Source organism: Mustela erminea, chromosome 4, assembly GCF_009829155.1.
Source record: "Mustela erminea isolate mMusErm1 chromosome 4, mMusErm1.Pri, whole genome shotgun sequence".
Lineage (NCBI taxonomy): Eukaryota > Metazoa > Chordata > Mammalia > Carnivora > Mustelidae > Mustela > Mustela erminea.
In genome coordinates, this window is record NC_045617.1 from 148,492,834 (window position 1) to 148,624,120 (window position 131,287).

Below are 131,287 nucleotides of genomic sequence, written 5' to 3' on the forward strand. Positions count from 1 at the left end.
ACTAACTGTGACAAGCACCCTTGTCTGTGTATTTTGTCACACTGCTTATTGCTTCCTAATGGTAAATTTCTTAAAATAATATAAGATCAAATCCAAGAGGATGTGAGGGTTGAGGAAAACTAAGGGATAAATTCCTTGGATATCCAGGGTTGATATAACTTTTGCATAGACAGAAGAAAAATGATGAACAACTAAGAAAAGATGTTGGGTTTTAAATACTATGATCTAAAATATCAACAGTATCCCATGCTCTATGCTATGGCTATGCGCCATGCTTTGCCCAACTCCAGTAAAATAGTTGTATTTTAAATGTTCTGTTCAGACTATTTTTTCCTGAATTTTAACATTTAAATAATGAAATGATATGAAATACATAAATTAGAAAATGCAGATGTCCTCTATTTGTCCTCTATTTTTAAAGATTTTATTTATTTATTTGTCAGAGAGGGAGAGTGAGAAAGCAAGCACAGGCAGGCAGAGGCAGAGGGAGAAGCAGGCTCCCCGCTGAGCAAGGAGGCCAATGTGGGACTCGATCCTCATGACCTGAGCTGAAGGCAGCTGCTTAACCAACTGAGCCACAGGAGTCCCCTACTTTGTTACTTTTTTTTTTTTTTAAGATTTTATTTATTTATCAGAGAGAGAGAGGGGGAGAGAGCGAGCACAGGCAGACAGAATGGCAGGCAGAATGGCAGGCAGAGGCAGAGGGAGAAGCAGGCTCCCTGCTCAGCAAGGAGCCCAACGTGGGACTCGATCCCAGGACGCTGGGATCATGACCTGAGCCGAAGGCAGCCGCTTAACCAACTGAGCCACCCAGGCGTCCCCTTTGTTACTCTTTATACAAATATATTTTGGGTATTTCATCAAATGGTATCACCTTAGTTTATTTAAAGAGAATATTTAACTTAACATTTAAATTATTTCCAATTTTTTGCTATTTCATAAGCAATTTATATAATACATATTTATAGGATAAATATCCACATAGATATAGAGACACAGATTTTTATCAGTATATTTATGGAAACATCTTTAATGTGAAATTACTGGGTTAAAGAATATATACATTAAATATATTTTTTATATTTTTTATTTTTTATAAAGCTACTGTTCTCCTAGTTCCCAACCATTTCAGGCATTAAGTTTGTTACTCCAATAAGACTGTATAGTATATAAATATTTTATATTTATACTCATACTAGTAATGTATAAGAGTGTCAGTCTGTTCGTAGACTGGGAAGCTTATAAACAGCAGAAATTTATTTCTTACAATCTGGAGTCTTGGAAGTCCAAGATCAGGGTGCCAACATGGTAGAACTCTGGGAAAGGCCCTTTTCCTGGTTCTGTTTAAAGCAGCAGTCTTCTTGCTGTGTTCTCACATGGCCAAAGGGGCAAGAAGGCTCTAGAGTCTTTAATATAAGGACACTGCTCACCTCTAAAAGGTCACACCTCCAAATGCCATCACACTGGGGACTGGGTTTGAAACCCGAAAAATTTTGGGGAGAGGCAAACACTCAATCTACAGCAGAATGCCGAACTGCCACCAACGTGGCTATCATAGTTTTTTAAAATCTTTGCTAATATGAAGAATTACCAAAAGTTGGAAAATTCAAAATAACCAAAGTATTTTATATTACTTTGAATATTAATATGACCCTCTTTTCAAGTGTATATTGGCCAACTGTACTCCCTCAGTGAACTCCCTGCTCACGTCTCATCCCTGTTTTTTAAAGTTATGGATTTGTAGATGTTCTTCTATAGCATGAGTAAATACCGTTGTTTATGATATATGGTAAGCATACTTCCTTTATCTGGCTGATGGTGTAAGTATGTAACGTAAGTTTTTAGTTTTTATACCGTCTAACATTGATAGGCCTATGAAGAAAGGCCGTCACGACAAAGGATTATTATTATTTTTTTTTACTTTTTTTTTTAAAGATTTTATTTATTTGACAGAGAGATCACAAGCAGGCAGAGAGGCAGACAGAGAGAGAGGAGGAAGCAAGCTCCCTGCTGAGCAGAGAGCCCGATGCCGGGCTCGATCCCAGGACCCTGAGATCATGACCTGAGCCGAAGGCAGCGGCTTAACCCACTGAGCCACCCAGGCGCCCCACAGGATTATTTTTTTAACTACCCTAAACCCCTAAACTTTATTTTGGCACAACCATGATCTTATATTTTACATTAAGAAAATACTTAATTTTTCTAGTTAAACCTCTCCAGACTGTTTTTAGATTTGGTATGCTAGGAATTTAATGCTATTTCCCCCAAATAAAGTATCCTTTCTCTATAATTTAAATACCAGTTTGAAAATAAATCACTTCCTATATAAATCACTGATGTGTTTCTGGACTTCTTAGTCTACAGCCTTTGGAGGAAAAATAACTCTTCCTCTCTTTTAAGAACGGCAGTAAAATTTTCTGAGTAGACAGAGAAGCAAGCTAGGAAACCTATGAAGAGCAGCTCTGAGTGCTTATTTCTTGAGACACATATGTCTCTTTCAAGATTCGTTTTTGTTGCTCTGGGATTTTGCTTCTTTATGTCTTCTCTTTAGTTCCTACAGAAGCTGGAGGTTCAGACCTAAAGGAGCAAGCTCCCTTAAGCTTTCTCTCTAACTCTGAGGCTTACCTGTAACCCCCAGACAGGAGACAGACAACAGGTCAAAAGAAGGGACCTCCTCTCCCAGAACCGACACACCCCTACCAGTACCCAAACACAGTCCTGATGTGATCTCTGAAGATGACAGATACTCAAATAAACTCAAATAGAAACATTAAGTTCGACATATGCCTCAGACATAAAATGAAACCTGCCAGAATCCGGCCTTGGAGCACAGCAGAGAAGGGGACTTGCTCTAGCCCTGATTCCATCATATGAACCTTGAAACTGTCTTTAATAAAGGCTTCGTTTCCTCGCCATCTGAGACATAGGGATAATCACTGTGATCCTGCCTTAAGTCACAGAGTTCCTGGGCATACTAAATGAGACAATGTATTATAAAAAGTATAGAAGATGTAATTTACTAGGCAAATATAAGGAATCACTGCAAAATACCAACAATAGGCTTTCAAAGCTTGAGATGGCTTTAAATACCATACAGCAGTACCGTCTCATAGAAGTACAATGCAAGCCTCTGGGGCACCTGGCTGGCTCGCTCAGTCAGTTGAGTGTCCCTCTCTTGGTATCAGCTCAGGTCTTGATCTCACCGTCCTGAGTTCCGGCTGGTGTTGGGCTCCATGCTAGGCACAGAGCCAACTTAAGAATGTAAAAAAAAGAAAGAAAGAAATATAATGCAAGCTTCATATGCAATTTTAAATGTTTTTAGTAACCACATAAAAAGAAAAATTGAGACAGGTGAAATTTGAGTAACATATTTAACACAATATAAACAAAATATTATCATTTTAATATGCAGCTGATATAAATAATTAAGGAGATTTTACATTCTTTTTTTTTATTAAGTCTTCTAAGTCCAGTGTGTATCTTACAGGTGTATCTCTACTTAGACTAAAATTTTAAGTGTTCAGTAGCCACGTGTGGCTAACTACCTTAATAGTGCAAATATGTGGTCTAATTTTATAGAGTGGAAAACTGAGGTTCAGAGGTATTATGGGATTTTCTTCAACGTCATCTGATTTTATTATGGTAGAGTTTGGTTTAGAGTTCCAACCCTTTAACCTACCTGTACTTCATTTTTGCACTTAGTGTGGTAGGGATTAAATCTTTTTCTCCCAAGTTTTATTTGCCTAATCTAACACCATTTCCTGAGTGAATGAATCATCCTTTCTGCACTAATTTAAAACAACGCTTTTAAATATAGTAAATCCCTATATATAAAGTGCAGATCTGTTTCTGGACGTTGCATTTTGTTCTACCATCTTTGGAGGAACACCCTTTGGAGGGTGTGTGTAGTGAATATCTGCCTGTGGTTTTCCATAGAATTTACAATGAATTTTAATATTTAAATAATGAAATGATATGAAATACATAAATTAGAAAATGCAGATGACAAAACAATGCATAACATTTTTTAAAGTTTATATACGAACACAGAACCCTGTAAAAGCTTATTTCGTATATGTGGGGTTCTCATTACAGGGGCTGCTGCCAGCTCGGCAGGCCTCCATTCCCCAGGACACAGGTGCGGACACACACAGGAACCCATGCACATATAACTCAGCCCAAGACACAGATTCAGGGTGTAGGCGTGGAAGTGCCGGGGGAAGGCCGGCGCGAAAGGAGGAGACAGATCCGAAGGTCTCTGACTGCAGCGACAAAAGAGAGCCTGTAACTTAACCACCACAGAACCTCCACGGACGGCCGGCGCCACCTCCTTTAGGGAGCACAGCACCAGGGACGCGACGTACAGGCGCCACGCTTGCGTGAGGACGTAGGGCGTGGCTAGAGGGCGCAGGGGCGTGGCTTTAGGCCGTGGGGCGTGGCTAGAGGGCGGTGTGTAGTCCGGGCCCAGAGCGCGGTTGAAGGGTGCGGGGCGGGGCTGGAGGGGCGTGGGGGCGTGGCTAGAGGGCCTGGAGCCTGTTTGGAGGGCGTGGGGCCCGACGGGAGGGAGGGGGCGCGGGTTAGGAAAACAAATGTCCCGCACACGCGGGGGAAAAAGCAGACTATGGTGGGTTGCTGAAGACGATAAAAAGAGGCAAGCAGCTGAGCTGCGAAGTGCACATCTTCTTGCACTTTGGTCCAAAGATGAGTGATTTTGGAGAGCAGCTAAGTAGAAAACGGAGAGAAGGCAGATCGTAGTATGATAGGAAATGAACACTTAGAAATGGAAGCAGTATAGATTTTAAGCTGGTAAATTCTGGAAGGGGAAAAACTAGCAAATTAGGGACAACCTAAACTTTTTTTATACAGGGAACAAAAGGATATCCATACATATTGCACAAATGAGTTAAAAATCTCAATGAAAGAAATGAATTTTAAGTTCTACAGACAAGACAAATGGAAGAAGTTTCCAGAAGTTGTAGAATGTGCTTAGCATGCTAAAGGAATCAGAACATTTATTCCTCTGGAGAAGAAATGCAGGATAGACAAAAACATTCGTTTGGAAGTGGCCAGGAGGTCTCTGACTGCGAGAGATTTTTTTCAGGGTAGGTGATCCTGGGGCGCTGAGGGCTAAAGGAGGAAGGCTCCGAGTGTGGTTTTAGGACGGCGGTAGAAGTGACAAGCCGCGAGTGTTCCATTTAAGTCCCTTATCAGTTCCCTGCCCAGTCGGAAACAATTGGTCTGGTTTAAACTGGCCGTGTAGACCGTGAGGCCCCCACGTCTCCCACAGGAGCTCCAATGTCCTCCGCCAGCAAGACTGAGGCCCCCCATTTTAGAAGAGGAGCTGGATTCAGTGAGGAAGGTCCACTTAGAATTTCACACACAAGACTTCTTTTCAGGTATACTAACGCAACACGCTGAGCCAGGAATTAAGGTATAGGAGGGGAGCAGAGATTATGAAAACGGGGTACAATAGATAAGGAACAGGAGCTACTCCGGGAGTCTCCCTTTTCCGCAAGACTCCAAGCATCACTTCTTCCGCGTTATCTGTCACTAGCGATAGCGGAGCCCCTACTGCTGTTTCATCTGCCAGATGGAAGAAGGATTTCCTCTGCAAGGTTAACAGCCTTCAGCTTCTGGCAGCCCTTTCTGAAGGGCTCTGCTTGGGTAAAGTGATGACACAGCTCACGTGTGGAGGATGAAACAAGCAAGCTTCAATTTCATTACTGGCTTTTTTGGTTTTGCTCAAGGTGTGAGGTAGAGAACTTTCAGGAAACAGCCTGGGCATATGTGTGGGCTGGGATGCCCCTTGGCTTTTCTACTTCCTCAGAGACACCACTTCTCTTTCAGTATGTGTAAGGGCTGTGACTATTTTCCCCAGGAATGTCTCTCAACACAGCCCCACATAAACGTGGGGATGGAGCCTGGCTGTCAGCGGGGGAGGGGGGGGGGCTGAAGGCTGCAGGCCTTGTTCCAGGCACACCAGCCTACACGAAGGGCGGAAACAAAACAAAACCAAGTTGTGCCATTTTCCATTCCCCCTTTTCATCCCTCTTCTGATACATTTCTCTTAAAGCCACTTAAAACCCAGCGACCTCAGCAACCACTTAAAACTCAGCACCTGGGTGGTCCAGTTGGCTAAAGCTGTTTGCCTTCAGCTCAGGTCATGATCCTGGGGTCCTGGTATGGAGCCCCACATCTGGCTCTCTGTGCTTCTCCCTCTCTCTCTGCTGCTCCCCATGCTTGCTCTGTCAAATAAATAAAATCTGAGGAAAAAAAAGAAAAGAAAAAGACCAGGAGAGACCTATTCTGGTTGGCAGAGCAAATGGAGTGGAAGTAAACTTGATAATGGGAGGAGATTTGGAGCCACCATTCTGACCTTACCTCCCATGCTGGGACTCCAGCAGATAAGGTGGGAAGTTGCAGAACCACAGCCATCTGTGGCTTCTAGTGAGAACTGTGAATTCGAAAATTTCCCGGATTTTGAAGATGAAGGTTACTCACACAAAAAAACAGATGTTTTTGTTGTTACTGACTTTTAGCCCCAAATATCAGCAGTTCAGGCTATCACTCTCTCCCTGCTATTTTAGGTGATGCAGTGCGGGGGCTCCAAAAGGATCCAATATCCACAGCAGAGCACAGACAATATTCCTTCCAGGTTTCCATTTACTTCTCCGCCCTGGCATCAAAAACTCCTGGAATTCTAAAGACTTTCTAATGGCGATCACCTCTACTGGGCCTAAGGGTCACATGAACATCCACTTTGTTTCACTGAGGTATGACTGAAAAAGTGGAAGCAGAGTGTACACCATAATCATTTATGTATGCACTGTGAAAGGGTTCCTGGCTATCTGCTTTATTCTCATGCAAGTGCAGGAGAAATGCTTGTTCTCAAGAGAGTGGAGACAAAAATGGAGTTTTTCAGAATAAATGTTTATTTAAGAATTAAGGAAAAACAAAAACATTAAAGCATAGGAATACATTGACTGAATACAAGTGTCTCGTTTGGTCTTAAATCTTGAAAAAGTTACTCTAACTACTTACCTGAGGTAGATTTAGGTCGGCACTGTCTCAAGAGAACCTCCATCCATCCCAGAAGTTACCTTCTAGTTTTGGCTACAGGCTCCCAAGTGGTCTCTCCAACCTCAGGTTATGCTCTATGAAGAACACCAACACCTTTTTCCCCATGGCTAAAGCCCTCACACTTGGACCTGTCTCAGAACCCCGACTGTTCTCCATTGGAGGGATGGTCCATCCTTAATTTACTTAAAGACTAGAGACAATGACCAGTAAGATTAGTTGAAAGAAGGGGCAAGTCATTGCCCTACCAACGATACAAACTCTGTCCCCTTCTCCAAGTTCTAATGACTAACAAGTAGCCATAAGGACTAACTTTCGTCACCACCATGCCATATACCCAATACTATTTTAAGTATTACAACCACCAAACATATACTAGTGATAGGCATGACCTGCACCAAAGAGAAACAAATACATCTTGCGTGTTTTAGCACACTGGGCAACTTCTCGTGGTATAAGAGCTATTTTATGAAAATTACTAAAACACAACAGATCAAATAAACTTCCAGCATTTGTTTTCTAAAAAGAAAAAAAAAAAAAAAAGACCAAAAAAACCCAAGAAAACCCCACCCTAGAACCAGATTCCTTATTATCACTATAAGCTATATCCACTGACCCTAAGATTATCAAGCTCATCAACCAGTCGTTAGGATCAAAGCTTAGAGCCGTACACAGGCAGCAGTTGGCCACCTCCTTAAGTCTGATGCCAACACTCTCTCGAGTGCAGGGATTTGTTAAAATAAACCAGAGAACCCAGACTAGCAAGAGTATTTACTCACCAGTCTATTGCCCCAAATACTGTAGGAATCTTAAGCATTTATATTAAATGTCTTTTAATCTGAGGGAAGAAAAAAACCCCTCAGAATTGTCCATCTATAATCACTGGATTAATTATAGTATTTCTAGAGAATGTTACAGATAATCATTAATTATTCTGTTAAATCGGAGATAAGTGCTTATCCTTAAATGTCTGATAAACCTGACCACTCCTTTTCCCTTCTAGCATTCAGAATCCTACGTTCCAAGCCACACAGATACCTTATGTTGTGGTGACTGCAATCCTTTCCCTGGGAATAAAAAGTATTTTCTTTCCTTGGAAGAACTGAAATAAATGAAAGGCATATCATTATGGGGCTTGATTCACTAAAAACAGCAGGAAAATGGAGTGAAAAGAACACCAGCTTTGGAATGTGGGATACTCAAAATCACGAAGTTTTAGCTCCTTCATGAATGACGCATCTTTACGTGTTTTACTTTGTGCCTCCTCAGGCTTAAACCTTTCTTTTGGTTTCCCTTAATCATTCTGCAAGGAGCTGAAGAGCATTTTATCAGTGAAAGAGACAAGTTAAAGTCATAAAAATATGGGATGCTAGCTAGCGACATCAGGACACGACTGTTAAACTGAAATCTGCATTTCTGAGTTTAAAAGAAATGAATCTCTAAAGCTGAAATTTCAAATGCCAGCGATCCTCTCAAAGATGTTTGAGGAAAAGGAAATTTTTGAGGGCAATGCCTTAACTCACACTAAGTAAAATGCTGAGTATTCTCTTTATGAGGTTGGCCCTCCAAAGGGGGAACTTTTGGGAAGAGTTCTGATCTAGGGGAACTACTCCCTAGCTGTTCAGTTCTTTTCACTACCAGTAAAAGATTCCCAGGCTACTGTCAACACACTAGTCCCCATTCTAGCCAAGAATTAAAAATCGACAAAGGCCGAATCAATATAATCCTTTTCCCCCAATAGGAACACATGCCACACCTTCTATCACAAAGTTACAGTCCTTTTCTTTATTGGATTTCCAAATTTTAAAAAGTGAAAAGTAAAGCAATCATTAAGTGGTTCAGATAAAAAAGCATCTTTACCTGAGTTACCCATCAGGCCTACTGTGACCTGCCCTAGCTCCTCCCAGAACAAGTTTCTGGGTATCTGAACAACGATTTACATACTGCCTCGACTGAAAGTCACCTCTACCATATGGGTCAACTGTTACCTATTATATGTACACAGTCCACAGCTCGAGCTCTCACTGGCGCAGAATTCTCCACAGAGCACGTTCTTTGAGACCCAATGAGGGAGGAGTTTCTAGCAAGGCTTTTTTCAGACTCAAGGGGGTTTTTCACTAATGTGAGTTCCCCGGTGTACCACGAGAGCTGTTCATTGACAGAAGTTTTTCTCACTCAGAGACACTGTAAGGTCTTTCCTCAGATTGGGTTTCTTTGGTGCAAACCCAAGGCGGCTCTCCAACTCATGTTTTTGCCACATTCAAGACAAATATACACGTTTTCACCAGTATGGCTTCTCTGAAGAGTAAGAAAGTCGTAAGAAGCCTTTTACACACTTGCTGGGGTTTCTCCCCATTGTGGGCTTTCTGACGTCCAGTGTGACGTGCATACTGTCCAAAGCTCTGTTGACACTGAGGGCATTTAAGAAGTCCTCTGGTGTGAATTCTCTCGGGATGAGGAGGGCTTGAGCACTGCTAGAAAGCTCTCCCACACTCACTGCATCTGTAAGGTTTCTTACCTGTAAGAATCCCCTTGTGGGTGATCAGATACAAGCTTGGACTAAAGGTTTTTCCCAAGCCTCAGGGCATCTGTTCAGGTTTCTCACTGAAGTGACTGATTTAAGTGTTCTGTGAGGGTCACTCTCTGGGCAAACCATTTCTCGACTTCCCACAGCTGTATTCTCTGGTCCCCATGGAAGTCCGAGCTCTGAGGAAAGTCTGAGATTTGCCCAGAGCTCTTTACTGGGTCCTCTGACATGTTTTAAGTACATTTCTTAGGGTGTTCTAACTTCTGGTCTGTTCAAGACATTTGTGAGGCTTCTGATGCATGGGGAGGACTGAGCTCAAGACCCTTCTCGCCCATATTACAGAGATATGGTTTCTCACCGAGATGGATTGTCTGATGTTGAAGAAGGGCTGAGCTCTGGTGGAAGCTTTTATCACACACACTGTATTTGTAATGCAGCTCCTCGGTCTGCGTTCTCATTTTCTGTTGGGCAACAAAGTCCATGCCCAGGAGGAAGCCGCTCTCGCACGCAGACCACTGATGTGGTTTCTCTTCCATGTGAATTCTTTGATGCACAATGAGGTCTGAGCTACAGCTGAAACTTTTCTCATATTCAAGGCATTTAAAAGTGTGAGTGTGAGTTGCCTGATGCCTGATTAGGTTGGCACTCCGGGTAAAACTTCTCATACATTCCAAGCATTTATACGGCTTCTCACCTGTATGGACTCTCTGGTGTACGATAAGGTCGGATTTCTGGCCAAAGCATTTCTCACAGGCACCACACTTATAGGGCTTCTCCCCAGTATGAACTCTTTTATGAACAATGAAGGCTGAACGGTGTCGGTAACTTTTCTCACACTTATTACATTTGTAGGGCCTTTCGCCAGTATGAGTTCTCTGGTGGCTAATAAGATCTGATTTCCCACTAAAAGCTTTTTCACACTCCAGACACTTAAACGGTTTCTCCCCTGTGTGAGTTCTTCGGTGCCTTATGAGGTTTGTGCTTCGACTGAAGCATTTATCACACTCACTACACAGATACGGTTTCTCGCCTGTATGGCTTCGCTGGTGGACAAGCAGATCAGAGCTCTGACCGAAATTCTTGCCACAAATATCGCATGTATAGAATTTTTTACCTGCATGTGTTCTCTGGTGTCCCGAAAGGGCCAGGTGGTGCCAAAAGCTCTTCTCACATTTGCTACATTTATAAGGTTTCTCGTAATTGTGGATCCTCTGGTGTGAAGTAAGATCTGAGCTTTGGACGAAGGTTTTCTCACACATATCACATCTATAAGGTTTCTCCCCAGTGTGGGATCTCTCACACATAATAAGAGCTAAGTTCTCACAGAAGTTTTGCTCACATGCAAGGCACTGGTATATCTGATCATCTATTTGAGTAATCTCATGCACATGAATAAAAATCTTTCTACCCTTCTGAGGGCATCCATGATAGATTTTCCTCTTCTGAGTTCTCTGATTATATCTCTCTTCTGAAGTGAACATTTTCTATGGCTCTCTCCTAGGGAGTTTTCCACTGGTCTTCTTGACCCATCGTGTTCTTCATAGTTGTTTTCTTGGTAAGAACTTGAGAGACACATCTGTCGTAGGCCTTTCAGTCAGGAGCAGCTCGTCTGTAAACGTTTCCAGCATCATATATGCTGATTCCTTACTTGGTATTTCCAACCCTGTGAGACAAAGAAGAATGATTTATACTCCTGTAACTAAGAAAAGAATGCTCAAAGTTAAAATTACTGCAGGGAAGACAGAAATTCTCCATCAGACTCCATACGAGCACTACTTTTGACAGGGGTTGAAACCAATTAGTTTTCCTCTTTTCTAATAGTAAACTAGTTAGCAACACATGGGAAAAAGACCAGGAAGAGTTATTTCTTTTATGAATGAGCCCGGGTGATCTCAAAACCAGGGCTCTTCCTCTTTCCCTGGCTTCAACTGAGTAATCAAGGCAGGCCTCATAGTTAGTAGGCTTGCTCAAGAGGAAAACCGCCCTCAAGGAACCCTGGAGAAGGTAGCCTTCTCCTCGGAAGGTTTAGAAGGAAAACGGTAATGGTATTAGAATTCCCATGGGGAGAGAGAAGGGCTTCTGTGGCTCCATCATCCTGGCTGTGTGATGTTGGGCAAGTTATTCAACAACTCTTCCCCACCTAGTTTGCTCCTCCGTAAAATGGGATTTATAACAGAAATTATTTCACATTGTTGACCTGAACAGTAAGTTCAGCACCCTGCATCTCGCAGTAAGTACACGGGGTTAGCTCGCGTGCTATTATGATAAAGTTCTGATCACGTGAGCACAAACCCTCCTCAAAAAGAAAAATTCTGACGACTACAGATGAAAGCCAGGCTTCAAATCGCTTTTATACCAGGCTTTTCTTTATACAGTGAAGAGATGTGGGAGAATTTCTCTCCTGTCGGAGGCTTACACAAGTATTAAAGCCCCTGGGATTGAGCATCTTGAAGATATAAGGCCATCTACAGAGGAAGATCTTTCTAACTTAATCGGAATCAGCCCTCTCTGCTCAGGCAGCCCGTGCTCCTCTCCTCCTGGGGAAGCGATGCAGTCATCTGCGAAAGAGTCGGAGATCAAGAAGGAGAGCGAGAGGAGATACAGAGATCTTCCAACTGAGGACCTATTTCCACGGAGCTACTCCGGTAGATGAACTAAAGGCGTCAACAGAAATATGGAAAAGCAGGTGGATGCCGTACACTGGGCTGACTCGAGAGCACAGCACGCGGCGTGAAGTGGGCCTTCCATTTATTAATCGCTCACAATACACTGAAGAAGAAACATCAGAAACGAAACAAAGAAAAACACCGTTTTCTGTGTCCTTCGTGCTTACTCTTCAATGATCATTTCCATGTCTGACCCTCTCATCACACATTCAAAGCCCTTCCCTGCATTTAAGGAGTAAAAGCTGATGACGGTGCTTCCCATGCTACTGTGGAAATTTAAGCAAACCAAGAACAACAGAACACAACACACACGCTCAAAACAAAAACATGAACCACCACTTCTCGTGCTCCCGCCACATCAACCAGCTTCTTGTGTGTGTGGTCAGGCACTCTTTCCTTCAGAGGGTCAGTCGTTCTGGATGACAGACTGCCTCTGCTCAATCTGAGGACAAGCCTTCTGTCAGTGTCCTCGGTTCCATCCCTTTCCTCCAAGAGGACGTCACCTAGCAATTCTACCCTGCCGGTCCCGCACCCGTTCTTTTCTTCCGGATCACACTAACCAGCAAACTGGCTGTTTCCGCTCTCCCGAAGCAAGAGTACAACCAACGTGAAAACCTCTCTTGCCTGCCTCACCCTCGGGCTGTCACCCCACTTCTCTGTTCCTTTTACAGCAAAGTTCCTCAAAAGAAATAAATCTGTTCATTGTCTCCGACTCTTGCCTTCTAAGGTTTCCAGAACATCTTCCAACCTCACAATCGTCCTCACCACTCTGCCAAAACTGCTCCTGTTGGAAAGCCCCTAAGCCACCTGCCTCCTGCTTTCCGCTCGGACTCCCCTCCCTGCTCTTCTGCTGAGCACACGCCACTTGCCCTGGCCTCCCTGCTGCTGCTCACACCGGCCGGCTCACCCCCACTTCGGGATCTTTGTACGTGCTGCCTCTCCTGGCTAAGGCACTGTCCCCTCTAGATTTCCAAGGTTCCCTCCCTCGCCTTCCTCAAATCTTTGTCTGGCCATCCTACCTGACGCTGCATCCCAGCTGACCCAACCTACAACACTCCCGTCCTTCCCTGTTTTATTTTTTTTCATAGCATGTCAGCTCCTACAGGGCCGGGATTTTTGTTCATTTCATTTGCAGTTTCCCTAGAACCTGACACACAGTAGGTGCTCAACGCTAGAATGGAAGTCCTTATATGGCATCTATGGACTCCTAAATAACCTAGGAAAACTGTGAAATTGCCTGCAAATGTTATTAGGTCTGTGTACATTCTTCTAGGGACAGAGTCCACTATTCTCCAACTGTGAGTGTAGGCCTCTAGGTCTCTGTGTATTCATGTGCAAGCAAACACTATGAGAACGAACTGGACATGACCCTTGTAAGTGTGATGGACCACAACTCAAAACAAAGCAGCTATCCAAGCAGCATAAGCAATGGCCACCTGAATTCAGTGGAAACAATGAGCCAAAAGGAACCAGAAGATGGATGACTTTCTGTTTCACCAATCTGCTGACTGGCTTTACAATTTCCATTCAGCGATTTGTAAACTCTCCATGTGTAAGGCACAGAGACAGTTGTTCTAATAAAAAAAAAAAGTTATTTGTAAGTATCAAAAGAAATCCCAAGGCTCCAAGTGTCAACTCAACCATGTTCTCATGTTTTGGTTTTAGGGAATGAGAAAAAACTGGATGGGGTCGGAGTAGTTTGAGTCAAGGCATAGACCATCTACAAGAAATGTAATGCTAAAACCACTAAGGAGGGACAAAAATGAGAGAAAATGGGACATACCACTGGAAGAGGAGTAAAGTCCACAGCTCTGAGAAGGGGAAGCAGGTAAGCTAAACAAAAATGACTCATGTTTATGTTAAATACAGTAACTCTACACGCTAGATTTTAAATATTCGATCACACCACCATGATTGATAAAACTATTAAAGAAATTGCATTTTGGGGTCCAAATTACAAGTTCCAGGTGACTCTTGTAGTATCATACAAGAATCCCTTGCCCTCCAAGATCATTTCTCTCTGTTCATTTGATCATGGATACCCTAGGAAGTAAGTGTACACACCTGAGCTGCCAGTGGACTCCTGCTCCCCAGTGAAGCCTCTTAAACATGAGCACATTTCTGTCCTCATGATACCAGAGAGTGAACAGTATTCTATGTATTTATCAAGATGCTGGGTCTCCAAGTTCGCCTTGCTGACTCACGTCTCTAGTTCTCAGGGGTTGCCTGCCATGGCGGGCACCCACAGAACACACACCTTGATTACTGAGGAACCATGGGTCTCTGGACCAAGAGTCATCCAAAAGCTACTAACAAAAAAAAGAAAACAAAAAACTGACAACTGTTAAAACAACAGATGATGTACTAAGTACCAAAGTACATTCTGCGGCTGTCACAATCAGCCCCCAAAGCCTACAGTGTCATGAAGAACCCAGCAGTGCTTCGAACTCAGTGCCCTGCGTCTGCTCTCGCCTTACTTCCAGTCAAACAGGAGGTGAGCAAAGCAGCTGCCTGCAGCTGAAATCCGGACCAACTCCGCCACTCCTCTGCCCGATCTCAGTTCTGGGCAAATCCATCCTCTCCTAAACCGTAGAGTCACCCTGTAATCTTCTTGCTCACTTGCCACTTGAGCCATCCCCAAATTCATTCATTCATTCATTCTCAAAACCAGAATGCAACCACCTCTCACGGTGTCTCCTGCTGCAACCCTGGTCTGGATCACATTCATTCTCACTTGCATGATAATAAAACCTTCCTAACTGGTTCCCACCAGTTAAGGGCTGAGTGGGTTCTCCTCCAATCTGTATGCTGAAGCCTTAACCCCCACAATCTTGGGATGTTACTGTATTTGGAAACAGGATGATTATTTATTTTTTAAAAATATTTCTTAAGTAATCTCTACACCCGTGGGGCTCGAACTCACAACCCTGAGATCCAGAGTCACATGTACTACTGACTGAGCCAGCCGAGACCTCTGAAGACAGGACCTTTATTTTTATTTTTGGAGACAGGACCTTTAAAGGGTATAGTTGTCTAATCCAATCCAATGTGAATGGTCTTGTCCTGAGATCAGGACACAGGTATCAGGGATGGCATGCAGGGGGAAGACCACATGAGGACAGAAAGTGGCCATCTGCAAGCCAAGGAGAGATCTCAGAAGAAATCAAACCTGGCACTCTGATCTTGAACTTGCAGCCTCCAGGACTGTGAGGAAATAAATTGGCTGTTTAGAGCGCTCAGTCTGTGGCGTTTCACCACGGCAGCCCCAGCACCACTGCCATCCTCCAGTCACCACCCTCTTTACACTCAAACCCTCCACCCTGCTGCCAGTGAACTCCAGTTAAAGTAGGAGAATAGGTTCTCCTCTGCTCCCTTCGGTGGCTTCCCCTCCTCCCCCCGCCACCAGGTCCTCACGATGGCCCCAAGACACAAGGGCTGCTCTGCCACCGCTGTGCCTCTGACCGCTGTGCCTCTCATTCGCTCTTTCACTGTTCTCCCCGCTTGATGCGAGGACAGACCCACAATGGCCTTCTGGCTGTCCTTGTTCAAACACTCCCCTTAGGGCCTTTGCCCGTCCTTTCTGGAGTCCCCAGCTTTCTTCCTCCAGGGAAGTGCACAGTTATCTCTTAATTCCCTCAACTATTTCTTCCAAGGTCACTTCTCAAGGACACCTCTCCAGACCACCGGATTCAGAACTGACCTGCCCCCACACCTCAGTGGTCCCTAGCTGGCTCTTCTGCTCGGTTTCCTCCACAGCATTTACTACCTTCTGATACACGAATAATTCGTTTGTTTATTGCCTGAACACCGCAAGGATGTGTATCTGTTTTGTGTGCTGCTCTTTCTTTAGTACACAGGGCAGCACCAGGCACACAGTTGGTGCTTAATAACCACCTGCTGACTGCACCAGTTGGTCCTTGTCATTCCACTTGCGTCCCTACGGTACAGGAAAAGGACCAGATGCCAAAGGCATTGGAGCTGCTCGGTAGCCACTGGCTCGGGTATAGTCGAGGAGATGGAGGGCACAGCTCTGAAGGCCAGAGGAACTGTAGCTTACCCAGAAGCTAACTGGAAGGAACGCAGCCTTGACTTCCTGGTCCTAAGAATTTGGTTTCTCAAGGAAGAGTGAGTTCTGTAAGACACAAGAATAAGAAAAGGATAAATAGTTTCACAGGAGCAGATTTAGCCCCAGGTCGTTTCCCCCAAAGAACCTGAAAATGGGTAAACTATTTTCCTTAAAAGAGCAGTTGGGCTTTCTTATATAATCCCTCAAATTCAATTCTAAGGAGGGTGACCGTAGTCTTAAACCTTCCCATAGAACTCTCCAGAAAAGGGCGAACAAAGAACTTCAACGCCATCCGCACCACCTATAGCTTCTCGGGGACCTAACAACATGGAAGGCAGCGCCACAATCCTAACTCTCAGGGGAGCCTGCACAGGCCGGGGCGTCCGTCTCCCCGCGGGAGCCTGGGCCGCTCTCGCCTGCGGGGCCGTCGGGGCCACAGAACGCAGCTGCGCGCTCAGACCCGCGGCTCGACCGTCGGCAACGGCCCTTGGCTGGAGCGCGCGCAGGGATCGCGTTTCTGGTTATTCACCCTCTACGACGGCCGAGGGGACCTCTATTTCCGCGTGAACAGTTTGGGAGGCGGCCAACTAGGGGCGTAAAGGCGGTTCGCGCCCTCAGACTTGTTTGCCCGTTCGTTCCCGCAGCAGCGTGAACCTGCCTTTTCCAGGTCGCCGAGCCTTCCGTCCCCTCAAGGCCCTTTTCTGCTACGGACAATCCGAAGCGAGAGGAGCTGCTCAGCCCCAGACAGCGCGCGGGGACACGTGGCGGGGGCCTCCCGCGCAGGCGCAGGGCGAAGCGGCCGTGGTTCACGGCTCTGGCGCCAGAGTCAGGCGCAGCAGCCACGGGCCATTCTCGCGCTCCCTCACGGGACACCTGGGACACCTGCACAGAACCTAGGGCCGGCTGCTTGAGGACGCTGACAAGTAAACAGCGCGCAGGTCAAGAAGACCAGAATTGAAAGCCCAACGCGAGCGGCGGTGAGGGGCTGCCCCGTGCTTGCTCTGGACGGCGCCCGCCGGACCGCCGGACGGCCTGGAACGAGGAAGTCAGGAACACTAAAGCTTCATTCAACGGGGATTTTCCAGAAAACCTGTGAGCTTCCATGGCAATGATTTAAACCTGACTTCAGTGCATAGAAAATGGACTCAAAGATGGAAGAACAAACTCCCTCTGGAAGAGGGACAGGGGACATGGTCAGAGAACAGTTCGGAAGGGGGTAATGACGGCTGCAGCAGTCCGGGCTCCCGGCCCCACCTGGAAAAGCTGTGAGAACAGGAGAAACACATCACAGCACAGACCCCAGCGGGCCGGCTCTCGCCGCGGGCTCTGCGGGCTACGACTGAGAGCAAGAACCTGAAAACGGGGGACAGAGGAGGGCTCGTGGCACACCAAACCAACCTAGAGTGTCCTGCCAGAAAGAGAAAACCCACTCTGAGTCCCAAAACGTGTTTAAAGTTCTGAGCCGAGCAGGACATCCGAAGGGTCTTAACTCACACAGACTTACAGGCAGTCCTGGAGTGGCAATTCCTCAGGAAAGACAGTAAAAAGGAAGGAAGAGGAGGAACGCTTTGGACTGCACAGTGAAGGAGAAAAGGAGGAGAGAGAAATTTAAGGTCCTTTAAGATGAAGGGAAAATTTTTTTTTAGAAAAAAGGAAAATAAAAAAGGCACAATCCTTGTCCCCACTATCTTAAAAAACATGCCATCTAGTTAAAAAAAAGAAAACAAAAAATCCACAAGACTTTACCCAGGTGTCACCGAATTAGCAGTCTTATTAAACATGTTATGTTCTGATAAAACGGACACAATCCAACTGAACACCGGGAGGAGGAGAGAGAACAAACTGAAATAACCGCATCAGCCATTAATGGCAGCAGGGGCTAAGGGATACCACTAAAAACTGAACACCAGACAACTGCTGAGTAAGAAAATGGGACTAAGGCATTACAAAAGATCTATGTTCAAAGGTAGTCATGGTAACAAAAATCAAACATTCTAAAAAAGTTTTTAATGAAAGAGCAATGAAAACACAAGTAGCTGAATAAACAGGACAAATAAAATAACATGATCTATTGAGATAAAACGTATCAAGCTTATCAATTACATGGGAATGGGTTTGGCTCACCTATTCAAATTTTTCTCACCCAGGCTCACAAAGCAGGACCCAACTATATGCTAAATACAAGACACACTTAAAGATTCAGAGAGACTCAAACTAAAGGGAAGGAAAAAGGAATACAGGCAAATAGAAATAAAAGGTCTTATATTCAAGATATCAGGAAGAGAAGAATTCAGCCTGAAAAACATTAAACATGATAAAGGACATTTTTTAATGTTGAAAGCCATTATCATAATATAGTAACGGTTATGATTTTAAACCAAACCACACAGCACTCACCCTTACAAAGCAAAAGCTACAATAGATAATAATACAGACAAAAACATTAATAATAAAACAACATACCACTATCAGTAGAAAGACCTATAAAATAGAAGAAAAATAAGTAATGATACAGAAAACCTAGAGAATCTAACCAGTAAATCTTATGATAGCTACTGAAACTTACAACCTAATAATAGGAAGTGAACGTTCTTCTCAAGCACACATGAATCAGTCACAGAATTGTCATATATTATGTCATAGAAACAGCATCAGTAAATTCCATAAAGTGACATGAAACTAAAAATTCATTAGAATACCAAATTAAAAAAGCTCCACCTAAATGGGGAAAATAAAACAACTCTTTAGCAAATGGGGAAATGAAACAAAATTTCTAAATATTGATAATTAAAACTATTACTGATTATAATCTATGGAATAAACTTAAAGCAGTGATCAAGGCTATTCATGGTCTTAAATGATTTTATATCAATAAAAAGAATTTATATCAATAAAAAAATTTGTATCAATAAAAAGAATAAAAGGAATTAAATGAACAAACTAGATTCTCAGATCAAGGAGCTAAGAAAAAGGTACACCAAAAGAAATTAAGGAAGAAAATGAAAGTAAAAATGGAAATCAGTGAACTAAAGAGAAAACAACCTAATTATAAACCAAAATTCTACTTATTTGGAAAAACTTAAAGAAGTGATACACTACTAGCTAACTTAGTGAGAAAGACAAAGTACAAATTTACAAAAAAGAAAAGGATAAATAAGACATACAAAAAGCCCCACATACAGATAACACATCACTTTGCAGATATCTATACAAATAAATGTGATAACCTATGAACTGTGTTTTTTACCAGACTGTGTTTTTTACCAAAATCACCCCATCCGAGACAGAAAGTTTTAAAACACTAATATGCACAGAATAAACAGAAAGTTGTTAAGGAATCAGCCCACAAAAAGCACTGGATCTAGATCATTTCATAAGGGTATTCTAATAAATTTACAAAGACCAAATAAACCCAGTGCTTCAAAAATGTTTTCCAGAGCACTAAAAATGAAGAAAAACTTCTAGTCTTTTGTGAAATAGTTTAAAGTTGACAACTAAACCTGATGAAGAGTATAAAAATGTTTATAGCCCAGTATTACTGTGAAAAATACTAATAAAAATCTAAAAGCACATTAAAAAAGTGATGTACCATGACAAAGTAAAAGTTATTCACAGAATGCAAGATCTTTCAATATTAGACAATCCATTAATATAAGATCACATATTAACAGATCTATGTGGAGAAGAATCATAATTATCTTTATAGATGCTGAAGGACCTCACAATAGAAATCAACATCCATTCCTGAGGAAAATACTCAAGAAAATAGGAATTAATGAATTCTTCCTTTCAAATGATAAAATATATCCTTCAGTCTAAGAGCCAGTACCTAAGTGAGAAAAACTAGTCATTTCTGATAAGATCAGGAACAAGTCAAGAATGACCCAATGACCCCTATCTCTTGTTATTAAACAATGAACTGAAGTATTAAGCAATGCAATTAGAAAATAAAAATCAATTAGCACTGTAGGAATAGAAAAGAAAGAAAATTATATTTCTTTGGATATAGGAGGGTACAATTAGGAAACCCTAGAGAGAATCAACATTAAAACTGACTCAAAGAAATTCAGTAAGGGAGCAGGATATAAAACTTACATACAGAAATGAATAGCCCTTTTCTGTACACAAATAACAACCAACTACAGTATAGATGGAGAACACTCCTGTACAACAAAAAAATATGAAATACTTAAAGATACATTAAACAATAATTATGTAAATTATGTATGTGATTATGTAAAATGAAGAAGAGGAAAACTTCCAGACACTACTGAAAGACAGGCCTCTAGCCTGTTTATTTATAAAGTATTACTGAAACAAGGTAACTCTTATTCATGAATATATGGCTCATGGCTTCTTTCTCACATGGCAGAGTTAAATAGTTGAACAGAGATCATATGGCCCCCAAAGCCTAAAGTGTGTACTTTCTGATCCTTAAGAGAAAAATCAACAATTCCTGAGCTACAGCTATTACTCAAATTCACTTGGAAAAAACAGCATGCAAGAGAAGAAAGGAAACAATGGAAAGAGAGATTTAGGGGTGACTAATAACCCTCTATGACATTAAAATATGCTATAAAACCTCTAATATTAAAAAAATGTGGTCCTGGTACATGAATACATAAAAAGATAAGTGGAATAGAATAGAAAAACCAGAAACAGATACAAACACGTACAGAAATTGAGTATATAGTAAGAGTGATGTCTCAAATCCCCCAGGAAAAAAATGAACTTTTTAATAAATGATGTTAGAACATCAGGATAGTAACATGAAAATTGATACAATTTGATCTATACCCCATACCATATACTAAAATCAACTCCACATTGATCAAAGAACTGATTACAAACTGAAACCATAGGGTATGAATGAATATACAATATCAGCGTACAGAAAGGTTTTTTGGCTTATGACAAAAGATTGGCTATTTGACTAAAAAACATTTTATGTCTAAAAAGAAAAGAACAAAGTCAAAAGTCAATGGACAAACTGAAAAAAATTTGTAACATATATTTGAGATAAAGAAATAATATATCTACTATAAAAACAGCTTTTAAAAACGGAGAGAAAACACCAAAAACCTGAGAAAAATAGGCAAAAGACAATACACAAAGATTAAAAAATTTTCCTTAAGCATATAAAAAGATGTCCAATCTCACTCATATTTAGAAAAATTCAAATTAAAAGTACACGAACTAACTAGGAAGAGAGGAACTTCATCAACTTGATAAAGAATACAAGAAAACTACAGCAAATGTTATACTTAATGGTAACTAGAAGCTTCCTAGCTAAGACGAGGAACAAGGTAAACATATCCCTTTCTACCACTCCTTTTCGATGTCATACTGGAAGTCTTAGATAACACCATTAAGGAAAGAGGAGGAAATGTAAACTACAAAGAATGGAGAAAAAAATAAAGAACTGTCTTTGCTTACAGATCACATAGATTGTCAGTGTAGAAAATACAAAATTATCAACCAAAAAAAGGGGAACTAATAAACCAGTTATACCAAGCATGTAGGATACAAAGTTAATATATAAACAATCATCTTCTTCTGTACCAGCAATAAAGGACTGGAATTTCAAGCTAAAAACAATACCATTAGCACTTCTGCAAAATGAAAGTGAAATACTTAGATATAAATCTAACAAGATCTACATGAAAAAAACAAAGAACTCTGATGAAAGAAATAAAAAAGAACTAAATAAATGAACAGACAGTCTATATTCACGGATAGGCATACTCTATATTGTCAGGATGACAATTCCTCCTACCTTGGATCTATTGACCAAACTCAATTCCAATCAAAACTCCTGTAGGATATTTTACTGATATTAACACACCGACTCTAAAGTTTGTATGGAGAGCAAAGGACCCAGAATAGCCAGCACAATACTGAAAGAGAACAAAACTGGGAGGACCGACATTACTCAACTTTAAGACTTACTACAATGCTACAGTAACCCAGTGTGGTAGTAAAAGAATAAACAAACAAGTAAAACAGAGTCCACAAATAGACTCACATAAATACAGCCAACTGATCTTTTGACAAAGGAGCAAAGGCAATACAATGCAGTCTTTTCAACAAATGGTACTGGAACAACTGGGTAGCCACATGCAAAAATATAAAATAAACAAAGACTTTATATCTTTCACAAAAATTAACTCAATATGGACCACAGATTTAAGTATAAAACACAAAGCTATAAAACTCCTAAAAGATAACATGGGGGGAAAATAAAGACAATGATGACTTCTTAGATATAAAGCCAAAGGCAGGCATGATCTATAAAAGAAGTAACAATCTGGATTTTATTAAAGTTAAAAACTTCTGGGGTCCTAGGATCAAACCCCTAGTTGGGTTCCCAGCTTAGCAGGAAGTCTGCTTCTTCCTCTCCCTCTGCCCTCCCCCCCCATTTGTGTGCAAGCTCTCTCTCAAATAAATACATAAAATCTTAAAAAAACAAAAATTGACCAAAATCCAATACACTAACAATACTAAATTCTAATAAGGATATGAAGCAATGGGAATGCTTACTCATAGCTGGTGGGAATGCAAAATGGTACAGCCACCTTGGAAAGCAGTTTGGTGGTTTCTCACAAAATTAAACTTACTCTTACCATATAATCTAGCAACTGTGCTCCTTGTACTTACCCAAAGGAACTGAAAATGTATGTCCAGGGGCACCTGGGTAGCTCAGTCATTAAGTGTCTGCTTTCAGCTCAGGTCACGATCCCAGGGTTCTGGGATTGAGCCCCACATCGGGCTCCCTGCTCCACGGGAAGCCTGCTTCTCCCTCTCCCACTCCCCCTGCTTGCATTCCCTCTCTCTCTGTCTCTCGCCGTCAAATAAACAAATAAAATCTTAAAATAAAAAAAAAGAAATATATGTCCACACAAAAACCTGCACAAGGATGTTTATAGCAGCTCTATTCATAATTGCCAAGACTTGAAAGCAACTAACATGGCCTTCAGTCAATGAAAAGATAAACAAACTGTGCTACATCCAGGCACTAGAATCTTGCTCAATGCTGTTAAAATGGACATGTGCTATCTAGCCTTGGAAAGACATGGAGAAACTTCATAGCATTTTGGTAAGTGAAAGAAACCAGTCTGAAAAGGCCACAAACTGTCCAATTCCAAGTACATGACATTCTAGAAGAGGCAACTATGAAATCAGTGAGAAAGATCAGTTGTCAGGGGATGGGGGCAGAAGGATGAATAATGAAGTACAGAGGATTTTCACAGCAGTGAGACTGCCCTGTATGACACGATAAATGGTGACATACATCATTATACATTTGTCAAAACCCACAGAATGTAAAAAACAAAGAATGAACACTAAAGTAAATCATGGCCTTCGGGTGGCAATGATATCTCAATGTAGATTCACCAACTGTAATAAACAGCACGCTGGGCTGAGATGTTGATAGCTGGGGAGGCTGGGGTGGGTGGGTGAGGGGTGGCAGAGCACATACAGCAACACTATGTACTCTACTCAATTTTGCTGTGAACCTAAAAATACTCTAAATAACAGTCTATTTTTAAAAATGAAATAGTTGAAAAGGGCATGTGAAATACCGTTTCTCACCTATCAAGCTGGCATACGTTGAAAAGTATGACAACACATTTTGTTGTCAAAACCATGGGGAAACAGACACTCTCATATGTTGCTAGAGGAAAAGCCAATTAGTACAACTCTCTGGAGAGGAATCTGACATCTAATAAAACTAGATATGCATTTATATCTGACTCAGAATCCCACTTCTAGAAATTTACTGTGAAGATATACCTCCAACAATATAAAAATTTAAAGTATAAAGTTATTCGCTGTAGCAATGTTTTACTTTAAAAATATTTAAAACTTAAATGTGTGCCCATATGTAAGAAAGTGGTTGGACAGACTTGGTATATGCACATATAATGGAGAACTATGAAGCTGTTAAAGAATGAAGAAAACTTTTATGAATTGATGTGGAGTGATTTTCAGGACATATTGTAAATTTTTTAAAACAATGGTATAAAAAAGTATCTACATTTTGTGCAAGAATGAAGTAGAAATAAAAAACTACACATGTATCTGTGGGAGCTTGTGTGGCATGTTTCAGCTCAGGTCATGATGTCAGGGTCATGAGACAGAGGCCCGTATTGGGCTTCATGCTGAGTGTGGAGTCTGCTTGGGGTTCTCTCTCTCTCTCTCTCTTTCTCTCCTTCTGCCCTTTCCCCTGAGTGCTCTCTCTAAAAAGGTAAAAGAAACTAATGAACGTCATCATCATCACAAAGTAGGTGAAATGGGAATAAAAGGACAGGAAAAGAGAATTGATGTACACAGGTGCAGGGAGGGAGTCACCCCTCTAGGACTATACATTTTTGTAACACACACATTTTTGCTTTTAGAACTGTTACATTTCACATATTCAATAACTAAATAGACAAGATACTAGAGAGAAATGTTAAAAAGCAATACAAACAAAACCAAGTCTGTTTCAAATGAATAACACCCGGAAGGGGGAAAAAACCAACAAACTCAAATAGTACTTAAATACAGTATTAGGACTACAAAAACTCAAGCTAAAGATAAAAAGAACTATGAACAATCACTGAATTCTCATTAGAAGCAGTGGTGGTAAAGATAAACTACTTAGGGGCGCCTGGGTGGCTCAGTGGGTTGGCGCCTCTGCCTTCGGCTCAGGTCATGGTCCCAGGGTCCTGGGATGGAGCCCCGCATCAGGCTCTCTGCTCAGCAGGGAGCCTGCTTCCTCCTCTCTCTGCCTGCTTCTCTGCCTACTTGTGATCTCCGTCTGTCAAATAAATAAATAAAATCTTTAAAAAAAAAAAAAAAAGATAAACTACTTAATGTACACCCTAGGACTACACAAGTAAGTAAATATACTAGGAGTAAAATGGCACACAGATTCCTCACTGTCGGAGAAGGGAGTTATAAACATAGAAAAGGGAATGGCAAGAATAAACTCTGTAGTGTTTAACTGGAATTAGAAGTATCCATATGAGGCCACGGTTTTACAGTATATATAGAAAAAACAGAAATGCACGTATGTGTCAAAGTGTGTTTTTATTTTTCCAGTAAGGTCTGCTGAAAGGTCGTAAGAAGAATGAAATCCTAGCAGTAACGAGCACTCAGGTCTTGGTCTCTAAACACTATTCTCCACTGAAAGCTATCAGGGCTCCTAGGAGAAATGGCTGATTCAGGGTTTAGAAAGTACAATATGATCCCAGAACATTTTGTTGTGCCAGAGGATAACAAGTGCTCAAAAAGGAGTGACAACGTGCCAAAAGGACCCAGAAGCCAGGCCGAAGGGGCTGCTACATTATAGATCTGGAACAAACAGAGTATCAAGATAAATAGTAACTGTAATAAGTTAATAACACAGTAAGAATCCATGAATCTATACAGATAAGAAAAAAAGTGAATAAAGATGGAGAAGGAAGTTTTTCTTCTATTAAAAAAGTCAACAATAAAATGTAGAAGAAATGATGGAATTTTAAAAAATCACCATGTCCAATCAAAAGAAGAATATTTGTTTCAGGTAAAAATCTAGTGGGTGAGAAGTTTATGAGATCAGGATATTTACAGAGTCTGAAAATATCTCCCTAATAAATATTTAATAATTAGAGACAAGAAGACTAACTTCACAGTACAGAAACCTGGAAGTTGGGACGCCTGGGTGGCTCAGTCAGATAAGCGGCTGCCTTCGGCTCAGGTCATAATCCCAGGATCCTGGGATCGAGTCCCACACCAGGCTCCTTGCTTGGTGGGGAGCCTGCTTCTCTCTCTCCGTTTGCCTGCGACTCTGCCTGCATGTGCTCTCTATCCCTCTGTCAAATAAATAAATAAATAAAAATCTTAAAACAAACAAACCAAAAAAACCTGGAAGTCATCACCTGAACCAAGTGATCAAAGTTACCATTACCAGTGACATGATGTTAATTTGCCTAACAGAATATAAAGAATAGGACAGTACATCACCTCTGTGCCACCTTGCCAAAAATGTATAACCTGAACCTAATTACGAGGAAACATCAGGCAAACCCAAATTGAGGGAAATTCTGCTAAATACACGGTCTAACCTCTTAAAGGGGTAAAATAAAAAGTCAATGGGGTGCCTGGGTGGCTCAGCCTATTAAGCATCTGCCTTCGGCTCATGCCGTGGTACCAACGGTCCTCAGATAGAGTTACACATCAGGCTCCCTGCTCAGTGGGAAGTCTGCTTCTCTTTCCCTCTGCCTCTCCCCCTGCTTGTGCCCTCTCCCTTGCAAATAAATGATTTTTTAAAAGATTTTTATTTATTTATTTAACAGAGAGAGAAAAATCCCAAGTAGGCAGAGAGGCAGGCAGAGAGAGAGGGGGAAGCAGGCGCCCCGCCAAGCAGGAAGCCCGATGCGGGGCTCGGTCTCAGGATCCTGAGATCATGACCTGAGCTGAAGGCAGAGGCTTAACTCACTGAGCCACCCAGGTACCCCTCAAATAAATAAATCTTTAAAAAAAAAAAAAGGGGGCACCTGGGTGGCTCAGTGGGTTAAGCCGCTGCCTTTGGCTCGGGTCATGATCTCAGGGTCCTGGGATCAAATCCCACATCAGGCTCTCTGCTCAGCAGGGAGCCTGCTTCCTTCTTTCTCTCTGTCTGCCTCTCTACTTGTGACCTCTCTCGGTCAAATAAATAAATAAATTAAAAAAAAAAAAAAGTCAGGGTTATGAAAGACAAAATCTGAGGATATATATTCCACGAAGAAGAAAACAAGACATTTAAATGAAATGGGGAATATGGATTGATGTTGGCCAACAAAAATCGGTTTTTTCCTTTTCTTTTCTGAAAAGGACACTCGTGAAAGAACTGGCTCAATCTGAATTAGATAATAGTATTATATGAGTGTTAATTTCCTGACTTTGATAGCTATAATAAGAGAACAGCCTTGTTTTTAGAATATAAACTGTGGTGTATTTTAAGACAGGCATTCTTAATTGGTGTTCTAGGAAGAATGAAGCCCTATAGAAAATGATTTAAGTAACTATTTTTTCAATTCTTCCAAGAATGGTATGTAGCTAGGAGCAGTGTACCTGCATAGGAGAGAAGTTAATTCATTACATACTTTAGGACTTTAGGGCTTAATTCCCTTAAGGCTTTAGGGCTTAGTATGTCGTAAGACTTTAGGGCTTAGTTCTCTCATAGTCTGAAAAGAATCATATCTATAACCTGCTCTCAAAAGGTTCAGAGGAAAACGTGTATACGCATAGGTATGTGTATACAGAGATACACAGAATCATAAAGCGAATATAGTAAAACGTTAACATTTAGAACCATGGGCAAAGGGTATATGAATATCCCTTGTACTATTCTGCAACTTCTTCCTAAGTCTGAAATTATTTCAAAAATAAAAGCTATTTTAGTTTCTTTTTAAAGAGTGTGGTAGCTGAGAGTCGATATATTATGCTAGTTAAAACTAAATGTTCAAATTCTAGAATCAGATTATGGTTCAAATTCCCACTATGCTCCTCGGTAGCTGTAAGAACTTGGGTAAATTACTTAACTTCCTTCAGCTTCAATTTCCCCTTTGAAAAAATAGGTAAGATACTATTACATGCCTCACGGAGCTGCCACAAGAACTTAGATGTCACCACCAAAGGACTCAGCTCAGTGCCTGTGTCTCAACACTCAATAAATGATAGGTTCTATTGTTTTCTGAATTCCTTCTTCACACACACAGAAGCCCTGTTTATCGAGTCCCTCCTCTGCACCTACCTCTTCGTTAAAGCCTTGTTCAAAATCCATTAAAAATAATCAACTAAATCATAAACAATGTGATTACTCAGCCAGTTAATGATGAATATGGAGATTATGCAAAAACTAGAAAAACATTTATGGAGAAACAGGAGGAGGAAAAGGAAGAAGTCAGAATCACACTTAAGTGAAAATATGCAGGCATATGGACAAATAGTAAGTATAAGCTGGTGGGTTTATTAAAGCTTTGTCTTTTAAAATGTGTGTTACCGCTCAGGTCAAAAGGAAAGCAGCATGGAAATTAAGGATTCTGAGATTGATCAGAGCTTGGTAAATGAAATCACAGTACTCTCTAAAGTCATCAGCTCAGGGTATCATATTTGCCCTCAGGAGCCAAAAAATTGTGGGGCACCAAGAAGAAAAAAAATTAAACAATTTAGGAAATGATTTTCTTATCCTAAGTCTTTTAGATGTCAGCACCAAGAATAGACAAGAGTCTGGTTGTCAAATCTTTTTTTTTTTTTTTTTTAAAGATTTTATTTATTTATTTGACAGACAGAGATCACAAGTAGGCAGAGAGGCATTCAGAGAGAGGAGGAAGCAGGCTCCCCGCTGAGCAGAGAGCCAGAGAGCCCGATGCGGGGCTCGATCCCAAAGCAGAGGCTTTAACCCACTGAGCCACCCAGGCGCCCCTGGTTATCAAATCTTAAAGTAGACTGTGACACTTCCCCAGTTCAAGATATTGTAACTGTTTCCTATCAGACTCAGAATAAAACCCAGTTCTCACTGTTTCATATAATGTGGCACCTCCACCTATCTTTAGCCTCATGAGCCACCTCAGAACTTTTGCACTTGATCCTTCTGCCTGGAATGTTCTTCCCCCAGGTAGATGGCTTCTTTATTCGATCCAAGTTTCTGCCTTAAAATTAATTCCTCAGGGTGCCTGGGTGGCTCAGTGGGTTAAGCCTCTACCTTCAGCTCAAGTCATGAACTCAGGGTCCTGGGATCAAGCCCCACATCAGGCTCTCTGCTCAGTGGGGAGCCTGCTTCCCTTCCTATCCCTCTGTCTGCCTGTGATCTCTGTCAAATAAATAAATTAAAAAAAAAATAATTCCTCAAAAGGAGGCACACCCTGACTACTTAATGTAAAACAGCTGTGTCCTCTTATCCTATTGCATTTCTCTTCATAGCTTCTCACCCTCCAACATTGTGGCATATATTTTATATCTATTAATTTGTTTCTCTCTCCTACTAGAATATAACTTCCATTATTAGGACTTATTCTTTTGTTCACTGCAATATCCCTAGACTCTAGAATATGTTTGTTGAATGAACGAAGAATAAGAATAAATACAACAGCAAAATAAAGGACTACCATACTCCTTAGAGCCCCCCATAGCAATGCAACAATTAGGCGAGTAGCCCTGGCTGGTCCACCAGAGGACCCTCCTCTAACAGGTTTCTCATACCTCATCTTAGGAAGAGACCGCTTCTCTCTTTCATGGCTAGGGTCAGTGTGTGCAGAATAAGCAGGCACAAGCAGAGAAGCTGAGTATAGAACTTCAAAGCTCAAGTTTATTCCTATAGTTAAAGGGTGTATAGGACCAGGAAAGTCAATAAAGCACTAATTTAAAAAATAGCTAACGCTTACTGTGTCAGACCTGAGGTGAGGCGTTACCTCATTTACCTTTCATTGACTGCATGGATTACCTCCTTGAGTCTTCCCAAGAACTTTGTAAAATAGTATTAATACCAATATTTGCACTAACAGAAAACCTGATGCTTATGGCAATTAAATAATTACCCAAGAACTCGCAGCTAGTAAGTAGCACAGCCAAAATTTAAATTTCAATTTCCTAACTACGGAGCCTAAGCAGTGGGCATACTGCCTTTTTCTGGATGCAACTCAATCAAGAAGCAATTATTACAAGCCTATGTGACTATGTATGTTGGAAAGGAGTAGAAAATACACTCACATTGGTAGAATAGGATCCAGTTTTATCACTCTGCTATCTCAATAGGTAAGAAAGAATCAATTCCTTTTTCATTTTATCTTCTCCCAATCCTTCTTGTCCTCCCCCAGTACTCCCTCCCCTCACCTGCTCCAAAATCCACTTTATATGGAAACATACAGCCTAGTATGCCACTTACCATAACAATGAAGACTCAAGGCTGTCTTCCTTTTGGCCTCAAAAGGTCTCAAGTCCATGAGTATTCATAACACTCAATTCTTCCCTTTCCTAGAGGAAAAATCAGTAATGTCGAAATTTATAATTTTTTAATGAAATTTTTATTTTTTCTGGAGCTGGACGTCTAAATATTGGTCCCATTTACTCCCCAGTCTGGTTGGCGTCCTTCAAGCACATCTTCCCTCTTCCAACATTTGCTTACGTACTGTTTCTCCTGCAAGAAGTAGCAGCTACCGGGAGCCATCACCTCCTTCCCAACCAGCACTAGACAAAACATCAAGAATCCTTCTGGATAATGACTAACTTGAATTTCTTAAGAAAGCCCTGAGTCCTGTTTTACTTGTTTAGACTTTTCTTCCTGCTGATTGTTTTTTGTTTGCATTATCGCAACTTCTAAGGTCAAGGACCCATTCTTCTACCACTATACACCCCAAGACGGAGTTGGTAAGCGCATATAGTACAATATTATATATAATGCAGTTTTCTAAACCATAGTTATGAATTGATTAACAATCTTCCGTATATAGATTTGAGTACGACATAACTAATCTCTGTCTTAAAGATGGGGGGGGACTTCATTCAATGTCCTTGGGTTTTCCCCATTATGAGAGATATGGATCGCTTAGAAAAGTGCCGGGTAATGTTTATTATTATTCTCTCCGAGAACAGCCGTACTGAGCTGCTCTTCTTTCAACTTTTCATTGACTGCCTCCCCGTGCGCCGTCAGGGGGGGCGCGGACCCCGCTCGGCGGCGAGCGCCAGGGGCTTCTGTGCCCTTGCGCAGGCCGGGGGGCCAGGAAGAGCGAGGGGGGTGTTGGTTCTGGTCCCGCCGCGCCCCTCCTCCTTCCCCTCCCCCGGGCCCCGCGGCCGCGCCCCTCCCAGGCCCCGCGGGCCGCGCTTACCCCGGCGGCCGCCGGCACCGCCCCTCCGCCTGGGACCGCACTTCCGGTTAGTCTCGGGACACTCGGGTTTGGGTTTTCCGGCGGCCGCAGGCTTCGCGGCGGTGGACCTCAGGGCCCACCTTCGGGAAAAAAAGGAAAGCAAACCTGGGGGGCCGACGAGAGCCAGGAGCTCTCCCTTTGCGCGGCTCGGGAGGGGAGTTGGGGCCAGGCCGCCCAGTGAGCGCTTTAAGGGCCGACAAGGCCGGCTGCGCGAGTCCTTTCAGCCAGGCTGGGAAGCGGCCGGCGCAGCCCCGCCTCCGCGAGTCACATGACCACCCCTGCTTCGCAGGCTGGAGCGCCCCGCCCCCGGCCTCTGGGCCAATGGAGGCTGAGCCCCTGTGACGAGGTGGGGCCCTGGGGCGCCTGCGCTCCGGGCCTACGGCGTTGCGGGGCGGGGCGGAGCGGGCGGGGGACGGGGGAGTCTGCGGGGTCCTGGGCTGAGGGTTGGACTCCACTGGCACTTGGTCTAAGAAGAAACAACGTTGTTTATATGACAGGGTCTGACTCTGCTCTTTCCTCAAAGCCGTTAAAGGAGGACTAGAGCCAGAAGTCGCGTCACGAAGATGATTGCCGACCCTGAGAGAAACACCCCGAAGGATCCGGGGGAAGTGGAGGATCCCGAAGCGCAGCGGAAGCGCTCGGTCACGATGTGGCCCGCGAGACGGATGGGATGCTTTACCCGGGGTGGTGGTGGCCGAGTGTAGATGGAGGCAGCTGCCGCGGAGGCTACGACTGCTGTGACACCGCGAGGGTCCCCAGTCCCGATTCTGGGCGGGAATCCACGAAGAGTAATCACTGTTTGGGTTGGAGCAGAAATGGGATTCCCTTCAGAGTCAAGTATCTGTGGAGATCTGTTTAACCTGCTCAGTTGTTCAGTGAACAAAAGTTTTTAAAAAGCCCTCAGACAGCGAAGAGGAAGGATGAATACTAAGAAAGTAAAGGACCCAAGCCTCGGAAACGCAGCCAGGGACTTCGATTGTGAGCCAAGTACTGGGGATGGGAGCCGTGAGACCATGATCTGGATTTCAACAGTCACGCCTTCAGGGTTAACCAATCATGTTTCTAATTATGGAATTCTCCAGGGGAGCTGCAGTTTATTTTCGATTCATATATTTTTAAAAGATTTTCATGTATTTAGCGTGCAAGAAGGAAAACGGGCAGAGGGAGACAGTCTCCAGCGTCTCGCACTGAGGGAGCCCAACATGGGGAGGGGGGGAGTAGAGGGTGTTTGATCTAAGGACCCTGAGATCATGACCTGAGAGGAAATCAGTAGTGGGTCTCCTAACGTTCTGAGCCACCCAGGCGCCCCACAGTTTCATATTTGTTTTTAACGAAAGCGAAGTAAAGCCAAAGCACTCTATTCAGAGTCTTCTTAATATTTGAAATAATAATTTTTAAATTGTGTATGTGGTATGTTCCAGACCCTGTTCTAAACACTTTACGTATGTTATCTCATTACCTTGTAAGACAAATTCTGATATGTATTATGTTTAAGGAGGGAACTGGTGTATACAGAGATTAAATGACTTGCCCAAGATGACCCATTTACTAACTGGTGAAGCTCAAAGATGAACAGTCTGATACAGAACCTGTGCTTGCAACCAGTATACTTGTATGGCTACCTCAGTAATGGTGAGTGTATTGTGGGAAAGTACTGGGGTAAGAGTCAAGCGTATGGTTCTGATCCCTGTGATGAAGTTCTAGAACCTAGGTGAGGTTCGGTGGGCTGAGGTCTGGAGCCGATGACCAAGAAAGAATTCTTGAGACATCTTTGGTGCAAAATGGTGGTTTATTAAAGCACGGAGACAGGACCGGTGGGCAGGAAGAGCTGCTGCCCCGGGTTGTGAGGGATGGCAGGTTACGTACCCTGCTGTTGGAGGAAGGGGAGGGGAAGGGAGGTTTCAATGGAGTTTTCATATGTTAAAGAGGGCCTACAAGGTGCCAGGATGTCCGAGGCCTACAGGAGGCCTTGCCCTGCGGCTTGATCAATGTTGTCTTTTGACCAACCATTAACATTAAGATAGTTGGGAGACTTTTTGGTGGGATGTCACAATCCTGCTATCAATCGTCTTTGTTAGTGAGATTTAGGACATTTGTAAGGCAAGAGAGACTCCTGTCTAGCAAGATTGTGAGCTCTGCAAGTTACTATTTGCTTATTGTTCATGGCAGTCAGGGCTGCCTGAGGGATGCTACACATAGGACTGAGGGGGAGCGATGGAGAGTGGGGTGAGGGGGGTGCAAGGCGCCAGCTTTTGCTTTGTCTTCAGCCAGCCTCGTGCTCCCTCATCACCTGCACAGCATGTAGGAAGGTCTCAGTAGGTGGTGAAATCTTCAGCCCTTTCTTTCAAGAGACATTGCCCAGACAGAATGCTCATTTTATTTATTGCTTCATTCACTCAACAAATATTTATGGAGCACTGCCAGTTCGTGAGAATCCATATTGGATATTAGGAATTTAAAGACAGGTAAGACTCAGACTGATTCCTCTAATGGCTCACACCCTAGCATGGAGACAGCAGGTGCCGTGAGTGGTATCATAGAGGTAGAAGTTATATATTATAGTCTGGGAGCATAGAGGAGTGCATAACTAAGAATTCATTTGAGAAAAGTTCAGAAAACACTCTGGAGGTGATGGAATTTGAGATGAAGCTTAAAAGACTAGATGCAATGAATTGAAGATGGGACTGGAATGGAAGATGGGAAAAAGATTCTTGGATGTGATTTCAATTAATGGACCTTGTAGGAAATGGAAGCCATTCATAAGATAGCTGAATTATCTCCAGACTTAAAATTCTTTTGAAAGTTTTTATTTTTATTATGTATTTATTCAGAAGATGAGTTTATTTTAAAATATAGAGAGAAACAAAACAGGAAACATGGAGACAAGGATAAAGAATAAGAAGGAGCTGCCAGAAAATTATGAGGCAAATGAACAAACAAAAATGGGCCAGGACAACCAAGGGAGGAGAGTTTCAAGTAAAAGGTTGATGATAGCAGTGTCATATATTATAGAGGTCAGTTGGGAATTTCTATGTTCTAGGCATGTTATAAGCTCCTTATATGTACTAACTCAGTCATCCAAGAACCCTTTGCTGTTTAATCCTCTCAACAACCCCATCTTACGGATGAGGGAAATGAAGTAGAAGGAAGTGAAGTGTTTTGTGTAAGATCGCGCTGCTGGTAAGTGGCAGAATAGGGATTTAACCCGTGGAAGTCTGATTTTCTGAGTCTGTGCTTGTTACCACCACCTTATACTCCCTTTCTGAAGAGGATTTGTGGAGTTTAGGAATCAAGTTTTTCATCTTTAATAGGGGCAGTTTCTGTGGAGTGTGGTAGAAAGGGAAGGAGGGGACACAAGCTGTATCGTATCTTTCCAGAATCTTGGCTATAAGAATGAACAATGGAAGGTCCTCTCTACTGTAGAACATAGGACATCTAGAGAGAATAGGGCCTACAGCTTCAGGGTGAAAGAGAGTTGAATATGTTGCTAAAGGAAAAATACCAATAGAGAGGTTGAAGATTCAGGAAAGGGTTATCTGAGGCCACTCAGGAGATAGGGGAGGCTGCGTTCTCAGATACTAAGGGGAATTGATCCTTTAACCAGAGAAGGAATCTGAGATCAGAGGAATGAAAATACATCTGCATTGCTTGGGTCTTGTTCAGAAACCCTTTTAAGATTTGGAGGAAGGAATTCCAACTAGCCACAGGGATCCTATTCATCAGGCTTCCAATTTGTTCTATTAATTAGTCACTCACCAAAATCCTGATTCAGCGGGGTTATATTCTCACAAATGTATTTTCTCTTTGATCTACTCCAAAGGTAACAACCAACAGTATATTTTAAAAAATCATGGAGTTGATGGGCCAACAGTTCCAAGAGTACAGCATTGCTGTTCTTCATCTCTTGATTTCCTAGAGCAGCTCAGATCTTCTCACTGAAATACACCCAAGCAAGAGGAAAATGAACAAGTGTGTCAAATTTGAGGATCTCAATAAAAAAGATAAAAAAGATTTTATCTTTTTGTTGTTGTTAAGCCACAGTCATTGCTTCACTGTTCAAAATATTTATTTTCCTAACAGGTCACACAGAAGTTGGGAAGAGAAAGACAGCTGTCAATTAGCCTACATCCAAATCTGGGCTGAGGAGGAACAAAGAGCTGCCTGAAGAAATGAGTATCTGGAACAAACCACAGAGATCAAGATGGCCACTGGCCAATGGAACCAGCTGCCTGGGTCCACATTCACGAGCCCCCTCCATGGGCACCACTGAGGTGCAGCGAGGACAGCAGAGCTGCTGGGCGCAGTCATTACAACTTCAGGAAAGGGGAAGGAGATCACTCTTCAGACATGGTCCTCATGCTTCTGTGCTCCTTCGTGGCCTTCTCCCAGTTCATGTGGTTGAATCCCTCAGCGACCACACTCCACACAGTGTCCTCCAGGCGGTGTGGGGCGATTCCAGGGCCTCCAGGGTGGGAGCAGGGCATGTAAGAGCTTTGAAGGACACCACTCTTAACAGAAGTGTGATGAGAGAAAAACTCTCCGGAGACCTCATACACATGGGAAGCCGTTTTATTTTTTTATTTTATTTTATTTTATTTATTTATTTATTTTTAAAGATTTTATTTATTCATTTGACAGAGAGAAATCACAAGTAGATGGAGAGGCAGGCAGAGAGAGAGAGGGAAGCAGGCTCCCTGCTGAGCAGAGAGCCCGATGCAGGACTTGATCCCAGGGCCCTGAGACCATGACCTGAGCCGAAGGCAGCGGCCTAACCCACTGAGCCACCCAGGCGCCCCTTTATTTTATTTTATTTTATTTATTTATTTTTTTTTTTAAAGATTATTTATTTATTTATTTGACATAGAGAGAGAGATCACAAGTAGGCAGAGAGGCAGGCAGAGAGATCTGGGGAAGCAGGCTCCCTGCTGAGTAGAGAGCCCAACATGGGGCTCGACATGGGGCTCGATCCCAGGACCCTGAAATCATGAACTGAGCTGAAAGCAGAGGCTTAACCCACTGAACCACCCAGACGCCCCCGGGAAGCTGTTTTAAATTTCTTTCTAAGGTAGCATGACTGGGCAGAAACTTTGTTCAAACCAAGAACCTAATATGTGCCCCCCTCCACACATACATTGTACATCTGCTTTGTAAATGAGTAGCCGAAGGGAAAACCAGCTTGTCCTTGAGGTACCCATGGATGCTCCTACTCCTGGCATTCCTTTGCGTTTAAACTCATTCCCGCCTGTATGCCAATCTAGAATCTTTGAGCTCTTGACCTGTAAAACCTATTCCTTCTCTAGGACATTTTCTTCCCTGTGACGAGTATATCCCTGGCAGGTGGCCTAAGCTGGGCTCAAATAAAACTTTCTCCTAGGGATTCTGACAGATCTGTTCATTTGGCTGGACAGGGGTGCTGGGCTCGGTGCGCACTGAATGTGTGTGTGCTGATGCCCTTGACTCCCTTCAGGCTTGGGAGGCCTGAGCAAGGAAGTGTCTGTTCTGCTGCTTCCTGCAGACACTGCAGTTGCAACCAGAGAGGAGCAAGTTGGCTGAGTCCCAAAGGTGGTAGATGCCTCCCGCTTGGCTCACTGGGCACTGGTTTCCCATGGTGTCTAGCAGCAGCTTGGTGGCACACTGACGGCTTCTGTAAAGTCTACTACTGGTCACCAGGGGAGGAGAGCAGCTGTGCAGGGCCACCTCCTGGGCTCAGTGACCGCTGGCCCCACTGCTGCTTGTTCCTTGTTCTGGGGGTGCCTCGCTGACCCCAGCTTCCCTGCCCTCTGCCACTGGCTGGCCGGTGGAATGCTGTCTGTGGCTGGTGTGCAGGCCACAGGCCATGGCTGCTTCTGCCCATGTGGCTTGGCGGCCCTGCTGCTCTTCACTAGCAACATTAACTTAGCAACCTTATTTCATCTTTAAAAGTCATGCGCTTTGCACCCCATAATCTAGCTGGGCACTGGCAATAGAAAATAAGAAAAGATTCGTTCCTTACCCTTTAGAAATCATAGTTAAAAACGAAATCAATATACGCCGACTTCAGAGGGGGCAACTCTATGGGGCAAATTGCCAGTCTCCTTGTCATATCCAAGACAATTGACACCAATCACTTGTGACTTTCTTTTCCATGCAACAAAATGTTAGGCTCGGGTTCCTCCTCAGTGGCATACCCACGGCTTATTAATCAGAATGGGCTTTGATTTGGTAAATCTCTGTGCATAAGAGACTAGTTTAATTTGGTAAAACATGTATTAGAGGAAAGATCTGTGCAAAGTGCAGTAAGAACACTGGAGGAAGTAGTGTTTCTGCTTGGGGGGTCAGAGGAAACTACTAAAGGAGTTAGTCAGTCCATGGTTGTGGTGATGGCCTTGCTCCACAAAGTCTGCAGGGACCTGCGTTCCTTCCTGTTCATAGACCCTCATCTCTTATCTGGTGGGTAGATTTCTAATCATCACCTTCGGGTTTCAGACAGGAAGATGGAGGAAGAGACAAGAAAAGGCAAAGGGCACGTGCCAGCTCTTTTTAAAGGAAGTCTCCAAAAAGCCACAGGCCAGGCAGCCCACCTGCATCTCAGTGGGTAGACCTTAATCTCATAGCCACACCTACTTGCAAGTTCTATTCCAATAGAAGAAGATGAGTATGGATATCACATGGGGATGGGGGTGAAGGAAAGGGAGGGGAGGTCACATAAATGGTTGTTTTGTCAAGTAAATGTAGGAAGTACTGGATTGAATAAAGTGGTCTCTTTATTTTCAGCATGACAGTTGTATGGAGAATGCTCCCCCCTGACGTGTGGTATATGTGTATACGTCTTCTTCCATAGGACTAGAACCTCAAATAATTAAGTAAATGGACAGTGGAATAGGAATTAATTCCCTTGTAGCAAGGGAAGATGAAGAAATAATGATATCCACTGGGTAAGAGGGGTAAGAGGTTAAAATGAAACAAAACACAAGCCTAGAATCAGCTTTTGGAATAAGGAAGCAACAAGAAATAAAGTGGGTAGTATGCAGGATCTAGTACATTGGGAGGGAGTGGATTATATGTGGAGGACAGAACTTTCTTTGGGCAACCTGACAGAAAGCAACTGGAGATTTGGCCATATCCAAAGTCTCCTTTCAAAAGAGCTCAAGTGGGAGGAGTTAACTTAAGTCTGGAGGGGAGAAGTAGCAGAGGGATATTCCTAAGCGCATCTTGTCTTATGCCAACAGTGGCTCCATCCATTCCATCTTCACCAGAACATGCGTCTCTCCCAAGAACTCAAGAAACGTCAAGTTTCTGTCTTGGCCCTCAACTTCATTGCCATCTTCTTGATGAAATAGACGTATATGTCCTTAGACTGGGTACCTGTCATGTTCCTTGACAAGCTGACATTCAGCAGGGTCTGGGACATCTGTTTTGAAGGCAGCCTTTGACTTTCTTCTGGTGCAAAGGGTAAGCAGAACCCAGTGACAACTGTGGGGAGTGGTTACTTTATTGTAGGCCAGGTTTTCTATGAGGTGGGTGGTCCTGACCCAAACCTTATATTGGGATAGTAGGAAGACTCTAGGAAATGCAGGCCTCCAGGCAGATTTACCTCCAGGTAAATGCCAGCAAGCCAACAGGCTCAGACTGAGATCTCACCCTTACTGAACTCCTCTCATCCCAGAACTCAAACTTCTCCATTTTCTCTACCTTCTTCATCTTCTCTGAGTCCTCCAGCATCTTGTCCCCAAGTTCACCTGGCTCTCTGAGTTCTCTCTCAGCTCTGCTCCTCCTCTCTTGACAGTGTGTAAGTATGAGCAGTTCAGGTGGAGGCGGAGGATAGTATGGGAGCTTGGAAGCTAAAAGAATTGATCCCTGTCCCAAGCTGGAATTCCCACTTACTCCTCAGAATATTTGTGACTGATGTTTTAATTGTTGCCATTGAACTCTGCTTCTTATGCCTCATTTTGGTAGCATCCTTACAGACCTTTCCTCTTTTTCCCTTGGAATTAGCTGTTTTTGCCATCTGGGAATTCACCTCAGGTAAGGGATCCCCATCTGTTTGCTTTGGTTCTAAAGAGTATCTGGATTTGGGGACTGAGATGAAGACTAAAGGACAACCATTGTGAGTAAGGTTGAATGGCTAGAAATTGTGACCTACAACCCTGGACAAGCACACTTCATCAGTCTGAGACCTTTTTCTGAGATGAGACACTAGAAAATGAGATGCCACATCAGTCCCAAGGAGAGTGTGTGATATCTAGGGTTGCCAGATTTAGAAAGAAAAAAAAAAATACAGGGAGCTTAGTCCTATTTGAATTTTAGATAAACGATATATTTTTAAGCTTTTTTACATGGGGTTACATATACTAAAAAATGATTCATTGTTTATCCGAAATTCAAATTAAACTGGGCATCCTGTATTTTATTTGGAGCCCTAGAAGTAGCCTTTGTAGAAGGAGAGATGGATTGTGTGAAAGGAATTCATTTATAAGTAGCAGGATTCATGAGAAGATGAGGCGGAAAATTCCACACCTTCCTAGGATGCCTCTATTTGAGATGGTGAAGAGCTATCACATGAGAGAGTCAGATCCTGTGAGTATTTTAAGATAATGAGATCTGATTATAGGAGGGAGAGATTTATTTCTGTAGCTGGGGTCAAATATTTGGAAAGAAGAAGGGTGTGGTGATTTGAGAAAGGAGAAAAGTGAGTCTGGGCTAATGGTAGGTAGGAGGATAAGGCCTTGGACGTGTGGGAGAGAGGAGCAGGGTCAGGGGCCAGTGGAGGTTTAGGGTGTGGGCCATATTTAGATGGAAGGGTGAATTTGGATGGAAAGCAACTTCAAGTAGGTAGATGATAGATTTACATTGACTGGACAAGCAAGACTAGGCAAGCAGGTCGGCAGGATGGACAGTATGGGAAGGATGCAAGTGGTTATTTGGGCAAAGAGATTAGTACAGTGGCTAGGTACGAAATAGGTACTCATTAAAATGATAGCTCTCTAAAGAGCATGGACCATGCCTTCAGTTTCCTTTGGCTCCACACTGTTCTGAGCCCAGTACATAACAAATAGAGACTGACAATTGGAGACTGCTTGTTGGAATCCATTCCTCTTTTTGTCTCCACTTCATGAGGTCTTCATATCTTGGTGACTTTCTGATTTTTTTCTCTTTCTCCTTCTGTTTCTCAGGATTCCTTTCTTTCCAGTACATTCTCAACCAGATGTACCTGGAGGACTAGCCTCAAGGGGATGAACACAACCTGAGGAGGGTAAACCCTAGGAAGTCTGAGCCTAAAACATATTCCCGGAATAGACTGAATGCTTAGGGGATTCCCCACTGTGTAGTGAGAACATCTAGTCTTTGAGTTGCATCTGCCAGTCTCCCTGTGCCTTACCTCTTGTGCCAGGAGTCTGTCTCCTACTTCAGGGTCATTTTGTCCATTTCCTGTCTATTCCTCCCATGGAGTTGGGTTCACATTTAGACAAGAAGGTGGTTTAAGGAGATTCATTCTCAACTCAGATGAGCAAGTGGAACTTCTTGCACAACCCCGTGTACAACTACAGACTCTCTTTTCCCCATTGTATATCCGCGTCTCCTTTGTTATAGGTTAATTGACCATATATGTGTGAGTTTATTTCTTGGCTCTCTCTTCTGTTGCATTGATCCATGTCTGTTTTGTGCCATACTGTTTTGATGGCTACAGCTTGGTAATTATCTTGAAATCCGGGAATGTGATACCTTCAGTTTTGTTCTTCTTTCTCAAAGCTGCTTTGGCAAATTGGGGTTCTTTTGTGGTTCCATACATATTTTAGGATTATTTTTTCTAGTTTTGCAGAAAATGCTGTTGGTATTTTAACAGAGATTGAATTGAATCTGTAGATTGCTTTGGATAGTATGGACATTCTAACAATATTAATTCTTCCAATCCATGAGCATTTGTTTGTGTCCTCTTCAATTTGCCTCATCAGTTTTTTATAGTTTTCAGAGTACAGGTCTTTCTCTTTTTCAGTTAAGTTTATCCCTAGGAATTTTATTCTTTTCAATACAATTATAAATAGAATTGGTTTTCTTAATTTCTCTTTCTACTTCTTCTTATTAAGTGTTCCATTTCTTAATTTTGAATCCTGCAACTTTATTGAATTCATTTATTATTTATATATATATATTTTTTTTTTGGTAAAGTCTTTAGGTTTTTTTTTTTTTTTTTTTTTTTTTAAATATAGTATGTCATCTGCCAATAATGACAGCTTATCTTCTTCCTTACCAGTTTGGATGCTTTTTTATTTTCTTGTTTGATTCCTGTGGCTAGGACCTCCAGGACTATGTTAAGTAAAAGTGGTGAGAGTGAACGTCCTTGTCTTTGGGGGAAAGCTCCCGATTTTTCACCATTAGTATGTTAGCTATAGGTTTTTCACATATGATCTTTGTTATGTTGAGGCATGTTCCTTCTAACCCCTATTTTACTGAGTTTTTTTCATGAATAGAAGTGGAATTTTGTCAAATGCTTTTTCTGCATCTATTAAGATGATTATATGATTTTCATCCCTGTTTTGTTTCTGTGGTATATCATATTGCTTGATTTGTGAATATTGAACCATCTTCACTCCCCAGAATAAATCCCACCTGATTGTGTTAAATGATCCTTTTAATGTTTGGGTTTTTTTTTTTTTTAAGATTTTTTTTATCTGTTTGAGAGAGATAGTAGGAGAGAGCACGAGGGGTGGCGAGGAGCAGTGAGAGAGAGAGGAGCAGACTCCCCACCGAGCAGAGAGTCCAACAAGGGGCTCAATCCCAGGGCTCTGGGATCATGACCTGAGCTGAAGGCAGATATTTAACCCACTGAACCACCCAGTTGCTCCCTTTTAATGTATTGTTAAGTGCAGTTTACGAGTGTTTTCTTGAAGATTTTTGCATCTATGTCCATCAGGGATATTGGCTTGCAAGGTTTTTTCAGGTCTTTGTCTGATTTGGGGATCATGGTAATGTTGTTTGGCCTCATAAAATGTATTTGGAAACATTCCTTCATGTATTTTTTTGGAATACTTTGAGAACAATCAGTATTAACTCTCCTTTAAATGTTTGGTAGAATTCATCTCTGAAACCATCTGGTCCTGGACTTTTGTTTCTTGGGAGTCTTTTGATTACTGATTTAATTTCATTACTTTTTAATGAATTACATTGATTAATTTTATTACTAGTAATTGGTCTGGTTAGATCTTCTATCTCTTCCTCATTTGGTTTTGAAAGACTGTACGTTTTTAGGAATTTATACATTTCTTCTAGGTTGTTCAAATTGCTGGTATATAATTTTTCATAGTCTTTTATAATTCTTTGTAATATTGTGGTATCAGTTATTACTTCTCTTTCAAATAAAAAGAAAAGTAATAAAATATTAAAACAAAAATACAAGGGGGAAGCACAATAATGCCAAAAAACCCCACAAAAAACCCAAAACAATGAAGTAGACAAACATTTGGCAAGATTAAACAGGAATAACGGACAGTGAAAAAATACACTTAAAAAGAGACACAACCACAGATGTTTCATGATTTAAAAGCTAGGAGAAAATGATGAAAATCTAGTGCTAATAAACTTCGAAACTTACATATTCTTGAAAAACGTGATTTACTAAGTATTTTAGTAGAAAATACAATTCTTTGCACAACATGAACCCATGATTTGAAATCTTCCATAAAAAATACCTGACAAAGTAGACCTGAGATATGAATTTATCAGATGTTTATAAAGATATTTCTGATCTTATGAAAACTCCCAGAAAAAGGAATGGGAGAAAATATCTCAACTAATTTTGTGACACTAGCAGTAATTTTGATACACCAAACCTAAGAGAGACTATGCGAGATGAAAAATCAGATTTCACTTTCACACATGAATTTGAATTAAATTTTAAATAAAACTGAAGAGGGGCGCCTGGGTGGCTCAGTGGGTTAAGCTGCTGCCTTTGGCTCAGGTCATGATCTCAGGGTCCTGGGATTGAGTCCTGCATCGGACTGCTGAGCAGAGAGCCTGCTTCCTCCTCTCTCTCTGCCTGCCTCTCTGCCTACTTGTAATCTCTGTCTGTCAAATAAAATAAATAAAATCTTTAAAAAAAAAAACTGAAGAAAACATAAAAGTTCAGGAATAAAATATATCTTTATTGTTAAGTTGAATTTATTATAGATTTATAAGTTTAGTTTTATATTACACTATAAAGCTATAGTTTTATACTCTAAAACTAATTGATATAATTTCCTTAAGAAGAGAGAAAAAACATATGACCATATTAAGAGATACAGATACAGATAAACTGTTAAAATACAATATAATTCTTGGGTGCCTGGGTGGCTTAGTGAGTTAGGCCTCTGCCTTCAGCTCAGGCCATGTTCTCAGGGTCCTGGAATCAAGTGCTGCATCAGGCTCTGTGCTCAGCAGGAGGCCTGCTGTCTCTCTGCCTGCCCTCTGCCTACTTGTGGTCTCGGTCTCTCTCTGTCAAATAAATAAATAATCTTTAAAAAATACAATATCATTCTTTAACAAATGTATATAGCAAGGGAAGAGTAGACCTTTACCAGTAAAGGTCATGCTATAGCTAAAATGTCTATATAATTTCCTCAGATGATAACTACACTTTTCATGGTAAACATTTCATAATGGATAGAATTGTCAAATCTCTATGTTGTATACCTGGAACTGTCCTTTAGCTAACCCTATAGAATATGTTCTATGTCTGGAACTAATGTCAACTATGCTTCAGTTAAAAAAAAAATTCTCATCTTATTCTTCTCCCTCTTCTTTTGCCTTCCTGTTCTCTCCCATTCTATTTCACTTTTCTTTTCCTCCCTGAGGAATTTAGTAGTACCGTCATTTAGGCATGTCAGACCAAATTAGGTCTGGGTAATTATGATGCCCTGGAGTTTCCCAGGTGAAGAAAGTATCCATGTTGTGAGGGGGCATGGAGTGTAGGAGCCCAGGCAGTATAAGGGGGACAAGTACAAAGATGAACAGCTTGTTGCTGGTTGTTTAACCCAGGCACGATGGGGAAGGCATTCACTTAGGAACAGGGCCCGCAGCATGGTGTTGGAGCGGTAGTGAGAAGGGTAGGTCAGCCAGAGGTGTTAAAGCCTAATTAGCATGAGAAAGGTGTCTGTGGGAGGCAGAAGGCCAGCCAGTGATGTCAAATCCTCAGCCTGTAGTACAGAACAAAGGCAATTGAAATAGAATTTATGAAAAGGATTTTGGAGCGAGCTGTTGGCATGTTATTATCTCTGTACATTTCCCCACAGAGAAGAGTAAAGATTGGAGTGTCTCGTCCCTTTTGCTAAATCTTAACTAGAGAGATGTCAACAAGGCCGATCAATGGTACAAAATATGGGGGACACAGTGGAGAAGGCTATGGATAATATCAAGGCAACAGATGGGCAGCTTGACTGCCTGACGTTGATTCTTTATCAAGATTAGTCTGTAGTGTCAGAGCTCTTCAGGGACAATGAGGCATGAACATTTCCCACAACACGCGTGGGAAAGAGGATAGAGGGAGCATTGGCATGGGGGCAGCTGAAAGCCAGCTTGGATAGGCCAAGTGGAGAAATGAAGGTAAATCAAGGAACAAGAAGCAGGAGGAAAGAGAGAGGAAACATTTTCCCTGGCAACTATCCAAGGAGCTATCGCTCAGCAAATCCAATGGGTGAAGGGAAAAGTTTGATCTTTATGTCAAATTCATCTAAGGATGAATTTTAGAGGGATACGGGGAGCTCAACATTTTAATTTTGGGATTGAGACTGTATTACTCGGGATAAGTCATGAAACTGTCTAGGTCTTCATATGGAGGTAAGGAAAAATGTGAATGGAAATAAAATGATAATGGAAGACCTAAGTGTATGGTCTCTATTTTTATATCCCATGATATCCCAGGGGATGGTCACACTTATATCACTGAGCTTGGAGAGGGCTAATTGATAAAGTTATATGACTGTCACTTAATTAGTTTTGTTATTATTATGACTTTATCACAGTAAGAAAGAACATCTCACGGATCTGAGAGACAGTGTCCCTGTGGGTAATCCAGATGCATATGGCAGATACAGCAATGTTTATAACATAAAGTAGCCATTTGACATTTCCAATTTCTGAGTATGGGTGTAAACATTATATCATTTTAATTTGGAAATGGCAAAAGAATTAAAAGCCTTCTTTGATGGGGGTGAGGTTGAGCAAAATGGGTGAAGGGGGGTCAAGAGGTACCAACTTCCAGTTATGAGATAAATAAATCATGGAGATATAATGTACACCCGGGTGACTATAGTTATTTTATATTTGCAAGTTGCTAAGAGAGGAGATCTTAGAAGACCTCATCATAAAAAATAAAGTTCTCATCACAGGAAAGAAAAACATAATCATGTATGGAGACAAATGTTAATTACATTGATTGTGATCATTTTGCAACATACACAAATATCAAGTCATTATGTTGCACACCTGAAACTAATATAATGTTATATGTCAACTCCACTTCAATTAAAAACCTTTTTTTTTTTTTACACCTCCTTTCATTCCATAAGGCAAGGAAAACAAATTTTTTTCTGGATTAAGACATTTTAATATACATAATGTATAGTACTTCATATAATTTATTAATGTCCTTTTCTATATGCCAAAGCGTTACCTTGTGAAGGAAAACAAATATTGCCAATCATTTTATCTTTCCATGGCCTAATCGTAAGTCAAAACAAATAGCCTTTAACCAAATATGTACTTTACGTTCTATTTCTAAGTACTAATTGTTGCGAGGTAAGATTTTCATCTCTCATATCTCTCATCTCTCATCATCTCGTTTTTTGGTGTTAAGAAATGTGTGGGGAATTTTTTTTTTTTCTTAAAGATCTTATTTATTTATTTGAGAGAGATCGTGAGAGAGAGTGTGAGAAGGGAGAAGGTCAGAGGGAGGAGCAGACTCCCCATGGAGCTGGAAGCCTGCTCCAGGATCATGACCTGAGCTGAAGGCAGTCACTTAACCAACTGAGCCACCCAGGCGCCCCAGGGGAGATGTTTTTAACATAAAAGACCCCTGGAGTTGCGTGTTTAATGCAAGGTAGGTCTGAAGGTATTGCTGACATGGAGACTAGGGGCTTGTTTTTGGGAAAGCAGAAGTCTCACTGTGCACTCCTAAGGAGAAGAAGCAAGTCACAGGGTCAACTCAGGCTTTTCCTGTTATCTCGGCTTCCCCTGGATTGGGGAAATGCATCAGGCAGAGTTCAACTATGAATGATTGAAACCAGCCTAGCAATTTTAGGAAATGGTTTAAATAGGACATGCACAATTATGAAATAGTTGGAAGGGCTGGAGGACCCGGTTCCAGGCCGGCCACCATAGCCTCCATATAAAACAGGCCCTCAAGGAGGCTGCCGGGTGGCACCATCAGAGAGGGAGGCAATCGGAAAATGGTAGCTTCCCGTCGGTCTTAGCAGCATTCAGAGATCAGGAAACTGCCCTGCTGTCTGTTAGAACTATGTCAGCCGAACATGGATGCGTGGAAGCCGCCTCCCTCCCCTACAGCAACAAGAGCATTCTAGGTATCAGCAACAAGTCGCATGTGTCCTGATTTCTTGCACCTTTGGAATAATATCTTGTTCTGGCCAATAGCTCCCACTTGGCGGTCTTTAACATGCCACAATGTAAAAATTGTTTTAAACCAGAGCAGAAAGCAGGTAATTCCTGGTCCATTATCTGCAGTTCCCTGTTTGCACTTGGGCTATATATTTTGAGACACCAATAACTGGTTTTTCCCCCCTCATTTAGGTAACTGTACAAGCTCAAACAGAGGTGTGCAGCAATGCAGAGTGGTTTGGGCCCAGGTTTCCCTGCTTCCTTTCACCTTCCCTGCAAAGGTCTAAGATAAGAACTGAAAAGAGTCTGCAGAGGATGTAGCATGGAGAGGTTTTGTAAGAGAACCATATTGGACTAGACTTTGAGAAAGGAATGCAAGGACTTCCCTAAATTAAGAAGAAAAAAAAAGTTTCACTCAAATATGAAGAAAGAGAAAAAGATCTCAGAACCCACATAGGCATGGATGTTACAGAACTTCCCCCAAGCAGCCAGGCAGGTAGAAACAGGAGCGGACTTAGCATTACCTCCCCCTCCCTCTCTTTCCTGGGGTCTGCATTAGATCCCATAGACTTGGCAGGAATCCAAGTGAATAAAAAGGAAACAAACTGAGGTTTATAACTACCTTCAGAACCAGGACTCTGAGACAGTCATTCTTCCTGGCCATATAAAAAATGAATCTATGCATACAAGAGCTATTGGATTGTTGAACAGAGTGGCTACACTTCCTTCTAGGTATGGTGACTACTAAAGGGTATTATTGAAAGATACGGCATATCCATACAGAATACTATCATAACAAAACCCATAAGATGGTTACTGACAAGGAGTCACAGCGTTCAGAGAAAAAAAAGACAAGATCATATAAGAATGAAAATACCAGGAATGGGCCTTGAAGTTACAGACCAGACATGAAGTTGGAATTCCTGTATGAGGAAAGGTGTATGACTTTTTAAATTGAGGGGCCTTGGGGCGCCTGGGTGGCTCAGTGGGTTAAGCCGCAGCCCGCATCGGGCTCAGCAGCAGGGAGCCTGCTTCCTCCTCTCTCTCTGCCTGCCTCTCTGCCTACTTGTGATCTCTGTCTGTCAAATAAATAAATAAAATCTTAAAAAAAAAAATAAATAAATTGAGGGGCCTTTAAAATACTCATGAAGGGAAGTAGTGACAGAAAAGGCTGAAAATCTCAGGGTAAAAATTTTATAATTTAAAACATATAAGCATGTTATGGGCAGGATCGTGTCCCACCAAAACTCATATATTGGAAGCCTAACCCTTGGTACCTCAAAATGTGACTGTATTTGGAGAGAGTGCCTTTAAAGAGAGAATTAAGTTAAAATGTCGTTAGGGGCGCCTGGTTGGTTCAGTGGGTTACGCATCTGCCTTTGGCTTGGACCCTGATCTCAGGGTCCTGGGATTGAGCCCCACGTCGGGCTCTCTGCTCGGTGGGGAGCCTGCTTCCTCCTCTCTCTCTCTCTGCCTGCCTCTCTGCCTACTCGTGATCTCTGTCAAATAAATAAATAAAATCTTTTAAAAAAATAAAATGAGGTCATTAGAGTAGACCCTAATACTATCTGACTGGGATCCTTATAAGAAGAGGAGATTAGGACATAGAGAGAAACCAGACATGTGTACACACAAAGGAAAAAACCACGTAAAGACACAGAAGGTGGCCATCCACAAGTCAAGGAGAGAGGCCTGAGGAGAAACGAAACCTGCCGACACCTTGATTTGAACTTGGGTTTGATTCAGCCTCCAGGACAGTGAGAAAAATTTCTATTGTGTAACCTACCCCGTCTGTGGTATTTTGTTAGGGTGGCCCTAGCTGACTAATACCAAGTGGAAGGGTTACGTTATCAAAACGAGGTATTTTGGAGGATATATTAAATTGTGAGAATGAGGAAGTTTGAAGAATGGGAACTGGGCCTTTGTTCACCCTTTCAGTTCCCGTCAAGGACTGCTCAATTCTCTATGAATCCTCAACCTCAGCACAACGCTTGGCACAAAACATGTTCTCAATAATGAGTAGAATGAATAATGGAATGAAAAGGAAGAAAGATTTAAGAGAGGTTGTGTTGAAATAATCTACTGTAGTAATCCTCAAGCTTTCTGGTGATAGGACTCTGTTTTTTTCTTTTTAATTTTCTTTTTAAGTGGTCTACTGCCCCCAGTGCAGGGCTTGAACATACAACCCAGAGATCAAGAGTTGCATGAGTTACGGACTGAGCCAGCCAGGCACCGCGGATCCTTTACACTCTTAAATGTTATTGTGAAACCCAAAGGTCTTTGTGAATTATATCCATCAATATTTACTACATTAAGTTTTAAAACTGCAAATTTAAAAAGATTTACTAGTTGGGGTGCCTGGCTAGCTTAGTTGGTAGAGCATGCGACTCTTGATCTGGGGGTTGTGAGTTCAAGCCTCATGTTGGGGTAGAGATTACTTAGAAAAATAATTTTTAAAATTTTGAAAGTATTTGTTAATTTTTTCTAAAATAAAAGCAACCAACCTATTAGATGTTATCGTAAGTAACATTTTATGAAAAAATAACTGTGTATATATTTTTCTTTCACTCTCCTTTATGACTGTTTAGTAGAAGACAGATTTTTATATCTGCCTCTTCATTCAAAATGTCATAAGCATATGAAGAAAGTTTGGCTTCATTCAGATAAACTGTTAGAAAAGGAAAGAGTATTTTATTTTATTTTAAAGTATTTTATTTTATTTTATTTATTCATTTGACAGAGAGAGATCACAAGTAGGCAGAAAGGCAGGCAGAGAGAGGGGAGGAAGCAGGCTCCCTGCCAAGCAGAGAGCCTGATGCGGGACTCAATTCCAGGACCCTGAGATTACGACCTGAGCTGAAAGCAGAGGCTTAACCCACTGAGCCACCCAGGCACCCAGAAAGAGTATTTTAATAACTTCTTCAGGTAATTGTGCACATTCCTGTCTCATTTTATACCAAACTTGACAGATGGCACCCTCTTTAGGGTTGGTTGTAATGTGCAGTCTGAAACCTCATCACTAACTTTGAATGGGTCTTTTGGTAACAAGTTGGGCACATTAGTCCGTGGGGGTATTCAGCTTTTCAGTATATAATATCAAACAAAGAGAAAAGAAAATTAACACCATCACCAATCTCATCAGAAATGTCTCTAAGCATTGGGAAGCTGCAAGTTACCAAATACTGAAAGCTAATAATTTATCATTGCAAATCCTCTCAATTATTTTCTTTGAATTATTTTTTTTACAGACTGATTTCTTTGATTTTTGAGAAAATGACTGAATATGTAATGGTTTATTCTTTCTAATAAAAATGGTGTTCCATGAAAACAAAATAAAACATCTAGATCAGTTTGCAAGTTAAAAGTCACCCAAACACTTTTCTTAGACAATCATCTCATTTTTTACACAGCTGGAGTGCTTTTTCTGCACTTACCATTTATTCACATGGTTTATTAAAAAGACATGTACTTAAGGGTAAGAACTAGTCAAGTAAATTTTTTTTTTTACTGCTTCATCAAGGATATTCTTAAGTAAACTATCTCCCCTCCATGTGACTGTTATGGACACAAGAGGGCGGGGACCTCCTGATAAACTGCCTTGATCCACAGGAAGCAAGAGCAGTTATGTGCTGTTTTTATACCATCAGCTTTTTTCATAACAAATGCAGCTTTGATATTACTATGAAAATATTGTTGCCCTCACATATCTTGAAAGTGTCTCAGGACCTCCATGGATCTGTTTGCTACACATTGAGAACTGATGCAATAAAGTATCTGTGGGGATTTGAGGGACAAGGGGCCAAGCTTCTCTTGGAAATTTTGAACCCAGTTGTCAAGCATAGGGCAGGTTGTGAATTGATGTTTGTTGAATGTTGAATTATGTATTATGAATACATGATTGTATAAATATGTGCTTACTTGAATGAGTGAGGCAGTGTGGAGAAGAATGGTGGAGAGAATACAATTTAGAGTGGAGCATGCATGCTGTTTGGATTCAGAATCTGCTCTCAAGGTCTGGCTTTGTCACTGAACAGCTGTGGGTTTAATTCTGTGGAGCCTTTTATCAGCAAAATGGGGATAATGATACATTGATTTATGGCAAAAAATTAAGTTAGACAAAATGAAATTATGTGTGTAAGTTTTTAAAGTATAATCCACCCCCCCTAACATGGGGCTTGAGCTTATAAACTCAATATGGGGGGCCACAGACTCTACCCACTGAACCAGCCAGGCTCTTATGTGAGCAGTGTTTAATAGCATTTTTGGTTGTGTAGAGGTGGGGAAAATATGGAAATTTATAAAATCAGTTTGTGATATTTCAAGGGGAATATCTCAGGAGACACAGGTGGAAATGCAGATTTAATTTGACAGGTAGGTATAGACTCTGCACATGTTGGGGAGATTTTCGTTCAACTGCTATTTACCGAGTGTACTACTCCAACAGAGGAGGCTGTGGACCGTTAAAATATCGGTATCTATGAGGGAGAGGCGATCCAGATCCGTAGGAAATAAGATGGAAAATAGCGGCCAAAGGTCAAGCACAATTATTCAGCAGGTACATCATGGTTTCCAGAAATTACACGATTCCTTTAAAACCTAACTAAAACACGCTTCCCGTCGCCTTCTTAGCGCAGTGGGCAGCGCGTCAGTCTCATAATCTGAAGGTCCTGAGTTCGAGCCTCAGAGAGGGCATGTGTTTTTGTCAGAAGCTCGTCCACAGCCGGTCACAAACGCGACTGCTTTTAGAGCGAAGGTGCCTCCCGGGAATGCCGCGCCGATTCGCGGCTGGGATGCAGTTTCTTCCGGTCCTGAACCGAGAAATGTGACGGCACCTGAGATGCAGAGCTTTCCCACAGCAGGCGGCTGGGTCCCCATGCCTCCTTCGCGGAGCAACGGGTGAAGCCCGGGGAGCCTGCGCGCCCAACCACTTGCGGGGAGCGCGGGGCGGGGCCGCGGGCGCCGCGCTCCGCCCACTTGGCCGCGGGCGCCTCCCCCGCGCGCTGGGGTCTGGGTCCCAGCAGGGGCATCTCCGCGCGCAGGTGCGCACCTTGTAAGCGCACGGGGAAGACAGGGAAGTATGGGACATCTTCGCAGCGTAGGAAATCGACTCTTTCTGTCCTTTTGTCCCGTTTGGCTCCACGCATGGCAGGGCTGGCGATGTCCTGACCCACCTTCCCACAGACTGCGTGTGGCCGGGGAAGGGATACAGAGAAAGAGAGGTGGGGGTCCCCACGAGGGCGGAGGAGCTCGGAGAGGGAGGAGGTCGGCGGTGCGCGGTGCAGGGGGGCGGGAGGCACCCACCACCCCCGTTACAGGCATCCTTGAGAAGTGCATTTTAGTGCTGACAGCCCCTCTCTGCTAACCGGATCTGGAATTTACGTGGGGATTTAACCTGGGGAAAAAGGAAGGCCAATGACGGGGACCGAGAGAAGCTAGACTGTAACAGGCGGGGGCCGAATCTCCAAACAAGTCTGGCTTGAGGAGGGGATTGCAAAGTGCCGGAGAGTCGGGCAAGGAAGGTTACGACCCCCAGTGGCATTGTAGAAACTGAATTCACGCAGGAAGTGTTGGGAAGTCTGTGGTTAACGGAGTGTTGCCCCACCTGCCTGGGACCCCATCACCACGGGCCGGGTGATTACATTTCCGATGTAATGCCAGTCCTGAGCGGTAGCTTCAGAAACCCTTCAAAATCAGAGAAGGAAACAAAGGGGCCATTGTCTGTGCCATACGCAGAACCCAGATAGTTTCCCCCATCTTTTGTTTTCGAAGCTCCTGGAGATGGAAACAAATATGCAAAAGCTTCCCAGAAGAAAAGCAATTCCACCCCATCCTTTCCCAGAGGTCCAGGCAAGGGGGGACGGGGGAGGACTCAGTCAGTGGGACTGGGCAGTGGGACAGTCTCTGCCTTCCAGCTCTTTCTTACATCCTTTTCACATTTTCAACAGGAGCCCGAGCCCCAAGATTTCTAAGGGTGATGCTGATGGCACGAGTAGGTCCTGGGAAAGGGATGGCCCCTGGATAATAAGACTGATCCTGTCTTTTTGATCCACAAATGACTTTTAAGGCCACCCAAGTGGAGTGAGGACCGAATAATCACCCAACATCCCAGACAGTGCCCTGAGCAAGAGAGTGAGCTCTGTCCTCTCCACCAGGGTGCCCATTCCCAGGGTCACCAAGCGTGTTCCATCTGGGGAAGACCACATCAGGAACTGCCTGGTGAGTTAATACAGGGATTCCAGAATCTCCTTTCATATTTTTCAAAGTTGTGATTATCAACTTTGAATGTCAGTGTGGCTGACATCATGGCTATCCAGGAGGTGGCTTTGGGGTAGGCCATTCCAGGCTCTGTGTTTGCACATCTGTTTCCAGTGTGTTTAGTCCACATGTAAGAGAAAGACCATGAATACAGGAAAAATGATCGTTTATATGCAATTCAAGATAAGCACTTTTTAAAAAAAGTTTAAAATGCCAGCTAAACATTCTGTCTTTTAGACATAAAAAGAAATGGTGGGCTTTTTGTTGTTCAAGTCCACTGAGCCCAAGCCAGGCAGGTAGAGGCTGCTGGTTTTCTCTTCCGTCCCCTTTCCCTCAGAAGCTGAACTTTTGGCGAAGATAGAGGAAGTTGCACTTTGTTCTAATCAGAAAACTTAAAAAGAACATTTGCTCCCATTTTCCCCTTTCCTCTTCTTCTCAAGACCACACCTGTAATTACATTTTATTGGATATAGAGCAAAACAACTAACTTAGAAATGGGCATTTTAGGCACAGGCAATGTCCCAGAGGAACAAAATAAACCGGAATGGAGAACTAACAACTGGTCAACTTGCGGAGAAGGGAGACTGGAATGACGTTCCAGAGGATAAGGGGCTCTGAGCTCTGTCTTGTCAGCAAAAGGTCACCATTTCACATTTTTACCCTGGACTGCAACATGGCTGAATCTGTGTTTCTCAAATGAGAAACTTTGCCGTTTGTGCAAAAGAAAACTTGGGAAGCGATGACGGTTGAGTTCAAAGTTCAGGAGAAGCATGATTGCATCATCTCAGTGGACCTGGCAGAGACACCGAATGGCTTTACCGAGCACTGGCAGTCAAGTTAGACTCATTTATCCCATACAAGGCATGAGGGCCTCTCTCAACTGTTAGCTTCTGGGCCCCACATCACCTAGGAGTCTTGGGGGTTCAGTCACAATCAAGACAGACATAAGCTTCACATTCTTGTATGGGGAGACAGAAGTGAAAACAAAAAGCTAAACCATATAGTTTCAGATATGATGGAAGTAACTACTTGATGATTCAGGGAAGAGTGCTCTGAGAAGATGATTTTGAGGTAAGCCTAAATAACATGGAAAATGATGTGGGAAGTCTGGAAGACTCCTGAGCCTTGAAGCAGAAGGAATACTAATGCAAGGGCCTCAAGACAAAATTCACCTGAGTTAATGAAAGGGAAAATGAGAAGAAGCTAGTGTTTCCAATTTAGACAGAAAGATAGAATTGACAGAATGTAGTGAAAAACTGAATGCAGATGATGATGAGGGAGAGAGAAGTCTTTAGGTCTCTGGCTTGGGGCATTGCTTGGATGGTCGTGTCTTTTAAAAAAGTATTTTTTTACTAAAGATTTTATCTATTTATTTGAGTGAGAGAGAGTGAGAGCACAAGCAGGGGGAGGGGTAGAGGCAGAAGCAGACTCCTTGCTCAGTGGGGAGCCTGATGGGAGAATCCATCCCAGGGCCCTGGAATCATGACCTGAGCCAAAGGCAGATGCCTAACCAGCTGAGCCACCAAGGTGCCCCAATGGTGGTACTTTTCTGCAAGACTGATATTCCTCACTAAAGTGGGTTTGGGGAAAGAAATCATTAGGTTCTTGCCATGTCCTATTAGTTCTGAAATATTCATTCATGTGCAAGTGGAGATATCAGTGAGGGATTATGGATAAAGGTTGGAACTCAGGAGAGATGGCCGTCCAGAATATGGATAGTGCTTGTAATAAAGCAAGGAGAAATGAATTGAAACAGGCTGGACCACTCGATACAGTATCCTCCGGTGACAAGTGGCTATAAAGTATTTGAAATATGCTATGAAATGAGATTTGCTATATAAGTGTAAAATAGACACCATATTTCAAAAACTTGACATGAGAGAAAGAATGTAAAACATCTCATTAATAATTTTTCTATTGATTACTTGTTGAATTGATAATATTTTGGATATATTGCTAAATAAAATACAGTATTAAAGTAATTCCACTTCTTTCTGTTTGCTTTTTTTCATGGGACTACTAGAAGGTTCAAAAGTATATGTATGATGCATATCTCTGTTGGATAGCACGGATGTAAGGTAATCGTTCTGAACCTCTTGGTGAGAAGAGGGTCATATTTATTGATCTATTTCCGCACAATAAAAGAATGGTCACAGATCCCCCTGCAATTAGCTCAAGATAAGAAGTGGCCCAAGGACAGAACCTCAGAGAACATTCGTAGAGAAAGATGGAGAAAAAGTGGGGACACAAAGGACCCTAAAGAGTTAGAGAACTCACTGGCCCTGTCTAAACCCAAGGAAGCAATCATTCACTTGGGAGGGGGAGAGCTGGAGGATATTTCAGAAACTGGAACCCCAAGTAAGATGAAATACAGAAGAAGTTCCCATTGGATTTTACAATTTTGAGGAGATTGTAGTGGCCTGGACGAAGGCAGTTTCAATGAAATGCCACACTCAAGTGTCTAGCAGTAAGCTGTGGACTGAGGTATGGTTAGACATTCATGTACATTTCTCTTTCTGGAACTTGGTGGTAGAGATAAGGCTGGAAATCTGCAAATTTCTTTCTTTTTTAATTTTATTTACTTATCAGAGAGAGTGAGAGAGAGCGAGCACAAGCAGGGGGAAGAGCAGACAGAGCAGGCAGAGGGAGAAGCAGGCTCCCCGCTGAGCCAGACTCCATCCCAGGACCCTAGGATCATGACCCAAGCCAAAGGCAGTGGCTTACGGACTGAGCCACCCAGGTGTCGCATGCCAACTTCTTGAAAGTGGAATTAGGGAATTAGCTCAAGGAGAACATTATGTCTGTGTGTATATGGTGGTTGCTGCTAATTAATGAATAATCTTGAATATGATCTAACATCCACATTTTTTCCAGACCTCTGATTGTCACAGACACAACCTCCCTTAACAAGGGACTAAGAAACCAAACAAAATCCACTTTCTTTAATGTTTTAAGTCTCTCTTCATCCATAGGCAATCCCTTGCTTTTCTATTTAAAATGTTATTAGTTAACTAATGTATTAGTTATATTAGTTAACTAATATACTTTATTTTTTAGAGCACTTTAAGATTTGAAGAAAAATCTAGCAAGAAGTACATAGTTCCCAGTACATAGTACATAGTTCCCAATAAACAATGTCACCCTTCCTCCTGTTGAGTTTCCTGTTATTAACATTGTGCTTAATGTGAGATTTGTTATAACAGGGGAATCAATATTGATACATTCTTATTATTGACTGAAGTCCACAGTTAGCCTTAGAGTTCACTCGTTGTGTCATATATTCTATGGGTTTTGACAAATGTATAACATGTATCCACTATTCTAGTATGGTACAGAAGAGTAGTTTAGGCCAACAGATTTGCTGAAGGGGCTGCATCTTTTATCCTACATAATTTCCCACCTTGTGGATTTATTCTACTGCCTCTTCTTGGTGACCCTTGACATATTTCTTGAACTGCTCTATTTCTTGTAAACTGGTAGTTAGAGGTAGAAGCTCACTTAGCTTCAGCCTCAAATATTTCAACAGTAAAATTTGAGAGGTATTGTGAGCATAACTTTATGAGGTGTGTAATGTCTGGAGTTCTCCTTTTTATTTTTTTAAGATTTTATTCATTTATTTGTCATAGAAAGAGAGCACAAGCAGGCAGAGTGGCAGGCAGAGGCAGAGAGAGAAACAGGCTCCCCGCTGAGCAAGGAGCCCGATCCAAGACTCAATCCCAGCACCCTGGGCTCATGGCCCAAGCGAAGGCAGACACCCAACCGCCCGAGCCACCCAGGTGTCCCTGAATTTCTCCTTTTTAGTCATCAATATTAACATTCATACATGGGCTCAAATGTCACATCCATATCTTGTGTATATAATCACATACTGATACATAAAATTGGTACAAAAAATAAATTTAGACAATATCACTAAAAGAATAACACAACAGCAAGCAAAATATTAATTCTCAAATGGGCACCTTAGAGGAAAATCAAAAGCATACCGTCAGACTCATAAAAATGCGAATTTCAAAGATCATAAAAATGGAAATTTCCAATGACTTATTTCTTAGGTTCTGCAGAAACTGCTCTCTAGTTTAAAACTCTACCCTTGAATACTCTTCAATTATAGAGTACTACAGTAAAAATCCTGTACATTTAACATAAGGAATAAGAAAAAGAAAGTCTCTAAAGAAAGCAAGAAAAAAGAATGCTAAATAGAAACATGGGGATTAGCTGGAATATAGCAAATCTAGTTGGTCATTTAAAAAAAAAAAAAAGACCTAAAATTGCCATTGAAATGTCAGGAAAAAAGGAAGATGAAGAAAGCATAAGAAAGAAGCAAAATGAATTAGTGGATGTTGTTTAAAGATTTTGGAGATGTGGTGGGATACTATTTTGAAAAATTCATTAGGGTTTGATTTTCCTGCACTACCCACTCCACCCAGTCAAGGCAGTAGCCATGTGAACCTTCGCTCTAGACGCTGGGGCGCAGTGAGATTCAGCGTTCTGTACAGACCGTGTCTGAGCACTGAGGAAGCTCCCATTCTAGGAAAGAGAAAAACAAAGCATAACTTACAAACCTACTTTCTGGAGGACCTAACATTTGTGAAGAAGATAGAACTGGGAGCGAGAGATTGTGCACGCAACATTTTAGCTCTACTTGTCTGAAGAAGGACAATTTGAGTTGAGACCTGAGTACTCAGAAGTGCCAAGCCTGGGGCAGGAGTGAGAAGGGAGGGGTGCTGGCAGGTGGACCAAGGGTCTCCATGAGGAGCGGTGACAAGGATACAACAGAGGTGTCAAAGCTTCTTGGATCTTTTCCCAGGTAAGAAGCTCTGGGTTTGTAAATAGAACAAGCAATATACAAACCAAGGAAGGGGGTTGGGAGAGAACTTCTCGAATAATAAGCATGCGCAGAAGGACCACAGGCCTCTCACTTTCCTGGTTTCCTGGTTCCTGGGGGCTGCTGGGAACTTTGGGCCTTGAGGGACCAGCCGGGACTGGATGGAGGGCAGAGATGATCAGACATTGGAGAATGAAGAATGGGAACTTCCTTAGAAAGCCTTGTCAGCACTTCCCAATTTCACTTTCCTGATCTCCCATCCAAGTACTAACCAGGCCCGACCCTGCTTAGCTTCCGAGATCAGACGAGATCGGGCGCGTTCAGGGTGGTATGGCCGTAGACGTGATCTCCTGGAAGTAAAAAGAACACGCTCCAGATGTCAAGACACCGTGTCTATTCCTGCCTGCTCCAGAGTTGGGGTCATTACTGGTCTTTGCAGGCTCAGCTGCCCAAGACAAGCAGTGGGACGGCCTCTCCCAGCCCAGGGCCTCAAGCCTTCCGTGTCACATCCCCGGACCAGGTTGCTGGAAAGTCCTATTCCCATTTCCTAGAGAAACCCCAGAAAACCCAAGACCTAATTCTCTTCAACTTTCCGAAGGTGAAACCTGTGGCCCAGGGTGGGGACGAGAGGAGTGGCTAGGAGAGAATTCTGAGGCCAGTAGGTCTAAGTGAAGCTTTGCTCAGTTTGCTGGAATAACAGTTTTGAGGAAAACACCGGCATCAGTCCCTTCTCAGTACTGCGTATCTGTGGGGATAGTGAGTCTGAAATAATAGTTTGCCATTAGCCTGAAAGAATGGCCAAGTTTCCCCCTCTCCTTTCTAAAGGCAGTAAACACCCCTCCACTTTTTTTCTTCAATTCTGGATATAGAATCAACACACTTGACCTTACTATATTGTTTGTCGCAGGCCGTCTGCTACGGTCCAAGTATCCCATTTAAAGATCTTGATCTCCCTCCCTCCATTTCAACATTGATCTGAGCCTCAGTGTGGTCCCCAGGGAGGCTAGTCTGTAGTGGAGATTTCTTAGATTTCTCAGCGAACCCCATTCCAGGGGCTGCACACAGCACTCTTCTCCTGTAGGGCTCAGGGAGTGATGAAGAACCTTGGCGGGAGCTAAGATTGTGCCTTGAGAGTCTTAATCTTGTCCTGTAGATTTATTCCTGAAGCACTTGCTTAGCCCTAGACCCGGAGGATGAGTCGAGTGACCTACACAGACACTGCAGCACGGGTATTAATTTATTGAGCAATTATTATGTGCTATTCCAGGGAACATTCCTAGAGATAGCCTACAGTCTCCATTTCCTCATGAAAAAACTTATGAAAGTTTCTTGCTGCAGACCTCAAGACTCTCATGGCCAAAAGAGAAAACAAATGGAGGCTATGCAGGGCTGTTCGAATTCTTCCTCCTCCGTCCACACCCCTCTTTCTCTTGGTCCAACTTGGCAACCACATCTTCCTTAGGTTGTCTAGACCTTCAGTTCAGCCTGCCACAACAGTAGAGGGACTTTCCCCATGTCATCTTAGCGAGGGCTAATCTGACAGCAGAGTTAATAGGCTAATCTGACAGCAGAGTTAATAGGCTAGCCCACTCCTTTCCCCATCCTCCAAATCTCTTTCTTCTTAATACTTAGCCAACTCTTAGAGATCTGATAGAAGACAAATTGACATCTGCTACCTGACCACGGGTTGTCACTGTGAATAAAATACTAAAACGATACCGCGATAAAAGTTAAGTAGTAAAATTTACTATTTATAAAATATAAACTGTGTCTTTATTAAAAAAGGAAAAACATTAAAACATCAGAAAATCCCAATCTCCTGCCTGTGCCTCCTGACACAATTCTCAAGCTATTCCTCACACTTCTGACTCCAAAGGAGAAAGTTTGGTTTTCCCAGACACACAACATTTTTTACCAACTTTGAGCCGAGGCCCCAAAACCTGTGTTTCTAAGACATTCTGTCCCATTTGTTCCTTTTTTGTTTTTGTATGTCACATTTCGGTTTTCTTTCTTTCTTTTTTTCCTTCTTCTTCCTTTTAAGCCAGCAGGGAAGCACACAGAGGAAGGGCTGAGCTAAAGAGAAGTCCGCCCAGTGCACATCGCCCCATGCCGGTGAACCCCGGAACCCGGGGAGCCTGGCAGGACTGCAAAAGCTGGAGAATGCGGGCGTCGATCCCGCTACCTCTCGCATGCTAAGCGAGCGCTCTACCTCTTGAGCTAATTCCCCCTGACATCTCTGCTTTTCTGCCTATTTTTATCACTTTGAGGCAAATTTCATTCCAGTGCCACTTCGTTTCTGGGTTGCTCCCACCCTCAGGAGACCTCCCTACCCCTTCCACTTATTGTTCCTTCAAATAAGTCATCTCTTCTCTGGGATCTATTAATCATTTGACTGTTCCTCCATTAGGAGAGTTGAGATCTGCCGTTGTCTTTCCTTCTGGAGTTAGGAGTTTATCTACTGAATTATACACTGAATCTAGCAATGCTTTCTTAGAGAAGTGAGTGGACTGGGGAACTGATTTATGGTGATTTATTTTACCGCGGTCCATACTGTGGTGCCTATTTGAGAAAAGTATCAACATGACGGAAGCATAATCTGTACATGCGCGCATTTCAATGAATTTTGACAAATAAGTACACGCAGGTAACATCCCCGCAACTGCGATATAGGACCGTTTCATCCTACGAGTCTCCTAGGTCCGCATAACAAAATACCAGAAGCCGGGGGTGGGGTGGAGGTGGGGGTGGGGGAGGGTGGGGAGGTGGGGGGTAGGGCTCAAAACACACGTCTACGCCCTGGGTCCCAGAGGCCAGACGCCTGAGGTCAAGGTTTCTGCCTGGCCGTGCTCTGTCTCGTGGCTGCCCAGCAGCACAAGCCTTCCTTGAATCTTGCTCTTGGTTTTCCCACGGTTTGCTCACTCAGCGTGTTCACGCTGCTCATTCTTTTCACGGCTGGAGACAACTCCAGGGTGACATCCGCTTGCTCTGGGCCTGTCTTGGAACAAGGGGTCTGAACAAGCCGGTGTTGGGTACAATTCAAGCTGAGTTCGTGTCCTTCAGCATGGTGTGTGAACTTCTGTGTTGTGAGTCCTAGGGCTTTCACGAATTCTCGACTTGCTCATTTCTCAATTTGTCCTCTTTACTCACCACGAGGGTCACCCAGCCCAGGATGCGGGCCGTCGGGGGACCTGGGCTACGAAAACCCTCAGCGACTCGAGAAAATGGTCTCCTGTGACAAACAGGAAAGTCCAGGAGTGAAAGGACTTCTCCAACGTTCCACAAGCTAAACAGGGATGGCATGCGACCCCGAGTTGGCTTTGTCAGTTCCAGAACCCGCCGGGTGCGACCCTCTTTCCAGCCGCAGGGATTTGGTGTCCGGAGACGCGCGGGGCTCCGCGGCCCCGGGGCTGAATTCCCACTGGGGTTCGCGCGTGGCCCTGCGCGCGCAGAACCCGGCAGTGCCAGCGATCGCCCGCCGCCTTCCCCCCTGGGCCTGGGGTCGCCGGGTGGGGTGCTCTCCCGGACGGTTCTCCGACGGCTCCGCTCGGCGGGCGGGAAGAACCGGGAACTCAGGTGAGAAGAGGGTAGCTGGGGCGCGGAGCGGCCTCCATCCCCGCGGGTCGTCTGCTTCCCAGGCCCTGCTCCCGGCGCGCGCAAAACAGCCGCCCTCGGTGGAAAGCCCGCAGAGGGCTCGGGGTCCCTGACAGCGTCTCTCTCAAGGCTCCCCTACCGATCTGAGAGAGCGGCTGTCCTTCCTTCCCCTTCCTTCTTTCTCAGCGCTCTTATTGCTATTATTACTGAGGTCCAGCTCACATACCGTGCTATGTTAGCTTTCGGTGTACAACACAGTGATTCGACAATTCTATACATCACTCGGCGCTCATCCTAAGTGTAGTCACCGTACAACTTTATGACAATATTATTCACTATATTCCCTATGCTGTGCTTTTTATCTCTGTGACCTATTTATTTTATAACCAGAAGTTTGTGCTTCTTAATCACCACTAGTTTATTCTCTGTATTTATGAGTCTGTTTTTTGTCTTGTTTTTGTTGTAGTTGTTTGCTTTTTTAGATTCCACATGTAAGTGAAATCATATGATATTTGTCTTTCTGACTTATTTCACTTAACATAATACGCTCTAGGTCCATCCATGCTGATAGAAATGGTAAGGTCTTTTTTTTTTTTTTATGGCTAATAGTCCTTGGCATATATGTAACCACCACATCTTCTTTATCCATTCTTGGATTGATAGACACTTAGTTTGCGGCCATATCTTGGCTATTGTAAATAACGCTGCAATAAACATAGGGGTTCATATATCTTTTCAATTAATGCTTTCATTTTCTTTGGATCATGGAATTACTGGGTCATACAGTAGCTCTCTTCTTAATATTTTGGGGGGAGTCTCCAGACCGTTGGACCCAGCGCCTGCACAGTTTACATTCCCTCCAGCAGCTCACCAAGTTTCCCTTTTCTCCACATCCTGGTCACCGTGTCTCATGTTTGTTTTGTTTTTCTGACGACTCAAAATATTTGTTTCGATTTTTTTTTTTTTTTTTCAGATTCCAAGGGTTTTGACCCGCGGTGGTGGGGGGAGGTGGGAGGGAATGATCACTGGGTTTAGTCACCAAGCTCAACATTTGGAGGCAAGGAGGGGAAGAGCTTTCCTCTTCGAGATGTTCTTTCATGGGGGAAATTCGCAGGCAAGCAGGTGATGCTAAGGAAACGCAGCACAATGCCGGGTTCTCTGGAGATTCTGGAACAGTCGTGGGATCCTGGCGCACGGAAAACTTGCTCATTCCACCCACCGCGTTGGTGCTGAGTTTACAACGCTCATCATGCCGACTGAGCAATAAAGTCGCGGCTGCCCTGCGGTTCGAGGGCGGGAGGGCTCCGCTCGAAGGCACAGCAACCCCGCGGATTCCCACTGTTTCTCTTTTCGGTCTTTCCCTTCCCCTTTCTGGCGATCCACCCTCAGACCAGCCGCAAGGCACACACAGGATATGCGCTTCCTCCACTCATTTTCTCGCAGCTTCCTTTCCTGTTCCCTTTCCGCCTCTGCCCAAGGCTGGGCCGCCGTCGGATCCGCGGAGGAGGAGGCGGCGGTCGAGGAGGGCGAGGGGGGCTCGACTGTCCCCGCGGGGAGCGCGTCGGCCGGCTGCGGGAGGACCAGCCGGGGTGTTTGCGCGCGGGGACGGTGTCCGGACATCCCCAAGCGCGGGCGCAGGCCCGCCAGCCGGTGAAAAGAGAATTGGAGAGAGTGAGTCAAGTCCAAAAGCCACGAAAAGCAGCAGGACCCCAGCAACACGGTCCGGGCCGGGAGGAGGCGCACCTGCCATCACAGCGGGTGATGTGAGCTCCTTTATTTATTCCGTAGTTCGGCACACGGCCACCCTGCCACGCGGTCCTGGGTCCTGTCGTCGCACAGCCGCGCGGCTCTGCACCGCTGCGGGCTCCAGCCCCATCCATCGCGCAAGACCCCAGACGCTTCCAGAAAGGAATCGCAGAGAATTCCTGCGCGGGAGAAACGGCCGCCCAAGGCTCCTCCTTGGAGCGGAGGGGGTCCCCCTCGTCCCACCTCCAGATCCGCGGCGCGCCCTGCAGGTCTGCCCCCCAGTCTAAAGGCCGTGAGCCTGAACTTAAAAGCGGAGTCTTCTGTGCTCGAGGTGTCCATGGACTACCTTGTTTCGAGAAGAAATGCGGACCCAAAGACTGCAGTGGGACGTGTTTGTCTAAAGTGACTTTTGCACGTAGAAGTATGGGCGTGCTTTTCCGAATTAGGTAAAAATGGGAGAAAAGATAAAATTCTGCCTCGAAGGGAAAACGGGTGGAGGACCCAGTGGGAATTGTGCGAGAAAGCACGTGTAGGGGAGCAGGTGGAGAACAAGGAGCGGTGGTTTCGACTTCCGCCAGGGACCCCGTGGGAGTGGGCTCTGGAAGCAAACTAGAAAGGTGGGAAGGAAATGGGCCAGGGGAAGGGTGAAGGGTGATGAAGCTGTCTTTTAAATACGGGGCTCACGAAAACCCAAGGTCGCGAAACACCTCAGCCGACATTTGAACTTTCCTTGTGTGATACTGAATTTTAACTGAGATTTCGGGTTTATAATGAATCAGTGGTCATAACTCCTGCCAAGCTCAAAGGTGAATTAGAAGAAAAAACTTTCTTTCGAAGTGTTTGGAATAATATTGATCTTTGATAAGTAACCAAGGATAGGAAGGCTAGCGTAGCAGTTGGCCGGTTAGCTCAGTTGGTTAGAGCGTGGTGCTAATAACGCCAAGGTCGCGGGTTCGATCCCCGTACGGGCCATGTGACGTTCTTTTAGGCCCGCTTCGAAAAAAATGCTGTGTCTAAAATTCCGGAAAAGATTCAGGAAGTAGAATAATGCATGAACGTTAATCTTGACAGGGTGTAGAGAGATCAGCCGTGGTTTTGTGCCTCCAAAGTCTTGTCCTGGGAGATTCAGGGGAGAAGGAAACTGAAATGCGGTTCAATGTGGTAAACAGGAACGGTGGGCTTTCCCATCTTCTTACATTTCCCACGATGTCCGGAGATTCCTCAACCGTGACTAGCTCCTCAGGTGAGTTTTTCTAGTTATGCACCTGCTTACTTGCAGGGAAGGCTGTCCTTGGCCTGAGCGGGGCCAGCAAAGCCTTTCAGGGCAACTGGGGCCCCAGATTCACCCCATTTTTCACTCCTATTTCCTCTTTTTTTTTTTTTTTTTTTCACCTTTGACTGCAGCGTTGCTGGACTTAAAGAGTTGTTTCATACAGATCGCCCAAACTTTCACTGCTCTCTGCCTGGCCAGCTACTTGTTAGACCCAAAACCATTCTCCAGGAGGCATCTTGTCCCTGATGCCTCTCCCACTTTTCTGAGGTTGCCTTGTGTTCCTTCCAAAATTCCCAGAGATCTAGAAAAACATCTGTTTCGTGGCATTTACCGAGTTGCAAATGTCTGTGGCTCAGCCATCTTCCCCATGAGATTGTAAGAGCCTTGGCAGCAGGGTGCTTATCACCTGGTGCTAAGTACTTTAAAAAGTCTGCATTAATGATAGAAGAACAAAAGAAATGTGCACAGGCCTGAAGGAAAGAGCGTGCCTGGTTCTTCAAATGGACATTATAGGCCTGTGGGATCATGATGTCTGAACACGGTGCACCGAGGTCCACTGAGGAGTAGACTACAGTACATGGCGATTGGTCCCATTTCTCTGAATGTATCCCTGAGACTCATTCGGAATGGTTTGACGTGTCCCCAGGATCAAGGTGGTGGTACCAGGATCAGAACAGGGCATCTCCTCTAGATCCAAAGTCAGGGAAAGTCTAGAAGTTTGAATTAGGCTGAGGCTGGGAGATAAGAGAGAGGAATCTGTGTCAGAACTCAAGAGGACACGCAAGATCCCTTTTGGTTCCACCTCTTGCAGCCTCCCTGACATTGACAGGTAAATAACTCTTTCTAAACTATCAGTTTCAATCTTCCGTACTTTGACCACTCTTGATTTCTTAGTTTTGATATCTTGCTTTACTCTCAACTCTTTGGCCCTTCTGTCTGTCAGTTAGGCAGTTACTGAGGCTCTCAAGGGAGGTGGGGAATGTCAGGGGCCCATCCTGGCAGCGTTCTGGAGAAGCTGGATCCCACCAGGCAGGCCCAAGATGGCAGCGCCACGACGGGAAACCCTGTCAAGGCTGGGTTAGTTAGGAAGATAAAGTGCAAAACTCTGGATAAATATTCCACCCTATAGTGGAGAGCTGTCAACAAGATAGAAACCTAACCCCCAGCGCACCCAGTTTTCTCCCTCTCTCCCTCTCCCCCTCCTTCTTTCTCCCGTTCTCTGCCCCCCCCATATCACTAGTGTGTACTTTTCACTTTAATAAACTTTCATGCTTGTGTTGTTTATCTGAAGTGCTGTGTGTCTGTCCTTGAATTCCTTCTTCTGACAGGACCAAGAACCTTCGGCAACTCCTTCAGGTCTGGCAACTCCTTCAAGTCTGGCTGGGTCAAGGCCCCAAGGCCCGGGGTCCTGGCAACATATCGATCTTGTGATTTTGCTTTATAAAGTCAAGTAGATCCACTGGTGAAAGGTGTTCAGTTCTTCAATATGTCTGTTGATTTGTTCTTTACTGGATCCATCAAATGATGAGAAGTACTGAGTCTGCAATTATAATTGTGGACTTTTCTATTTTTCTTTTCAGCTTTATTAGCTTTTGTTTATGAGTTTTGAAGCTCTGTGGCCAGGGGCATAGAGTGTGGGGGTGGGTAAGGGGAGAGGCCCATGGTAGGGCCTGGTCCCAGAACCCAGAGATTGGACGCCTGAGCCAAAGTCAGACCCTTGACTCTGTCAAGGCACCCAGGTGCCCCACCTCACCACCCTTTATCCTTCTGCACTAACCTCTTTATGTTATGTGTGTCATACATGTAGCTATGATGAGAAAACCATTAGACGATGTTGTAATTTCACTTTCAATCATCAGCCATACTTTAAAGAACTCAAGAGAGAGTAACAGTGGTTCCTTTTACCCAGATAATTCCTATCTCTGCTCTTGTTTATTCATTCTTAGTATCTAAGTTCCCTTCTGGCATCATTTTTGCTGTCTCAAAGTTCGACTCTTTTCTAGCACTACTACTAGCAATAGATTCTCTGTTTTACGTTTAAATGAGGATGTATTTCTTTCCCCTTTACGTCTGAAGGATAGTTTGGCTCTACTTAGCCTTCTGGGCTTAATGTGTCTTTTCTTTCAGCATTTAATGAATGAGATGTCATTTCTTTATGACCCTATGGTTGTTTTGAAACTTTCAAGGATTTTTTCCCCTATTGTTTCCAGGAGTATAACTGTGATATGTGTGGGTGTGGATTTGTTCAGGGATATCCTGCTTGAGGTTTGCTGAATTTCTTGTATCTGATTTATGTCTTTTGCCAAATTTGGGAATTTTTCAGCCATTAAGAATTCAATTATTTTTCTTTTTTCAAGAAGCTCTTTCTCCTCTTCTGGGTCTCCAAAGATGTAAATAGAATTTGTTATTTTCCTACTTGTCCCTGAGGCTCTGTCCATCTTTTAAAAAACTCTTTTCTCTCTCTCGTTTAGATCGGGTTGTTACTATTCTATTTTCATCTTCACTGAACTTTACTCAGTCATCTCTTGCTACTGGCACACTCTAGTGCTTCTGTTCATAATTTTGGCTAATACATTTTATAGTTCTGAAATTTCAATTTGGATTTACATCTTTGGATGATTTGCTAAGATTTTCTAACAATTCACTTCAAAGAATTCTCGCCCTGAATTCTTGGAGCATTTACTCATCACACCTTTGAAGTGTTTGCCAGATGATTCCAGTACCTGTGCCATCCCAGAATTGGTACCTGTCGATTCCCTCCTCCCAGTGATTTAGAACTTTCTTGGTTCTTCATGTACTGAATAGCTTCAGACTATAGGCCATTTATATGTTGTAAGACTTCGTGTCTCACTCAAATTTTATGGCGAATGCTGCCCATTTTGTTTTTGTAGGCACTTTGCCTTGTGTTCACGTTCCCAGTACAAAGCAGCCTTCTAAATGTTGTGGTTTCAAAGTCCTTTCCATTTTCAAAGCCCTTACGATTCGATTTGGAGATTTCCAGAGTGTGCACAGCCCCGCGGCCAGTGTCGAGTCGGGCAGTGGGCTCCTGCTGCAGTTCTCGAAGTCTGTAATGTGTTGCTTAGGGTCAGAGGCACTTGCTCAAGCTCAAGAGTGCCTTCAAGAGCTCATAAATAACTTTACGTGTTTGCTTTCCATGTGTCTTCCCCAGTATTGTCTGGTCACCCTGGGGGCTCGCCGTCTCAGTCTGCTGACAAGAAGGTTGGCTGCTTCCTTCCCGGCTCTGCCCCGCATTTCTCAGGACTGAGCCACATAGAAGGCCAAGCTGCAGGGGACATGGAGAAAGAGAGCAACTGGCTACATCCCTCAGGACCACAGCTCCTCTGAAGAAACAGAAAGTAAATGATAAATTGATAGATCTGCTTACCCAGTGCAGGTAGGGAGTGCAAAGGCCTGTCTTTGAACTTGCCTGGAGGTCATATGGGAAACAAGCATCCAAATGACTGTGTTCAAGATGTCTAATATTTTCTCAATTCGTTCAATAAGCTGGAAGATGCAGGGTTGTGAGCCGGAGATTGGGGTGGAAATGGTAAAATCTGGAGAATGTGGGCATCAATCCCACTACCTCTCAAATGCTAAGTGAACACTCTACCACCTGAGCTAATTCCCTTGTCCTCTGGTTTCTTCTCCAGGTTTTCACCTTCCCCTGTCTCCATTTCATTGTTCACTATTCTGAGCAGCCTGAAATATGGGAACTGTCAAAGCCATTAATATGAAAAGAGGGTGTATCTTCTCCAGCATGACCGGGACCAGAAAGCAATGGATACTATTTCTCTGCCAGAGTAAGGAGAAGAAAGCAGCCAGAGGAAAACTCTAGCATCCCCCAAATCGCATGGTTTAGACTGCAGGACCAGAAGAGGACATGGGGGAGGGAGGGCTCCCTCAGAATGTTCCAGCTCAGGTGTCACAGCTAGCTCAGGATGGTTATCTGCTTTTTTAAAGAAAAAAACAAAAACACAACCACCAAAGGTCGATCGTGACTCATTCCTTTCAGCTGGAGCTGCCCAGAATAGAAAGAGGAGGTGATTTCACCCCAAGACAAAAGAAGCTACCTGTTTCCACCTGGGGACCTCCCACGTGTTAGGTAAGCATGATAACCACTACACTATGGAAACTCGCCTCCTGAAAAAATCCGAGATCAGTGTTCAGTTCTTGCTAAGGCATGTCATGGAGCAGTACCCTATGCACAGCATGGGAGAGAGCTGAAAAAAAATTACAAACAAAACAAAACCCCCAAGCAAAACACACCCTTAAAACCAAACAGGCAGAGACCTACAAGAAATAAGAGGAGAAATCATATCAGAATGAAAAATAAAAAATGGACTTGGAGGGGTGCGGATGAGGAGTGAACATAGGGTGTATGTAGGATTTCTTGTGTTAAGAAATATACCTATTCAGTTGCAGCGGGGCGTGTGTGTAATAGACACGGAGAGTTTGTTAAGGAGAGGTGTATTGTGGAGGCTTAAAAACCTTTTATAAATTCCCAACAGGTGGCTTACACAATCGAAGTAACATTTTAGGAAAGGTTTTTAATTTGGAATGCCAAAGAGGCTGGAAATGAGGAAACTAGAGTTGAAGAGAAAGGAAAGAAGTTATAGAGCCTTGGAAGGGCAGGGGTTTATCCTGTTAACTCGTGAGAATATCAGTAGCAGGAGTCTTTCTGTATGGTCTGTTTGCTGCGTGGCATAGAATACATTCTCCACGAACACCACGGAATGGATGAAGGGATAGATGATTGAGAAGACAGAGAAAGATTCTGGAGAGGTATGTGGGAGAGGATTTACAGTATTTGTCAAGACACTGGGTGTAGAGATCTGAGGGAGAAGGAGTCAAAGGCACTTAGAAGTCTTGAGCCAGGAGGGCAGATACAGAAGATATCTTGAATTCATGTCTGATAAATGGAAGAATAAATCCACTCATTTAAAAGTATCTGTTACATGAATGAATGAGTAAGTCCTGGCAGATAGGTTAGGAATCTCCTTAAAGAAGAACTACCCAAAGATCTTACTTCTATTCTCTTTTCATGGCTTTTCTCTAAGAATTTCCCTAGTTCCACAACCTTTTTCCCCCCTGACAGTCTGAGTCTGTGTGATCCCCTCTGGACCCATGCTTCTCAGAGACCTCAGACCAACAAATTCTCTCTGCAATCCTGTCTCTCTCGGTGACCCTCACCAGACTTCTTTGCATCCCCAGGCTGAGTGAGCCCATAAATCTCAATTACAAAGTCACGGAGAGGCATTCCTCTCATCAGGGTCCCTCTGTCCAGAAAACAGGAGTAGGACATCTACCTTTACTGCTAGCCAAAAATTGTGAATCTTGAGTTGGAAATGCCCAGCATGGCCATGTGGATGACAGTCACTCTCTATACAGCGCTTGTCAGCTCTTTTCTTTTTCTGTAGCTCAGTGACAGAGAGAATTGGTCAAAGACTAAGCCTGAGCTGCCTTGTGTGTGAAATAAGAATCAGAAATGTATAAATTGCTATTTTAAAAAAAAGTTCCAATATTTCTTGGAGTTGAATTCAGGAGAGAAGATTTGGGGACCACAGGTGCCTATGAAGAAGGAATGAAGGGTCCTAATGGAGAAAACAGGTGTCCTTCCCACCAGCTCTGAGTGCAAAGAAGGCATCCTGACATTTGACCCAATTCCCATGCTTTCACCCTCCTCTTGACTTGTGGTCATTCTAAGCACATGCCCTAACTAGTTGTATGGGTCTAACTAACCTGGTACCATTGGGTTACTTCATTGCCATCAAAGAGGACCCGACTAAGATCATCTCAAACATGACTTCAGCACAAGTGAAAAACTAGGAATCCTATCAGGGATTGTGGGGGCAAAGGGCGACCTACAGTATGTCACCATGGGAATGATCCAGCACTGAAACAATTTCACTATCTTGAATGACAGAGGCAAACGAAAGGTTACAAGTAGGTAGGGGACCCAATTGAATGATAGGGCTCTCCCAGAAGTTGTGTATGTCACTATAAGACAGGGTTGTGATTGTTACCTGATTTAGAAATATGGAGGAGAATGTGGGAAAGCATCTCTGGGCTTCTCACCTACACCACCATCCCCTCCCAATGTGGCCCAGGTCACTGGAGAGGGCTTAATCCGCCTCCTAACTTCCAGAGAAAGAGAAGACTGGCATAGGGAGACACTAGGATCCTGGGACAAGGATAAGATGGGGGGAAGGAGGAGGAGGAGGAAGAATTTTCAAGAGAACATTAAAACTGGCTTTTACTCAGCACTTAATTTTAAAGAAATTTAAAAATGGTCAGGAAAGAACAACAACAAAAAAGTTGATGTTCTGGGGGTCAGAAATCCCTTCACACTCTAATCATCTGTCAGAAATAGTGAGATTTTGTATCAGGAATGAAGGGGAAAGGCTTTTTCTCCACCACGAAAGAAAACCTTAACATTACTTTTCTTCCTTTCTTGCCTGAGCTCAAGAGAGAAAAATGCAGGTGCATATGCTTTTCAAACTGTGGAATGAAATCAAGAAGGAAGGAGAAAGTATCTTCATGGTGAGGGCTCTCCTCTTCCCAGGAAGTAGAAGGAGCCACCTCCACGCTCCTGACCCCTCAGCTGGCTGATGATCATTCCAGAGCAAACATTATCACTATTTCATTATGCATTTTTCCTATTTGCTTTTTGTCCATTTCCCTTACACCTCCCAACTAGGATGGAGTTCCAGGAGGGAGGCAGTTTTTGCCTTGTTTTCACTCTGTGATTACTGCACCCAAAACCCTCCATTAATAAGATAAGTAATAAAGAAATATGTGTTGAATGATTAAGAGAATAAATGATTTTACACTTCTTTCACCCCTTAACTGGTTGGGTGACCTTCAGAGCAGGAAGTGGGAAGAGAAATTTCCCTTGCTTCTTCCATAAGACAGAGAGGAAGACTGCAAATACAGCATAGCTTGTAGTTTCTGATGCAATCTAAATTACTTCGCCTTCATTTTCCTGAAACTACTGGGAAGCCCAAAGAACTACAAAACTGATTTAACCATCCTCTGCAAATACTGCGTCAGTCTTCAAAAATCCTTATCAGGCAATATTCGATAACTTTATTTTCTGTTCCTGTTTTTTAACCATAATAACCTTAGCCCGGCAGCTTGTGAAGAAAAATAATCCAGCCTGCCCTCTCTGAGGCTCGAACTCAGGACCTTCAGATTATGAGACTGACGCGCTGCCTACTGCGCTAAGAGGGCGGCATGGCATAGCTTCTCCCATTTAAAGTGAAATATCAAGTACTATTTTCCCAACACCGCTGCTTTATTAGTTTCCATCATTAAGGAATACAATCAATGCTACTTGAAAATTACTCCATAAAAGCCAATGGTGCACCCAAAGGATTTCACACCCATGACCAGTGAAATCCAAGCCTTTCTGGGATTCACGCAAGGATAGGTCCGTCGGGGCTGCGGGACTGGGGGCAGGTATGCCTGTCTTTTGCTGCTCTGGTGTTCTAACGATGTGGTTTTTCTGCCCTCAGAGATCTCAGGTGATTTTTACACCTTCCGCGGTCTCCTTTGTTGAAAGTAAACACAGGAGGCGCTTAGTTAATATTAGTTCACTGATTGGTTGACTGAATGAATGAATAAGCGAATAAATAACCCTCACACTTGCCTACAGTCCAAACTTCTCTTAGTCTGTTTTATCTCCACTTACATCAAGGTGACTAGAGACATTCTCCCTACAAAACAAAGAAGCTGAAGTTAATAGAAATCTCCTGTTTGCTTTGCTTTGTCAGGAACCATTAGTTATACTGAGAGATTCATGGAGATTATCTCATAGGGTCCAATTGGATTTTGGCAACAAAACTATCAAAATCTGCACTTCCCAGATATAATGGAGGTTCAGATATGTTAAGTATTGCTCCTAAGTGGCAAAACCTGACTCCAGAAGCAGATATTTAGGTTCCAATATGTAAGCTCTTTCTCTGCTCCAACTCAAGACCTCTCTGTTTTCCGCAGTGGTTCATTCACTGATACACAAATATCTAACTTTCTGCTTCATGTATGCTGGTCTTTTGGGCTTAGACTTTCAAGTCAATACCAATTCATTGCCTCCTTCAAATCCCACCAGTGACTTAATAATTACTGAACATTGTTCTTGTGCGATTCTTGTGAATCTAGGACCTCTTTTCCATTCCTTTAGTGCACGTTCGCTGGAGAGCTGTTCTTTGCCAGGCACTGTGCTAGGCTCAGGGGATTCAGAAGGAATCTGATGAGTTCCAGACCTCAAGAGATGGAAGGGTGAGTACGGACAAGAAAGGATCCATTCCCAGGTTCACCGCTTTGTCTTCCTGGCATCTACAGATAAATAACTCATTCTAAAATATCAATTTTAATAACATCACTCTCTTTTGCACACTGCCATTCTTGATTTTTTAGTTTCAATATGATGTTGCTTTTCTCATAGTTGTTGGCCATTTTTTCTTACCTACATCGTAATTTTGTTCTATAAGGTCAATCCGTGGATGGTGGTGTTTAGTTCTTCAATCTATTTGATTTGTTTTCTACTAAATTTATCAATTGATAGAAGGTTTTTTTTTTTTTTAGGATTTTATTTATTTATTTGAGAGACAGAGCATGAAGTGGGGGAGAGGCAGAGAGAGAGGGAGAAGCCGATCCCCCATTGAGCAGGGAGCCAGAAGTGGGGTTGGATCCCAGGACCCTGGGATCATGACCTGAGCCGAAGGCAGACACTGACTGAGCCACCCAGGTGCCCCAATAGAGAGACTGTTAACATCTGCAACTATAATTGTGGATTTTCTTACTTTATCTTTTTTTTTTTTATGTTTATCAACTTTGTTTCAGTTTTAGAGATCTATGGCCAGATGTGTGGGCATTTAATACAGTTTTATCTATTTGGTAACATACACCAAATAATTGTATAACATCTCTCTTTCAATGCAGAAAATTTCTTTGCTTTGAAATATACTTTGTCTGATACATGTTTGTATCAGACTTTTTTTTCACTTTGTGGTTTAATTTCCCCCATTCTTTTACTTATACTCTATCTAAGCCATTTTGTTTGAGGTGAGATTCCTATAGTCAGCACATATTTGGGCCATGTTTTATTTTTAATATGGTCTTACTATGTCCAGTATGTAGCTGATGTATTTATACTAGTTACATGTTTGTATATAAATCTATTATTTTTACTTTGTTTATGGTCTGTTCCCTCTGTTTTTCATTCTTCTATTTCTGTCTTCCTACTTCCTTTTGGCTTTTTAAAAACATATTTACTATTCTCTATATATATTTTTTACTATATCTCTTTGTATAGCCATTTAGCAATTAGTCTAGGTTACTAATAGTGACTGGTAGGTGTATTACCATATACAAACTTAACATTTTACAGTCTATTTTAGAATGAGTGTTATACCATTCAAGTCAAATATAGAAACTTTATCACCACTTATCACCTTTATTCTAACCCCTTTGTGTTGTGTATATAGTATATTTATGATGTGTTATAATTTTTGCTGTCAGTCATTAAGAGCTTACTTAAAAAATGGTAAAAAACTTGAAAGAACTCCAGAGAATAGTCGATTGTATCTACCCAGATATTTCCTATTCAGCTATTGTTCTCTCGTTTCTGATGTTCTTAATTTCCTTTCAATTCTCTTCAGTCTAAAATCTTTTTTAAAAAGCTGTTCTGCTACCAATGAATTTTCTCAGTGTGCTTTCAAGTTAGAATGTATTTATTTCACCTTTATGTCTGAAGGATATTTTTGCTACCGATAAAATTTCAGAATGAGTTATTTTTCTTTCAGCGTTTAAAAAATATTCTTCCATTCCTTTCTAGCTCTGGTGGTTTCTGATAAATCCACAAACATGCAGCATCTTTTCATTTTCCTCTGGCAGCTTTCAATTTCTTTTCCTTTTTTAAATTTTTAGCGATTTGTGATGTGCCCAGACGCGATTTTTCTTTGGATTTATCCTTCTTGAGCTTTACTGAACTTCTTGAATCTGATTTATGTGTTTTGCACTTTCTCGGACTGGGTTGAATTTAGGGCCAAGTTGCAGGGCAACACAGGGAGAAAAACAGCAAGAGGGTATGCCTCCTGCTTTCGGGATCGTGTCTCTGCGGAAGAAACAGGTCTTACAAACCGGCCGTCTGCATGCCTACGTTTGGTAGGGCGGTCCCTAGCCCCGGCTGGACCATGCCCAGCCGTCAAACTTCAAAGAAACGGCCAAAACACTACTGTGTTGAAAATGCCCGCCACTTGCTCATTTTTTTGAGGGCGCTAGAAGGTTTGGTTTCCTCCCGAAGTGCCTCGGGCGGACAAAAGCTGGAGAATGTGGGCATCGATCCCACCACCTCTCGCATGCTAAGCGAGCGCTCTACCACCTGAGCTAATTCCCCTACAACATTTCCTGTCTTTTCCAATTTTCCTTCCAGGAGTCGATGCGCGAGTCTCTGCTTCGTTACGCACTGTTTCTTTTCTTTTCTTTCTTTTTTTTTTTTTCACTGTTTCTGGTGCCAAGAACACAGGGCAAGTCAAGGCCATTAACGCAGAACAGGATTGAGCGCAGAGCGCATCTTCTTCAGACGACCCCGGGCTGCGGCGGCACGGGTTTCTCTGTGGGAGGAAAAGGGGAGAAAGTCACCAATACAAAGAAACTGCCCCTTGCGTGTTTCCCTGGAGAGTAGCGCGCGTTTTCCCGCAGGGCGGCCGTGGGGTTGCCCGGCGCTCCCGGGATGGGGACGCCGGCTCCGCGCAGTTACGGCATCCGGGAGCAGGCGGTGGAGACCATGCTGGGTTGGGAGCAGGCGGTGGAGACCGTGGTGGGTTGTGGCGGCAAAAGAAACCAAGTGTTTCCGCCCGGTTTCGAACCGGGGACCTCTCGCGTGTTAGGCGAGCGTGATAACCACTACACTACGGAAACCGCTTGCCTAGAGCACTGTTTCGTACTTCTGAGATCCGCGTTCGCCACGGGAAAAGTGGGCCGAGCCGCAGTCAAAGTAGGACCCACGAAGGGCTCCCGAAGAAGCGCGCCAGGAAGCACGGGGGCATCCGAGCGCAGGAACCAAGGCTGAACCGTGAGGGACGGAGACGAGGAGGGAACCCGGGGGAAGCAAGCCCGCGCGGTAGTAGGAATTGTTCGGGATGGGGGTGAGGGGAGCGATGCCTGTTGAATTATTTGAATTAAAAACGAACGGCCTCGGAGCCTGCGGGCTGCTGGAGCGGGGCCGCGGAGCGCGCTGCACTAGGCGGGGAGTGGCCGCGGCGCGCCAGCGCACTCTGTGCCCACTTCCGCGCCCTCGGGTCCCCCGGCCGGCGGCGGGGTCTCCACCACCCGAAGGCAACCGCGGGGCCGCGGGGCCTTTCCCCGGAACCGCAACCTTGGATCTTTCTGGTTGTTTTTTTTTTTTTTTTTCTCCTTCGTGAGCGCACCCGGGACGGGGTAGGCAGTGACTTCGCTCCCACAGAAAGTGATGGGCTGTAGGAGGTGGAGGAAGGCGGGGAGTAGCCTAGGGGACGCTGCAGGTGTAGGACTGGGATCCCGGGGAGAGAGAAGGCGCTCCCAGCCGCGCCGGGAGGGGCATTTTTGTCTTGGGCGCTGAGCGCCCTCAGTTCCAGGGGATCAGCGCGGACACCCGTTCCCGGTTCCCCGAACCGAGGGGAGCCGGTTTCAGTAATGGCAGGAAGGGCTCTCGGCTCCTGGAGATTGAGATTTGTGAGAAGGTTGAGCCTGGGAAATAAGAAAGGGAAAAGCGTGACACCTGGAAACGTGAGATCCAGGTGGAAATGCGTGGACCTGCGGCACGGAGAGATTACGTGACATCCGAGAGCGAGGGAACCGAAGTCTCTGGCACCTACCAGGGTTCTGAGAAAACCCCCCGCAGGCAGTTACAGGTGGTCGTCACCCTCCGCCGCCGCCTGGGCCCATTGCTGTGGTAAGCCCACTTTTTAATGACAAACAGAACGAATTCTTCCGGGTGGCGTACTACATGATAAAACAGAGCCCATGAGGACCCTTTCCAAGGCCATACCTGTTTCGCAAGACAGATTTTTCGCTAGGGACCCACTGAGCTGCAGATTGACCCAATCACACTGTAAATGCCCAACAGGAAATACTGTCAGGTAATGCCTTCCCCAACGGACAGATCTAGTGAGAGTCTGAGCCTCAGCCTTAGAGACACAGAGAGCCCAACACGAGGCTCTAGCAAGGGCTTCTGGGAACAGAGGGGATCTTTAGAGACCCAAGACTGCTTTACGACTATGATGTCCAGCTTGGAGGACTGAGTGTGGAGAGCCATCCAGCAGATGCAAGGAGTCATGTAGACGAATATGCCTGAAGATTGAGGAAGTGAGTATGATTGGCTAGGTAGGGTATGGGTGCGCTCGTGGCTGACACATGAACAGCACCAGGAGCCAAGAGAGAAATGCATGATCACTGCTTGAGAACAATAGAGCCCTGCGCGGTTACGTAAGGGTCCACGAGGAGACCGCGTGCACAGGACAGTGATTGGATAGTCGGGCTGGACCGCCTACATGTATATATTGCCAGAACTTGCTTGTAGAAAGAGAGAACAAAGAAACCCTAATAAAGAAGTTTGCTCCTCATCACGTTTGCGGGTCGTTCTTGCTGGCGAGAGCGACAACTGAGGAAAAGAAAAATCTCCTATTTGGTTGTGTTGAGGAGCTGTCTTCCTGCTGTGCACGGAGGCCCCTGCCCTAGTGGCGGGCCTTTCATGTCTTCCCTCTGCTCTTGCTCCAGACTGGACACAGCCCACTCTTTTTCATCACTGAGGCCATTACTTCAATGTTACTGCCGTAGAGAGTTGTTCCTGGACCTCTCGAGAGGAATCAGTGTCCTCCCTATCTCTCTCTCTTCATCATCTTTATAAAATTCTGTCTTTGGAAGGATATTAAACTGTTTTATTTTCCGTATTTCCTCTACGGGATAAGCTTCTGGACAGGTTGCCAGTCTCCATCCTCTCAGGGTCTAGAGTTAGGATGCTCTTCTCAGCTACTGCCTGTTCAGACCTTAGTGACACGGAGGGGACAAGCTTTCCTCTGGGTTGTGTTCTTCCAGAGGGTAAATGCAAGAAGAAGCATTTCTTAAACTGAGGCAACATGGCAGCTGTGAGGCCCTCTGGTTTTCTGGAACGGACAAGGTAAATGGGCACAGCTGGAAAGAAGAAAGATTACTTCACCCGTGATGTTTTTGAATACTTGTTTCTGCTTCGCAATCATACGGGACACCCTTTGGAGCTCTTACTGATTCAGTGAGAAGGCAATTGCCATGATTCACTCATACAAAGTAGAAGTAATCAGCTTTTCTTAGTGGCCTGCGTGATCAGATAGTGTTAAGGACTCTGGTTATGACTGTAGCACATTGGTGGGAATCTGACTATGGTAGTCTGGAATCTTCTGCTTTTACTCCCTCTGCCCTGAAACCAAAGCTGAGGCTTTGGCTGGAAGCTAGGTTTTGTTGCATGCAGAAGAAATATATAGAGAAAATTTCTGTGCTCCTTTCTGGGCACTGGCTGTCAAATCAGACAAGAAAGGGAACAAAAACCTGAGTTTTCTCAATTTATTGCTCTCTTTTTCTTTACATCTCCACTCAAGGCAGTGCTCACAACCTTTTTCTTTTCTTTTCTTAAAGATTTATTTATTTGAGAGAGAGAGCATGAGTAGGAGGGGCAGAGGGAGAGGGAGAGAAAATCTCAAGCAGGTTCCATGTTGAGCTGGAAGCTGGATACAGACATGGGGCTCCATCTCGAGACCATAAGATCAAAACCACGAGATCACAACCTGAGCCTAAACCAAGAGTCAGTCACTTAACCAACTGCCCCTCCCGGGCACCCCCATAATTACATTTTAAGGATGAGAGGTCATTCAGTTGCTATACCAAAGTGAATTTGCAAAGTCTCAGAAAAATGAGAGAACAGGTTTTGAAGGTAAATTAAGAGTGACTTACTTTTTTCAGAGTCTGCATGGGATAAAATTCCAGGAGTGAAGCTGTTGGAGAGGCCAGGCTTCTTCATGAATGGCTTTGGTGCCAGAATAAAGTTTTTGGACAGTCTCTTTAGCTAAGTTTGCTGGTAAATGAATTTAGTCTGGAGTGTAACTGAATTTGCATCTCAGCACCCCTCCAATGGGGCGGAACTAAGAGCTGAGTGCAAAGTGGGGGGAGGAGTGTCAAATCATATCATAGTGGTCTGGGCAGAGAATCTGCACACTCTGTTGGAGTTAGACACCTTCATTCACTCCACAGATGCTACTGCATACTCCTAGACTCTGGGGCGTGGGGGGTCAGCATGCCCCCTGGGATTCAGGGATAGCTGCTTAGGTGACACTGGCCCATGGCCTTTGGGTGAGAAACCCTTTCAAAATCTGACCTCATATTGAATTACATGGAGAGGTACTGAGGAGCCACTGCTCCTAGTGGAGAAATGACATTCCCTAAGGCAGCGTGGCACAAAGGAAGAGGAATTGGGGCTCGGTTTTGAAGTTGGAGGCAACAACTCTGTCCAGCAGAGTTTTGGGTGGAACTTACCTCTTCTGGTCTAAAGATCCCAGTGTGGGGGTTTCAAAGCGAGTTTATTTTCTTGTGTACAAAACATCTATCGACTTATCTGTTTCAAGAACAAAATGAATCCAATCAACAGAGACGTTAAGAAAACATACACTCCCACAGTCCCTTTTACAAATAGCAGGTTTGGGACTGCAGTCCAAAGTTGAGGCACATTAAAGAGAAGGTAATAAAGTCTTCTAGTTTCTAAATGCATTTGAAGGGGGAGGTAGAGTCCCTCTAGAATGTGGATTAGTATTCACCATTCAGGGAAATGCTTGAGAGATCTGATGATAGTGTTAGTTTTCTTAAAGTTTGATTGGTTACAGCACGCTGCTAATACCCATGGACCTTGCTAGTGATCTGGGTACTGGAGATAGCCATGACCATGTTAGGAATTTCTAAAGCAGACTCAAACCTAAATACAATGGGAGGTCTGGTACCAATGAGACTGAAAGTAGAAAGGCAGTGCCTGAGCAAATTCCTCAATACTTTTCTTCTTCAGGGAACATACCAGTGTTATTAATGGTGGTTGTCACTGGCAGGGCGGTGCTGTTGGTGGCGTCTCAGTTTTGACTACAGGAATGTGTCTCCTCTTCCAAACTTTAAAAGGCTAAGTTTGGGCTCCATTATCCTACCAGGTCATAGCAGAGCCAGGATGGAAGGCGCCGCGGACCCCAGACCCTTCTTTCCTATTTCCTGACACTCAAATTCTCTGGACCTCCTCCCACACTCTTCCAGCGTCCGTCTCAAACTAGGATAGGAAAATTCATCCTTTTGCTGGCCAGCATCTGTTCTGGGCCCTTCTGTCACCTGGCCCGCTCGCGGGTGCCTCTGTGGCCCCGGCGGGGACGAGTGCTGGCGGCGGGAGCAGCGTGGAGTGGCTGTTCTGCGAACACCTGCTAGGGAACCCCCGTTGCACTTTGGGCCGCCACCCGCTCCCAGCCGAGCCCAGCCCGGTACCCTGGTCCCTTGGTACTCACGAGGCGAGTCCTGTCGCCTTGTGAAGGGCTCATTGTCTCCCAGCTGCTGCTTCCTCCCGGAGGTTTTTCCTCCTGATCTGTGATTTCCGTGCGTTCTGCTGTCATCCTACAGCAGCTTCTCTGCTCTGTCGGTTATGGGACGGTGGCAGATTGTGTTGGCCTGGGCTTGGACAGCTGAACCCTGGAGGAAATGAAGCGGGATTCTCAAGAGAGCAGTAACAAAGAGGCAAGCGTTCCTGAATGGGAGACTTTCTCGTGCAAAATGCGCTGGTACAGAAGATAGTCAATTTGAGCCAAACTCTTGTTTTACTCCTTTGTGCGTCTTTCCCAACCTCCCCCCTCCTCTTCCCTCAGTCCTCCTCCAGGGTGTGGAGGTATAATGCAACTTTTATGAGGCCCTCCTCATAATGAAACGGCTTCAGAGGGATTATTTGATCTGATCCACGTCGGTTATAAATAACAGAGCATACCACCCCTATCTCCTCCCAAAACAAGGGGAGATGCCGAGCCAGCCAGGAGTCGAACCTGGAATCTTCTGATCCATAGTCAGACGCGTTATCCATTGTGCCACTGGCCCTACAGACAGTGCTGTCTTCTAAAGCATCATTAATTTAGTCTTTAGGAGGCACCGCGGAGGCCCAAGTGCACCCAGCCCCCTTCCCGTTTTTCTGCTTTCCAGCTTCCCAGCTGAGAGAATGTAAAGATCTGTGGTCGGTCTTGAAGACTCATTAGTTCATTATCCTGCCAACCTCAGGTCATAGACCTCATGGAGAAGCACCCGCCAAGCCCTGGATGATGGCGTTTTTACAGCTTAGCTGTTGGAGAACTGATGGAAGCCGGGGATCAGGGACCAGTGTGAACAGACAGAGTAAGGAAACACTCTTGCAGACTTAATGGGACTGATTCTTACCCAGTCTGGGTTTTCTTTCCTGTGTCCCTAGGTGCAGAGCACACCCAGCACCTGGGGCCTGTGGTGTAAACTGCTCTTTCCTCAGCGGTCTTCCTCATTGAACTGTATATGCCTTGAGGGCAGCACCCTCAACGTCTACAGAAACTGATTTTCCACTAAAAGTCTGCATGCATGCGTGAAGAATTGAGACAAGTGCCTCTGAGCTTCAGGAAAAAGGCCTAGCTTGTGGGGTAGGTAGGCATCCCAGGCCTGGGATTCTGTGCTATTCTAACTCGGATGTTTAAATGGAAGAGCAGCGGAGGACTGTCCAGCAGGGGAGTCTGGTTTCCTGAATACAGCTTGGAGGCTCACAGTGGCGGTTTCTGTGCTCAGGGGCTGGGGCTGGGTGTGTCCATTAAGGCTAAAGCTAGTGACGGCCAGAGCCAGAGGCTGAGAGAAGTAGGCTTCCTAGGTGATGAGAAGAATGAGAAAGCTTAGTGAACCAAATGCTCACCAGACTGGCATTTTTCATACCATGAATGTGGCTGGTTTGAGTTTTTCCTAATGCTAGTGATCAGGGGGATTTAGAACATAAAGCTTACGCAAAACTTATTACAAAACTTATCCGAGATCTACCCCTCAAGATCCTTCCCCAGTAATGGGAAACTCAGCAGTAGATCCACAACGATTGAAAGTATGACATTCAATGGCTTAAATAAAGTAGTTTTATTATCGCATATAAGAAGTCCAGAGGGTAGGCAAGCTGTCTGCCTCTTAATTCAGTGGCCCCATGATGTCATCAGGACCACATTTTAAATAATTCTTTGTAGTCTGCCTTTCTCAACCGATGGATCTCACACTCCAGCTGGTTTCCCTGCAGTTCCTCAAACTCTCACAATCTTAAAGTCCAGAAGAAAACAGAAAACAGGCTTCAGAGACAGGCTTCTTTCTGGTATCTTGTTGAGGACCCCTTCTCTATATGTGCCCAGTAGATGTCCCCCACACTGGCTAGATTTGCATCTCACACTCACCTAATCCAATTATTTCCCAGAGTAGGACCACTGTGACTGATTTGGTCAATCATAATTCTTTGTTTGGGGCTGACAGTGAGGTCCATCTCCTCCAAAGCCAAGGAAGTAGAGAGAAGGTTATGTGACTACAAGTATGTTTCTGTTGGAAAGGAGTCCTGGCGGCAGTGGTGCCAGCAATTGGTGTGGCTTGGCCAAGCAGTGTCAGCTGCTCCAGCCCCATATCCGAAATCAAATTACTTTTAAAGCATTTTTGAGAGCCGAGAGCTTACATTAACCTACATTAGACCATAGCTAGATTTCCAGATCCTTCCAGAGCCTCAAAGAAGGAATTTGACCTATATAGTTTGTGTTCAGTACTGTATTCGGTGTGAGTACATGACTTGCATATGACATTAATTGTACATGATTACGTATGGACTCTGACATTGACATTGTATAATGGTGGCTGTTAATAAGACCAAAAATCCCAGATCTTTATAACTGCTCTGTAAAATGATCCCATGGTTTCTAGACGTGAGGTGTCAGAGGCTAATGGGTGCAGCATAGAATGGAGGGCTGGCACTCAACTTGGAACTGAGGCCTCCACCCACTTCTCTAGGGGCAGAGCAGGTGTCTTATGTTATTAGTTCCAGAAATCAGTAATTTATGCCACCTACATTTGTCTATAACATCTATGTTCTCAGTGCACACTTATTTCTGCAGCATCTTCATAGCTGTTGATTTTTTTTATTTCATTACCACAGTCTGCTCATCTCCAGCACAACCACAGTTTAGCATTTCCTGTCTTAATTTTACTTGCTATTCTGATCATTGTTCATGGGAAGAAAGTTGATGTGGAAAGCAAGAGCAGGCGGAGTGAGAGACCCAGGTTAAAATCTTGACTCCGTCTTTTAGTAGCTGTGTGGAATTTGGACAAACTAACTTTTCAGTCACGGCATGACCTTGTCTGCAAGATGAGGACGATCGTTACATTGCAGGTTTGTTGTGAGATCAAACAGCAGGACACAGTAAAGTCCTGGCAGATATTTCAACTGTCAATAAAATGTCATCATCATTGACAGCAATGTCCAATTCCGTCCCTGCCTTCTAAAATTTCATCTTAATGACTCGAAAGGCATTTACTGTATATTCATTTGCCAAGCAAAATGTGGACCCCTAAGGATTCCCAGACAAAGCTTTATCCTCATTTCTCAATGAACTAACATCCAGTCAGAGAGCCCAATCTAAACTCATAATTACAGTGAAACAGGAGAAGTGCTACCCCAGAAATTAAGAAGAAAATGGGTGAGGGGTGTGGAAGTGAAGCAAGGAACTCTGGAGGGGAAGTCGGGGCGGGGGCTCTCCTTGACCAGATCGCAGCAAAGCTTAGTCTTGAAGGAGAAACAAATTTGACCTTGTGAAGAAGGAAATACGGGGCCAGAGGTTCAGGCTGTGCAAGATCAAAAGTTGCAGAAGGTGCCTGACCTACTGGAAGAAAGCAGTTTGCTGTGGTAGAACCAGGTTTGGATGGGCGTGGGGAAAGGAGCAGCAGGGAAAGAGGCTGGAAAGGCGGGGGTGGGGGGGCACCAGGCCCTTCACATATAAGGACAATATTTTTTTCTAGATTTGGTGGTTCATTTCCTATATATTTTAATACTTTTTTGCACATATGGCATGCACGTAATAAAAAATTAAAACATTTTGAGAGATAGGTTGGTGCCAACTTGTAAATAACTTTATCAAGATAAGGAATTTATCCTGAGGGCAAGAAGGCTATATATATATATATATATATATATATATATATATATATATATACACATATATATATAAAAAATATATATAAGTATATATTTATTATATATTTAATATATTATTTTTATAATTATTAATTATAATTATATAATATATAATTTATATATAATATATAAATGTATAATATATAACATAATGTATAATATAATAATATAAATATTTTATAATTATTAATTAAATATATTTAACATATAATATATATAATATATATATTTTTAATTATTTGTCAGAGAGAGAGAACAAGCAGGGGGAGCTGCAGGCAGATGGAGAAGTAGACTCCCCACTGAGCAAGAAGCCCAATGTGGGGCTCAATCCCGGGACCCTGGAATCAGGACCTGAGCCAAAAGCAGGTGCTTAAGCTACTGAGCCACCCAGAGACCCACAAAGTGAGTTTTTAAGGAGAATGTTCTCAGTTCTGTGTCTTGGGAAGATTAAACCAGGCACCACTAGGACAGACTGCCATGGGGGAGAAGCCACATTTGGAGACCGGGTAGTCTGGACAGGTATGACAAGGACTGGTCTGGCCACTGAGTGTGAGGAGGGCTCAGAAAGGGGAACAGAGGTCTGGCTGAGGTGGAAAGGATAGACCTTGGTGATTCATCAAAAGTGATGAGCAAGTGTATTGAGGGCAACGCTTGTATCTGTGGGTCAGGAAATTCCAGTAACCTTCACTGAATACTGGAAAAAAAAAAAAATAGAAAAGTATCCTGAAGGATATGAGCTCCAGGTTCTAATCCCCAAAGTCTCTTGTGTAGCCCTGATTCTACCAGAACTTTCTTTGAGTCTATGAGGTATCCCTGCATCTTTCCAATAAATTCAGCCTTTTGTCATTTTTAAGGTAGTTTGAATAAGGTTTTGTTCCCTGCAACAAAGAGTCTTGAAGAGTAAAACAATAAAAAGATTCCATTCGTGAAATTTCCAGAGGGCTGAGCGTTTTTATCAAAGCTCTGTATTCACAGGTGGAGAATGAGCTGTGGTTACTTTTAGGGAACTACTTCCAGGAGACCAGGAATGTCAGTGGGGGGTTGAGGGGTGGACCTAGGGAATCTTCAAGATGAGAAGGTTTTCCTGTCAAGTCCCCAAGAGCCAAAGCATACTCATCCCTCCCCACACCCAAAGTGTGTCTTCTCTCTTATGAAAACCTAAACTTCTAGAATCCTAACCCATACAAGGATTAGCAACAGGCCAACTCTTTTCAGTCTTAACAGTGATTAAATACGAGTGTGTGTGCCACTGTGAAGTCTTGAATTAACAAGTTGGACACGATGTTTCAATTAAAGTTAGCCTTCTCACCACCACTGAGGTCAGGCCAGCCATGTTTACCCAGATTCCTCTACCATTGTAACTGGGCCACTGGGCACTGGTATTTGCTTGGGTTCCCCCTTGGATTTGTTGCTGTAAAGTTCACCGAAGCCAATAGTGATGGGAGCTGACGAATCTGAGAATTCCCGAAGGGAGAATGATCCTATTGAAGAGAAATGACTATGGTACTTGATAAATGTTAAAAAATTTAACAATTCTAAGTTTTTAAAAACAGGCTTGACCAATGGGAGTGTGGTGTGTGGTGTAGGAAGCCAGAGAGGAGACTCCTCTGTCTCTCCCATTTCTTTCTCCCACCCACCCTGCGCCCTGCTATAATCTATCTTACAAATTCTCTCTCACCTCCAGGACATGGTTCTTACAGAATGTTTGGAAGAAATGGATTCTAGGTCCTCTATGTAGGCAAAATTTTAACATTATAGAGCAAGAGCCGGTGCAACGAGCAAGCGAGATGTCATAACATCGAATCCGTGCCCAGAACCAACCTTACTCAAGGGAAAGTGTGAAAGCCCACAGATATGGTTCTGGATTCAGGACCTGCCCCAAGAACTCCCAAAGCCCCTAAAACACTCACCAGGTAAGAAAACCAGCGTGGCGCTGAGTGAGAGGATGAAAGAGAGGTAGAGAAAGGTGATTTTCGCTTCCTTGTGTGAGCTAGTTTCTTCCAAAATATAAGGAATGTGCAACAGCCATGCCAGGAACACAGGGACACCTGTCAGGAAAAAGGGCCACAGTGTGTCTGGTCAGCTTGGTCTGTGGCCTTAGGGCAAAGTCCCAAGACCTTATGTTGTCACGTTAGCTCCCCAACTCTGTTTCTCTCCTTTCATTTGCACTGGATTATCTTTTTCCTTAGTAGTCCCTGACCAGTTTCCAAGGGGCTCTGCCCAGAGGAACCCCAGAGCCAGGGTGGTGAAGGCGCTCCTCTTCCTCCCATCCCTTTTCTAGGATGAAGGTGACTGTGAAGACAAAGTCCTGTTTCCAGGTACCAGGAAGGGACTGAGGGAAGGCCAGGACTATAAAACTCAGGAAGGAGGGACGAAGGGAGCTGATCAGGAAAATTCGACCAAATGTGAAGTCTGAATTAGGGAGGGAGAAGGGAGAAAGGCCAACATCTCCCTCTAAGGTCCCCTTCTTTCCTGGGTCTGAATCCCCAGAACACTAAAGAAACAGGACAGAGTGGGAACCAATGGGAGCTGGTGGAAGCAGAGGGATGGAGGGAGAGGAAGCGGCCAAATGATCTAGAAGGTGATCCTAGAATAGTGATTCTAGCTGGGGTGGTGTCCCTAGAGTCCTGACCCAAACCTCCCTCCCCTCATGCTGCAATGAGCCACTGCTCCTGCAGGGAGCGATGGGGCAGAAAGAGAGGCTGACTATTCCTGGGAGGAACAGGGTTGGTGTGGGGCCTCCCTCTTGAGGCCAGAACCGACTTGATTTTGATGAAGGACTCCCACCTGTGACCTCACCACTGCAGGTGAAGAAGAGAGCACGGATTGGAGCTGGGAGCTAGCTGCCTGACCTCTCTCCTCGCCCAGGTGGAGAGGCAGCAAGTCCCTCATACTAGGGTGCAGCCACACAAAAGGGTACTGATTGGAAAAAAAAAAAAATGAGGGGAAGGCAAATGCATTTGATTTTCTCAGTTCCTTTGGGATTTCTCCCCATTCTTAAAGACCTTTATGAAAGTCTAACCTCCTTGCCTTTTCTCATACTCAGTGGGCATAATTCCCCCTACTTCCTCTTCTCCTAACCCAAGCCTCTCCAGCTCCATGCTGACCCTGTGACCCTCGCCAGTAGGGTCTTATGTCCCCCCGCCCCCACTCAGTGGAACCCCACACGACCACCCGCAGCCTTGCAGTGTTCCTACGCTTTTCCTGGGTGTCTTGGTGCCCTGTCTCACCATCTGACCTAGAAGTCTCTGGAGGGCAGTAGCCCTGACGTAGCCTCCCTAGTATCACACTTAGCCCCCTGCTTCACATGCAGGAGGAGCTCAGCGAATAACTGTTAACAGGAAGCGGGGAAGAAATGGCATACGCCAAATACATTCCTTGGTGATGGTAAGAGAAGTAAAGTTGTTTGTGAGGCTCAGCATTCCCTGACATGGTCACTTCCCAGAAATCACAGCCCCTTCCCCCCCTTCTCCTATGGTAATGATCCCAGTTTACCTTTTCTCTTATTTCTTCTTGTAATCTGTTTCAGCATTCATCTTTTGACTGCACTCTGTTTTCTACAACACCTTTTTACACAGAGTACATCCTAACCTCCTCTTCCAGAGTACAACCTTGTGGTCCTTTCCTGTGTCCCCACTGGTAGGAACATTCAGTGACATCATAAGCGTGTGAATGCTGCCTTCCAACAAAAAGGTGAAATTCTACCCTGCTGCCTTTGTTTTTTGTTTTGTTTGTGTGTGTGTGTTTTAAAACATATCATTTCCCAGGAGTACCTAGCTGATTCAGTCCATGCAGCATGTGACTCTTGATCTTCGGGTCATGAGTTCGAGCCTCACACTGGGTGTAGAGATGACTTAAAAAAATAAAGGCCACCTGGGCAGCTCAGTTAAGTGTCTGACTCCTGATTTTGGCTCAGGTCATGATCTCAGGGTTGTGAGGTTGAGCCCCGAGTCAGGCTGCCACTCAGCATGGAGTCTGCCTGAGTATCTCTCTCCCTCTGCCCCTCCCTTTCGTGCGCTTTCTCTTTCTCAAATAAATAAATCTTAAAGAAAAGAATTAAAAACGTATCATTTCCCATACGTCTCTGCCCGGCAATGTCTGTTTTCCTTGGCACGCATGTGCCTCAAGAGTCATGGCTCATGCCCTTGGTTCTCACTTCTCATCCTGAGTAGGCAGGAGGATTGTATTTTCCAGTTCAAGAGTGAAGGAAGGGCACTCGAGAGAGAGGGTCGTACTACACCCTTCACCTCCTTCATCAGGATGATGTCAGGACGTGTGATGCCTCTGACCCATCGTTACTGACTAGCACACTGCTTGGCCCATGGTGGTCCCTGCATGTTTGTTGAGGAAGGAAAGATGGACCAAAGCTGAGCCTCCCCCAACCATTTCCCACATAAATAAAAAAGCTTAGAAAAAAAGAAGGGGGTAAAAAAAGAAAAGAAAAGCTTAGGATTTCTCAGGGTCTAGGTATCTATAAAAAACTCAGTACACTTTTCCTCTGGTGCCCAAATCCCCTTTATCTGTGTTGTTGAGGGTCGTGGGACATTGCTCAGTGCCCTTTAGTTCGGTGGAAATCTTTTATTGGAGTTGGAAGACAATCTACCTGTAAGAGCAAATATTATATAAAAACTTCAAGAAGACTGCAGTGGCATTTTCCTCCTTGGAACATAATATACACAGCACCTTTCGCACCACTCTCCACATTTTTCCATCTTACACCAGTTTTTGTTTGACAGATCCTAAGCACCTATCCATGAACAATGTTTTTTTTGTTTTTGTTTTTGTTTTTTTTTTTTTTAAGAGAAGAAAGAAAAGAAACTGGGATAGAAATGCCAGCGAATTCTACATAATCTCTCCCACATCGCCCACCCTCTGTGTAAACACACACACACACGCGCGCGCGCGCGCGTCCCTGTGGAGACCTCCTTCCCCATCCTCCCATCTCAAAACTCTGCGAAGTATGAGGTTTTGTTTTGTTTTTTTTTTTTTTTAACCTCGTTTAACGTAGCAGAGAGACACCGGAAACTCGAGAGCCCCAATCTCGGGCCCGTGTCCGTCCCAGGGAGGGATGCCCGCGGGCGGGGAGCTGCGGGCTCCTCTCCCACCGGCGGTGGCTCGGACCCCTTCGCGGCAGCAAACAGCCTCTAACATCCTTCGGCTTCCAACCGGTTGGTTGGGGGAGAGCGGGAGCGAGGCGGGGAGCGGGGCGGGAAGGTGTCCGCCCGTCGGGGTCGCCCGAGCGTCCGCCCCTCTGCGAAGTGGCCGCCGGCGTCCTCGCGCGCAGACCGGCCCCGGTGCCCCCCGCGCCGTCAGGACCCGCCCTGCCCGGGTGAGCGAGAGGCGGCCGCGGCGCTCCAGGGGAGCTCCCCGCAGAGACGCCGGCCGTGTCTGCGTAGGCCGTGTAGCCAGTGACCGGAAGTGAGAAGCAGGTGCTCCAGTGGCGCAATCGGTTAGCGCGCGGTACTTATACAGCAGTATGTGTGCGAGGGATGCCGAGGTTGTGAGTTCGAGCCTCACCTGGAGCATCGTTTTCCAACCAGAGGCTACATCCTCGAGGGAGACCCTTTCCTCTGCTTCCCCAGACCCTTTCCTCTGCCGCCCCAGGTCCTTCCGGACCATGTCGCACCATCTTTGATGTGTCTGAATTTGTTCTAAATCCTGTGTCCTCGCCGTTCTCCGTGGCGCTTGTGAAATCGAACAGTGTCAAGCGTTTATACAGACTGAATCTGCTGCGCGGCAGTGAGTTAGCTTCTCTCTTTATCCCCACCGGGTCCTGCAAGCGTTCCCCCATGCACAGCTCCTGACACCCCGCCTTCCCACTTTGCTCTAATGGTGATGGTTCCTCGGGGAGCCCCTGCCACATACTTAGAAAGTGCTTGCAGTGGTAAGCACTGAACTCCATGAGAGGGAGCTCAAAAGTGAGAAATTGTACAAGATCCCAGCCTGATTAAAGTTCCAGCTTGGGAGAACAATGAAATTTCTGATTTCAGATGGTGGCATCACCTCTAGTATTGTCCCCCACCACCCTTAAGTCTACCCTGATGAACCAACAACGAGGGATGATACAGCAGCATTTGCCAACTGAGAAACAGAACCTGGTGTCCTCAGATGATGCAATTGTCTGGGGCTGGAACAGGATGAGTGATAAAGAACCCCAGCAACCAGAAGTCCGTAGAAAGTCACAGGAGTGAGCATAACCACAATTGTGCCTGACGTATGTAGGAAATAGTGATTTTTGACTTTTGACTGCCTTAACCCATTTTGCAACCTCCTCTCTCACTCGTCTGTCAACCACTAGTCTGTTCACTGTATGTATGGGCTGGGTTCAACCCCCCACCTCACATGCCAAAAAAACCCACTCTTCATGAACCCTGAGGCAGGAAAACCAGCAGCAGGGCACAGGACCACTGAAGACTCCAGTGCAGGACACCGACTCTTGTGTTAAAGACTACAGAGCTCATTTAGTTCTTACTATCTTTGGAAAGAATCTCTTGAATATTGAATTCACAATTCTTGGGCACAACTAATTTATCCTTATGACCATATTTCCAATATCATAATTGATTAACAAGGATAAACTTCACTAAAGAAAACCAGTTTTTAAAAATTATTTTTATTTTTTAAAAATACTTTATTTATTTGAAAGAGAGAGAGAGAGAGAGCAAGAGCAGGGGTTAGAGGGAGAAGCAGTCTACCCGCTAAGCAGGGAGCTGGATGTGGGGATTGATCCCAGGACTCTGGGATCATGACCTGAGCAAAAGGTAGACGCCCAAGCAACTGAGCCACCAGGTGCCCCCAAGAAAACCAACTTCTAATATTTCATTATGTTTATTAGCAGAGTCTCTGATGTTAATCAAGGATAAAAAAAATAGAAGTCTTTTTACAGGTCACTTCTGCACTATGCATTTCTCTTACCATCCTCCAGATTGTGATAAACCCCCACAATGGCCTGACCCTAGAATCATCTTAAATCTTAATATACACATTTATATTAGGCTGTGCAGTTGATTAAATTATTGGTCCCTCTCTGTATCCATACCCAGATTGTGTGTGAAGTGTATGTCTCCATCCATAGTTGATTATTGTTCTGAAATAGTTCTCATTCTCTTCCGCAATTTGACCTTGGAACTGCTTCACTTATCATTGGACTCTGTTTCTTTTCCCCTTGAAGCTGGACTAGATTGCCCCAACTCTTTAGAGCAATGGAATGCAGTGAAAGCAACATTCTGGGGCAGGCATTAAGAAAATATGTCAGCTTTCCATTTTGCCTTTAGGGAGAAGCTAGATTCCATGTAAGAAGTCTAAGACTGTGATGTTCTGAAGAGGTTCCGGCTAATCACAGGGAAAGCCTACACAGAGATTCCTGACCATCTCCGAGCTGTTCCAGACATTCCAGCTGAAATATCAAACCTGAAGGCCATCACAGATATTCCAAGCCTAACGGATACCCCATGGAGCAGAGAGAAGCCATCTCTGTCAATCCCTGCCCAAGCTATAAAATCATAATAAATAATCACTGTTTTAAGTCACTATATTTGGATGCAGTGTTTAACCTACTACATTTGAGGTGGGTGTCCCTGTCCCCCCCACCTCGATTTTATAGATAACTGAAAAGCATGGTCCCTTGACTTTGGGTTTGGCCGCTCAACATGGGGCAGAACCAATAGCGTCCTTATTCCCAGCCTGGACCTTAAGAGGTCTTGCCTATTTCCACTTGCTATCTTGTACCTTTGTCTTTGACATAAGAACAAGACCCAGCTCGCTCAGTGGTGTGAACAGGAGGACAAGAAACATAAAGAGAAAAGCTCTCTGGCTGTTCCTGTTGCCTGCAGATAGAAGTAGAGTCTCCCAGTGGAAACGGCCTAGGTCAGATGACTTCCCCAACCAGCCTGTATGAAATCAGTAATTAATGCTGTGTGCCACTGAGCTTTGAGGGTAGTTTATTAGGCAGCAATGACTAGCTCCTTCATTCTGTCTTTGTTGAAGTATCAGAGACATCTTAAGAGGAGTTCATAATTCAATTCTTGATGCATAGTCACAAAATCATTAGAAAAAGACAGAATATGTAAGCATCATCACTATGTCCATATTTTCCCATTTTTTATTTTTATCATATACTCTTACCTGACCTAGAGGAAAAAGGGAAGTAAGACTAATTCCATATGCTTTGCATGGTTATGGACCACATAGAACTGGTTCAGAGAGCCTATGGCAATATAACCCAAGAGCCTATGGCAATATTAGGCCTGATGCCCCCCATCCACCCAGAACAGTTTTTGCATGTTCCTTCAACTCCCATTAGTGCCCAACTCCATGACAGTGCCTTCACTCTCAGCAAGTGAACTTCCCTTCTATTTCAGAGAAACTAGCTCTTCTGATTCACATCACCTTCTCCCCCAATCCCATCTCAATATACATCTATAATTCATCTGCATCACTTTCCGGATTCCACAATTTGCCACCTCATCTTTCTAGGGAAAAAAATCTCTCTGTCTCTCTTTTAGAGACTAAAGTCTTCATCCACACCTCCAAATTCCAACTCCCTACTGACAACTTAACCTAAAGATATGTATATATACATCAGCCTGCCATCTTTAAAAAGACACACAAAATATGGGGTAGCAGGGAAGGCTTCTCTGAAGAGTAGACAGTAGAGTTACCGTGTTTGAAGAGAAAAAACTAAGATCCATACTGCCGGGTTCAATATAAGACCCCTTCTCTCTTCTCTTTAAAGTTTATTTCCAGAAAGAGAAATCTGAATGAACACCTCTCCATTCCTTCTGGTCCTTAACCCACTGCAAACTGGCATCCACCCACCATTTTCCTAAAACTGTTCATTAAGGACATTCAGGTGACCTCCTAGCAGAAATCCCACCAACCCTAGATTTTTTTCTAACTTGAACTCAACAAGTTTTGGGCTTTGACTAATCTCTTGTTGGTGAACTTCTCTATTGCCTTCTCTAACTCTCCTATCCCATTGTTTTCCCCTTCTCTCTATGACATTTCCCCCCAAGAGTCTGTCCTTGGTCTACTTCTTAATATTAAGCTAAAGTGGGTCTATATTAATGACTTTCAAAGATCTGTCATCTGCTGAAAATTTGTGTAAATTTTTCTGTGTAGGACACCTGGGTGGCTTGGTTGTTAAGCATCTGCCTTCGGCTCAGGTCACAGTCCCCGGGGCCTGGGATTGAGTCCCACATCAGGCTCCCTGCTCTGCGGGAAGCCCACTTCTCCCTCCTCCGCTCCCCCTCCTTGTGTCTCCTCTCTTGCTGTATCTCTCTCTGTCAAATAAATAAATAGAATCTTAAAAAAATTTTTTTTCTTTATATGTTATCATTGAATAAAATTTAAGAACCATAAATCTATATTGTACAATCATATGGCCTAAGATGATATCCTGTATCATATTAAGAAGGACCACCTTCCTGTGCTCCAGATTCTTGACTCTGGTTCACTTCTGGATTTCTCCACTTGCACACTCCACATTGTACTAGTCAGGGCTCCAAACAGATACAGAACCAATATATATATATGGCACTATATCAATATATCAATACCTGTATCAGAGATAGATATAGATATCACACGAGGAGTCTGGAGAGCTAGGAAAGATTTTGCAGTTTGAATTTGAAAGAAGTCTGGAGGCAGAGGCTCCCCTTCCTCAGAAGACCTATCTTTTTCACTTAATGCCTTCTTCAAGTGATTGGACAAGGCCCACACACATTATGGTGGTTAATCTGCTTTACTCAAAGTCTATTGATTTTGAGATGCCTAAATTATAACCATTGCTGCTATTTCTGTTTCTGTACCTTCGCTTGCTAACCCATGAGGAGATGGAAAAATACCAGCAGACTTTCTATAGGCACTCTGTAACCACACAACCCCCCGCCCAGATTTGAACCTGGCATAGGGGCCGCTCCCGGACCCCCACCCGGCTCTGGGCCAAGAGATAACAGTCATCTGGTGCCAGAGAAACCCCCACCCAGAATTGTACGTGACAAAATGACTGCTCCCGGACCCCCCACCCAGCTCTGGGTGCAAGAGATAATAACCATCTGGCACCCCGCGGCTTGACAGGGAGACCCCAGCCAATCATGAGGTGACACATACCCTAGCGGTGCCAACCAAGCAGTTTGAAGAATGACAGCACTTTGACCTAACCAATAATCTGTTCCCAGCCTTTTCCCGCTCTGTAGCGCGCCAGTCATATTATAGAGTTCCTTTTTTATTTTCCCGCGGTATGTGGCGATTTGTTACAAGATACTATGATGTATGCTAAGTCCCTGCCTCCCCAAAAATAAAAAGTGCTGTGATCCTGAGCTCGGGACCTCTTAGCATCACAGGCAAGGAGTGTAGGAAGGTCCGGGTTCGAACTCATAATAAACAACCCTTGCTGTTTGGCTTTGCCTCTGGACTGTGGTGGTCGTCTTTGGGGGGTCTCAGAATTTGGGCACAACAATTTAAATGTTAATCTAATCTAAACCACACTTTCACAGCAATATCTAGACTAGTGTTTGATCAGATATCTGGGTACCATGGCCTACCTAACTTGACATATCAAATTGGCCATCACATAGGTATTTCAAAATTAATGTGTTCTTAATCTTTCTTATTATTTTCCCCCTGAAACCTCTTCTCCATGCATTCATCTTTGATAAAAATTTCCACTGTCCCATGATTGATGCTGAAAACATAATTAAGACCATCCACATGTCTGTTCTTTTATATTCAGTTGTTGACTAAATCCTGTCATTTTGACTTCCTTTACTGAGATTATTTGCCACCATTCTTCTCCTCACTCAGTTTGTTATTAGCACACAGGCCTTCTGTTTCTCTTACACCTCATGCTCATACCTGCCTCAGGGCCTTTGCTCTTGCTGTTGCTTGTACTGTAAGATTTTTTAAGTAATCTCTACACCCAAAGTGGGGCTCAGACTTACAATCACATGTTCTGCTGACTGAGCAAGCCAGGCACCCCAAGTTGGTGGTTTTAAAGTCTTGTCCTTCCACATAGTGGTGTTAACAAATGATTTCTTCATAATTTGAGACACAGCTCAACTGTCATCTTTCCAGAGAGGACTACTCCTACCACCCCTTATTCTGCTAACAGTATTATTAAGATATAATTTACATACTATAAAATTTACACATTGTGTCTGTAATTAAAATATTTTTAGTAAATTTAGAGTGTTGTGTAATCATCACCACAAACCAGTTTTAGACCATTTCCATTTCTCCAAAAGAGAAGATTTCCATCTCTCCCTTGTGCCCATTTATAGTCAGTCCCACTTCTAACCCCAGGCAATCACTAATCTACTTTTTGTCTCAATGGATTTGCATTTTCTAGGTGTTTCATGTAAATATGTAAACATGTAGTTTTTTTACCTCTGGATTTTCCCCCATTTTTAAAAATTTAAATTCAATTAATTAACATATAATGTATTATTGGATTCAGAGGTAAAGTTTAGTGATTCATCAGTCTTATATAATACCCAATGCTCAGTACATCACATGCCCTCCTTAATGTCTGTCACCCAGTTATCCCATTCTCCCATTCCCACCTTCCATTCAGCAACCCTCAGTGCTTCCTGTGATTAAGAGTCTCTTATGGTTTTTCTCCCTCTCTGATTTCATCTTCTTTTATTTTTTCGCTCTCTTCCCCTATGATCCTCTGTTTTGTTTCTTAAATTCTACATATCAGTGAGATCATATGATAATTGTCTTTCTCTGATGGACTTATTTCACTTAGCCGAATACCCCCTAATTCCATCCATGTTGTTGCAAATGGCAAGATTTCATTTTTTTGATGGCTAAGTAGTATTCTAATATATATATATATATACCACATCTTCTTTATCCATTCATCTGTCAATGGACATCTGGGCTCTTTCCATAGTTTGGCTATTGTGGACATTGCTGCTATAAATATTGGGGTGCAGGTGTCCCTTTGGATCACTACTCTTGTATCTTTGGCGTAAATACCTAGTATTGAAATTGCTGGGTCACAAGATAGCACTACTTTCAAATTCTTGAGGAATCTCCATACTGTTTTCCAGAGTGGCTGCACCAGCTTGCATTCCCACTAACAGTGAAGGAAGCTTTCCCTTTTTCCACATCCTTGCCAACATCTGTCGTTTCCTGACTTGTTAATTTTAGGCATTATGACAGGAATGAGATGGTATTTCATCGTGGTTTTGATTTGCATTTCTTTGATGCCAAGTGATATGGAACATTTTTTCATGTGTCTGTTGGCCATTTGTATTTGTTATTTGGAGGAATGTCTGTTCATGTCTTCTGCTCATTTCTTGATTGGACGATTTGTTCTTTGGGTGTTGAGTTAGGTAAGCTCTTCATAGATTTTGGATACTAGCCCTTTATCTGATATATCATTTGCAAATATCTTTTCCCAATCTGTTAGTTGTCTTTTGGTTCTGTTGACTGTTTCCTTTGCTGTGCAAAAGCTTTTTTTTTTTTTTTTTTTTTTTAAATCTTGATGAAGTCTCAATAGTTCATTTTTGCCTTTGCTCCCTTGCCTTTGAGACATGTCTAGCAAGAAGTTGCTGTTGCCTGTGTTCTCCTCTAGGATCTTGATGGATTTCTGTCAGATCTAGGTCTTTCATCAATTTTGAATCTATTTTTGTATATAGTGTAAGGAAATGGTCCACTTTCATTCTTAGGCATGTTCTATAACCATGTTTACTCATGTTAATTTCTCTGATTCAGGAGCCTACTGTTGTCATGTTACAAAGACATCAGGATGGAAAAAGTCAGGCAATGAGGGGTCATTTTTTGCAGAACCAGAATGGACTTCATGCATATGTGCCACAACTTTTATAGAACATTACTGCTGACTTTGCATGAAAGCCAGCTGGGGTGTTTCCTCCAATACTTAGCTTTAGTCATTTTGGTGTAAGCCTCCATTTTGATGACAACAATTTCAGAAGGTAAGAGAATTTTACATGATTTCTAGAACACTTACATATCTATGCAAATACAACATAAAGAAAGCTCAGTACTACTCATTTGACAATGCCCATGTAATTTAACATATTAAATAGACCTGATGAGTTTAACGCATGCTTTGAAGTATTCCCAGAACCGTCTGGAAAGAATCACAAAGTTCTTCCAGGTCAAAAGACTCTATTTAGAATTTGATTTGGGGAAGTTTGAGAAAAATACCAAAAAAGTTTTAAAGCACTTGGTCAAATATGATCAAAGGTCACTGTGAAGCAACACTTTGTTACCTACTTAACCAAAGTGATAATGAAAGATTTTAAAGGCAAATATGGGAGGTCCCATGGTTGTCTGCAAAAATCAGCTTTTTTAATATTGAGAAGGTTCTATTTTCCTAAATAATCAAAGACTTGAAAAATATGGGGGAAGTATTTTGGCAAAACATAGAATTCTTCTTTTCAAGGCAAATAACTTTAAAAAATATTTTAACAATCCCAAAATATTTTTTAATTTCTTACCAAGTGCAGAACAACAGTTCAATAAACTTTGTCTTTCTTACAGATGAAAGAAATTAAAAATCTAGTAGTACATAAGAGCACTGTTGCTATTAAAGTTTTTTTCTTAAAAACAAAAAAACAAACAAATCAACCAACAAACACTTATAACAAATTCATTCAATCTTATCCCTCTTGATCACACTTAAAATTCCTTTCCCAAGATTCCTTTTTCACAAAAATTCTACAACATTCTATGCCCATTTTAGTTTGTCTCTTGTTCTCTTTCCCATTCAAAAACAACCAGCTTAACCTGAGGACAAAATTCCATTCATTACCCTAACCAAAAATATACCACCATTTCTCCTATTTTTTCTTACCAAAAACCAAAACAAACAAACAAAACCACACAAGAAACCAAAATCCAACATCTTAACTTCCCTTGCATATACAACTGTTGAACTATTTCTAGTAGCTTTAATTATATATATTAATTAGAATTCTTAACTTTTAGAAATCTTAGTTTCTAGTGAAAACCAAATAGTAAGCAATTGTGAACTGTTATACCAGCATTCTTTAGATTGAGAAATTTATGAATACATTTTATAATTTCTAGAAACATATGCCTTTTTAAAAAATTCTCCAAGGTAACACCAACATATCCAAATATATTTTAGTTTCTCTGTAATAAGAAGCCAAAAGTAAACAAGCCTAAGCACAGTAAATAATGTTTCAGCATTTTATCTTATCTGGAAGTGTACATGTTGAACAACTACACATCATCTAATTTAATGTAGTGTAACTCTAATGTTTTAAGTTACCAAAAAGATGTGGGGAAACTAATTTCATAGACATAAATATTGCTGAAAAATTTATGTATACTTTTACCTTACATCTATTTAATTCACTTGCTCTTAATAATAATGTTTTGATGACTTATAAACATTACATGGATACTAAACAGCTCAACATCATTTTTAAGTTATCTTCCTTGCTAATAAATTCTGTAATTTGAGATAACATAAGCTTATTTGATTTTTAGTAAACCCAGATAGAGGTATTATATTCAATGCCAACAACTCTAAAAACATACCTGTTTTAATTAAATCAACAAACTTCAGATAGCTTTTATTAGTTAAAGATTAATCTTAGATCATGTGAACCTAAAAACATTTGAGTTACGTTTCTATTATATTTCTGATAATTTAATTTATGTAAGTGCTTAATTTCCTTAATCCTCTTTTACAAATTAATCTTGGCAGTGCCATCCAGAGGTAGAAAATACCCTATACGTACCACACAGATATATGAACATACAGAGAGACGCAAACAGAGACCTTACTGTTTTCAAGTTTAAGCTATGAGAAGGGTATAACAATGCGGAATTCACTAGTTCATAGGAGAGTAGCCAGATCCAAAGTTTTGTGGCAGGTGGGATAAACTGAGGTTAGCTGCTCAGATGGCAGAAACTTTTTCAACTGGTATTTGTGGAGAAGACACTGACAATTTGTATTTGTCCTTGACAAGTAGCCTCGTGGAAACTGTGGGCTAGATGGGGGAAGGGGAGCTTCTAAAAGGTCTTCCTCCACCCTTCCATCTCCCCACCCCCCCCCCCCCCCCCCCCCCGCTGCTTTTCTCTCCAGGCTTATGGAGTTGGGGATGATGTAGATAAGAGTTCTTGAAGAGGTTACAAGCCTTTTGAGATAAATCGGGGAGCTTTTGGGACTGGTGGAAGTGAATGGGTAGAATGTGACCTGCCTCTAGAGCCTCATTTCTCATTTTACAAGTTGTAAGGTAAAGAGAGTAGCTCCTACTTTCTCAAAGAATTGGGTTGTAACTTAAATGACATCATAGATCCATCTCTCCAACTTCATTATCCTCTGTTTGCTACTTTCTTTCTGGGTACCTAGTTCTAATTCAATGTAGGGAGTAAGACTTTGAAAAATTCCTACCAGTCTCTGAATATCAGTTTCCAACCTGGCTAACTTTTGACCACAGATCTACTTAAAACAAAATTATTTTTTTAAAAAGATTTTACTTATTTACTTGATAGACAAAGATCACAAGTAGGCAGAGAGGCAGGCAGAGAGAGGGAGAGGGAAGCAGACTGAGCAGAGAGCCTGATGTGGGGCTTGATCCCTGAAGGCAGAGGTTTTAACCAACTGAGACACCCAGGTGCCCCAACAAAATTATTTTAAATGTCTTATCATTTTTCAGCTAGAACAAATAATACATGTTTCTGGCAGTATGGAATTATGCCCTTTGAGGGTAAGACAGGACCCCAAAGAGAGTGCACAGGATATTAACTTGCTGAGATCCAGAGCAACTCCCAAATACTGCTCAAAGAAAAGAACCTGCGTGTCTCCAGCAGAAAGTCAAGCCAAGTTCTTAGGACATAAAATAAGATCTAGGAAGCAGTAGCCATCTCTGGGAGACAAAGAATCAATAACCAATGCGTCTGGATTTGGAAAGGAAGGGACAATGTGAAATTTTTTCCCTCTCTCAATGGAGTACTACAGACAGATTCAGAAAAGTGGTTTCTGGTAAGAAATTTAACACTTTACTGGCTTTTGCGAGTTTTTCCAGGATCCCCTCTGCAGGCTCTGATATCTACTAGAGATTCCCCTTGATTGTTTAAGGCAATAATGTTTACCAGAAAATCTCTCAGTTTTGTCAATTCTGGGAGGGGCCTGGATTGGGACCCTCCTTTGAAAGTAGATATAGGGTGTCTGTAGGTGATTAATTTGGAAGACTTTTGTTCATGGTCCTGTGAAGTCAACTGAGGCAGAGGATTGGCAGAATGAGTATTTAGGTAAAGGAGGGTGGAAGGGGGCAGTGAGAGTTATGCCAGTCTTTTGTATTAGGTACTTCTTGTGTCTTTAATTTTGAATCAGCTCTTTTTGCAATGAAGCTTTCAATGAAACTAGTTTTGGAATTTTGAAATCTTTGCTTATAAGCGCACTTCTTAAAGGATCTTATCCAGTTAGAATGTTCCTTATAATGGCGACTATAATTCCAAGGTTATTCAAAAGTTCACCCATTTTCCCAGCAAGGCACAAGAGCTTGGCCCAGGGACCAGGTAAGTGGATGGAACCTATCTTGCCTCTGGAGTCCGTACAGTATTTTAATTATGAGGGCTCTGTTTTCCAATAGCTCTTCTAAAACACTGCAACTCAATGTGTTTTTTGAACAGGATGGGTGATTTCAGGAAGCTTCAAGAACAGAAACCAAAGATTACTCATCAGGAAAAGTGATGCCTTTATAAAAACAAAAAGGACAAGCCTTTTGAACAGATCCCAGATAAAGCCTGCGGAGCCTAAACAGTGCAAAGCGAGAAGAACTTGAATCCAGGAGGAGAGTTACCCTCAAACTCCAGGGTTGGGAGAAAGCGGTGAGCTTGATGGACCCAGTGGGTCCTGGCCCCTGTTTGTTCACCAGCCTCGAAGTTGTTGGAGCACTTCTCTGCATCCCACTTCTCTGACACGAAGTGATGTCAACCTCAAAAATAAAATGGCTAGTTGGGGCACCTGGGTGGCTCAGTGAGTTAAAGCCTCTGCCTTCAGCTCAGGTCATGATCCCAGGGTCATCATCAGTCATTCCAGCCTCTTTCTTTGCTCCCTGGGCCTAGGGTTACCAGCTGCTTCCTAGGGTTGCTGCCTTTGCTAAACCTTCACATTGTCTTTTATACTCAGAGTTGCCATGTTAATAACCTTGTCATGATGGAGTGATTCTCGATATTAAACTCACCCTGTGCAAGGAACTGGGGTAGTTTCTGCCTCCTAGTTGGACTCTGACAAGCAGACACCATCTGTTAGACTCACTGCACAAACACAGTGCTGGAGAAACAGTGTATGTTTCTAGGTCACCGTCCCTCTCTCCGTATCTATGTAAGGTGCTGCATCGCCCCCCCCCGGCCTACAGATTAGGGCATGCTGGCTTTGGAGAGTGGTGACCCGAAGGAGCCTGGAGAGCCACAGGGAGGCGCAATGTTTGGCAGCAAGTGAGGGGGAAATCTCATGCAACAGTTTTACTGAGACTAAGATCTGCTGTAATTTGTAGGTACACAGAAGAAGAAGAGAAACATAACCTTGCTTGTCTAGAAAGGAAATGGGTTGTAAGTATTTACTTATTACTGATAGCTAAGTGCCTTAGAGACTATAAATTGTTTGGCTTGGATATCTTTATAAGCTAGAGATCCAACTGTAAACACTGGATAATCAATTGAATACATTTTAAATTGGAATAGTTCATAACTCAGGTGTTCTCACTTTCCTAATTTCCCTAGTAATTAGCCAGTGACAGTACTTTCAAAACTGGACAATCCTCACCAGGAAGCATATACTCTGAAAAAAGTCAGTTTTCTCCACCAGAGCCAGACTCTGACCTATGGCAAACCTATTAACTAGACAAGCAACAAAGGCCAAAGGACAGTCATCACTTCAAACTACATCTTCTAGTTTCAGATTAGAGTGTAAGGAGGAGGCAGAGAGGAACAATGTGATCAACCAAATATTCTGGGGGTGCCTCTCATGGCAAAACGAAAAGTTTCTGTAAAATATATTTCCTTCCAAACACTGTTTGACCCACAGGAAGTCTGGGAAATCTTAAAAAACATGCATTTTAAAGATGCAATCCCAAACTTCTACGGATGATGAAAAGTAATCAAGAAAATGTCATAACCAACAAAACGAAATGAAACAAAACAAAACACCTCAGGGCATTCCACAAAACTGTTGGGGTACAAACAGTACCAATACTATGTAACTTGTTTCAGTTGGTAGGAAATGAGAGAAAACTTCCATGCTCTCTTAATGAACAGGTATAATATTAATACCCAAACATGAAAAAGTCAGTATATGCACAAAAAGAAAATTTCAGATCAACATGTTCTAAAAACCAATGCAAAATCTGAAATAAAATGTTAGTCAATATTGGGAAAATAAAACATTATCCAATATTAACCTACCATGAAGAAGCAGGGTCTACACTAGAAATAGAACAATGATTCAGTATTAGGAGAGCTATTAATATCACACCAAATTAAGAGTTCTAAGGAGGAAAAAAGCCCCACATGATTACATGATTACCTCCACTGATGCTGAAAACGCCTCAGACACAATTCACCCATTTTTAAGAAAAACCCTTGAAAAAATATAGAAGAATTAATTATTCCTTAGCATGATTTAAAAATACATAATTTAATCCTAAGGCCAAGATCTTAATGTGGAAACCCTGAAGGCATTTGCACTAATGGCAGAAACAATGCAACGATGCCTGTTATTTTCACTACATGTGAAACATTTTCCTGATAGACTAAAGTCAGCAATTATAGGTGTAAGAACTGGAAAAGAAGATAGACAAATATATTTACAGGTGACATATAGTATACAGGGAAAGCTCTAGACGTACACCAAGACAGAAGCCACTAGCCACACTTGGCTACTTACACTTAAATTAACTCATCAAATAAAATAAATAAAATAAAATTCAGTTCCCTCAGTCACACATTTCAAGTGTTTCACAGCCACAGATAGCTGGTGACTACCACACTGGACAGTGTGGACGCAGGATATTTCTGCCAAGGAAATTTCCATTAGGCAATGCTGCCCTAGCGAATCAATGATAAAGCTAATTCAAATAAACCAGAATACAATTCAGCAAGATAATATGAAATTAACATGTAAAAATAACAGCATTTCTGGGGCGCCTGGATGCCTCAGTTGGTTGAGCATCCGACTCTTGGTTTCAGCTCAGGTCACGGTCTCATGGGTGGTGGGATTGAGCCCCACGTCAGGCTCTGAGCTCAGTGCCTGTTTTGCGTGAGAGATTCTCTCCCTCTGTCCCTCTCCCTGCTTGCTTGCTCTCTCTCAAATCAATCAATAAGTCTTTTAAAGAAAATTTTTAAAAAGTAACATTTCTATACCCAAATAATTACTAATTAGGGGAACAATGCATTAGGAAACCTCACTTACAAAAACAACAAACAAATTCTTAGCAAAAACTTAAAACACTACTGAAAGACATAGAGTAGCCTTCAACAAATGGAAAGACAACCCTCCTTCTTGATTAGGATGTCACATCATCATCAAGAACTGAGTTCTCCCCAAGTTATTTATTTTAATGTATTTGTCCATTGAGGCATTTTATTTGCATGTATGCATTACATCCCTAGAAAAAGAATCCCAGGAGTTTTCCTCCTGTTGGTTTTCATCTTGCTTCTTCCTGGTCCACGATACCAACTTGAGGTTGTCAGGACAATGGAACCAAACTGGTGGGACAGGAGAAGTTTATTCTGCCATTTTTCTAGATCTTTCAGTTTTATATCAAATCGAGAGTTGATGATTCCACACTTGTTTAACGTGCCCGTGAGGTTCACAACAATTTTCTCAGCACTGTGGTCAACAGTGGTTTCAAATTCAGCCATGTAACCACGCTTCATCATCACAGCTGGAAACAGCTGGGGCTTGGCCTAATAAGAACATGGCGTTTGCCTCTTCTCGGCTCTGTTAATGCTCTTGAAAGCATCAGCCAGGACATTCATGGCACCATTATGGTAGCAGGGAAACTGGAGGAAAGAGTTCCTAAGCCATTTGCAAATTTAGTGGATCCCGTTAAAAATATCCAGTGAGCTTCCTCATGGAGCTTGAAAAGTTTACCATTAAGTTAATTAGGAAAATACCGAAGACAAAACCTTTAAGGAAAACTGGCCCCCTCGCTAAAACATACAACGAAACCTCTCTAATCAACAGTACGTTACTGGCACATGAGTAGGCAGCCAGACAGTGGGCTGAATGGAAATTTCACAGTAACAACTACCTATATGAGTCTAGTCCAAGATCGAAGTGGTATTTCAAATCCTGGAGAAAAAGGTTTTCATAAAGCCTTTTGATTCAATTATATACCTGTCTGGAGAAAACTAAAATTAGATCTATTCTTCACACCATACACAAGAATAAACTTGGTGCTATAAATTGACCTTTCAAACTTTACTGTTTGTAAAAATCTCTAAATTAAAAAAAAAAACCCAACTTAAAAAAATAACAATGACTAGTCCAGAAGGCAAATACTGAACCTGAGGGGCTGTGACTCAGGAGCATGAACTCTCAGGGACTCCTCAGCACTCCTCTTGGGACCAAGAGCCTCCCTGCCTTTGCTCAGCCCCTTCCTCAGCCCGGGATACCCTCTCCCTTGCCACTTCGAGAAAACTTGCTCCAGACTAAACTTCACAGGGCAGTTCTCTTTTCCGAAGGTTAGTCTTGAGCAACCCAGCAGTTGCACTACTGGATGTTTACCCGAAGGAGACGAAAGCATCACTTCGAAGGGGTGCGCGTACCCTGATGTCTAGAGCAGCATTATTTGCAGTTACCGAACTATGGGAACACCTAAGTCCCATCCACTGATGAACGGATAAGGAAGAAAGGCCGTGTACACACACACAATGGAAAACTACTCGGCCACACACACACACACACAATGTAATCTTGCCATTTGCCACCACTCGGATGGAGCTAGAGAGTCTAACGCCGGGCGATATCAGTCCGTCAGAGAAGACAAATACTGTATGATTTCACTCACCTGTGGAATTTCAGAAACAAAACACAGGAACAAGGCGTGGGAGCGGGGGCGGGGGGGTGTACCAAGAACAGACTCTGAAGTCTGGAGAACACACTGACTGACGGTCACCAGAGGGGAGGTGGGCGGGGGGATGGGGCAATAGGGGACGGGGGTTTAGGAAGGCACTTGGGATGAGACGTGGGGGTTGTATGAAGTGCCGAGTTACGGACTTTTACATCTGAAACTATTATGACACTGAACTCACCATTTCTCTGAGGCGGAGCAGCGGGAAAAGAGCCCCACGAGTTAAGGGGTCTTCTCTGCGCACTGTCACCCGGCAGCGTCGAGGCGGTGAGGACACGGAGTAGACACGCAGCACGGCCGCGCTCGGACCCGTCGTCTAACCTCCCAGACTAAGTTACCACCAATCCCCGGTCCCGAGTCGCCAGGGCCCTGAGGTGAGCCCCTGCGACACCGGTTCTGGGAGCGCGTCTGCGCGCGGGGGGCTCAGGCCGCGCCCTGGGAGCGCAGGTGCTGACCGCCCCCAGGTTCCCGCGCAGCCGGGCCACGCCCACCGCCTGCGCGCATGCGCCGCTAGGGGCCCTGCGCCGAGGAGCCTGAACCCCAAGATGCTGCTGCTGTCGCCTCTCGACCGCTGTCCTGACTCCTGGGAGCGCCAATCCTGCCTTTTCCCCATGGCGAGTTTTCCAGTCCACTTCTTGGTCCATTCGTATGGGAGCAGGCCATGCCCAGGTCCCCCGGACGTCCCCGAGCCACCTCCTGCGTGTCCTTCCTTCTAAGACAGCCAGGAGTTCCCGAGTGTCAACTCTGGAATAAAGGACACGAGAAGGCAGAGTGTGGAGACGAAGTGGCCGAGTGGTTAAGGCGATGGACTGCTAATCCATTGTGCTTTGCACGCGTGGGTTCAAGTCCCACCTTCGTCGCTTGTATGCTTTTGCTGTGACAGATGCATGAATATTTTCAAAAGTCTCCTCCTGGCATTTCTATTTGGGGATACGCTCCCCCCAGGTATCTGTTCAGGGCACGTCTGGCCGGCTCAGTGGATAGAGCATGCGGCTCTTGATCTGGGAGTCAGGGGTTCCAGACCCACTTTGGTGTCCAGATTACTTATATCAATAATTTTTTTTTTAAATTAATGGTTCTTTTTTTTTTTAAGATTTTTTTTTTATTTATAATAATTTTTTTTTTTAAGGAGGAGAAAAAAAGAGAGAGAGAGAGAGAAAATCTGTTCAGTGTCCTGAGTGTCAGCTGGAGAAAGTTACCTTCATCTTTACTGACTATAAGACCTCTGCTGTTCACCCCTTCCTTCCTTCCTTAAGGGTGTATTCCTGCATTTGTGACATTTAATTTTTTACAGCAGACTTTGCAGATTATTCCTCAATTTTGCCCAATCGCATCTATTCTTTTGATATGTAGCATACTCCTTGAAGAGCTTTTGTTTTTAACCTATTCAGAATTAAGAGAATTAATTGGTCAAATCTTTTTAGCAATCGCCAGATTGGCCAGTTTCCATATTTGTTGTTTACAATGTTACCACTGATACTTGAGTAAGTCAGATTCTCTAGGATAACAAATTTCGTTTTTTATATTTATATAACAATCAAATATAGGTTTTAGATTGATAGATGTTTGAGATTTATCCATTCAGGAACATGATTGGAATTTTTTTCCCTCCTCAAATGTCAACTAGGTTGTGCTATTACATTGCCTTCTGTTTAAAAACGGTATTTAAGATAATTTACTAAAAATATTTTTCTAAAAGGTAAAGGCATTTTGTTACAGCAATTTAAAAACACACTGAAAATTGGAAATAGTAACATAAAAATATTCTCAGATTCATCTCAGAGCTTCAGGACTGTCCTCTAGGGGCTGGCCCAGCCCTCGCACTTCCTGTCTTCCAGCTTTTTCCAATTCCTCTCCTTGGGAAAGGATTCTATCTTCAGGAAACAAACTTCATAGCACCTCTTCCACATCCCCTAGTACAATAACCACTGAAAACCTCATAGCCCAGCCTGTGACTATATTTAGCATTTTTGGTTATTTATAATGAAGAGAAATGGCGAATGGGTGAGAGCAACACGTGCAACCCTGACACCTCCTCGAGATGAGCCTGAGCTCATTTCCCTCTGTGACCTCTGATGTCCTCCTTAAGGACCCACAGGCTTGTCCTTAGAGAGCTGGTCAAGATTCTCAGCTTCTTCTGCTCTACACAGATCTGGGAAGACTCCAAACTTATGAAATTCTCTGTTCTGGAGCCCTTGGGCACCCACAATACTATGAGGAAAATAAGCTTTAAAACAATTTCCAGTATAATATACTAATGGAAGTAGGTTATTAAAGCTGTGTGGACATGGTATAATGAAGTCAAAAAGAAGTAGGTAATTACCAGTGTTTAGAACAGAATAATACCCACATTCGTGCATAAACAAAACTGAAAAGAGATTGTTAGAAATGGAGGGAAAGTCTATTTATATCAATTATAAGACTTTGTACTATAAACATTGGTAATAAATAAGAAAGTATCAGCTATTTTTCAAGATGGCTTCATCAGACACACTATTGCCAGAACCATATACTGTACACACATGCCTATAATTAATTCTAATTTCAGAAGTTAAGAACTAACTCTTCATTTAAATTAATGTAAAGCCAGATTATTTGGTGTTCTTTGATAATAAAGACACTGATTGCATCGTGGGGGTACCAGAGCACTCACAAATGATGTCTAAAAAAACCCATAAAATGGTTTCAAACTTAGTTTATTTATTCATTTAAAAAGATACATTTACTGGGGCATCTGAGTGGCTCAGTTGGGTAAGCATCTGCCTAAGGCTCAGGTCACTGTTGGAAGGTCCTGGGATTGAACTCCACATTAGGCTCCCTGCTCAGGGGGGAGCCTGCTTCTCTCTCTCCCCCCTGTGCCCTCTCTCTCTCGCTATCTTTCTCTCAAATAAATAAATAAAAATCTAAAAAAACTGAAAACAAAAAGATACATTCACATGGTTAGTAAATCAGAACATACAGAATGATATAAAATGAACTTCCGCCGACTAGGCCTCCATTTACCTGCTTTTTCTCAAACCAGGAAACCATTCTTACAGTTTATCTTTTATTTTTCCAGAGATTATTCATGAATATAACATCAAATTAACTATATTTTATTCCATTTGATACTATTACTCTGGAATATAACATCAAATTAACTATATTTTATTCCATTTGATACTATTACTCTGGAATTGCTTTTCTTTCATTGAATAAAATCTCCCATGGATGTCACACCCTACCTGTACTTTTGAACTTGCTCATTCTTTCATAAATTTCATAAAATCCCTTTGGAAGGATGGATATTTATGGATGTAGGGATGCTTTCAAATAACTAGAAAAATAAACTCTTTGGCTGGATATTTAAGGTGTTTCTTAAAAAACAACTCTGCAATGTGTAGTATGTTTCTACAGGAATTCTCACATAAACCATTATATTTATGGGATCAGGTCCTAGAAGTAGCATTACTGCGTCAAAGGGTAAATGCGCTCGTAATTTTGGTAAACTTGGCCAAATTGTTTTCTCGCTTCCTACTTCTGGAGTCTTGGCAGTGAAGGAACCATCTTACCAACATGAGAATTTAAGCTACTTCTTGAGGGGGTCGGAATGGAAAACATGAAGGCTGAGTCCCTGGTCATGGTCTCCTGTGTCAGCTCGGGGCCCAAGTTCCTCAGTTTCTTGTATGAGAACAAGTTTCATTCCATCTTTAACATATTTGTTACATGTTCACGTTACCTGTACCCATTTTATTTTTAAACACAGCACAGCAAAATAGCTATTTCAAACCTCCTTACTGAAAGGAGCAATGACAAAACAGACATTTTTCTAGTTTCGGTAAGTGTGCCAAACATTCAACCCCGTGTCGATCTCTGTGAATCAGCACGAACGGGCTGACAATTGCATAGCCAAGAGTTAGAAATTCTTGAATATGTAACAGGGAAGAATTATTCTCTAAGAAGGAATTCAAGCATAATAAAATAATACAATCTATCAAATAAAAGAAAAGAAAAGAAAGCATCAGCAGGAGAACACTGTGAGCAGCTCTTATCTCAGGGGGTTTGTGGTAGAGAACCTTGGATTTCTGCAGGTAGCGGGCATGCTGGTGGTGCCTATAGAGAACGTGTACCATGTGGACACTGGCCCAGCCCATCAGACCCAGAAACGGGAAATCTCTCAGGACCATGAGAATGAGAAAAATCCACTTCATCATCTGGCTTGCTGGTAGGAAATAACAGTAGCCATCATTTTCACCAATTTGTGATCTGTTTAGCCTTCTGACGTTTTTGATGTAATAGAGTAAGTTCACGCTGACCGAGGAATTGAGTACCCAGAAGAGGAGGAAAAAGGGAAGGATACACCATGTAGATGCTGGCTTGAAGGTGACACGTGCAGAGGCTCTGGGGCTGATGGTGATGGCCTGGACCACAGTCAGGAAGCTGCTGGTGCAGATTGAAAGACCCCGGGCCACCCGCTCCATGTACACAAGGATTTTACAGGCTGTGCCATCCAGTAAGTTTCTCCAGCCAAAAATGTCTATTGTTTTTAGCATTACCTTGGAAAAAAGGATTATGATATTTGTAAAAGCCAAGTGGATGAGAATTAGATGTGTAGATTTCTTTTTAGTGTCCCAAAAGAAAATGCACATGTAATTCACAGCAACAAAGACGTTCCCCACAATGCCGGGTCCACTGAGAAAGAGAAATCCTGGTCCTTTGATATCGTTCACAACCATTTCTTATCACATAGGCAGAAATGTCTGAATCCGGCAAGCACCCTTTGAAGAAAGCAACAGCAATGATGATATATATCTGCAAAGAATAATTCATATCAAAGGGCTTTTCTACTGGACAGTCAGTACATGTAATGGACAGTCAAGGTACATGTAATGGAGCAGAGTTTTGTGCCAAGAACTCTATTCCTTTCCCTGGGAGCACTCTTTGTAGGTTATTCTATGTAGTTACAAATGCAAATCGGGAACAAGAATACAAAAATCTAAATTTGCAATCTAGACTTTGGTTTCTGGCTCCCTCCATGCCAGCAAAGACAACCTATGTGCTCGATAGTTTATGTATCCCAGATAGGTTCAATCTCAGCAGGTGCGGAATTGAACTAAAAGTCCCCCAAGCTGATGTCACCCCGTGTTTTCTACTTTCTCATGTGATATTACCATCAGCCAACTCCACAAGAGTCTGGGTCTTCATAACATCCCCACCTCCCCACACCCCACAACAGAGACTTAATAACCTCTCTTGCTTTCACGTCGTTCAGAGCTCCAAACTGAGCCTGTCTTGTCTGTCACCATGCCCCTTCTTTTGTTCAGCATCCAACACATACCACAGTTTAATTAGTATGACAGTTTCCTGGTTTGCCTCCTGATTATTCCAATTCCAATCTCTGATGCATACACTTTAGTATTTCCAAACTTGTCTTTTAAATTCCAAAATGATTCTGTGATTAAGTTTTCAGTGGGTTTTCCTAGTTCTCAACATCAAATCAAACAGCATAGCCTTTTGAGATAGGACCCCCATCTTTTAAAGCTTAAGACCTCCAAAAACAATGTGTGGGCTGCACAAACTCAGATCTGACCTGGCGTGGCCTGGGCAAGGGTCTGAAGGGACTTTGGATTGCTGCCTGCAAGGGTCATTATAGGAGGTCTGAGTCTCACTGAGGAATCGGAGGAGACTCTATGGGAAGCCTGGATAGGTTCAGGAGGTGTTACTACTTCCCTGGGGGCTAGGGGGTTAAGAAAAGACAATTAACAAGGAACTGGGAGCTGTCAGGAAATGAGGGCAGTTTCTGAATTAGGGATCCCTAATAATGGTGAAGGGAAGCAAAACGGGGAAGGGCATCTTCTGTAAGAAAAGAGAAATCAGTGGAGGGCGCCTGGGTGGCTCAGCGGGTTAAAGCCTCTGCCTTCAGCTCAGGTTATGATCTCAGGGTCCTGGGATCAAGTCCCGCATTGGGCTCTCTGCTCAGCAGGGAGCCTGCTTCCTCCTCTCTCTCTGTCTGCCTCTCTGCCTACTTGTGATCTCTCTTTGTCAAATAAATAAATAAAATCTTAAAAAAAAAATCACTAAAACTAAGGGTCGCAAGGGTTGTAATGGCCTTTCACCACCCCTGAATAACCCCGGAGAAACAATGTTTTCAAGTAATTTAGCAGTCAGCTTTACCCATCTCTGTTCTCCCAACCTGGTCAACAACAGAACTGACTCCACTGTTACTAGTCCAAGCCCATTGACAACTGGTTAGGCCTGGAGAGAAACTTGTTACTCTTTCATCATTAACCTAAACAATCTCACTTTTTGTCGGGGGCAGCTACGAACATAATACGCAACATGGCACTTGCACCTGCGGCCAGGCAGAGGACCTGCGCACCACCTGAAAGATGATTGGCTATGCCCAGAACAAGAAGCCCGTGGACACTGCGTGCTTTCTATCATGCTAAGCGTTGATCGTGCTTCCTTTCAAGTGTACAGTCTGTTGATTGGAGGAGAGGGGATAAAAATAGGGGTAAACATCCGGGTAGAGAGAGAACAATAAAGATTCGCAAGCTTGTCACTCCGTGGCTCCTGGTCGTTCTTGCTGGCGAGAGCGACAACTTTTCACCTAGAATTTATATAAAACTGCTGGCAATTTTCCTCAAATGAAAGAAGCCAGGATGTTTGATTTAACTTCCAGGATTTACATGGATTCTATACACTTGAGAAGCCTTTCCACTCTGTCCCATACCCTCCCAAAGTTGTAAACATTTAATGGCCTATATTCAATACTCTTCTGTATAAAACGTTTCCCCTTTTTCGAGCTTTCTTTCCATCTTCCCCAGATTTCAAAGCTTGAATCCGAATTGGGACCACTTTCTGTATCACCTAATAAACCACAGCTCTTTCTTTCTGTCAGAGTGGGGAGGGATGACACTCTCCCAGATTACTTTTTGCAAATGGTCAAGTACACTATTTTAAAAGATATTTTACACTCAGACAGTTGGGTGATGCCCATTACGGATCGAACACCTACCAGCTAGTCCAACTCTGTGCATCCCTCTCAGCCTGTTTTCTCCTCAAAGAAATGAGAAGCGTATTCTTGCTAGGGAAGACGATGGTAAAGGGAAAGTGGGCAGCCTCTGGGTACTCACAAGCTGGCGATGCAAAAGTAGGGATTTGCCAACAGCCCCTGTCACTTCAATCCTCATGGCTACCAACAGGGCCCCATCCTGCTGGCGTGTGGTGGGGGCAGTTGGCTTACATGGATGGTGTTAATACTAGGATCTGGAGGCTTAAGGACAGATGCAGGAGAAACCTTCCAATTACACACGTGCACTTGGGGGATTTGGAACACGCTGGGGAAGACAAAGCTGGCTCGTTTGCAAAACACAGGAATGCACCAAATGAGGGCTACAGATTTTATCACTGTGAGTGATGCTGACACAGGCATAATGCAGGGGCCACGGAGGCTGAAGAGGCAGAGCTGCTCCTGGGAACCGGAAACACTCTGACCCTTCTCGATTTCCAGATAAAGAATGTGGGTCCTTTCTCTGAGAGGCCACCCCACAGCTCTCCCATGGGACCACATCCTGAACTCAGGACACAGTGCTCCCCCATGTCTGGAGGCACATTTGGGGCACTGGTCCCCATCATCTCTCTGCCCCGGGGACATACCTTTGCAAGCTCAGGAGGCCAGAGGCTCAGGCTCACAGAACCTCACACGAACTGCTTTCCTTAGTCAAAGAGAGAAGCAAGTTCCTACATCTGAGGGAAAGTTCCTCTGGCACAGGGAGTGAGACTAGGATAGGTCAGGTGTGCTCACCTGCTCCCTTCCATGCAGCTCAGCCCTTTGTCGCTCCTTCTGGCAGGTGAACCCCACACCTCAAGCCATATTTGTACCCTCTGGATGTGATGAGCTCTTGGCTAACAGGCACTGAAAGCAAGACTTCACTTTGCAAAGCTGTCAGCCTGTCAGGGAGGAGAAAACCCTTGGCAGGATCTCAGTCCCTGAAGTACAGCTTTCCCTGTCCCTTCGCAATTACAGCAAGTGTTTGGCTCAGAAGTGTTATCAGTCTTGATTAGGTTTAATTATATTCCTAGGAAGGATGTGCGGTGGGGAAATGAGCGAATAGCGAGGCTTCCGGATCCAGCCTTTCCCGTTTCTCTGATCCTTCTCACCTTCCCTAAGTCCCAAGGCTGTGAATCCGAATGGGGACCTGCTCCCAGACACGTGGAAGTCACTTTCCTTTCTTTCTTGAGGTTTTCTTTATGTGCGGGGATATAGCAAAGGGGATGGCTAGAGATTCTGTTTTCTGAGCACGTGACAAGCGTGGATCGGGAGAAGACAAGAAGCACCACGATCCTCCTGTGCTTGTGGGGTTTGGTGGGGAAATGGCTTTCCTCCTACCCTCTGAGTTCCAAGCTGGGAACTCCGTGCTTCAAGACAGACGGACAAGGGAAAATCAGGCAAGCATTTATTATCCCTTATTCCTCATGTACACATAGAATATTCCCAGAGAAAACTGAGCCAGTCTCTGAGGTGGCTTGGAACTTTGGCTAAACACCATTGTAATAAGGAAGGGGATGGGAGAGAACAATTTTCCAGAAGTGAGGGAATATAGGATCCCCACAGACACAGAAAGCACAACGCAATCTTAGCAGATTAAATAGAAGGTGATCTCATCAGGGGCACCTGGGTGGCTCAGTGGGATAAAGCCTCTGCCTTTGGCTCAGGTCATGATCCCAGTGTCCTGGGATGGTAGCATCGAGCTGCATCTGCTCTGTGGGGAGCCTGCTTCCTCCTCTCTCTCTGCCTGCCTCTCTGCCTAGTTGTGATTTCTCTCTGTCAAATAAATAAAATATTTTTTTTAAAAAAGGTGATCTCATCAGATGCTTTGTAGTGCAATTCATAATACAAAAGAGTAAACGATTTTAAAGCAACCAGAAAAAAGATTTCTGAGGAAAGGATGTGTAGACTGATAATGATTTCTTAGAAGTAAAATATAAAAGTCTGAAGTGACAAGTTGTATTTTGAAACTGTTGAGGGAAAAAAATGCTGTCAATCCAGAGGGTTAAACAAAGTAAATTTATCTTTCAAGAATGAAGATAAAATAAATATCATAGGAGATGAAGTAAAACAGAGCAATGTCACCACTGACAAACTTTACTAAGGAATGTTCAAGTTCACTCTGAGAATTACCAAAAATTTATATATATATATATATATATATATATATATATATATATATATATATATCTCGATCTATATATATCTAGGAGAGTTATACTGTAGGAGAAAAAATACTGGTAAATAGATAAACATAAGCAAACATTGCCAGTATAAGAGGGTAGTGATGATGACAAATGATATCTCCTTTGTTGATTAAAAAGGTAGGAATTAAAATACTGGCTCAGAATAGTTTAAGAGGCAGAAGCAATTAGATGTAAAGTTTGTTAAAGTGCTATAGTTCTTGGAGAAGGTTATGAAGCAGCTTGACTTTAGGCTCTCTAAAGTCAACCATGCACAATGAAATTATCCATAATGAGCCCACAAAGAACTGAAAACATGTATACCACATGGCTGAATGTAGGAGAAGAAAAGTAAAATAAAGGGGGGGGGGAATCAGCAAAACCTAAAAATCTAATAAAAAAAGACAAAGAAGAAGAAACGAGAAACACAAATATGGGAAAAATACTGATCAAGGGGACGTTGAACACAAATCCAAGGGTATCCGTACATCCTCTTAATACAACACATTAATGCTGGAGCAGCTTTATCCAGGAACCATCAGATCTCTAGAAACAAAGTTATGGGCTAAAGAAGTCTAATTTGTCAGTCAAGAAGTAGAGGGAGAACATTCCAGAGGAAACATATAATGGTCTCTCCTATAAGTGAAAGATATGAAGCATCTTTTCTAGTATTTGGGTTTCTGCTAAAGGATTCTGAGTAGGGGCTCAGGGAAGCAGGACTGGTTAATGTTTTTTTTTTTTTTTTAAATTTCTTTTTTTAAAAATTAACATATAATGTATTTTTAGCCCCAGGGGTACAGCTCTGTGAATCATCATGCTTACACACTTCACAGCTCTCACCATAGCCCATACCCTCCCCAATGTCCATCACCCAACCACCCTCTCCTTACCCCCTCCCCCCAGCAACCCTCAGTTTGTTTTGTAAGATTAAGAGTCTCTTATGGTTTGTCTCCCTCCTGATCCCATCTTGTTTCTTTCTTTCTTTCTTTCTTTTTTTTTTTTTTTTTTTTTTTTTTTGGTTAATGTTTCTGAGATGGGATTAGTAATTAGGGGAAGCCGGCATTAAATTAAGTAAGAACTGAGTGCAAGCATGAGTCTATATTGGTTTAGCAATTGGGTATTCCCAGCAACAGATATATCAAAACTGGTTGGGGCATCATGGTATGAAAGTAGTAGTCATTTCGGGGTGGGGGGGCATTTACAGTGTTTTTAGCTGCTCCATGACCTTGGAGGAAAGGGTGCTACCTGTTCCTTTACAGCCTGTTTTATCTGTGTATATTCTCTCAGCCTGATAAATGTGGATTTTTTTTTTTTTTTTCGTTTTCAGCATGAGCTGATTTTCACTCTTTCAGTCTGGGAGAGATTTTACTCTTTTTTTTTTAATGTATTTTTTAAAAAGATTTTATTTATTTATTTGACAGAGATCACAAGTAAGCAGAGAGGCAGGCAGAGAGTGAGAGGGAAGCAGGCTCCCTGCTGAGCAGAGTGGGGCTCCATCCCAGGACCCTGAGATCATGACCTGAGCCGAAGGCAGAGGTTTTAACTCACTGAGCCACCCAGGCGCCCTGAGATTTTACTCTTTCAAACATCAAACGTTTATATAATGCTTCACAAATTTTAAATAATTTAATTTTACTACCACTGTTTTATTGCTGAGAAAGTAACAAGTAAGTAAATCACTTTCCTAAGGTCTGAAAGCTAGCAATTAATGGAAGTAGACATCAAACACAGGAAAATTAATTCCAGAGCCCATAGATCAAACTATTAATCTTTGCTGCCTATGAATATTGGATTATAGGAAAGTAGGTATTAAATACTGCTATTTTCCCCTTCAAGGATCCGGCACAAGCCTCTGGAATATGCGTTGATTCGTGCAGCCTGCATTCTGTTCTCCCTTAAATGATGGAAGCAAGAGGCTTTGAAAAGTTATTAAAATATATATAAACTCTCTCTTTCCAATATCCTACAGATCACATATAAATGTGTAGCTTTGACACATCTGAAGAAACACTCAAATCATTCTAGGTGGGTTGACTTCTCCAACTCATTCAGTTTGACATTTGTAAATGATCACAAATCAACTCAAATTTCTCTCCAAATTGGCACACAAACTCTTCCCTCAGTAACAGGCACTTTTATGACCATAACCATAGGTGTCATTCCATAACGTTTCCATAAACAGTTCGGTGGGCATTTCCTAGCCGCACTGTGTTGGGAAACGGAGATCCTGGGTGCAGAGGAGCACCTCCTCTCGAGGGCTCCACCATGGAGGGAAGGAAGGAAACAGGTAAGTAGATGTGGCAACAGGGCCCAGGGAGTTCAGGGAAAGTCACCAGGCAGCCTGCTGTGGGAAGGGGGGTGGCAGAGGACAAGACCATCTTAGCATCTGGAGTTCGTGCACATCTCTGGGCCGGGGAGTGAAGGTCATTCAGAAACAAATTTGGTAAGAAGGAGAAGAGGCCAAATTGGGAAGGACAAACATGCTTAGACAGAGGGTTGACATGGGAAGCCATTTAGGGTTTGTAGGTAGTGAAGCAAAAGGAAGAAATTTGTGTGTCAAAAGCTCATCTTGACTATAATATAGAAAGAAGATAAACAGAAAGAGTGATACCATTTATAAAGTGGTTTTATAAATCACAACCTGAGCTATTGGGGAACTTGGCCTTCAGGGCGGGGTACTTCTGATGAAGAAAGCCACTAAATTTGACAACAGGGAAGAGGGTGCGTCAGTGAGATGTGTGTCTTTGGTTGGATCCTATGCAACTGGAGCTCTTGCTCTGATGGTTTGCTGGGGGAGCGTGGAAACAGCATAAGCAGGAGAAAAAAATCTGCTCCCATTTGACCCCACCTGGGTAGAAAGTCAGGAGCACAAATGTTACCAGAGTCAGCACCCCCTCGAGGCAAGGGGTCTGGGCTTTCCTATTGCCCTTGGAGGGAGAGGGGTAAGCCGCATAGCCTGCCTCCTGAAACTACCCTCCTTTAGCCCAGTACAGTTCTTTGGAGAAACTACAACTCTGTCAGCCCAGTGTTCACGGTCTCCCGGGAGGGAACGCCAGCACAGCCCTCTGCAGTGAGATCATTTACTGGGTCTGAGCAGTGAGGGAGGAACCTCTAAAATGACGTTCAGCATGATAGCTTAGAAACTGACGGAGTGATGTTGCCTTTTGCCCAGCTGTTGTTTGGGAAGAATGTTGTCACGTGAAATGTATACATGAGGGGTACACCTATAGGGTAGAAGGACCTCTTTGATCGGCAGGTGGATGTCCTAGTGCGGAATATATGAGAGATGTCTGGGCCGAATGTTTACACTGTAGTTCTCACCATGGCCATAGCAACTGAAACAGGAGAAAAGAAGAAAGAGCAAAGAATGAGATCAGAGACTTAGAAGTGAAGGAACAATGTATATTTACAAACTTCAGAACTGAAAGTGTTCTTTTCCCTGGACCTATATTATGTCATCTTTACTTATTTGTGTCTCTCAAAAGTTCTTCCTAGCTCCGTGTGTGATATTGGAACATGATTTGGAGTAAGATCACCCAGGGAATAATCTTGCTTTCACTTCTTGGACCTGGAGTTGGGGGGAACCTCTTTTTATTGGTGAGACATGGATATACTTAGCTCATGAGACCTGGGAGGGGTGGAGGGGAACCCTGTGGACCTTATGGTTATCCATTTGGCGATATCTGCACGATGCCGTCTTTCAGAGCCTCATGGGTCCATGGCTCTTTGTCTATATAAATATCCCCAGAGTGTGCTCTCCCTTCAGAGCTCCAGGTTTCAGAGAAACTCCAGCCCCAAGATCAGAGCATCTCAGACTGCTCTCGTGCTCATGACCTGTTTTTTTCCTCTTTTACTGGGCACATTTCATTTTCTCCTTCTGCATAGGCTCCTTCTTGACAAATAATTACACCATACTAAATATTTTTTAAAAAGATTGTATCTATTTGTCAGAGAGAGAGAGAGAGAGAGAGAGAGAGAGGGCACAAGCAGTGAGAGCAGCAGGCAGAGGCAGAGGGAGAAGCAGGCTCCCTGCTGAGCAGGGAACCTGATGTACGACTCCATCCCAGGACTCTGGGTTCGTGACCTCAGCTGAAGGCAGACGCTTAACTGACTGAGCCACCCAGGCGTCCCCACCATGTTAAATATTAAATTATCTCTGACATTTTGTTACGCTGGTCTCAGCTCCTTTCTGACGATCAGCAGGGATGCCCAACTGACTCACGGCTGCAGTGCTCACTGAGGAACTGGGAAAACTGTTCTTTATATTGATTCCATCTGTAGCTAAAGGTACATCACATAGCATTATTTTTTTTGCCCAGCACAAATTCTGTCCAGTATAAATTAGAAGTGTACTATAGAACTAGTAGGCCAATCTGGGTCTTCCAAGAAGCAAACAGCAAGATGCAATGAAATGTGCAGAGATGTGGTGAGGGCAAATGCTTTCAAGAAAATAGGGAGGGAGCCAGGAAAGGTGAAGAGCCAGCTGTGTGATCCTGAGTGAAGGACAGATAGTACAAGTTGGGTGAAAGCATCCTAGACCAGCTTCCAGACTAAGGAGAGTTGAACAAGGGAGTTCTGCAGCTAAATTTGGCCATGAGCAGAATCCCTGGAACACCTCCAAACTCACTTTAAGAGACCAGCATAACTTTGATACCAAAATCAGAAAAAGAACATTGCAAGATAAGAAAATCACAGGCTAACATTGCTCATGAATGTAGATGCAACAATTATCAAGAAAATATTAGCAAATGAAGCACAACAATATATAAAAAGGATAACATTTATTCCAGAGATGCCAGAAGGGCTTACTATTCAATAAATCAAGGAATATAATGAATCTCATAGAGACAACGAAAGGAGAAAGTACATACATTCATTTTAATAGAGCCCTAAACACACTCGACAAAAACAACACCTAGTCATTAAAAATATAAATAAAGGGGCACCTGGGTGGCTCAGTAGGTTAAGCCTCTGCTTTTGGCTCAGGTCATGATCTCAGGGGCTCAGGTCATGATCTCAGGGTCCTGGGATCGAGCACTGCATCCAGCTCTCTGCTCAGTGGGGAGCCTGCTTCCCCCGCTCTCTCTCTGCCTGCCTCTCTGCCTTGTGATCCCTCTCTCTGTGTCAAATAAATAAATAAAACCTTTTAAAAATATTTAAATAAAACTTCCCAGGAAAATTATAATAGAAGATAAGTTTCTTCATATGATAGAGATTAACTACAGGAAAATCACTGTTATCATATTCAATGCAGAAATTTGTGTGTGTGTGTGTGTGTGTGTGTCTGCATAAGATCTTTATTTCTCCTGCTTCTCTGACCCGATGGGGGGTTTAGGAAGTTCAACGTGGGATTCATTTTCTTTTGGCTCTTTCTCTTCAGCCTCTTTCTCTTCTTCTGCTGGGGGAGAGGAAGGAGGTCCCTTTTTTGAACCTGCAAGCCAGGCTCCAAAAGCTGACCCAACAGAGCCCAGGAGGATGTTGGATGACGTGGAGAGTCCAGCTGCCCCACGACTGCAGCCACCAGGCTGCCTGAGGCCACACCACCCCCGTTGGCGACGGCGGCGGCGGACATCATCTTGGCCGCTAGCGAGGAAGCGGTGACTCCGGCCCCGGGGAAGCCCATGGCGCCCCGCCGCCAGCACTCCTCCCACAACAGCGCCCGCTGCATGGGATGCCCATTGCATCCCAGAAACTTCGTCCACCTCCCGGCGCAGCTCCCAATGCAGAAATTTTTAAATGCTTTTCTCTGAGGTTAGAAATGAGACAGATGTTTATCATCATCATTTCTACTCAGCATTTTTCTGGAGATTCTAGCCATTATGAGAAAGTACAAAAGGAAAGAAAGAAAAGAAAATGGAATGAAATAAAATAATTTTTTAGTCATCATTAATAACATTGTGTGTGCAGAAAACTTGAAAGAGTGAAAAAGAAATAAAACTAGCAAGTTCAGTAGATGGAAAGTCAATTTAAAACCAATTGCCTTCTACATATACACAATAAATAATGGAAAATTTTACTAAAAACTTAAAAATCAAATCTATAAGAAAAAAATAAAGAAGTCACTTATGCTTTCTCCATTGAAAACTATAAAACATTGGTATACATTAAAGCTAAATAAATGTATAAGAATCCCATGTTCATGGAAAGAAAAACTCATTATGTTTAAAATGTCAATTCTCTCCAAATTCTACTTTTTAAAAATTGAAGTATACATCAATGGGTGAATCACTGAACTCTACCTCTGAAAGGAATAATATACTATACCTTCATTTACTGAATGTAAATAAAATGAAATTTAAAAAATGAAGTGTAGTTGGCACAAACTGTTACATTAGTTTCAGGTGTAAACATAGTAATTTGACAACTCCATATCATATCCTGGGCTCACCAGGAGTGTAGCTACCATCTGTCTCTGTAAAACACTGCTATAACACCATCAACTGTATTTCCTATGCTTTGCCTTTTATTTCCATGACTTACTCATTTTATACCTGGAAGCCTGTATCTCCCACTCCCCTTGACCCGTTTTGCCTAACTTTCCAGCTCTCCTCTGGCATCCAGTAGTTTCTTCTCTGTATTTCTGGACCTGTTTCTGGTTTTTGTGTGTTTGTTCATTTGTTTTGTCTTTTAGGTACTACTTATATGTGAACTCACATGGTATTTGTCTTTCTCTGTCTGATACATGTCTCTAGAAGACCATCCATGTTGTCACAAATGCCAAGATTTCATTCTTTTTTATGGATCAGGAATATTCACACACACCATTCACCTTCTTTATCCGTCCTTCACTTAGGTTACTTCCATACCCTGGCTTGTGTAAATATGGCTACAATAAACATAGGAGTGCTCATATCTTCCTCAAATCATTCTTAAGTTGTGGTGCAATTTGGATTAATATTCCAGAGTGTGTGTATAGACTAGTAAGCTTATCCGAAGGGGAAGAGGCAGAGGGAGAGGGAGAAGCAGACTCCCCACTGAGCAAGGGGCTCCATCCCAGGACCCTGAGGTCATGACCTGGAAGAATTTGAAGGGTAGAGGAAATACTTTCCCTCCACTTCACCGGGAACCCGTGGAATCTATGCGAAACCCCAGACCTGCGACCAATGGCATGACTCCCAGTGGAAGGAGAGGTGGGGGGACACACGTCTAGATGCAGAAAGGTATGGGCAGAGCCTAGGGGACACGGGAGTGGTGCTGAGGGGGAACACACTGAAAGAGAGACTGACCAGAAGAACACATATCAAACAGGGGAAGGGAGCCTTGGCTGGGAGTGAGGAGCATATGCTCTTGTGTCAGAGTCTCTGGGTTCATGCTCCATTCAACCATTTACTCACTACTTAAGAGCACTGGAGAAAAAGAATTAGAAACAAAATCTCCTGCCAACCTACGAGACTTAACTATAAAAGTAAAAAGGAAGGAAAACACTTATTATCTAAAAATATTCAACCTTAATGTGATGTGCATCATAGCCAAACTACTAAAGAGATTGCAAGAACAGGGGGAGAAAAAGCTAGGCTTCTGCCTTCTGCTGGGGTCATGATCCCTGCCTGGGCTCCCTGCTCAGCGGGAGCCTGCTTCTCCTTCTGCCTCTCTCTCTGCCCCTACCCAGGCTTGTGCTCCCTCTCTCTCAAATCAAAGATAAAATCTTTTAAAAACACAAAAACAGACAGAAAAACCAACTGCTTGCAGGAACGATCTCTAAGCCCTGAAGTCAGCAGAATACGCTACCCCAAAATATGCCGCTTTGGTATATTAAGTCTGTTGAGCTGTGGGCACTTGGAAAATAGGAAAGCAAGGAGAGGTGTCCTCAAACCTCCCTCCCCAATTGACTTAAAGATAGATTCTTCTAAAGGAACTCAATTGTCATAAATTATCTCCCTGGGAGTTTCATCAGCCAGGGAAGACTGGCTCTCTTCACAGGAGAGGAGAGAGGAAATGGACACCATACCCAAGCAAACTTGGTCACAAATTATCATACCTCCCAATTATGCACCTAAGGTCCCTTTGTCTTTCTTAAAAATCATCTACCTTCTCCTAAAAGACCAACACCCCCAGTACCCTTGTTCCAGTATAATGGCATTTAGCCCAAGTTCCAAGCCACCTCAGAGACTGGCTCAGTTTTCTCTGGGAATCTTCAAGGAATACATGTATATGTATTCCTTGTACATGAGGAATAAGGGATAATAAATGCTTGCCTGATTTTCCCTTGTCCGTCTGTCTTGAATCACAGAGTTCCCAGCTTGGAACTCAGAGAGTAGGAGGAAAGCCATTTCCCCACCAAACCCCACGTGCACAGGAGGATCGTGGTGCTTCTTGTCTTCTCCCGATCCACGCTTGTCACGTGCTCAGAAAACAGAATCTCTAGCCATCCCCTTTGCTATATCCCCGCACATAAAGAAAACCTCAAGAAAGAAAGGAAAGTGACTTCCACGTGTCTGGGAGCAGGTCCCCATTCGGATTCACAGCCTTGGGACTTAGGGAAGGTGAGAAGGATCAGAGAAACGGGAAAGGCTGGATCCGGAAGCCTCGCTATTCGCTCATTTCCCCACCGCACATCCTTCCTAGGAATATAATTAAACCTAATCAAGACTGACAACACTTCTGAGCCAAACACTTGCTGTAATTGTGGAGGGACAGGGAAAGCTGTACTTCAGGGACTGAGATCCTGCCGAGGGTTTTCTCCTCCCTGACAGGCTGACAGCTTTGCAAAGTGAAGTCTTGCTTTCAGTGCCTGTTAGCCAAGAGCTCATCACATCCAGAGGGTACAAATATGGCTTGAGGTGTGGGGTTCACCTGCCAGAAGGAGCGACAAAGGGCTGAGCTGCATGGAAGGGAGCAGGTGAGCACACCTGACCTATCCTAGTCTCACTCCCTGTGCCAGAGGAACTTTCCCTCAGATGTAGGAACTTGCTTCTCTCTTTGACTAAGGAAAGCAGTTCGTGTGAGGTTCTGTGAGCCTGAGCCTCTGGCCTCCTGAGCTTGCAAAGGTATGTCCCCGGGGCAGAGAGATGATGGGGACCAGTGCCCCAAATGTGCCTCCAGACATGGGGGAGCACTGTGTCCTGAGTTCAGGATGTGGTCCCATGGGAGAGCTGTGGGGTGGCCTCTCAGAGAAAGGACCCACATTCTTTATCCGGAAATCGAGAAGGGTCAGAGTGTTTCTGGTTCCCAGGAGCAGCTCTGCCTCTTCAGCCTCCGTGGCCCCTGCATTATGCCTGTGTCAGCATCACTCACAGTGATAAAATCTGTAGCCCTCATTTGGTGCATTCCTGTGTTTTGCAAACGAGCCAGCTTTGTCTTCCCCAGCGTGTTCCAAATCCCCCAAGTGCACGTGTGTAATTGGAAGGTTTCTCCTGCATCTGTCCTTAAGCCTCCGGATCCTACTATTAACACCATCCATGTAAGCCAACTGCCCCCACCACACGCCAGCAGGATGGGGCCCTGTTAGTAGCCATGAGGATTGAAGTGACAGGGGCTGTTGGCAAATCCCTACTTTTGCATCGCCAGCTTGTGAGTACCCAGAGGCTGCCCACTTTCCCTTTACCATCGTCTTCCCTAGCAGGAATACGCTTCTCATTTCTTTGAGGAGAAAACAGGCTGAGAGGGATGCACAGAGTTGGACTAGCTGGTAGGTGTTCGATCCAGAATGGGCGTCACCCAACTGCCTGAGTGTAAAGCCTGTCTTTTAAAATAGTGTACTTGACCATTTGCAAAAAGTAATCTGGGAGAGTGTCATCCCTCCCCACTCTGACACTCTTCCTATTATTCAGTCAGAAAGAAAGGCATTAGTCTTTCCATTTGTTGGGGGAGGAAGAGGAGGCTGATGGCCATAACCTCTGTTCCTCAAGCCCTGAGGCCACCCGTTACCAAACCGGAACAGGAGCCTGAGCTCTCGCGGTTCATGCTGACAGACACCTGCGGGCAAGGACGCATCTAAGGCCAGGCCTTAAATGGGTGAGGACACGGTGCGGGGAGAAGGTTCTGGGAAGATTTGCAAGTTTATGGAACCTATGCAAATTGGAGGTTAGAAATCCTGGTTTCTTTGGTTGTGGGGAAATACTCAGTGGTTCTCTAGAAATGTCTACCTGTGAAGTGAGGTTCAAAGCTTAGTAGTGAAAGAGGAATTCTTATTCAGGCCCGGAAGCATGACAGTCGGCTTGGACTGATAAGGATCAAATCACTTGTAGTGTCAGTCAGGTTCAGAGAATTGATATTGGTCACATGGACCCATTCGCCTGAATCATTTCTCCACAGGTTCGTCAGCAGCTAGGAAATGGCATAGTGAACCTGTGTTTCAGTGGACACTCTTTTCTTCCCAAGGATGCACTAACTCCCTTCACTGTATGTCCCCAAATTTGGGGATCCCTCATTCAGGAACTGCCCTTGTCTCCCGGCAGCACCCAGGTCCTCATGATTAGCTTTGCTAACCCTTTGGGAGATGTCAAACATCCTAAACTAATCCAGGCTTTGCCTAGTGTCCCCTCCGATTCCTCAGTGGGACTCAGACCTCCTATAAACACCCTCGCTGGCAGCAATCCAAGGCCCCCCAGGCTGCCCAGGCTGCTGCAAGTCATAGATCTGAGTTTGGGCAGCCTACAGACCGGTTTCTGGAAGTCTCTGGCTGAGGAGCATTTAAAAGTTGGGATCTATGCAGCTTCAGTTGATCTTGAAAACTAGGAAAACTCACTGGAAATTTTAACAATGAACATACAGAGAACGTTTGGGGTTTTGAAAGACAGCTCTGGAACTATTAAGATATATGTATCAGAGATATAAAGATTGGAATTGGTAGGGGTGCTCAGGTGGCTCAGTGGATGAGTGCACAACTTTAGATTTTGGCTCAGATCGCGAGCTCAGGGTCCTGAGATTCAGCCCCGCATCGGGTTCCATGCTGAGTGTGGAGCCTACTTATGATTCTTTCTCGCTCCCTCTGCCTTTCCCCAACCTGCCTTTCCTCTCTGCCTTTCCTCTGCGTCCCCCAACTCAAAGAAAACCCACAGAAAAACAACTGGAATCAGGAGACAAGCGAGGAAATTGTGATACTAATCAAACTGAGGTACGTGTTGCATGCTGAACAAAAGAAGGGGCGTGGTGACAGACGAGACAGGCTCAGTGCTCAGTGGAAGCAAGAGGGGTTATTAAGGGGTTGTGGGGTATAGGGCGTGGGGAGGTTAAGAAAACCCAGACTTTTGTGGAGTTGCCTGATGGTAACATCACATGAGACAGTAGAAAACACGGAGTGACATCAGGTTGGGGGACGTTTTGGTTCATTTCCGCACATGCTGAGATTAAACGTTTGTGAAATACATAAGGATTTGAACAAGCGGGTTGTCTTGCTGGGATGGAGCACAGAAAAAATTCTTAGTTGCAAATTTAGATTGTTGTTTGCTCATAGCCAAAACTGTATTTCAGGCTCATAGAATCACCCACAGTGAGTGCCCAGAAGGACAGAAATAGAGATCTTTGGACAACACCTTCTCCATTGCACATATCCCGACTCATGGCTCAGTGTCCCTGACACACCAGGGAAGCCCTCTGATGTGCATTATTCTTTGCAGACACATATCATCATCACTGTTGCTTTCTTCAAGAGGTGTTTGATAGATCCAAGAGTTTCTGCCCGTGAAGTAAGAAATGTTTCCAATGATTATTAAAGGAACAATATTCCTCTTTGTAATTGGACCTGGCATTGTGGGGAATGTCTTTGTTGCTGTGAATTACATGTACATATTCTTTTGGGACACTAAAAAGAAATCTACACATCTAATTCTCATCCACTTGGCTTTTACAAATATCATAAACCTTTTTTCCAAGGTAATGCTAAAAACAATAGACACTTTTGGTTTGAGAAACTTCCCGGATGATGTAGGCTGTAAATTTTTTGTGTACCTGGAGCGGGTGGCCCGGGGTCTCTCCATCAGCACCACCAGCTTCCTGACTGTGGTCCAGGCCATCACCATCAGCCCCAGAGCCTCTGCACGTGCCACCTTCAAGCCAGCATCCACATGGTGTATCCTTCCCTTTTTCCCCTTCTTGTGGATACTCAATTCCTTGGTCAGCATGAACTTACTCTATTACATCAAAAACATCAACAGCCTAAACAGATCACAGGTTGGTCAAAGGGGCAGCTACTGTTATTTCCTACCAGCAAACCAGACGATGAAGTGGATTTTTCTCATTCTCATGGCCCTGCGTGACATCCTCTTTCTGAGTCTGATGGGCTGGGCCAGTGTCTACATGGTATGCGTTCTCCATAGGCACCACCAGGATGTCCGCTACCTGCAGAAATCCAAGGTTCTCTACCACAAACCCCCTGAGATAAGAGCTGCTCACAGTGTTCTCCTGCTGATGCTTTGTTTTCTTTTCTTTTATTGGACAGATTGTATTATTTCTTTATATTTAAACTCTTTCTTTAATAGTAAGTTCCTAATATTATTTATTCTAGAAATTTTAACCCTCGGTTATGCAACTGTTAGCCCGTTTGTGCTGATTCACAGAGATGCACATCTGGCTAAATGCTGGCACTTTCATTAAGACTTGATCCCTATTTCCTTGATCCCTCAGATAGCAAGTTTCAAATAAGACATTTTATGCCAGTGAGTTAAAAAAAAATGAAGCGTAGCTTCAAAAATTAAAGTATGATGTTATACAACAAAGCTGGTGACCAGTAGCCCTGAGCTGACACAGGAAGGAGATCATAATGACCTCTGCGACTTAACCTTCTTCTGTCCATCCTGCTCCCCTCGGGAAGGGTAAGCCAATTCCAGAGTTCCTGCTTGTAAGATGCCTCTTTCTCTACCAAACTTCCTCCGGGAAGGAGAAGAATTTGGCAAATTCCTTCAAAATGCTAATGTATTTTCTCTTTGACTTGTAAGTTTCACTTCTAGGGGGATTGCTCATATGGGAATTGCAGTATAAGGATTATTATGCATTGCAGCAGCTTTTAAAAATCATGAACTAAATTTCCAGCAAGTAGGCTCTTTTGCTGGCTATGTGGAAATATCCTAGAGGATCCAGCCATACAAAGGAATTTTATTGAGCTTCTGAAAGAATGTGAGTTCAACATATATTAAATGGAATGATGTACAAGGTGTGTTTGTAATTAACAAAAGACAGGAACTCAAAAGCAATGGCACTCAAAAATGAAATGGAGTATTTTAATTGATCTTATATCCTTTTCTGCATGAGTGCAAAGGAAAGTTAAAGCAGTACTACTTGGTTTCAGAGAAACAGGGTAAATGAAACAAGTACGTACAATTTCCTTTTGCATCTTTCTGTATTTTCTGAGTCATTAAAATCTTTGAATATAGCTTTTTAAAGATGAATAGGCGCCTGGGTGGCTCAGTTGGTTGAGCGACTGCCTTCAGCTCAAGTCATGATCCCCGACTTCCAGGATCGAGTCCCGCATCGGGCTCCATGCTCCCTGGGGAGTCTGCTTCTGACCTTCTCCTCTCTCATGCTCTCTCTCACTCATTCTCTCTCAAATAAATAAATAAAATCTTAAAAAAAAATTCTAAAAATAAAAAAGATGAATAAAAAACTAATTTTGAAAATAACGTGTGGCTTGTTTCGAGACACATTTGTTAGTGCCCTGACATTGCCAGTATTCCAGCCTCATACTGGTGTCCCATCAGAGAGCTACACAATAATTCAGTTTCTACAGTAATTTGAATAGGAAATTTGGCCTATATTTTTCTTAAATTGGAACCCAAATATGTATTTGGGTAGAATTCATCATTCTGGACATAAGATATATCCTCAAACTGTTTTGGAAAAATACTGGATGCTCTTTTACTGATTCTACATCTTTTATAATGCAAAAATTTGAATTGATCTACACATTTTCCATCTCATTTTTAAGAATGCCTGTACCATATCTGTTTGATTGCCCTTGTAGACATTTGAGTTTTTACTTCTCTACTAAACTTCCCTTTGGTTTTGTGTCAACACAGTTTTAAATAACTTATTTAGGTTATTATATTGTAATATGTATAGAAGCTTAACTTCCTGATCTAACTGTGCGTGCTTAAAGCCAGACTATGCTATTTATCTTAGTCCCATAACTTTCTGATGACCTCTTTTTCTGTCATAGAGAACAGGGCAAAATAAGCACTCCCTGAACTGGTCACTGGTAATTGACCCAAAAGGAGGGATGGGAGAGCTCGGAAATGCAAATGAGAATAGCATTTAAAAGTTAATTATGGGGGCACCTGGGTGGCTCAGTGGGTTAAGCCGCTGCCTTCGGCTCGGGTCATGATCTCAGGGTCCTGGGATCGAGTCCCGCATCGGGCTCTCTGCTCAGCAGGGAGCCTGCTTCCCTCTCTCTCTCTGCCAGCCTCTCTGCCTACTTGTAATCTCTCTCTGTCAAATGAATAAATAAAATCTTAAAAAAAAATAAAAGTTAATTATGAAGAAGAGATTATTGAGCAGTAAAAATAACAAGTATCCAGATGAACACGGAGACGTGTGATTGGTGACAAAACTTGGTTCGGATCGTGGGTTAGTCGGGGTCCTCCAGAGAAACAGGATCCATAGGAAGCATCTGTATCTATACATCTGTGTCACTCTGAAGCAATAGGAGTTGGCTCACTTCGCATGGAGGCAGGGACGTCCCACATTCTGCTGCGTGCAGCTGGACACCAGGAAGCTGGTGGGATAGCTCACTGTGAGGCCCAAGGCCTGAGAACCAAGGGCTCCTTATTTAAGTAGCCAAGTCTGAGGGCCCGAGAAGCAGGAGCTCCCAGGTCAGAGGGCCAGAGAAGATGGACTTGGTAGCTCATGAAGAGAGAAAGAAAGCAGCCTTCCTTTGCCTTTTTGTTCCATTAGGGCCCCTAATGCGTGGGCAAGAGCGCATACCTACTCCGTCTACCCAGCACATGCTAATCTCTTGAAGAAATACCCTCATGGACAAATTCAGTTTTACCAGCTATCTGGTCATCCGTCCAGCCGTCAAGTTGACACACAACATTGCCATCACGGACAGCCTGGCTTTTGGGTTCTTGAATAAGTGCTATTCTGTGCTTCTCTCGGAAAAGTTAGATGAATTGAGAAATTGAAATTGAAAGTAAATTCTGCAGAAAGTAATTTCTTCTGCAGAAAGTAATTTCAAGTTGAGAAACACATGGTGAAATTGTCCCCCACCGACAGGAGTGGGAGGTAGGAAGCAGAGGCTGGGAATACGGATGTGTAGCGCTCCCTGACATGGCTGGGAGCCCCATCAGCTACGGCTCGCCTCTCATTCATAGTTTTGTTACCAGGAAAACAGAGTAGGAAAGGGAAGTTGGCATCGATTTGGCCTGTGAAATCTTGTGTAAGTTTTGAAGTCATGATAACTGAAAATGTCTCTGATTTGATGAAATACAAACTTCTAGATTCAAAAAGGTAAGAGAGTTCTAAGCAGTATAGACTCAAAAATGTTTATATTCAGATCAGTTATAATCCAATTTGTAAAAATGAAAATGAAATATCTTGAAAACAGGCAAAATGAAATATCTTGAAAAGAAATCTTAAACAATATATTCCTACAATTCTTAAATGACAGTGGATTTCTTAGAGGAAACTGTGGACCTGAGGCGAGATTTTATTGACCATCCGACCCTATTAAGTTCCTCCTCTGCTGGTGATCCAGGGAGACTTTGGGTCTCCAGGAAGTATTGTCACTTCAGCCAATGACCATGAATCTCTGCAAAGATTTATTCTATCCCTTTATCCACTCCTCAGTCACCACAGTGAATGAGTGTAGGTCCCTCTGGGGGTGCCTGGGGTGGGGGGAAGGTCTCAGTGTATGTTTTTGACAGTGTGCTAGGGTTTCTTCATGAGAATCTATCTTTCTTGTCACTCAAGGGGCTCTGGGTCATGGAACTGGCTCAAGTCTAGGACTGATTAAGGATCCGTGATTATCCTTGATGTCTGAGTGATTTGTATTATGTAAGTCAGGTTTATATTCACAAGGCCTGGAATTTTCTCCTTTTCCAGACCACGTAAGACTTTAGTAGACCTCTTATATACATCGGTTCTACAGAACCATAACCAATGAGTCAATGCAAAGATCTCTGTGAGTCAGATTGTTTCATTAATGTCCATTAGGGGAATCATGCTGTACTTATTTTCGGTGATTAAGTGACATCACTTGGCACCTGTCTTTCTGGGTTCAAGTTATTCTGACTGTATTTAGGCGTTCTAGTTCAGCGGTAGTAACTCCTGATGTAATTTTGTATGTGTAGGAAGAACTCCCACAAAGCTCTTCTAGGATGCTGGGCGACACTCATGAATTTATTTGTCACAGCTATGGTGAGAGGAACCCTTTGCTTCGGATGAACGGATCCAACAAAATAAATACTTTAGAAATCCAATAATCTCAAAACTTTTATAACTTCCTCTAAATATACTAAGGATTTCTTAATATTTCCACTTAATTAAGTGTAGGCCACATTTGGGTTCATCTTTCTGTCATCCTACCTCTCAAAATATTTGAGCCATTCCCAGCCACTTAAATGAAAATCCTGAATTCAGAATCTCTGCTAAGTGGATCCGTCTCAATACATTTTTAACTCAATATTCTTTCTTTCTTTTTTTTTTAAGATCTTATTTATTTATTTGACAGACAGAGATCACAGGTAGGCAGAGAGGCAGGCAGGGAGAGAGGAAGAAGCAGGCTCCCCGCCAAGCAGAGAGCCTGACGTGGGACTTGATCCCAAGACCCTGAGACCATGACCTGAGCTGAAGGCAGAGGTTTAGCCCACTGAGCCACCCAGGTGCCCCTAACTCAATATTCTTTTAAACTTGGTCCTACATCCTTCATGTCCATTTCCATACACACATCTCTAGCTTGAAACACAAACTCTCTCTTAACTGTTTCTGAAATACAGGTGGAATATTTTCTGAAATGAGTCAATGCAAAGATCTCTGTGGGTCAGACTGTTTGATTCATGTCCATTAAGGGAATCCTTATTTTTGGTGACTGAAATACACACGGCTTTGCTCTAAAACCTCTCTTGCTCTAAAATCTATTCTAGGATTTTCATCTCTCCATACAGGATTTTGAACTATCGTAGTTATGTTTACCATATTTGGATCATCTATAGCATCAGTCCCTAATGGAAAATCTGCCCCTTCAAGTTTGCACCTGTCTAATCATAACGTGTCATACTAAATTTATTGAAGGCTATAAATGTAGTTGTGAAATGACAAGAATTAAGGGGGATACAAGCATGGTTAACGACAGCATAATAATGGGAAAACTTCAGTTGTGAAAACTTCTAGTACACAAATGTCCTGCTTTCTTG

At 43.3% G+C, this 131,287-nt stretch overlaps 3 protein-coding genes, 1 long non-coding RNA gene, 9 other non-coding genes and 1 pseudogene across 16 annotated transcripts; 6 read left to right on the forward strand and 8 right to left on the reverse strand.

Annotated features, from left to right (window-relative positions):
* Positions 1-7,604: 7,604 nt before the first annotated feature.
* Positions 7,605-31,499, reverse strand: ZNF322 (zinc finger protein 322). Of its 4 annotated transcripts, none has more exons than XM_032338197.1 (4): positions 31,312-31,499; positions 30,228-30,316; positions 16,328-16,402; positions 7,605-11,267 (listed from the first exon to the last, which is right to left on the reverse strand). In XM_032338197.1, exon 4 carries the CDS (start codon positions 11,083-11,085, stop codon positions 9,877-9,879), a length of 1,209 nt encoding a protein of 402 aa, XP_032194088.1. In that variant the 5' UTR covers positions 11,086-11,267; positions 16,328-16,402; positions 30,228-30,316; positions 31,312-31,499; the 3' UTR covers positions 7,605-9,876. The 4 variants fall into 4 exon arrangements, with proteins under 4 accessions (XP_032194088.1, XP_032194087.1, XP_032194089.1 ...); XM_032338196.1 differs by having other exon boundaries at positions 31,168-31,499; XM_032338198.1 differs by lacking the exon at positions 16,328-16,402 and having other exon boundaries at positions 31,168-31,499.
* Positions 31,500-33,430: 1,931 nt separating this feature from the next.
* Positions 33,431-35,793, forward strand: LOC116587683. Its single transcript, XR_004284564.1, has 3 exons — positions 33,431-34,386; positions 35,027-35,175; positions 35,287-35,793. It is a non-coding gene; the product is annotated as an uncharacterized LOC116587683 (long non-coding RNA).
* Positions 35,794-51,392: 15,599 nt separating this feature from the next.
* Positions 51,393-51,465, forward strand: TRNAM-CAU. The gene has a single exon. It is a non-coding gene; the product is annotated as a tRNA-Met (tRNA).
* A 6,613-nt stretch (positions 51,466-58,078) lies between these two features.
* On the reverse strand, positions 58,079-58,198 carry LOC116589632 (annotated as a pseudogene).
* Positions 58,199-60,010: 1,812 nt separating this feature from the next.
* TRNAA-AGC lies at positions 60,011-60,083 on the reverse strand. The gene has a single exon. It is a non-coding gene; the product is annotated as a tRNA-Ala (tRNA).
* A 4,008-nt stretch (positions 60,084-64,091) lies between these two features.
* Positions 64,092-64,165, forward strand: TRNAI-AAU. The gene has a single exon. It is a non-coding gene; the product is annotated as a tRNA-Ile (tRNA).
* Positions 64,166-71,623: 7,458 nt separating this feature from the next.
* Positions 71,624-71,696, reverse strand: TRNAM-CAU. Its single transcript has one exon. It is a non-coding gene; the product is annotated as a tRNA-Met (tRNA).
* Positions 71,697-74,789: 3,093 nt separating this feature from the next.
* TRNAA-AGC lies at positions 74,790-74,862 on the reverse strand. The gene has a single exon. It is a non-coding gene; the product is annotated as a tRNA-Ala (tRNA).
* A 451-nt stretch (positions 74,863-75,313) lies between these two features.
* TRNAV-AAC lies at positions 75,314-75,386 on the reverse strand. Its single transcript has one exon. It is a non-coding gene; the product is annotated as a tRNA-Val (tRNA).
* Positions 75,387-80,509: 5,123 nt separating this feature from the next.
* On the reverse strand, positions 80,510-80,582 carry TRNAH-AUG. Its single transcript has one exon. It is a non-coding gene; the product is annotated as a tRNA-His (tRNA).
* Positions 80,583-89,134: 8,552 nt separating this feature from the next.
* On the forward strand, positions 89,135-89,228 carry TRNAI-UAU. The gene is made up of 2 exons: positions 89,135-89,172; positions 89,193-89,228. It is a non-coding gene; the product is annotated as a tRNA-Ile (tRNA).
* Positions 89,229-103,311: 14,083 nt separating this feature from the next.
* LOC116589451 (vomeronasal type-1 receptor 48-like) lies at positions 103,312-109,504 on the reverse strand. The gene is made up of 4 exons (XM_032341388.1): positions 108,567-109,504; positions 105,245-105,533; positions 104,971-105,105; positions 103,312-103,620 (listed from the first exon to the last, which is right to left on the reverse strand). Exons 1-4 carry the CDS (start codon positions 109,502-109,504, stop codon positions 103,312-103,314), a joined length of 1,671 nt encoding a protein of 556 aa, XP_032197279.1.
* On the forward strand, positions 105,568-105,649 carry TRNAS-GCU. The gene has a single exon. It is a non-coding gene; the product is annotated as a tRNA-Ser (tRNA).
* Positions 109,505-125,636: 16,132 nt separating the features above from the next.
* Positions 125,637-126,536, forward strand: LOC116589452 (putative vomeronasal receptor-like protein 4). The gene has a single exon (XM_032341389.1). The coding sequence runs from the start codon at positions 125,637-125,639 to the stop codon at positions 126,534-126,536; it is 900 nt and encodes a 299-aa protein (XP_032197280.1).
* The last annotated feature ends 4,751 nt before the right edge of the window (positions 126,537-131,287 follow it).

What these genes read in the sequence shown, in the direction of transcription:
- ZNF322 (XM_032338197.1), bottom strand. Translation starts at nt 11,085, where the DNA reads ATGTTCACTTCAGAAGAGAGATATAATCAGAGAACTCAGAAGAGGAAA.
- LOC116589451 (XM_032341388.1), bottom strand. Translation starts at nt 109,504, where the DNA reads ATGGTTGTGAACGATATCAAAGGACCAGGATTTCTCTTTCTCAGTGGA. An exon ending in TTTTGTCATTGCTCCTTTCA is followed by an intron (nt 105,534 to 108,566) that starts GTAAGGAGGTTT and finishes CCTTTATTCCAG; the next exon opens with AGTTGACACTCGGGAACTCC. An exon ending in TGCGCGGGAACCTGGGGGCG is followed by an intron (nt 105,106 to 105,244) that starts GTCAGCACCTGC and finishes CTGGGAGGTTAG; the next exon opens with ACGACGGGTCCGAGCGCGGC.
- LOC116589452 (XM_032341389.1), top strand. Translation starts at nt 125,637, where the DNA reads ATGTTTCCAATGATTATTAAAGGAACAATATTCCTCTTTGTAATTGGA.